This window comes from Electrona antarctica, assembly GCF_951216825.1.
Source record: "Electrona antarctica genome assembly, chromosome: 19".
Lineage (NCBI taxonomy): Eukaryota > Metazoa > Chordata > Actinopteri > Myctophiformes > Myctophidae > Electrona > Electrona antarctica.
Window position 1 is genome coordinate 20,972,045 of NC_136800.1, and position 144,179 is coordinate 21,116,223.

A 144,179-nucleotide genomic window follows, 5' to 3' on the forward strand; every position below is an offset into this window, starting at 1 on the left:
AATGTGTGTATACTGTATACTGTACAGTATATGTGCGTGTATGTATGGCTTTGTGTGTATATAACCACATGTGCCTGTGTGATTGTAAATGTCAGGTGTGGGTGCAGCACTGTGTACTGTATAGTGTGCGCACTTTGTGTGCGATTTGCTCCTTTCATGTGTGATCAATATATAGTACGTCTGCATGCAGGTGTATAAACTTGTTTTGTTTTCATGTGTATGTGTTTGTGTAGCTGTGGTCCAGAGAGTTAGATATTTCTCTCTCTAGCACTCTGCCAGGTGCGCTGCTATCTCATAGACAGAAAATTACACACTACCACGCAAGGTCAACTATTCGTACAAATAAACAAAACTATTTCGCTACTCATCGACACAATTAAGGCTGTTGTGTGTTGTTGAAGGACTGACTATTCTTTGAACTTTGTGTATGTGAATAGGAAAGTATTTGCTAATTTGTATATAGGTTGTGCAAAGATATTTGGTGAATTGAATGTATCTGTATACACACATTCCTATTTCAAACAAATTAACAAAATACTTGGAGATGAACATTCATTCTTCTCGCAGGAAGGGCATTTTATTCATCATGTCTATATCATTTCATTTCTACTTGTTGTAATTTTTCATAGCACGTGCTCAAAGCCTAGTTCTTTTTTTCTTCTTTTTTTTTTTACCTCCATACAAGGTTTCATTGTTACAGAGACAGTGGCCTGCCCAGAATATATTGATTTGTCCCCGTGGATCCATCTTAATTGCACATCTACACCTTTGTAATATTAGCCGCACCTTGTCAGGGAAGATACAAGATGTGCCGCAGAATGCTTCTGCATGTGGTGTCTGAAATGCTGAGGCATACGGTGGGAATTTCACTGCTGATTGTGATTCATTTCTTGTTAACATATGTGTCTCTCTCTTACCAAACCCACTGACTGAATAATGTTTAGCTACTTGAACCCCCAGCATCAATTTTCTGGGGAGAACTTAAGCAAAAAAATAGCCCACAAGCTCAAAGCGTCTGTAGCAAAGATAAATAGCAGATCTGCAAGCTCACAACGTGTCACTTTTGCAAAACGTTGTGAACTTGTGAGCGACACCATCGTACAATAACAACAAAGCATACATGTGGGTTAATGTTCTGTGGTCTCGCACAAGGACACATCCAATGCACACGACTTCAGTGGCCGTGTGATCAAAGCTCTTCAAACACACGAGTAAACAGAAGAATAAAGGAAGGAATGTGGCAAATGGAAGCCACTTTAGGCTTCCATTTGAAGTCGCACAACATTCCTTCAATGAAGATCGAGCTGTTGAAAGAGTATGAAGAAAACAAGGCCTTGGGGGGAATGTAACTCTCAGAACGAAAGCATTCCATTCCATGTAGCCTATTTACTGTAGGCCTGTATTCCTTTCATCCAGGTGGGTGGACAATAGAGCTACAGCAAGTGAAGCTAGCGCATGCCATCAGCATCACCGAGGACAACTTCTTATTCTATATTGTTCCAAGCACTTATGCGGCTGAGACTTCTGAGAGACTAAAAGTCAAATAGAAAGAACCCAAAGTTTGGCATGTGTGTATATTATACAATGCATCCAATTCATTTGAAAGGCATTATTATAGGCTACAGTCTTATATAACTCCCAGTTTGAAGAAAAACAGCCTTGGGTAGAATTGTGTAACCAGGCTTTTCACCCGTTTTAGCACATTAAACGGCATTAATATTCATAGGCTAAGGATATATTAAGCGTGATTGTGTGTTTGTGTGTGTGTGTCTGCGCGCGTGTGTGTGTGCGCGCGCGCGTATGTGTGTGTGTGTGTGTGTGTGTGTGTGTGTGTGTGTGTGTGTGTGTGTACCGTAAGTACTGTACATACAGTATAAAGTACTGTAAAAAGACAGTTGGAAGGACCCATGCATCTTCGGAGAGAGAGAAAGAGCGAGAGATGCATGGGTCCTTCATACTGTAGCCTATATACAGTATAAAATACTGTAAAGTTGGAAGCATGCATCTTCATGTGTTGGAGAGAAAGAGAGAGAGAGAGAGTCATTGGTGAGTTGAACATGGATGGATATTGTATTGCTAGTCAGTTCCTGTTGCAGTCTCGCCGCTGAGCCTCTCTCTTTCCTCGACACAGAACACCCGTCGTCGTCTTAGGTTATGTAAGTCTCTGATGGTGCCACCGGCCGGTGCTGACGGTGGCAGAACACAAGGTCTAATACCCTCTCCTGAGCCTCGGCGGTGACAAGGCGGGCGAAGGACAAGGCATCTCCGCCGCCGTGACTCGGAACAGTGGTCAACATGATGAAATCCCGAGGCCGTTTTTTTATCTCGTCAGCAGAGGAGTGTGACAACCCAAAACGATACGCAGATGCCTCTTCTTCCGCCGACAGCAAACGGCCTGTGTGCAGCAAGAGTCCAAAAGGTCATTGTCATATATAGACACAGCTTGTACGCATCAGCCAAGGCTAAATCATTTAAGGCAGGTTTAAAGCCGCAGTGCATAAGTTAGTGACATTTCTTTCTTCAGAATAAAACATTATTCTAACCAATGTGTGTGTGTGTGTGTGTGTGTGTGTGTGTGTGTGTGTGTGTGTGTGTGTGTGTGTGTGTGTGTGTGTGTGTGTGTGTGTGTGTGTGTGTGTGTGTGTGTGTGTGTGTGTGTACTAATTCAATACAACTAAAACATCTTGTTTTCTCACGCCACCCAGGTGTGGAATTATCTGCCCTCAAAAAGTGCTCCTTACTCCTTCCCTTCCTTTTTCCCCACTCTGTACATAATTGTTTTTGTTGTTGTTGTTATTGATGATATTTAATTTTGTTGTTAATTCTTCATGTCATGTATGATGTATATGAATTGATTGCAATTGCAAATCTGTTGCTCTGTTTTTACATTTACTAGACTGGTGCCCGGCTGTAGAGCACCGAGTCGGTAATGATGGAAGTTGGAGATATATGTATGTGTCCTTTTTATGCCCATATATGGAGATTTCATATCTGTCTCTCCATGTCCCTTTATTCCTTTATGGAGTTCTGTCAGGCATGCCCAAATATGGAGTGTTGTGATGTCAGAACAGTTCACAGAGAAGATTGTGTGCACATCTCAATGCGTATATTCAGGCCAGGTGCTGGATGTCAGGCATCATGGATGTCAGGCATCATGCTGGATGTCAAAACAGGCCAGCTCCATAAATGGAGCCTGGGTCCGACCGACTCGACACACGGCTGTCCAGAACCGCCACAAAAGGCCCCTGCCCAGGGATATGGAGCTAGCTGGCCTGTTCTGACATCACAACACTCCTCAACACTCACTCATATTTGGGTATGCCTGACACAGAACTCCACGTATAGGAATAAAGGGACACAGACAGGTGGGTGGACCGGGTACTCTGACACGGGTACAAATGGTATTGCATATAGCCGAGTGGGGCATCTCCAACTTCCATCGTTACCGACTCAGTGCTCTACAGCCGGGCACCGGTCTAGTACAGTAGATAGGTGTTCAAGAAAATATTCAATCAATCTCCCTCTCTCATGTAATGTTACTGAGCATCTGCAATAAACGAGCTGTGATTGGCTGTGATCTGGGGGCGAGACCACATTTATTTATGATCCAACCCACAATGCCATTTTTGCACACCCTCAAGAGTTACAGACGCGTAAGGGTGTGTCCATCTGGACACGGGTCTGGGGACCATAGTTGAGACAACCAGTGACCAAATCACCTAATAAACCTTGGCGGTCTCGTACGTGTCGGGGAACGGCACAGCGACGTGGCCGCCTCCGGCCACCAGGGGGAGCGATCCGACGAGCGGGACCACGTTCCAGGAAAGGGTCAGCGTCACGTTGCCGTTGGCCCTCAGGCCCTTCCCATCGTCCAGGAAGTAGTACTTGGAGACCACATCCCTCAGGCGGAGCTGGGCGCCCTCCTCGTCTCCTCGGATCACCACCTTATCCCACAGGACCACCTGGTTCACTGCGTTGCTCGCTGTGGCATACTCGGCGCACACATAGACGTACACCTGCTTGACGTTCCAGTCGAAGACGGGCCGGAAGTCGGCCGAGAGGTTGAACAAGACATACGCCAGGTCGCCGGGGGATTCGTAGGTTATTCCGGCGAAGGCCCCGAGGTTCCTCACCAGGACGCGGGACAGGCGGACATCCACTGGACCCACCGGGGCACGCCTGTCTTTGAACGCCGTCGTGAGGACGCAGGCCAACGTCACGAGGGCCAGCACGTACAGGATGCACGCCCCCAGCTCGTTTAGCCTTGAGAGAAACGAGTTCATTCGGGAAATATCAAAGACAGTCAACAGCTGTACCGAACCTCTCCTAAAATGGGTTTTTGTTTGTCTGCTTTGTGCGGGATAGCAACCACATCCTGTATTTATACACTGGGTGATGTCATCAGTGACGTCATCAATGATGTCACCTCGGGTCGGACAAATATGGTGTTTGGCCCATCTTTCCTCCTTCGAATATGGGGGGAGGAAAGCAATATTGTGCTGCATGTTGGGCGGAAACCTTGTATGTCCAAAACTGCAATGGATCCAATGTAGTTAGTTATGTGGTTGCCACCTCTATCTAACTATAAATGCACCAAGTCTCTCTGTGTGTGTGTACGTATACGTCTGTACGTCTGTAATCCACGTAACTTGAAAACCGTTCGCCCCACCGACTTCAAATTCGACACATGCGTTCCACCCCACCACAGGGGGTGCAGTGCCCGGTGTCCAGTCGGTCGGTCCCACGGTTGTCCTGAATCGCCCCAAAAAGGCCTCTGCCCGGGCTCTGTACAGGGCCCCTGCCCAGTGTCCATATATGGAGCTGGCCTGTTTTAACATCATTCTGACGTCTGCATAGACTCCATATTTGAGCATGCCTGACAAGTGGGCATAAAAGGGACACAGACGTAATATCTGGGTGGGGCATGCATTTCCAACTTGCATCGTTCCAAGTAGGCCAATGCCCAACAGGCACCACTGTAGAGGCTCCAACGGGCACCGCTCTAGTATCTATAAATGCACCACGTTTGTAGGGTGGGGCATGGATCTCCAAGTTCCATCGTTACCGACTCTGTGCTTTACAGCCGGGCACCAGTCTAGTACCACACTAATAACAATTTAGACAAATTTTGTCGACCTATCAATTGTAGGTATAGTTGACAAAAATTGTATGATACAAAACAGTGCATACAGAGGTCACCACTTATACATTCAGGTCGCTCCAGCAAAAAAGGACGGAGACGATTCCTATTCCCACACCTACACTCATTCAGTAAAGGCCATGTAGAGGAATTATGACAGCCATTTTAGCACCGTGGCTGCGCATGTTGATGTGGCCTGCTGTCTCGTACCTGCACTTAAGGTGAAGACGTACTGCCCGCATGCAGTTGTACATCAACCTGTTGTAGGGCATAATCTGTATCTAGGGCTATGAGATTTACTGTATGCGACGTGTTGGGGAATACATATTTTAATGGGCTATCACCGGAGTCGTTTCTCTCTCTCACTCGCACACGCACGCACACACGCACGCACGCACGCACGCACAGCCTCAGATCTTAATGGGTTAAAAGATTCTGTTTACCTCCAACCTTTTGAATTAAAATTTTAAAGTTACCCCCCCCCCCCCCCCCCCCACACCACCAATAAAAAACCCAGCCAAGACATGACTCACTGTCAGCCCTGTCTGTTCTTCTTTTTTGACGGTGACATTTAATGGGAGGCACTTACAGTAAGGGCTCTCTAACCCAATTAGGTGTTTCGCTTTCCACCATCGCTGGGAAAATTAATCTCCCCAATGAAATTGGTCTCAGCGCTCAATATGTCACCCAGTTGGAAGAGACTTCATTTCTATTCAGTGACCCTCTGTGAATTAAAGCTCATTTCCTGAACACGCAGCCTCATAGACACTCCCCCCAGCAGGACGCGGTGGGGCTTTATTAGGCAGTACCAGCTCAGCAAACCTTCCTCCCTTCCCCGTTTGATTCCACGGATTATAGAGCTAATGACGGTTTTCAGCCGGACTAGCCCTCTGTGACAGCCATGCAATCGCCCCCCTTTTCTCTTTCCCTCAGCGAATTTACATGAAGCTGATGGGATTCTGAAGTCCGTACAGTGGGGCCGAGTGTAATGATCAGAGGGGGAAGGTTAGGCCACATTCAGAACATATCCTGGGTCATCTATCTGGGTGATTGTCTATTGAACATTGTGCTGTTAACTGTAATTGCAGGCTATGAGTACGCTAAAGCCCCGATTTACAACGGCGTTGATAATGTCTGACCGTACAACGGAGTCGGGCTCATGAGAGCGTGCAGGTCAGATATTTTCCATACACGAGGCCGTCGCACGGCGGCAAAGTATAAAGCAGGCTTAAGGATTGAAGAGTTTCAACTCGGCATTGGGCTGAAGCCTCTTCAGGGTGTTGGATTACCTTTTCCGTACGCCTGCAGACCTGCAGTGCCTGCATCCAGTGAATTCTGAATTTCACCGGATACTTTCACCATTTGACCCTGCGTGCACGCAGAGCCATAGAGTAAGACAGAGGTACGACTAATCTGTTACTTCACTTCATGGGGCCATTCCAATGGCGGCTCTTCTACATACAGACTTCTATTGGCGAATAGGGATACCGGAAGTTTACGGAATGCATTGGAGTCTATAGGCTTGCATGAGTACATGAACCACATGACTCTGTCTATACTCTATGGCTCTGCGTGCACGCACGGGACCAGACCCTCACACACACGTGTATTATCCAGGAAAATAAAATTAAAAGCTCTGTGAAAATAAGTATGGTAAAAGAATTACTTATAATCACAGATTCTTCGAATAAATTATTTCTCTGTCATTCACCTAAATGTCAGAACTGAAAGCCCCATGTAGGCCTAAATATGAAAATAATGCATACTGTAGTTGTCTCAACTTATACGTTGTACTTCCAAATTCTCTTCCAAGTACGTTTTTGAGGGGCGCTAGCCCCTCCCATGTCCACCTTTGAGGGTTTGTGTAAACACAAACATTGTGTTAACAAAAACATTGAATGCCATTGACAATGAATGGCCAGCTTTAAGTGTTTGTGGAAACACAAACATTGAATGCCATTGACAATGAATGGCCAGCTTTAAGTGTTTGTGGAAACACAAACATTGAATGCCATTGACAATAAATGTCCAGCTTTAAGTGTTTGTGGAAACACAAACACTGAATGCCATTGACAATGAATGGCCAGCTTTGAGTATTTGTGTAAACACAAACATTGCGTAAACACAAACATTGAAGACAAAAGTGAGGACGCAAATTGTGATTGGCCAGAATGAGATGATGTATGATGATGTATGATGAGCGCCCCTCACGTCACACAGGTGTGATTTTTTCCCCCATACATTAAGCTACTCTAGTAAAATAAGTTATTTATACTTGGCATTACATTACTTTGTCAGTCATGTGAGCCCAAAGAAAAAACTATTAACCACAATATCACATGATCATCATGTGCGAGTTTGTGAACAGAGTATATGCCATTTTCTTCTTCCTCTGTGAAATGATGCAGGGGGTGGTGCATGCTGGGCAGCCTGCTGGCAGGAGGACTTGAGACAAAGCAGAGAAACAATGGAAGGAATATCTCTCACCTTCTGCGCTCTGCATTGGGATGCAATGTCCTCTGCATGGGGAAATCCCCATCCCCATGGGGGAATCCCCATCCCCATGGGGGAATCCCCATGCAGGAATTAGTGAATGAAAAGGACTGCATGTGTTTTCCCAGTGTTACCTGTTCTACAAATGTCTTCTAAAACAGTTTTCTGGAGAAAAAAAACACATGTTGCTACTGCTACTGTTGCTACTGTACTGTATATCAACCTTTCCATGTCGAGGAGCCCCAAAATTATATGTATTTGGCCGTCGACCCCAATCTCAACAGATTTGGTCCCAGGGACCCCCAGAAGAAAGAGAGATTTGAGTTAGAAATGTTCGCTTTAAATATGTATTCAAATTTGCACAAATTCGGAAAGGTTTTTCAAAAATAGCAGATCTATGAGCTGAATGAGCTTGTATATCTGCTATTTTTGAATAGCCAAAGTATAAAATAGTGGTTAGGTTGAAGTGGTTACAATCTAAAATGAAACAGTTGCTTTTCCTGTCTTAATGGGTTAAAGTGAGATTATAGAGTGTAGTTAAAAAAAAACACAAAAAACCTATACACACACGTACGGTACAAATAACAAATAAATAAAAATGAAAGATCTTGATGATCCCATTTGTGATGTTTGTCCCATTTTGCAAGGCAAAACCTCTTTTTATTCTTATTCTTCTTTTTTAACCCTAGACATGGGTGGTTTTCACCCGGACAAATACATTTTTGTAAATGTCATAATGTTGTTGCTGATGTCTGAGGTGGGTGCATGGGTCTTTCAGTACCTTCATGATGCTCTGTGACATCATAATGTTGTTGCTGATGTCTGAGGTGGGTGCATGGGTCTTTCAGTACCTTCATGATGCTCTGTGACATCATAATGTTGTTGCTGATGTCTGAGGTGGGTGCATGGGTCTTTCAGTACCTTCATGATGCTCTGTGACATCATAATGTTGTTGCTGATGCCTGAGGTGGGTGCATGGGTCTTTCAGTACCTTCATGATGCTCAGTGACATCATAGAAGGTATAGGTTTGTTTCCCTGCCCACATCCCAGATTGTTTCTATACAGGCAGGTGTTCAGGTGAATTTCACCCATCTTTAGTGATAGTGTGATAGAGAAAGATCCCATACACTCACAATGGACTTTTTATTTTATTTTTATTTTTGAGTGGTGCAAACCACTCCAACAACTAGCTTTGTTTGTATCCGTGTTTGTGTGTACCTGTACGTGGGGCCCAAAATAATGAGCATGGTTACTATGGTCACTGACATTACGTCAGACCACAGCTGATCAGGCTATATAAGACCTTGCACCACTCAGTTCACACGGGTGTGATTTTTTTTCTTCACTGGACCTTTCTTCTCACATGTCCCAGGAATGGATGGACCAAAGGAGAAGTTCCCAGCTCCAATAGTTTTTTTGTTTTGTTTAGGAATATCTTTAAAATAATATGCACGTTTGCCCCCCTATGATAAGGCCCCACCATGATATCTATTTTTCGTGTTTTTGTGAAAAGTCATGATGAAATATTAAAGAAGATTACCTCAAATTGCCATTGCTTGTAGGCCTACTTCAATATATTTTGATGAGAAATATTTGTATTGAATATTTAAATTGGGTAAAATATACCTGTGTTTAATGATGGTGTAACAATAAATATGTTTATTGTTCTAAGGTTAAACAATATTAAAACCTCCAAACATTATGATTGTTACCAGCCAAGCAACTTACTGTATATTTCAGTATAAATGGACGCATTCTTTACAAGCCTCCATCAAATGTTATATCTTCCTGTCGTACAAACTCAATACATACATACGTAAGTGTATCGTCTAAAGTGCCACAGTTTAGATCAGTTGGATGAAAGTCGCTCAACGAAGGAGACACAAGACATGTTGGATAGGTATTTTTTCCCTTTGGTGGAACTGTATTGTTTTTAAGTGTGTATGTAAACATATTCTTTGACGGCAGCTCTCAACGGAAGAGAACCACGTGTCACAAAAGCAGAAAACAAAATGTCATATCAAACAAAAGTCCTCAACTCATAAGCATAGTATTCCACATATATAGCCCAGGTTTGGCGGAAATAGAAAACAAGTAGACCTAATACATCTTTTTTGTTTGTTTGTTGTTGTTTTCGCGTAGTCATGAAAATATCTGTTTTGTACAAAAATTAAATACAGTTACAGTATGTTACATCTTTTTTTCTTCTTGATCCGTACAGGTGAGCATGTCAAGCATGACTACGAAAGCCTCCAACTGAACAAAATAAAGAAAACATACGGTACTTAGGTACTCAAGTGCCTAGATAATAAGAACACGTGTGCAGCATTTGGCAAAACAATAAACACTCTTTAGCGAACTTAAATCACCAGAGTCACCGACGCACAGGTAAAAGTGTGAGAGAGGAAAGGATGGGTTAAGATAAGGAAAGAAGGAAAAGGAGAGGGAGGGAGAGGAGAGAGAGAGAGAGAGAGAGAAAGAGAACAAGGTAACGAGTAAGGGCAGGGGCAGGGGCAGTGAGGGAGGACACTTGTTTCATCTTCTTTGTCGTCTTCTTAATGATGGCAGAAGATGTTAGAAATCATGTGTTTTAAAGTTTTGTACAATTTCATCGTGTCTACTCAGAAGAATATGGGGTAACTCTTAACTCGGCTCGAGTCGCCGCTTAAATGAACATTTAATTCAAGCACTTTGCCACTTTGCCACAGTCATAAGGCGACGGCTCCGCCATATTCATCAGTGTTAAGATTTTTAAGCCAGCAGTGATTTCACAAAGGTTTGCGTTCGGCCTCTCCCATAAATCCATCTCCCTTCAGTATACCACATCATTCAGTACACAACAATATTGCACTTAAAACTCCAATCCCCGCAGTTGTGGCCTTGGGTATGAAAAAAGAAAAGACATTTTTTCTTTCTTTCTGTTTGCCCGGCACAATGTCCTCTCATAACATCCCTTTGTCCCTCGTGTCTCGTGATTGAGAACTCATTCTCAACTTGTGCAGTCCCAAGGTTCTTTGTTTAGTTTATTTATTTTTTGTAGCTTTTATTTTTTGTGTGTTTTAGTTTTTTTGGTTGACCTGTCTGTGTGGAGGTGTTTCTTCTTTCTTTCTATTAAGGTCTCGCGCCACTCCACCTAGAGGCAAACGACCGACAGGGGGAGCAGCGCCGGAAGGAGAGCGAGGAGCAGGAGGAGCAGAGCACGGGAGGGAGGCAGCGCCATGAGTGGCGGATGATGGAGGGAGGCCCGTGCCCCGGACGGCTGGTCGTCACACTCCCCGGGGCCCTGGCAGCGTGCCTGCTCGCACAGGACCCCCGTGAAGCCCGCGGAGCAGAGGCACCTCTGGTGGTGGTGGCAGGAGCCGCCGTTCTGACAGCGCAGGAGCGCATCGTCGCACACGCGGGCTGTCGAGGGGCAAAGGTGAGGGACGGGAGGAGGCGCGGGGGACGGGAGGAGAGGGCAGAGGGGGTGGAGGAGAGGGAGGGGAAGAGGGTGGATTAATAGATCATTCCGACGATAGGGAGACAGGAGAACCTCAAACAACACGCACGCACGCACGCACGCACGCACGCACGCACGCACGCACGCACGCACGCACGCACGCACGCACGCACGCACGCACACACACACACACACACACACACACACACACACACACACACACACACACACACACACACACACACACACACACACACACACGCTTTCACTGGGGACAGTAACAAGCTGCTTATTCTTGCTTGTCCCTGTTCACTCCCAGTGGTGTAATGTAACTAATTACATTTACTTAAGTAGGCTACTGTACTTTAGTAGAGATATTTTTGTACTTGAGTATGTACACAATGCCTGTTCTTGCTTGTCCCTGTTCACTCCTGCATTTGCACACTCAAAGAAAAAAAATAAAAACACTTCAGGTGACACCCTGGGAAGGGTGTGACCGACAACTTTTGTGGGGCGAGAATCTCACACGCTGCTGTGTGAGTATACTGGGAAAGGCAAGCCTGTGGCCTTTTTTTCTGTACTAAAAAGCGAGCTGCAAGTGCTTCATGAGTGATTGTTTATGACAGTGACCACAGAAAGACCTTGCAGGGGTATTTTTAGGACCGCTTCAGGGACCTCAACGAAAGGAAGAAGAAGAGAGAGAGAGAAAAAAAAAGAAATCCCCCGGGAAAACAAAGGAACAAATACAGCACAGCACACACAGTCTAGCAAAGCAAAGGCACAAAAAATTATAATAATAGTAATGAGCAAAGCAGGAGGGGCACGTGTTGCATTGTGCTGTTTGATTGATGCTGTCTCTCTGTGGGGAACAGAATAGATTTTCAGCTCCCGGTGGCACGGCGGTGCTCAGAGAATGGGCACAGGAGAATGCAACGTGTGGACCAAGGGGCAAACCCCCTTCGCTGCAATTGAAGCTCACTTCCGGGTTCTCGTTCAGACTGCTGTTCCTATTAATGGCCCAGCAGATGTCGCTATTTCACCTTCTACCGTTAGCAAAACATTATAATCTCTATATACGAGTCAATGAGCCGGGTTTTTGGGCAGACTTTATACTTGATTTCATTACCTTTTCATGAACACTTTTCAATCTCTAGTTTAAAGTATTTTTAAATCATGAGGATATGCGTTTAGTAAATTATGGTCGCATTCATTTTAAAGTAGGGTATGTTTCTAGGGTTGGTACTGATTCTGCCGAGGGAAGACCCACCCTCGCTGCGGTTGCAGCCAATAGCATTCATTTCCGTTAGTGTTTCAGACCGGATATAAAAAGATGGCGGGTTTGAAATTGCTGCAAAATAATAGGCTTCATTTATGGTCTGTAGAAACCAATGGCGTCACTTAGTCCATATCTTGTATATGGTGTGGACCAGCGTTAATTTCATCAACTAATACTATGACAAATGTCAATGTTTGTTGACTCCCTTTGTTCACTGGTGAAAACTATAAATAAAAACTAAATAACAACTAAGCCGGAGGAGATCAAGGCAGGAAAAGAAAGTAAGTCTGAGTGCTTTTACCACAAAAAGTACAGGTAAAGGGTTTTCTTCTGTGTGGGTCTTAGATATTTATAAGCTTTTGCTACAAACGGTACAACCGAAGGGTCTCTTAGCTTATTTACAAGCTTTTGCTACAAACGGTACAACCAAATTAAGGATCTCTTAGCTTTTTCCACAAAAAACATATTTACACATGGTACCAGATATAAATATGCGTGAGCACCTATCCGATCTACAAGCCCACAATGTGTCCATCTGCTATTTTTGCACACACCAATACTGCATTTCAGTAATTCATTCTTGCATTTTGGACAGGAGACAAACGTTTCGGCTATCCAGCCTTCATCAGTGGATAGCCGAAACGTTTGAATCCTGTCCAAAATGCAATAATAAAATATAGCTGCAAGCAGCGATAAGGCGGGACCAAGAAAGAAGACAATACGCAATAAGAACAATATGCACAAATAAGACTCATGAGCTGAGTTGTCAGTACCCGGATTTGAACACACAACCTTGTGGTCCGAAGGCAAGAGCTCTACTGACTGAGCTACACAGAGACATCATTCACTACATTGTAAACAGGAAAATCAGTGTTTTTGATAATAGTGTGTGTCCTGGTTATGTCTTGCTGTAATTTTTCTCACATACAAACTTCTCTTCAACTGGGATTTCAGATAATGGTCCATAGATTGTGTGTAGGACGTTTCACGCAAATTGCTCAAAAATCCAGGCAGAAAATCAGGTATAAGCATTTTTTAAACTGCTAAAAATGGCGGAAAATCTGAGGGCGGAGCTTACTTGTCAAAGTGACAGATGTGTTCCCCCTGAGTCAAGGAACATGTGGAAACAAGTGCCATGATTTTTGGCCAAACGAGGCATGAGTTAAGCCTGTTCAAAGGTTTCATTTAAAAAAAAATGCTATAGCGCCCCCCTTTGGCCAATTGGAGTAAGACTGGTTTCAGTGCTATTTGGCATGACCTTCTACCATACTGTAAAGTGTAATAAGCAAATGACGCTTCATGTACGTATTAGGTGCAGAAGAAGTAGTTTCACAAAACAGCAATTTCCATTGGCTCATAAAAACTTCATTTTTTCACTTAAAGGAGCATTCAGTGATTTGGGTGATTTGGAGAACCACCCAGTCCGCCCCGGTAACAAAATGTGCACATGCACACGCTCTACAGTGGGGGGAAGTGCAACAGCATGTGCACCAAGGCCCGCCCCCACACATGATTGGAGGAAGGCCCCTCTCATCCTGATTGGATGAAGGCTTTGCCACCCGCCACCAAAACTGAAACTAGGGTTTTTTGACCCCAGGGGCTCACTGGGGACAGGGAGGAACTCCTTATATGGTCAGCACACTCTATAGTAGGGAGGATTATCCAAAAAAAAATAAAAAATAAGTGATATTTGAATGAAGCGAAATCACTGAATATACCTTTAACAAAAATGTGCTACGATTATTTGTCCGTATAGGTCCAAAGTTCACGTGTAGAAGTTTTCGTGCATTTTGATCAAAGATCCTGGGAGCAGATACATTTTAACTGTTTTTCATATAATTCAAAATGGCGGGTGATCTAAAGGTCAGAGGTCAAAAGTCAGAGGCATGAGGAGACACATATGTGTATCAAAGTGTCATTGCCGACGGTCAAACGGTTCATGAGATATACACGTTCAAAGTTTGCATTTTCAATTGAGCGCTATAGCGCCACCATTTGGCCAATTGTCATGGGCTTCATATAGTCACCGTTTGGCATGGCCCTCTACCAGATTACCGCGTTTCGCGAAAACCGACTGCACGGTTCAGCCAGAACAGCTATTTTTGGCGGAAGAAGGAGGAGAAGAAGAAGAAGAAGAAGAAGAAGAAGAAGAAGAAGAAGAAGAAGAAGGAGAAGAAAAATAAACACAAAAGCAATAAGTGACCAAAGTCACTTCGTGACTTCTTGGTCCCTTAATGACTGAAATGCAGTCTTGGTGTGTGCGACCCATTACCGTTATTTATATGATATGATTTGAACGGGTAACGCACCTTAAGTCAGAGCGCGGTGGTCATCTGCTATTTTCAAAATATTTGTATACAATTTGAAAACTTGAAATGGGACATTTCTGCAAAATGAGGACTTTTAGTTTGGTACTTTAGGTAAATCTCAATGCCAAAAAATTATAATTATACATTGACCTGTAGTGCATTTTCACTACAGGACTTTTACTTGTAACACAGTAAACCTACATTGCAGTACTGATATTTTTACTTAAGTCAGAAATGTGAGTACAGTACTTCCACCACTGCCCACCGGTCCTAAAAATGAATGACCAGCATAGGTATGGATTTCCCTCTGATCCCCCCCATGGAAATCGAACAAAGAAATGTATAGGATATGTTTGTACTTGGTCTTATGGTGTACGTCTCTTACTGTACATATATACATTATGTATTACAGAGATGTGTGCCGAGGACAAAGATAGATATTATTGTGCATATTGACAGTAGCCTACTTTCTCCATAGGTTAATATAGTGGGCCTGCCCCGAAGCCATTGGAGAATGAACTGCAGCTCCATGTGGCATTGCACTGCAGACTTGCTCCCTTGCTTTGTTTTGACATGGACTTATTAAGACCGCGTAAGCTCATATTCGCATTTCCAGACAAAAGGCTTGTGACTCAATTATTCTAGGAAGCCTCTCTGCTTGCGGAGGTGAAATCCAGGAAGAGGTAATATTTGCCAAGAGATTTCGGTATAATTGGATATCCGTTGCTGCATAAATAGTAATCACATTTTGGGGGGTTTTCAGTAATGTGGCTCATGCATCAGAATACACTCCACAGTCCACACATAATCATTGCTTATGCCCCGGACTGATTAAAAAGGCGTCATGTTGGCCTCATAAACTCCAGCCTCTGACCAAACAGGTACACACCACATACTGTACACATGCATGTAGTCCAACTAAATATATACAGTATGTACATGCACAGTATAGTGTATATATACATCTGTCATTATTTGTTTGTATTATACTCACAAAAACACAAGCATACACACATACAGTATACACACAAGCACGCATGCACACGCGCACGCACATGCACACTCACGGTGTCACGGATCGGATGCGACATCCCCTCTAAAACGCCCTTCAGTGTTGTATGGGAAAACCATGCAAATTTTGCATGGGTTTAATACTGCCCATTGTGCTGCAGTGGACCGCGCGCTTTGAGCTTTCTGTCGTCTAATCTGCAAGTTAACTTTGCTGCCAGTGTCCGGGAGATTATCCACGGGCGTCATTGTCCTCCAGAAGACCTCCAGGGCCATTGTCTTTCCCCGAAACATCTGTAGCCCAATTAAACATCGCTTAATATGGAGGCAGGGGCCCTGGGAGTCAGCGGAGGCTCGTGACCCTGACTGTCCCTCAGCCTTTTAAGCATTCCAGGGTCACGTGAAGTCACTGCGTCTGAGTGTGACTGGTGTCACATAGAGTAGAACCTGGGGGGGGTTCCAAAAAGATACCAAATCGGCCAAATTGTCAAATATTATGTAAGAAAGAGGCTTGTGAAAATATCACAATCAGTGCCGATTGCCGATCGCAGTGCGAGGAGCTGTGAGCTTGTTTTTCGGCTATTTTCACAATATGTACTGTATCTGTAGAACCGAGGCAAACTAAATGTAATGCCTCCAATTCCAAGGGCTTGTCAGGGTGTGTGTTTGTGTGTGTGTGTGTGTGTGTGTGTGTGTGTGTGTGTGACGTGTGTGTGTGTGTGTGTGTGTGTGTGTGTGTGTGTGTGTGTGTGTGTGTGTGTGTGTGTGTGTGTGTGTGTGTGTGTGTGTGTGGGGGTGGGGGGGGCAGTTCAAATGTGATTGTTTCGGAGGGTCAGAAACCTTTGGGAACCCTTGACATGGAGCATCACGTGGCGTCTTGGTGTGTCTATGGCCAGAGGTTCTCAAACCTTTTCAAATGGAGCCGTGAGCGGGTCCCCGGGGCCGGGCCCCACTTTGTGAACCACAAGTCTAATGTGACAAACACAGAGAAATAGACAGACAGCTACATAACTAGACAGACTTAAAAATGGATGTACAAAAACTGTACTGAACTGGGGTTCAAGTGGTTAAACCACTGTAGATGACGTATATAGTGTTTGTTTGGACCTGTGCTGGGCAAAGTTCACATCGGGGCCAGAGACCCACACGACGGACAGTGACATATGTGTACTATCACACCTCTGGAAGATGTGTGACATTTTAGCAGGACAGCTGTTGTGACACGTCCTCCTCTTATGGGCGAATAGTGTTGCACTAAGGCAACACTCGCGGAAAACGTCCCAATGGCACCGTCGTCGTGCAACACAGTGACACGACACTGAATCTGTTTTAATTGCTACAGTATGTGTCATGTGTATGCCTCGAATGCAGATCAATCTGCCAGGTTTTGTCTCGTATTGTTTTGTCTTGTGACAAACAAAGACTCGGTGCAACAATGATATGCTTGGAGATGGAGATGAGCAGAATTAATGAGGCTGAGTGACGTTTTGGTCACAACACACTTCAAAAGAATAATAATGTCTAACCTCACCTTAACTTTCCTCCAGTCGGATCATGTCATTTCACCTCCTCTCATGTCATCACATTTTAATGGATGACCAAGTTTACTTACTACACCAATTAACAACTTATAACCATGTGGACCCTAGCGGCCTTATTCTCTCCAGGCGAACATTTGTCAGCTATATACATCGTTTTTGGCAAAACAATTTGATAGGAGAAAGGAGGGGACAAAGTATAGACCCCGCTTAATGAAGTATAGGGTTTAATTTGTTAAGGCCCTAGTTTCAAAACCTTTGAAAGACATGTATCCAGTCAGTGTTGAAAGATTAGTAGAAAACGCTCAAAATCGCATTTTTGAAAATGTTTGTCTATATGGCATGCCCAAAATGGGCGCACCCATTTTACTTAAGTAAAAGTACAAAAGCAACCCTATCAAAATATACTTTAGGTAGCAAAAGTACAAGTACTCATTATGCAGAATGTCCAGTTTCACAAGGAATCCTTAAATGTATTAAGATATGTTGAAGATTGCGTATGGGTATGCGCATGCATAATGTGAATGGGAAATCGAGTGGCAAATCGAGTGGCAAATCGAGTGGCAAAGTGAGTTTAATGTCGTTTAACGTCGTTTAATGCAATCAGACAGGACTTTTCTGTTTGGATGTATGGGCTGTGAAGGCCAGAAAAGTAGTAGGCCACTCAGTAGGCGTAAATTCCGGGTATGTTGATGATGTCACGCGCAATATACCCTCTATTGTAGATCAGCTATTAACAAACAGCCAAAGTATATACTTATAGTGCTGAAGTGCATGATTTTTTAAGGTAACCTGTGCGTGCGTGCGTGCGTGCGTGCGTGCGTGCGTGCAGCGTTGGTTTTGTGACGGGCAGTCAGCTGGTGTTGTGCTGAACCAGTCCAGACAAATCTCTGATCCAGCGCCTTCAGAACTGCTGGTATTTCTGTGAGATACAGTATATGGCGTCTCACGGCTTGATATCAGTTTAAGAAGGTGCAAATCAATATTCCGGACCATACCGCTGCTGTCACTCCATGTCGGGCGGGAGCTCGATCTCACGCTGCTAGAGAACTAAATAACAAGATTAAAGCTCGCAATTCGTATTATCTGATGTCATGACAATCAGCAAGCTCTGCGAGAGTCACCAGGAAAAAAGTAAATTAGAAAATGTGTCATGTCAACTATGTCATGAAACAAAACAAATCGGCCCTAATTTATGCAGGTTTGTTGCGACTGGATCTTACAAGAGAGACCTGGCCAACAAAGATAGAAGCAGTACTAACAAGAAAAAAAGATTTAATAACCAGCAAAGATGAATTGATATTAATTAAATGATAAAAAAATGCCTTACAGGCATGGATTCACGGCTGCAATTAACTACTATGCATCAGCAGAGACAGTTTTCAGATACAGGATTTGCTAATTATATGCAGTGAAACAAAATAGTGTTACTTCAATTACATCTGATCAATATCTTGTGCCGTGATGTCAGGGTCAGCTGAAACCCAAGTTCACCCATTCGTCCCGTTATCATATTAGCATGACGGCTGACCCCATTACTCAAACTGGAGGTTTACAAGTTCACTGCATGCCTGTCAGCTGCATCGAGGCAACATGACAATGGGTGGTAATAATATAGCATGGCAGTATGTTGTTAAAGCAGCGGCACGGGTATACCACTTCAACGTCAGTACAACTATAGGAAAATAATAATAAAAGAGTAACTCACAAAGAAACAAAGGTCATCATGTTGGCAGTTGGCTCAAAATGTTCCCAGACACAAAATGGTCTGCTTTGGCGTGCTTCTTATTTACATACCCAAGTCAAAGAAGTAGCTGTCTGGGCCTACAGTATAGTACTACATATTAAGCAATATTACACGAGAGGGTGTGCTTTACCGTGATTATTGGCAGATTTGGCCCGACAGTCAGGTACTGTACGTGGAGCAGAGTTCCGCAAGCATCACTGACCTTTTTAATAATTATCTAAATCTACGAAGTAACTAATAACTAAAGTTTTCTAATAAATGTAGGAGTAAAAAAGTACAATATTTACCTCTGAGATGTAGTGGAGTATAAAGTCCTGAAAAATGTAAATACTCCAGCAACGTATAAAATACCTAAAAATTTGACTAAAGTACACTACTTGAGTACATGTGGGGGAAGTACACTACTTGAGTACACTACTTGAGTACATGTGGGGGAACCAGCTGAATTCCCTCACGAGAGTGCCTTTCAATTTCTACTTCATGGTGAACTAAATCGGAGAGACTGTTTGAGTTAAGGATACTGTATATTGCGTTTTGGGCATCATGCAATACAATGTTGTCATCCAATAATGGTCCTATACCTGACCACATGACATATAATACATTCCTCAATCGAACAGCATGCAGGTAGACCAACATGTCTTAGTTAATGTATATATATTGTTCTACTATTAACCATAACATAAAGATTGGTTAAAATTGTACTGACAAAAACAAGTCATGGATTGCAGCGTTAAGGGAATAGTATGTAACTTTGCCCTGTGCACATAACAAAACAATAAATAACATTTTCTACCCATCATTTCTCACACCAGCATGCAGTTATCAGCCAGCTGAGTGGTGTAGTGGTGGTGTTTACCTGCAGAAACACATTGCCCTCTCTCTGCATTTTAGACATTTTCACTGTTTGTTTGGGTAGACCAAATACATCCCTGTCTCTACCAAAACAAATACAGAGAGGGCAGGTATAAACACAACCACACTACTCCTGTGGCTGATGACTGCTGCTATTGAGGGAAACTGTGGTTAAAAAATGCATACATGTATTGTTAGTGTGGCTGCAGACTATAGTAATTGCCCGACTTTATTTATTCATGCATTTATTCCGTATTCACTTTTTATTTTAGGGTCCCTGTGACGTCATGTGGGTAAATACATCATCACCATCATCATCATCATCATCATCATCATCATCATCATCATCCATCATCATCATCATCATCATCATCATCATCATCATCATCATCATCATCATACTATACTTAACCGCAACCACACTTGCAATTTCCCAGAATTGCACCTTTTCTAGTTTTGTGTAAACACAGGGTACAGTGACATACTTTAAAAAGGCTCTGATCCCTGAGACTTCATCCAGGTGAGTCACAGACATGCTCCCACCTCTTTGAGAGAAATGGGAAATGGGCCGGAGGAAAGGGAACCAATGAAGATTCCCTGACGCCCCGGCTCTTTGTCCCGGAGATCTGGAAAATCCTCTTTTAATTTCAGTCTTCTGGCTGTGAGAGCAGCAGCGGGCACAGCCATGCAGGGCCTGTGCAGGCTAGCTGGGCATGAGGATTAGCTGCAGATAAACTGCAGATCAATCTACATAAAGCCCCCTGGAGCCACCTCTCTCCTTCCCTCTCTCCTTCGCCTCTTTTCATTTTTCTCCCCCCCCCCCCCCCCTCCCCCCCTTTCCTGTGAGGGTGTGCAGACAGGATGAACCCCTCGAGAACATTCTTGGGTAATTAAAAAAGCAGGCATGATCAAAAGAGGCTAGCGGGGTGTGCGATGGTGATGATCACAAGACGAGCGGCCCGTCTCCCCACAGCGTTCGATTGACAAAAGGCCTCGTCGGTGCCAGGGCCGGTATTGTGTTTGTGCGCACAAGATGAATATTGCATAGAGTGCTGCAGATTTGGGGAAACAAAGCCCCGCAGTTCACCTGATGTTTGTATCTTTTGGTTCAACAAAGAGCCAATAAAATAAATAATGTATGTGTTTTTCTTTGAATTGCGGTCTCATGCTGCTGCAGGATGAAGGGGAAACATTGGAGCCTATGGCGCCTACCTTGATTACGGTTTGCAACGCCAAGAGATGAGGCATTTGCTCGATCTGCGTGGGAGATGGGAGAGGACATTAATTACATTGAGATGTCAAACAGCTCACGCTGGGATGGATTTAATGCACATTGGTCAGCATGCATATAGATCTTTTTGTTGTGCATGCCATCTTGTTTGCTGTAGACTTGTAGCAAAGTGGACACTGCCAACTAGCATGTGTTTGAAGACGAAATGAATGTAGTAAAGTATGAAGTACACTCATTTGCATGCAGCATTTATAAGCATACAGTAGTGGCAAATTGTATAGTCCCAAAACCCAGTGTTCTTTCTCTCAAAGTCTAAGTTTTGTTTTGTTTTTTACTGTGTGTACTGTATGTTTAATGGGTTTTTGGTTAAATGCCTGAAATAAGGTCTGTGGTTAACACAGGCTTAATGGATTTTCACATGTTGTTCCATGACATAAAATGCATTAGTACATATATATATACCCCACTAGTGAGATTTGAAACCTATTATACATCTTAAAAAAGGACATTACACATCCTCACGCATCATATGCCTAAACATCCGTGCTGGCGACATTGAAGACATGCAACCATGTACAGTAGCACTTTGTTCATAGCGTAACGTTAGCTTTTTTGTTTTTTTCACTTATGATGATTGCACTTAAGCTTCAAGAATCTAAAAACGAGTTAATTTGTGAAGATGATTATTTACAGTAGTATCATGAACCCTTATTTGCCAGAAAGAAGAAGAAATCCAATGCAAAAAATATCATTGACTTTTGTCAAGGGAACCAGGAAGGTGCTAACGTCCTGCTTCCAACTAAAGAAACACACCGCCACCCCTGCTGTGTTCACAGGATAACAATAAGGCGGAGTGCACATCATGCCGGCCGTGCACTTGAGGAATCCCCTCGGGGCATCAACATGCAAAGGGTGGCTGAAGGCAGCTCATCCATCTATCCTGAGACACATGGCTGGCAACATGCCTTTGCAAACATGATTTCCTTTATGTCCGAGGGCAAACATCTGACTGTGTCAACTATTCCGCAGGAAAGGGGAAATGGAAGAGATTGCTCAAAAAAAAGAAAAAAAGAAAACGTGCTTGTGCCAAAATACGCTGGTTCTAAAAATCCCTTGTCTCATGGAAGGCATAGTAACGACGCAACAGTGGGCAATTTCACACCAAAATCAATGCCATCAATCAGCGTATGCCATAACCAAAACAGAAAATAAAGCATTATCAAGCATGCCAAGTAAGAAAAAAAAGGAAAAAAAAGCTTGATCTACTTACGCACTGGTCCATGATTGCTGGGAATACCTACAGAAACAAAGAAGCACAAGAGACAGGCAAGCACATCGTTAAAGCAAACACTTACTTCTTATAACCCTGCCTATGTTGCTGTTAGAGTAGAACCTTGAATAATTCATGTCGCATAAACTTTCACCCAACAGGGTTCCACCCTGACTCCTGATTGGAAGCAGCGATGCTCAGTTTGGAAGCTGAACGTATACCGGATGGTCTGACATCACTCACCATCTCTGATGATAATCACATATTGTCACAAAATGTCAGCTGAATCACAGCTTCAAACTACTGCAATTGTGTCTGCGTCTCTATGTTTTTGTCAGCAGAGTTTTCTTTCAATGGCACTGGTTTTGTGATTTTTGGGTTAGAGGGGGTGCGGGGGTATGTTTGAGAAGAATCTGCATTCCCTTTTCATTTATCTCAACAAGTCTGAGTGTGTACTAAATGCCCACTTAACTGCACCTAGAATATGAACTGTGGATATCTATAGTATAGCATATACTTTGATATGCTAAGGATGGTAGACATTTTTCATCATTTTAAAATCCATTCCCATTACCAAGGAAGGACATTTTTAATGGGGGACGTCAACGATTCACCAGGCATGTTTTTAATTGCATTCTTTAAACGGATCTACAGTGTTTTGTTTAGTTGTGTACACAACACTCGAATAAACATAGAAGTGCTTAAATTTGCATTCTTAGCCTAGTTTATTTATTTTCAAATCCTTCATCTTTGACCTCCCAGCTGTTGCAGTCCAGACAAAAATGTATTTGCTTGTATATTGAAAGGGATTGATCTAAGTGTTTTGCATTTAATATATAAACAAGCTTTTTACACAAAAGACCTTCAGAACTTCTGTGCTGTCGGGTAGAAACCTCGTATCTCAATGTTTCAATTATGTTTTTTCCATAAATGAATGCCCTGCGCCCTCACACCAAAGTTGTGAAAATAGCAAATCTACAAGCTCACAACATGTCGCAATGCAACACGTGAGCTTATAGATTGGCTTTTTTCACTAAAAAATAAAATGTTAGCTTTTTTACAATAAAACCGATTTTGGACATAGAAGGTTTCCACCCGACAGCAATGACTTGGAAAGGTTGGTGAGTCTGACTGGAATGCAGTCGCTCCTGTTTCTCGGGAGACAAAAACACACCTTTCTGTCTGAACGATGGCCTCCAAATGCAGCAGCTATTGTTTTAGTTCTGAAATTTTCACTTGAGCAACTGAGTGACAAACACCTTGGGCATGCCTAGGAGGTTTAGACAGGATGAATTATGAATTGAACAAAGTTCCGTTTGACTTGAGTTGAATATATACTCAAGTCAAGCTATTGGAGATTTTATCTCACGAGATTGACTTTGGGCGTTGCAGAAAGTAGCACAGGTTTGGGCATGTCCACGTTTAAACTGCAGTTTAAACCCTATAGGCTCCATTTTTCCCTAGTCTACGTACATTATATCTCTTCAGCAAACAATTCAAGCTCACAACATTTCACAATGCAACGTGTGAGCTTGTGGATCTGCTATTCTTCCCAAATGTTTACCCCCAGAATAAGCAGGCTCTTCAACTTCAAAGGGAAAAGTGCACTGAATTGATTGAATGGGCCATAAAAGTGTCAAAGTTGTTCTATGGTTGTTAGTGTTCTCTCTAATCATTGAATGCATCACTTTGATACCTGCCAGGGGGGGGGGGGGGGGGGGGGGGGGGGGGGGACCCTGTACTTGATCTGCTCTTTTCTCCCCTCTACTAGCCTGGCTCCAGCCCTGAATCGCTAGCCATGCCCATTAAGAAAATATGTTCTGGCGATTCGGGTCTGGTGACCCTCCCCACGACCGCGTTGGTCTCGGTCGAAAATCTGTTCACAGCAGATGATTGGACATCAGCCCCCTTACTCGACAGCGTCAGACAACAAACATGGCTGCCCCCACTGCGGTGACTCACGACTGTATCAATCTGGCTATTAAATCGACGTATGATAAATAGTTTCTTTACAGAAACGACAGGTTTTATAAACATCATCATCTGACATATTTTACCGCTTTTGTTTACATGCTCGTAGCGCTCGTTGGCTGTGTTTGTTTGGTTAGCAAACGGGCTATATAGCCATAGCCTCATGATTGACAACAACGTCATCTGCTTTCCTACTATTCTGATTGGTTGGTATTAACCAATCGCCGAAGACTGCCGCTTTGACAACGCCCATCCCAGAAACTGCTGCCGTGGGGAGGGCTTTCAGTCTGAATAATGAAGTGAAACGAAATGAAAATTCTGACTGAGTGTCAGGCTACCCCTCTACACCACTTTGCCAAAAATAACTTGATCTACAATCAATCAATCAATCAATCAATCAATCAATCAATCAATCAATCAAAACTAACTTAATGAGAGCAGATTCTGTGCTATGATTAGCTCTGAAACCTGAAGATTGTTATAAATATATATTTATTTGATTGAAAACTATTCTCTCAGTATCTTGTTTTGAAAGGGGAGGCTTGATATGTAACTGCTTAGTATACTGTATGTTCCACAACAGCAGTTTTGTAAGGGAAAAACTCCCATTTCAAGAGATGTATTATTTATGACTGTGTTGGAAATACTATTGAAGATCCTCTTAATTAGTATAGAAGTAACAGGGTCAAAAGACAGAAAGTGGAATAGTTTTGCTCGTACAGTATATATTTTTTTATAGTTTGCTTATAATTGTGCTTTTATTGTCTGTAATTTTCTTTTGCTGTGTTCTCTCTATCTGTGGTGTTGATGAAATGTCTGTACGGCACTTTGGTACAAGGTTGTACCAAAGTTTTTAAATGTGCTTTATAAATAAAGGTGATTTGATTTGATTTGTGTAGTAGCCACATATTTGAAATGCTAGTGAATGTTCTCAATGCTTTAAGGTAGCTTTCAGAGGTCACCAGCAGTTGAACAATTTCATCTCGCGTAGGCCTATAGAGTGGAAGAGGCTTGGCAGAGAAGGTCAGAGGCAAGGGCAGGGTTTTTGAACAATATATCGGTGGTGAAAAACCATTCTAGAATTGCTGTTATTTTCTGAGTTGAGTTTAGAAAAATAATTTCTTTCTTGCAGTGCATACAGCACAACTATAAGTTCTTGTAAATACTATGGTGAGCCTACAGTCCAGTTTTTCTCCATCTGTCCTCTTCAACTCATCAACCTTATATTTTATCTCAGGTACTATGTGTAAATATGCTAAGAGACCCTTTGGTTGCAGGTGCACTTTGTAGCAAAAGCTTATAGTAAGCTTATAAGACCCACACAGAAGAAACGCCTTTGCCTGTACTTTTTGTGGCTAAAGCACTCAAACTTTCTTTCTTTTTCCTGCTTCATCTCCTTACTCTTCCCTGTCTTTGTTTTGTTTGTTTTTTTAAAAGAATTTCACACACTTTTTTACACCGGTAAAACTGACAATAACGCTGATTATCCATGGTGATGTTTTTTCACATGACTCCTTTTTAACCTTTAGTCGTGGAACCTTAATAAGGGCCTTTCTCGGCCCCACCCTGCTCCCATTGTTTACATTGTGTTTAGGAACCAAGATGGCCGCAGCACCAGGAGGGGGTGAGGCAGAGGGGAGCGGGGTGGGGTTGACATATTCCCTTACTGGGCTGCATTCACACATTCAAGACACCGGTCTTGTGTTTTGTGTTTAATGGCCGCTCCAATGCATTTCCAGTGGAAGCTCAATGGTTTGACCAAACATTTGTTTGATGGGGGGAGGGGGGCAGAACACATCCATCAAAGCTGTGTTCAGAGCAGGTGTCAGACACAAGACAGCAACTTTCACTTGTAGTTGAGTAACATTCTAAGTACTTGGGCTGAGTACTTTGGTAACCATTTTGTCCAGGGAGCAGCGTCACACCACACGGATCAAAACAACTAACACGCTCAGTGAACTCACTTTGCAACGCAGCATCTAAGAACCGTGCAACTCTTTAATGTGTGTGGCTACAGAGTAAGACAAAACACGACTGGGAAAACACACAGCAGTTATCAGAGGCAGAGACATAATGAGACACTGGAACATTACCGATAGATTCCATAGCCTCAGAGTCAGCACTGTTGTTAATGTGAACGTTGAAATCTCCATTCGGAATTATTCTCTCATATTTTGGTGATAATGGGAGCAGTCAGCCCAGGGTTCAGGGAGAAATAGTGATCTGTGCCTCGGCGGCCTGTGTATCTTATAATAAAGCACAGCTGGTTCAGCTTTAAGCACCAGGGCACGATATTGAAAGGATGGTCGACCTTTTTACAGCTAAACCTTTCTGAGTAGTTTATTCTTTCCTGTCTTACTGCATGACAGAAGCTGCAGTCAGGTGGATATATGCCTCAATAAGTGTCACAATATGCTATTTATGTCCAATCAAGCTTACAATTATCTATGAAATCATTAACAAAATGATGTATTTGCTAGAGATCTAACAGTGAACAGAGCTAGGCCTACAGTACTAGCTGGGTGTAAAGCAGATGGCAGATGACAGGGAATATATATCAACTTAGAAAGAATTGCAGTTTGAGTTGAAGGCGCACCTTTCACCAATCACAAGTTCACAACATATCCATCTAATTTTCACTCACTCGCATTCTCACCCTGCAGGGCTGGTTTTTGCTCCGAGGATGGGGGGAAAACCATGCCTCTGCTTTTGATATGCCTCCTCTGGTCATACATTTGTATGTCCGTTTTATGGATGTTTTATCTTTTATTTAGAATGAATTATTTAGAATTCTATTTCAATTAGAATGAAATTGATATATATAGAGTATAAGCTGTGCGCTTATTTTCTGTATTAGGCATGCTGAAATATAATGTCCCTGTCTCTGATTTTCTTTTTTTATACAAATTGAACCCTGGGAATATCAAGTTAGCAAGAATTGCAGTGTGAGTTGAAGGCACCGCTGTGTAGTCTTTAGCTAATCGCAACTTATCCATCTAATGTTCCTCCACTCACGCGGCCGCCCTGTGTAGCCAGAGCCCCCCCCCCATCGGAGCAAATGACCTTGAATAATCTAAATCAAATGCTGTGTTCTGAACAAGTGCAGGTAGCTGAATAATGCTCCCTTTGTCTGAAACATAAATATTAATGACATGGTGTCTGGCTGTGCTCGTCTCAAACCAATCCTACCCCCTCATTGGTGTTATTTTCATCAGCAGCTGGAACTGGCTGTACAATTATTGCCCATTTCTGAGCCTTTTCACTGAGACCATTGTTGTGACTTTAGTGAAATGAGGGACCGTCCGTCCATGATTAAGTTTAATTCTCTGTTCCCCATGCATTCATTAAGTGATAGTCAAACAAACACACCCACCTACAACCTCAGCTAGAGGAAAAAGCACAGAGATGTTGTGAGATTACCGTCTCTTTCACTCCTGCTTGGGAAAATGGGAGCTCAGTAAACAAAATGAGGAATCGTTGGTCCATGATCATGTTTAATTAGGATGCTCTCGGTTCCCCATACCCATTCATCAATCACAGCATCCCTATTCTGAAAACTGCACGTCTGCCGTTACTCTTATTTATTTAAAAACACAACTAAAGACCTTTCTGTTTGCCGTTGCCTTTTATTGAGTTATTTTTCTTTTTTCTATTGTCTTTCCTCTTCTCTTCTGCACTGTAACTGTATCTATAATGTTTACTTCTTTTGTTATGCATCCTATCATTTTATAATGTAATAATTATGTTTCCTTTGCTTTATGTTCTGTGTAAAGCACATTGAATTGCCTTGTTGAAATGTGCTAAACTAAGGAAACTGTCTTGACTGCCTTGTCTTGCCTATTCTGGGCAAACATTCAGCAAAAATAAGCTAACATTTTGTGAAAATATCCGATCTACAAACAACACAACGCAACACGACAACAGATATTTATTTGACGTACAACAATAGTATATAGAGTTAAGTGGCTAAAGTCATAGTCAAAAGGCCACTGGAAGCATCGAAGCAACACATTTTCCCACCCACACCAATCAGCTAAAGGAGAAAACACAGAGACGCTCCCCAGGAGCATTACCTTTACTTGCCCTGCCTGGGAAATGGTAGAGCACAGTAAACAATAGTATTGCCATCCCAGAAAAACAAATGTATTTTGCAGCCTGAACAGATTCTCGGCCCAGCCCTTCCAACCAGCTGTGAACGTCCTCTGCAATACGGCATGAATTGTCGCCGCCTGCAAAGTGGAGTGTCAACATAATTCCAGAAGTGATTCCTCTTCTACTCTCCGGCTAACTTGCACATTTTTTTTCCTCCCTTCACCCTTCTTTCTCCCTGGAGGGAACACCTTAGCTTTGGTTCAGAATGTCTCTCACACGCAGCTGTCTCTCATGGAGACAGCTAGTCCTCATGGAGACAGCTAGTCCTCATGGAGACAGCTAGTCCTCATGGAGATAGCTAGTCCTCATGGAGACAGCTAGTCCTCATGGAGACAGCTAGTCCTAGCAATACGGGAGCTTCATTTTGAGCCCTGTGACTTCTTGGACGACAGGGTCATACACACACGCGTCCATATATCTGCATGCGTAGTGTCCTGAATATGTAATGGCCCCTTGCCAACTTCCTGTACCTGCCTGTGTGATAAACGACTTTGGTGATTAAAGAGGAAGACTTGATGACAGATGAAAGCTATCAAGGCGTAATTACATTCTGCACGTTCAGCAAATTTGTCTTTATACGACGTGCCTGTATCTTTAATATCCTTGTAGGAAATATGGGCTTCACATTTTTACAGGAATAGCCATGCTATGGGTGTGGGCGGGCCAGTGCTGCACTCATGTGGGGAAATTGGGAATAATTTGTGACACAAGTGTGTTCATTGCACCCCCCTATGCACCCTGTCCCCCCTCCACCCCCCAGGGAACAATATTGTTACGTCAGCACCATATGCAACATTATTGCGTTTTATGCCAGCACCAAACAAGTGCTAATATTGCCTTTGATATGGCGCTAGGCCCCGGTTTCATCAGTTCAGCGCAGATGCGGCCATGAGTGTTGGATTTTTTAATAACGGCCTGTCAATCTGACAATGGGTGCCACCAGTGCAGGGAGACTCATAACACAGGAAAGGTGCGAGGGGAAATCAAGCCAATATCTCCTTAGAGTTCGCACGCACGCACGCACGCACGCACGCACGCACGCACGCACGCACGCACGCACGCACGCACGCACGCACGCACGCACGCACGCACGCACGCACGCACGCACACACACACACACACACATTCCCCCACATATCTCTAAGCGACCCACTCTCAGTCGTGCCCATGACGCACAACAATCACCTGCTCACACACACACGCCTGGCCTACAATCTCCCATTCATCAGTAAATTGAATCTTCGGTGACAACGAAGAACAACAAAACATCAGTGAATCAAAAGCGCAATTGCATCTCTCCTCCCATAATGGATCCAGAACCCCCGTGTCTCAGGATTCACACCGCACATCAATCTGAGGCCTGCAGGAGCGCCACGTCCATCCCGACAGACCGCTAACAGTACAGCCTCCGACTTCTAGGGCCAAGCGCGTCTGAGCCCAGGGGCCCGAGGGCACGCCTCGCCTTGCCTTACACCATCTGGCATCGCCTGGCTGTCCAGAAGACCAGAACCCCCCCCCCTCATCCCTGCGTGGGGGTATTAGATTTATTAAGGCAATGAGCCCCCTGCCTCAGGCTATGGGATTTGATAAATGTGATTCAACTCCCGTCCAAGATTAAAATGGGGATAAATGCAAAAGTGCACCTTCTGCTTTGGCGAGGCCATTATGAAGAGGCTGACAGAATGCTATGCATGCTTGTCTTTGAGTCGGGCGATTTTCTTTTATCATTATTTCACCCTTGTTTTGTTTAAAGTGAGGACATGCTGTATGACAAAGGCCACTGGGTTTTCAAAGTGGGGGATGCTGTGGTACCTGGGGCCCCCCAGGGGGCCACTTTCAACATGACATCCCTATTTTGAATGCCATGCACACTGTCCTTAAATGGGAACGCTCTGCACATCCAGTCACTGGTGTAAGACAGGACACACAACAGTATAAAAACGTAAACAGCTTTAAAATATTTTTACTGGCAAAAGAAGTGTCAGTACATCATAGATACCTGCGATGTATACTGACACTTCTGTGCAAGTATATACAAATATTTGTCGAAGCAAAGCCGTTACCCAAAGCGGACTTTCCTTTATAACTACTCAAACCCCATACCCTATCTATACAAGCTGAAAACACTTTGGCATTGGCCAACATAGGCTATGTTGGCCAAGCGAGTACAACTTAACTCCTTTTCACCAAGTCTGGATGGTTTAACTAAGTGGTTCTCAACCAGTGGTCCCCGGACCAGTGGTCGCCAGTGGTCCAGGAGGGTTCCAGGTGGTCCCCATGGCTAAATGATGGAGAGTTGGTAACCAAATGGACCCTTATAGATCTTTTACTCTTGAGAGTGTAACATGAAACCAAATTGACCCTTACCGTCCATATGAAAGCTTACATTCTGTACTTTAATAATCTGTAAAAAACGGAAAAATGACTCTGGTGGAGATGAGGGCCTATTTGCCAGACCTGGTCACATTTGGTTTCATTTTACACTCTCAAGAGTTACATTTTGTTAAAGAGCTGCATATAATGCACAGTACTGCAGTGGCTGCTTTATGCTCACGCAGCTTAAATCATATCTCAGGTATGTAAAAAAAAATATATATATACACACACAGTATATATGTAAAGAGACCCTTAGACATGTCACTCCAATGCAACTCCCAATTGCAACTGCCATTGGGGATACTGGTTGTATGCAACTACCGTACATATGCAATTACTCGCAACCGTTTGGTTGCAAGGAGTTGCATGGCGAATCATTGTGCGGTTTGGGCTGAGATATCATTGGTATGGAAAAATTCAGACGACATATTGCAAAGTCCTCACCAATACAAGCAAAAGGTGCTGGTAAGGAAAAGACATGCAGGGCTGCTTTGCTAATGACGATCATTAGTGGGGCTGTCAAGTCTCAAGCTTTTGGCACAAGACTTGTGTTTTCAGGTACCGTCTCTCTCTCTCCGGACCTAACAAACCCACTCACAGATGAACCAGTGCCAGTGTTAATTCCGTCGACTAAAACTATGACTGTTCGTCGACCACCATTTTGCATTCACAAAAACAAAATAAAAACTAATGATGCCTTAAAATAAGACAAATTAGATTGACAATTTCGTCAACAAATAAAAACTAGACTAAAACGTTAGGGAAGGACGAGTGGAGAAGAGATCCCGTAGAACTAAAAGACAAGTGTTATGTTTGTTTGCACTCGGGTGTTGTGCTCTGAAAATAGCAGATCTACAAGTTCACAATGTGTCGCGTTAAAGCGCATGCAATGCATGCATGCAACCAAGTGTAAAATCAGTCACTCAAGGCCTAGCTGCCAAAAGACAAAATCTTATGATATTTAGTCAACAAAAACTAGACTAAAAATGAAACTTTTCAGATGACTAAAATATGACTAAAACTAAATGAAATCTGCTGTCAAAACTAACACTGAGATGAACACAGCTACACTTTATGATCTCTCTCAGCAAGCAGCGACTACATGCGGTAACGTGCCCTTTTTTCAGGCAACAAATTGTGATGGGTTCATAGATATTAGTTATTACAGAGATATACTGAGGATTGGCGAACTATCTTTGACAGCGCCATCTCTTTCCATCAGACCTCTGCTTATGCCTGATCTATACAAATAATGTTGAAATCAATAGGATCTAATATAGGTGTCTGATGTGGTAGCTCTGCTGTAGTGTGACTCTGCTTAGGGATTCTTGATAAGGGGAAAGAAATCTTTTTGGAACCCTGAGGCATAGTGATTATTATATTGATTATGCTGTATATACAGTATATATTTTTACAGAGCACGCGTGTCTCTGCAAGAGAGAGACTAGCCATCTATCTCTCTCATAGATGCAGTCTGTCTGTAGCTAATATCACATACATACCATACAGACCAATATGCAACCACATTTGTATTCACTAGTTACCCAATAGCAGTTAACCTGTTTTTGATCAAATAATAATATGATTTGATTAATAATATGATTTGATTAAAATAACTTTTTGATAGATTTAACGTTATAATGGAAGTCAATGAAGCTGTCATAGTGCTGAAACATTGGCCAAATCTGGAATCATATACAAGCTCGTTGTGAGCTGATATTTTTGGTGAATGTTGGAAAAAGTGTAGATAGAAAAAGAACACATCAAGTACAGTGCAATGGTCCGTTTCACTCAGAGGGTCTAAGTGATTACATTGAAGCGATAAATAAATAAATGCTGAGGCACCCCTGACTTGTGTCACAGAACCCTAGGGTACCACGGAACCTATACTTTGAGAAACCCTGTAATACACTGGCGTCATATCGGACTGATGTAAGCTGGTCACAGGAAGACCGACATCCACATTTGACCCACAGCGCTTCTACGCGGTGCTCCAGAGCCACATCATTCCCTTTCCTTTCTTTTCTTTTGGTCCAGAATAGAGCCACATCATTCCCTTTCCTTTCTTCTCTTTTGGTCCAGAATAGAGCCACATCATTCCCTTTCCTTTCTTCTCTTTTGGTCCAGAATAGAGCCACATCATTCCCTTTCCTTTCTTCTCTTTTGGTCCAGAATAGAGCCACATCATTCCCTTTCCTTTCTTCTCTTTTGGTCCAGAATAGAGCCACATCATTCCCTTTCCTTTCTTCTCTTTTGGTCCAGAATAGAGCCACATCATTCCCTTTCCTTTCTTTTCTTTTGGTCCAGAATAGAGCCACATCATTCCCTTTCCTTTCCTTTCTTTTGGTCCAGAATAGAGCCACATCATTCCCTTTCCTTTCCTTTCTTTTGGTCCAGAATAGAGCCACATCATTCCCTTTCCTTTCTTCTCTTTTGGTCCAGAATAGAGCCACATCATTCCCTTTCCTTTCTTTTCTTTTGGTCCAGAATAGAGCCACATCATTCCCTTTCCTTTCCTTTCTTTTGGTCCAGAATAGAGCCACATCATTCCCTTTCCTTTCCTTTCTTTTGGTCCAGAATAGAGCCACATCATTCCCTTTCCTTTCCTTTCTTTTGGTCCAGAATAGAGCCACATCATTCCCTTTCCTTTCTTTTCTTTTGGTCCAGAATAGAGCCACATCATTCCCTTTCCTTTCTTTTCTTTTGGTCCAGAATAGAGCCACATCATTCCCTTTCCTTTCCTTTCTTTTGGTCCAGAATAGAGCCACATCATTCCCTTTCCTTTCCTTTCTTTTGGTCCAGAATAGAGCCACATCATTCCCTTTCCTTTCTTCTCTTTTGGTCCAGAATAGAGCCACATCATTCCCTTTCCTTTCTTCTCTTTTGGTCCAGAATAGAGCCACATCATTCCCTTTCCTTTCCTTTCTTTTGGTCCAGAATAGAGCCACATCATTCCCTTTCCTTTCTTTTCTTTTGGTCCAGAATAGAGCCACATTAATCACCTCTGCAAATCAACTTTAAATATGAAATCAATTAAGTCAAGGCCAATTCCATTTGATATGATATATTACTTAAGTTTATCATTCCGTTCAGAATCCTGTCATTATGCATGCTGCACATTACAGCTTAATGGGCCTCATGCGCCAATAAGTTCCTAACTTTTCCTCTTACATTTCTTCCTAAGTGAATTCCTAAGAGAAGTCCAGTCAGATTCATGAAACGTTCTTAAGTAGGCAGAATTGTTCGTAAGCATGTTCTTATGATGATGAATCCAAATCCTCGTAACTTGAAGGGGTGTGCCAGTTCATTCAAATTATCATAGGTAGACGCCCCACATATCCTAATTAGCATCCTAATTACCATAGGGAACCGCCCCACCAATCCCATATAAGGCATTGGGAATTCACTTTCCTACCTGTGTTCACCCAGGTGGGTGTAGTTTTGCATGACTCCATGGCCTTGCCTGCAGTCACACCTGTGTGTGATTGCAGCTCACAGGACCTCACACATAGAAATAAAGTTGAGTGAAGTCAAGAATACCTAAACTAAAGTCTAAATATGGTGGAACACCAGACTCCAAACATTAAAAATCAATAATACTGTGGAGGTACTGAAGTGAACAGAAATTTTCACATTTTCAATATTTCAATATTTTAATATTTTCAATATTCATGAATGTATTTTATTATTTATCTCACAATAGTCAACTGGGGGGGGTGGGGGGTTATGTGGTGGGTATGGTGCGTTTGTTTGGGTTGGGTTGTGAACTCTAAACCAGTGGTTCTCAAACGTTTTCATGTCAAGGACCCCCAAATTGACATGCATTCTGCAGACCCCCATATGAAAATATTTTCTGCTAGGGTAATGTTTTGAAGATTTATCAAAATGTTTTGAAAATAGCCGATCTACAAGCTCAAAATGGGCAGTAATGGGACGCGTTTGTGAGTTTGTATATTGGCTATTTTCAAAGTATAAAATGGGATTAAAGTGGTAAAATATTCCATATTTTGCTGTGGACTGCCTGGAACTTCCTCAAGGACCCCTTGAGGTCCTCAGACCAAACTTTGAGCATCATGCAGATGGCGCTGTTTTCCCTTTATGTTTTCAGATTGCACTTAAGAATGAAAAAGGCACCCTCAGAGTGCTCCACAGTGTGCGTAGATTCTGTTCTTACCTACGAACAAATCACAGCTAAGAAAAGATTGAGGGATCCCAAAACCTTCTTAAAAACTTCCTAAGTGGGTCTAAGAACAAATTTCCTCTTAAGAACTTCTTAGGAACGGTTGGCGCATGAGGCCCATTGATTATACATGCACAATTAATAAATGACTAATATTTTTTTTAGACTGAACCACATTATTTTATGTTTTTCATGAACCATAAGCCCTGGACAGCATATTTACTTATCCCATCTGTCAGCTGATTATGCAATTAAAGTAGTAAATGAAGAACTGTAATATATTCAGAGTAAACTCAGTAATCATGCACTTTCATTACTGCGGCATGGAAAGAAGAATAACATCTGTGCAAGTGGAGGCCTGTAGTTGTGGACTGTTATGTGTGAGAAAGTGGCTTTTGGGCAAATGGTAGGCTACCACAAAGAAACATTTGATCAAAATTGGAATCAGATTGGTTTTCTCAAGTCTGAACACACTGAAACACACTGAACACACTGAAACACATGGAAATAGAGTTTTTTTTCGAAATGTGTGGCGAAATGCAATTCAAATCAAATCAAATAAAGATGTGTCTGGACACTTTGGACACTGAGGCCTGATTTAAACTCTGCCATTCAACAGTATTGCTTGCTGAAAATAGCAGATCCGCAATGTGCTTGTAGATCGTCTGTTTCAATGTGCTTGTAGATCGTCTGTTTCAATGTGCTTGTAGATCGTCTGTTTCAATGTGCTTGTAGATCGTCTGTTTCAATGTGCTTGTAGATCGTCTGTTTCAATGTGCTTGTAGATCGTCTGTTTCAATGTGCTTGTAGATCGTCTGTTTCAATGTGCTTGTACTGTAGATCGTATGTTTCAATGTGCTTGTAGATCGTCTGTTTCAATGTGCTTGTAGATCGTCTGTTTCAATGTGCTTGTACTGTAGATCGTCTGTTTCAATGTGCTTGTACTGTAGATCGTCTGTTTCAATGTGCTTGTAGATCGTATGTTTCAATGTGCTTGTAGATCGTCTGTTTCAATGTGCTTGTACTGTAGATCGTCTGTTTCAATGTGCTTGTACTGTAGATCGTCTGTTTCAATGTGCTTGTAGATCGTCTGTTTCCGTTGAGAGGTACCCTCAGACGACAGAGTGTGCGTTAAGCATTACTCACGCCTATTACAGCATTACCACCACAGAAACCAATGCAGATACGTAGGTCGACGATGTCTGAATACACAAATCCACAATCTGACTGCAAATAATAGTGTGGACAGTCAGTCCTACAGATCGTATTTGAGAAACAGACTGTATTGACCTGCAGTCTGAACAAATTACAATTTAGGGGGAAAAAAGCTCTTCTTCCATGCAATATATATGTGTGTACTACAGTATATACGGACATCAGCCTGCTGTTGTTCCTAAGAACAAGTAGACCCATGCTGCTGCCTCTGACTGACTCTGCCTTTCAGAGTCTCCCTGAAACTCTGGGCACAAAAACACCTGCGTGGTACTAAGTCCCCGTACTTAGCTCACAGCGGAGACCCTAAACCTGCTGTATCTCCACAGTGGGCTCAATGAGAGAGCTTTTTCCGTGCAAGATACATGATGGGAAACTGTGCTTTTTTCTTTGGGCAAAAGAATGCTGGGATTACATCAACTCCCCCTGTCTTCAATCTCACCTCACTGAGCTCGTTGGAAAACCATCAGAGTGGAATGACTGGGAAACAATATTTCCTGCATGGGCCCGAATATACCTGAATTAAATCAGCTCTCTGTCCTCAAGCCTGACTGCACGTCTACCGTCGTATATTACTGTAGGCTCACTGCCAGAGTTGGAAAACTAAAAACTGAATAAGAAAAAAAGGAACGTTGGTTCTGATTCTATTTTATTTATTCAATTTATTTTTTTCAATGAGGTTTATAATGTTTATCAGATGTACTCTAGTCTATTTCATGCGTGTTTGTCTGTCTGTTTGTTTGTTTGTTTGTTTGTTTGTTTGTTTGTTTGTTTAGGTTCATCAACAGCAACTGAACAACATCTGTTATTATTAAACCATAGGCTACACTGAGCATTCAACACAATTTCTTTGTCATTTTATTTGAATGCACGCATTCCTTCTTAAGCCAAATCCTGCATCTCTGCCACTTCTCAGGTCTTATTTACACAACCCTCATTATTCATTTACCCATTTGTCTTGCTGAGAGTATACACTCTCTGTATGTATGCACTCTCTCTGAGTTAAATTGAGGACACTCACATATATTTGCCGTTCCTTTGGGTATGGGCAGGTAGGACCCCACGCTCCAGGCTCTGCCGTGGTAGTGCCTCTTGCAGCGGCCGCAGTCCGGCCCTGTGGTATTGTGTTCGCACTCGCAGCCCAGCTTCCCCTTGTCAAACACACAGCTGTTGGCGTGCAGGTTGCACTTGCACCTGAGAGAGGGGAGATAGCGATGAAAGCGGGGCGGGGCATGAATAGGCATCCGTATGAATTCAAAACAATCAATAACTTCCAACGGGGGGGTGGATTACAACACACAGATGGCCTGTCCTTGTTTCCATGTCATCATCATGGGTTTGTAACTTTCACGCATTTGAAGGAGGTACATTGAAATCCTGGCTGTGTTGTGTGACTTGGATGGTGCCTCAAAGCTTCATTATAGGCTCTCCCTTTTTAAAGAAAAACAAGGGGCTCATTTGTCGCTCACCCCCGTGGAGAGGACAGCGAAGCGAATGAGGTCACACTCGCCACTCTATGATCCAAATGAAAGGAGCTCTGTACATTCACTAATTGAGCACCAAAACAGAGAGCTGATAGAGAGTTAATAGTTTGAGAATGAGTCTCTTTCTGACTTGCATGCACGCACGCACACATGCAAGCGCAGACACATACAACTTACTATCTTTCTGGGGCAATCACAAAATGGCAATCTTAACCCGTAACCCTAAACCTTGCCCCTAAATGACAAATCTTAACCCAAATCTAAACACAAATATTGTCCAAATTGTAATCCAAACTCTAGCAATCTCACTGGTTTTACACAACTTGTGGGGTCTTTTGGTCACCACAAAAAAAGCATGCATGTACGCGCGCACACACACACACACACACACACACACACACACACACACACACACACACACACACACACACACACACACACACACACACACACACACACACACACACAATAAGTCTGTCTCTCACGTCTGCTCTCTTACTCTACTCAAAGTCGCTCTGACATGTAGCAAGGCCCTATTTGAGGCCCTATTTGGTTACTGGCTGTTGCACTTGCTTTATGTGGTTTATTAGACGAACGACTCCGGCAGACCTGACAGAAGCGTCTGACAGGAGAGAAGAACGGCGCTTCTCGACACTCAAACCAAAACCGCCTGTTTTTTGACAGAGGGAAACAAGCCCCGCTCTGCACTTCGTCCGTATTTCGCTCGGAAAAGTGATTGAGGCTCACTTACGTGGACGGACAGGGGCCTACAACCTCGGATGGATGGACAGCTTGTGAATTGCATGTAGTGGGTGGGGGTATAACCTAAATACCCAACTGTTTAGGAGCTACTGTGTGTCAGTCTATTGTCTCCTACCGCCAATAAGGGAGGGGAGAAGAACCGCAAGGAGGAATATGCCTCTGTTTATTGTCATCTGAGAAGTGGCGGTTTCATATTCCATATACGTTCCAAATATACTTCTCTGTTATTTGATTTTTGCTCCCGTGGAGCCGTAAGGTTACAACCAGTGACCTCGGTTTCTTCGGTGGCTGAGATTGGTGGCGAGGGGGGTGGGGGTGAGGGATGATGAAACAGTTGGGTGGTGGCAGGGCGGGGGCAGGGCGGAGTGAGGAGGTTTGCTACAGGGGACTATCGAGTGATGTGGACACATTAGACGTCCCCCGAGGTGTCCGGTGGGCTCAGTGTTTCACGTCGCTTTGCTTCCATGTTTGTTTTTACCACGCACGCCGCTTCCGAGAGCAGGGTTTCTGCCGCTCCGCGACCTAATCGGCGGGGATCGGTTTGCCGTGTGCCGAAACCTCCCCACCCCCCCAGTGGCCTCACGTGACATGGAGGAATTGCGTGAGCAGTCAGAAATGCATCCATCCTAATTGACTTCCTGGCCTCGGTGATAGCTCTCGTTTAATGATAGATTGGTGGTAGGAACAAGGTCAACTACAGGCTGCTCTATCGATGCATCACTGCGCGAGCGAATCCTGCATGTTAACCACTGTCTTGAACCCTCTAGTCTTGAGTTACAACTCTACTTTGAGTGCTTGTTTCTCTTTGCCAAAAATTGCTGATATATATTGTTGCTGTCGGGAGGAAACCGCCTTTCTCTAGATTTTTTGTGTTGTTGTTGTTTTTTTTTTAAATTATATTAAGTGTATCTTATAAGTGTATCTCCCCATGAGGGGATTTTCAACAACAGCACAAATGTAATTTGTGGCTGTAGTGTTCATTGATAACCACCTAAATTGGTTTTCCAAAGAACATTCATACAAATTGCACAGTACGATGAGGCCTATATAGCTTTGAACTATTCAATGGCTCTTAAACAGGTTCCAGGAATGACAAAACACATACAGTAAAGATGAACATGAAATTAGAAGGCAATTCAAAACAACAGTGCATGTGCTTTCTTTTCTGTTTTAACAAAAAAAGCATTTAATTGGATGAATACCATTTAAATAAGAAAATCCTCCCTGAAGTGTTCTCCACTGTAGAGAATGAACCTGTACAAGTCAAAACTAAACGCAAGAGTGCCCCTCAGTTAGCGTTCCCCACAGCCCTTAACTTTTTAATCAATTAAAAGCCCTGCGCTCCATAAAATTAATGGCTGGGGCGCGTAGCTTCCTCTGCCGCAGCAGACATGCAGCCGTTCCCCGAAGTCAAGAGCGGTGCGATTTGACCTTCCACTTAATTAAAAACCAGGAAAAATCTGGATCATCTGGTGCTGATGGAGTGGAGGATACAGCAGTGGACGCGGGGGAACTCTGGGGAAAGCGATGCTTTTGCCGTTGGCATTGTCATATTGAAATCAGAGAGGTTCCCCCAGTCCCTCCTCTCACAGGAGGGGGGGGGGGGGGGGGGGGGGGGTTGTCGAGGGTCCCCATGCGTCCAGCCCCTTTCGAATGGGAACTGTCTGTAAGGCCAGGTTTATGTACCGAAGTTAGTCGATATACAAGCTCACCTCGCTGTGCCGCGAAGCGAGGTGTTGTGAGCTGGTAGACTATTTGCGGTGTGCACCACTGGCGTGCAACTAAGTATAAATCAGGCTTAATTACAAAAGCGCTTCATAAAAGTTTTAATGACCTTTTATCCCTGATTCTCGGCCCACTAGCAGTGGGTATTATCCATTATCCAAACAGGTGACCCTCCCTCGTGAGCAGAAGAGATGATCCAGACCTATCCTCCTTATCTTCACACGGGGCTCTAAATGTTACTCTCTTAATGAGATGACCGCACCATTGGAGAAATGGTGTGTGTGCGTGCGTGCGTGCGTGCGTGCGTGCGTGCGTGCGTGCATACAGTCTGTGCGTGCGTGCATACAGTCTGTGCAAGAGAGAGAGAGAGAGACAGAGAGAGAGAGAGAGAGAGAGAGAGAGAGAGAGAGAGAGAGAGAGAGAGAGAGAGAGAGAGAGAGATTTGAGGTCATTGTTAGACTACACATAACATCACACAGGCCTGAACCAATTTTTGGTGTAATTGCTGCAGTTGGCGGTGACCTTCATCATTTTAAATGTTCTCCTTTAAAAATATAACAGTATATACAGTACACACACACACACACACACACACACACACACACACACACACACACACACACACACACACACACACGGGGGGGGGGGGGGGGAGATTTTACCCCAAAAGTAAAGACTTTTCTTCCGTGTGGGTCTTAGATATTTTCAAGCTTTTGTTACAAACGGTACAACGAAAGGGTCTCTCAGTTTATTTACAAGCTTGTGCTACAAACTGTACAGCCGAAAGGTGTACAGTTTAGGTGTAAGATATAGGTCCTCATTCACAACGGCGTTTACGCTCATAAAGTGACGTTACGTGAGCGGAGCGTGAGCGGACAGGCATTTACGTGGATTCCCACATTACGTGGGAATTCATGAACTTGAACGTGAACTTGACGGTGACGTGGGTTGGTCGGAAATTCCGCTGAAAGCTGCGCCACCTCTCATGGTCGTGTACGGCTTGCGTAGATTTATTAAGAAGGCTTTAGTCTTCATGCTGAATCAATTAAAAGTCCCCAAATCTCAGATAAAATATGTAGGCATGTGTCCCCAACATTGGTCGCACATAAAAAAAATATAGCCTATATAAAAGCCAAGTATCACTTGTATGCCTAAATGCATGCATTCTAGAGGCAGGTTAGCCTAGAGTGCCATACAGAAACTGCCCCTGCAAGCCCGACACCTTTTTTATTTATTTATTAGGATATTTCTAGCATGCGCGATTGCGCTGCTCACTTGACAGCTTTCTACTCGCAGTGCAACGCGCTGTGAGCTTGTAGATCGGCTCTCGCAGTCTCGCGGACTCGCGCTGCATGTTAAAAAACAAACTCACAATTATAATAAGAACATACACTTATCTGCATTCTGCACTGTACGAATCCAACGTTGTTTAGTGTAGTAATGTCTGCAGTATAGGCCTATTTAAATTGTTTCGTTATGGAGCTCCTTTGAGTCAGTCTGACTGTCGGTGCGTGTGTGTGTGTGTGTGTGTGGGGGGGGGGGGGGGATTAGCCCTATATAAAAAATAGAAGACCACATTAGCCTATTTGAATGAATGGCATCAGCGTGTTTGAAAGTCGGCCAGTCATATCATAGTTTTAAGCCAGCTCACCTCCACTCGCGCTTGTTCACAAACATGACGGACAGACAGACAAGAAAGGCTGTTGATGATGATTATTATTACCACTGTAACTCGCTGATCAGCATGTTGACAGAGACTCAGCCAATTAAAGTTTCACGTAGGCCTAAATGCATTTGCTGCAAGCACCTATCTGCCTCCATTTGCGTCGTGGTATTAATTTATAATATGTATATTGATCACATGCGGACGCCACACAGAATAGCCAACTCTTACCTGCAGCTGAGGAAACATACAACGTAGTTGGGTCGGATGAAATATAGCCTTAAGTCCAAATCCCACAAGAAAAAAAAGAAAGAAAATATGTCCTGTGTCCATGCATGTCCGGATATATTTGCTTTCCAAATCCGACAGTGCAGGGCAGGGAATCAATCACCGCAGTAGACTAATCAATAGGGCCTTTTATCATTGCCGAGTTTTAATATAGCATTTGGTTGTGTGGTGAACAATACAAATTAACTTCTTTCTCATTATGTGAAAGTAACTGTAACATCAGTTAACTTATTAACGTTCTGACATTTAACAAGGAGTGAAGCAATGCGTGCCAAGTTGGCAAGTTTCGTTTATAATTATATACAAAACTTGCGCTGTTTGCTTGAAGATCTGTCCATGCAGAGACCCGCCTGTCAAAATTAACTGCTCTACAAGCTCATCGCGGCTGTTGTATATAATTTAAAGCCCGGTGCAGGCTATTCAAGATTCAAGATTCAAGATTGCTTTATTTGTCATTCTTTCCAACTGCAGCAGCAGAAAAAAAACGAAATTACATTTCTCCTAGTTAAGAGACAGCACAGGCTCATACAATAATAAAATATCAAGTGCAAAGACAACACTCTGAATATAAATAAGTCCTAAAAAACTACAGAAGTCCATAAAAAAGATAAATAGAATAAGAAAAACATTTAAAGACGGAACATAGAGTTCATGTCATCAGTTCATGGCCTATCTGCCAGGGATACTGGAATTCAAGAGTCTGATTGCCTGTGGAAAGAAGCTGCTCCGCATCCTTTCCGTCCTGGCACTGATGCTCCTGTACCGTTTCCCAGATGGCATAAGGGAGATCAGGCTGTGAGAGGGGTGGGTGGCATCCTCAATGATGCCAGTTGCTCTTCTCATGCACCTCTGCTTGTACATGTCTGCCAGGGAGGGCAGCGAGGCACCGATGATCCTACTAGCTGTTCTCACCGTCCTGTCCAGCTGTTTTCTCTCCTCAGCTGTGCTGTTTCCATACCAGGAGGTAAAACAGTAAGTGAGAATGCTCTCAATGGTGCCTCTATAGAACATGGTCAGGGCTGGGACAGGCAGGTCGACTCTCTTCAGATGACGTATTTCGATATTTCCTGTTGCCTTATATGGTGTGGGATGGGCGTTCTAACCAGGCGACACCAGGCGAATCGCTTGGGAAAAATGCGGAAAGGCTACACTCTGCGATCCGCACAAATGAAGTGATTACACCAGCTTCCCTGAATAAGACGGGAGCAAATCGCAGCGTGATCGGACAGAGAAATACGATGATATTTAGTATCTGTATACGCTTCCGTTACACTCTGGCGTAAACGCCGTTGTGAATGAGGACCATAGTGTGTGAGGATAGCATCCACTGCATGTGTACTGTGCATTATATATACCGTATGCTGAATCCAGATTCCGTGAATTTTATTGTAAGATAGTTGGCGTGATATTTGTGATAATTACACAAATGTGTCATGCAACTCAGTCAACTCGTCCGTAACTAGGTACACATGGATGTTCATTGAAGTCAGTCTGATGCTTTTGCAGCACCACATCAGCGATATAGAGTTTGATCGTACAATACAGTATTGTATAGTATATTGTACAATTCCTTCTATCTTTCCTGTCATCCCTACACCAGAATGAGCTACAGAAAATAATATACAATACAGTACACACTAACTATACTGCTGCTGTGCTACTACTTGACATTGTGCCTTCTGCTTGTTTGACTTGGCTCTCCTTGTTACTTCTTTCACTGTTGTTTACCCGTGTAACTTTTGTCTTGACAAATTGCAAAATGCTGTGAGCTGTAGTACAAAACACAACAACCACGAAAAAGTTCAGTTGAAGTTGAATTTGAAGTGGAAGTCATCTCTACGCCAGTGCGACTAAGACATCTCCCTCTGCGCATTTATTATTAATTAAGGAGAACATTTTTAAAAATATATACGATTCTAATTCTCCCAGCATGCAAGCAACCTTCATTCTGGTCCACGAGTCTGCAGACAGCAAGCCGCGAAACAAACCGTATGAACCAAATCAAGTGTGCGTGTGTGAAAGTAAGTTGAGCTGAAGGGGCTGGCTGACAGTTTGAAGAAGACAGCTCTGGTGCGGTACGCCTCGTCTCCGTGGCGTGTACTTCCTGCCTAACCTTGGTTCCTCTGGGGGCTGTTTCACGCAGCGCTGACAGGCCCTCCATGTCCAACATGACATTTCTCCTTTGTGACAGCCGGCGCAAATCCCTGTATTCAAGACACGCTCGGCTCAAAGGAGAAGACGGAGCACAGAACTTGTTAAGAAGAAAGCTCTCTATAAGTAACATGCTGGGAGGAATGACGCAGCCGTTTTTAACTATCGTAGTTAGAACTGTGTGTGTCTGAATGTAATCTCTGTTCCTCTTCTCACGGCCTCTTCAACCTCTTTTATTTAAAAGTGTAAAAATGACACAAAGGCATATATATTGTGTGTTTTGTTTAAGCGTTTTTGTTTTGTTTAAGCATTTCCCATAGTCCATTATATAATAGGCTACTGACGGACTAAATACCCTTTACCATTTCATATTAAGTTGAATATTGAAAAAAATACTCTTAATAAGAGGTCATATCTCATAATATAATAACATGTGGATTGCAAATGAAATAATTGTAGTACTACTTCAATAATCACTATAGTCGTTCATTAAAATCTAACACATGCAATCTACTTATGCTGCCTGATTGCATATTAATGTTGCTTGAAACACCAAAAGGGGTTCCCGCCCAAAATGAGTTAAGTGTAATAAAATCCATTACAGTGTATTAAAATAAATAAGGGCCCATGTGTAATAATCTCTGTCACATGTTCAGCAATGTATCCCAGAGGTCATTTATGAAATCCTGAGCAGAGAGTGACACGCACCAACTGTCATTTATTGTAAAATACCTCAACGGTACAGAGTACATCACAGTGAACTCACGCTGTCAAGGAAAATACATATTTGGTGATGGAGACACTGTGCTGTGAAAAGCCTAAATGAGTCTAGTAGGCTACAGGGCAGACGGAGAATGAATTGAAACGGACTTCAACTGGGACATCATGTTTCTACTGGGAATTGAGTCACATTATTGCACATGCAGTAGTGAGTGTGTGTGTGTGTGTGTGTGTGTGTGTGTGTGTGTGTGTGTGTGTGTGTGTGTGTGTGTGTGTGTGTGTGTGTGTGTGTGTGTGTGTGTGTGTGTGTGTGTGTGTGTGGATAGCGTAGGTAGGTAATAGGCATATACTTTAGTCATTCTGTTTTGAAATGGGACAGAAATAAATTGTATTATTGACTCACAGTATCACAAGTAATACCGTGACAAAAATGATTACTGACTAACCTATTTAGGAAAGCTCATTAATGAATGCTAATACTTAGTCCGTCGTACGATGGTATCACTCTGCGGAAATAGCTGATCTACAAGCTCACAACGCATGCTATTATATATAGCTGATCTACCAGCTCACAACGCATGCTATTATATATAGCTGATCTACAAGCTCACAACGCATGCTATTATATATAGCTGATCTACAAGCTCACAACGCATGCTATTATATATAGCTGATCTATAAGCTCACAACGCATGCTATTATATATAGCTGATCTACAAGCTCACAACGCATGCTATTATATATAGCTGATCTATAAGCTCACAACGCATGCTATTATATATAGCTGATCTATAAGCTCACAACGCATGCTATTATATATAGCTGATCTATAAGCTCACAACGCATGCTATTATATATAGCTGATCTACAAGCTCACAACGCATGCTATTCTGTTTTGGAAATGTCCACCAATGCTCAAAATATGGATGCCAGGGTTGAAAACGGTTCAGAGTAAAGCTAAACGTTTGTGCTGGCCAACTACTGGATGTTTGTATGTTGGACTGTGCTGGCTAACTACTGGATGTTTGTATGTTGGACTGTGCTGGCCAACTACTGGATGTTTGTATGTTGGACTGTGCTGGCTAACTACTGGATGTTTGTATGTTGGACTGTGCTGGCCAACTACTGGATGTTTGTATGTTGGACTGTGCTGGCCAACTACTGGATGTTTGTATGTTGGACTGTGCTGGCTAACTACTGGATGTTTGTATGTTGGACTGTGCTGGCTAACTACTGGATGTTTGTATGTTGGACTGTGCTGGCCAACTACTGGATGTTTGTATGTTGGACTGTGCTGGCTAACTACTGGATGTTTGTATGTTGGACTGTGCTGGCTAACTACTGGATGTTTGTATGTTGGACTGTGCTGGCTAACTACTGGATGTTTGTATGTTGGACTGTGCTGGCCAACTACTGGATGTTTGTATGTTGGACTGTGCTGGCTAACTACTGGATGTTTGTATGTTGGACTGTGCTGGCTAACTACTGGATGTTTGTATGTTGGACTGTGCTGGCCAACTACTGGATGTTTGTATGTTGGACTGTGCTGGCTAACTACTGGATGTTTGTATGTTGGACTGTGCTGGCTAACTACTGGATGTTTGTATGTTGGACTGTGCTGGCCAACTACTGGATGTTTGTATGTTGGACTGTGCTGGCTAACTACTGGATGTTTGTATGTTGGACTGTGCTGGCTAACTACTGGATCTTTGTATGTTGGACTGTGCTGGCCAACTACTGGATGTTTGTATGTTGGACTGTGCTGGCCAACTACTGGATGTTTGCCATGTTGGACTGTGCTGGCCAACTACTGGATGTTTGCCATGTTTGCTGAATTCCATTTTATTTGTATTTCCCAACCAAAAAATGAATTTATGGAGACCCTTCAGCCTCCATCATTGCTGTAAGCGATATCTGCAGCACCATTCGTCTCCATATACTACACTGACCATTAACCTCCCCCTGGGAACACAACATGTCCAAGGTTAAGTCCTGTAATGGCCGACCATGCTGCATAAATGCATACTGAGCTGGTTCCCTGTAGAACTTCTCGCCTATGAGCTACAGGCAGCAACAGTTTCTTGACAGCTGAGCGGAGATGAAGGCTGCAGAGAGCAAACTTTGGTCCGGCTGGAAGTTTTACTGATCAATGCCCAGAACGCCATGGAACCTGTTGGCTGACATATTATGATCCATCCATCCCCCCAACGTCAGGGTGGGGGAACGCTTATTGATGTCTGTGTGTGTGTGTGTGTGTGTGTGTGCGTGCGTGCGTGCGTGCGTGCGTGCGTGCGTGCGTGCGTGCGTGCGTGCGTGCGTGCGTGAGCGAGCTTCAGTGATGAATTGGAACCTACATGGGCTTTGACACATGGGGGACCGTTTGGTTTAACCCATAAAGACCTGAGGCCGATTCTACGCATACGTTTCTAAAAGGGTTTTAATACATGGGTTAAAACATCCAGGAAGTCGGCTTAGCTTTTGGCCGTAACACAAGGTTTCCATTCAACACTTTTCAGAGCTTTGTTGTTGTTTTTTCTTCCCCAAAAAAACCCATCCAAAACGATCGCTCGTCAACTGCTGTTCCAAAATATTGTCTACCACGATCAACAACGATGACAACTACGGTGATGCCTGAAATATTTGACAGCATGAAATGAAAATTAATTATGAAGGTTTTTTTTTGCCTTGAGCGCTGCGTCGATACAATTATTATTAGTAGCCTATATATATTATATATTATATAATAATAGCATAATCAGTATATTAATAAGTATTTTGTGATTAAGCTTTCAAATTATTCATGTATGTAATTGCTGATAAGCAGCCAGCGCTGCATCTGGAAATAATTGGGTGAACGTAGATTTAACATAAGTTGATAAAATAATGGGTTAACCAATTAAACTCCTTGTACTTCATTGACCACGGGGACCCGCAGGAGTCTGTACTTGGATACCTCCTTTTTTCCCTCCCTCTACATCAGATCTCCCGGTCGAAAATGTTGCTGAATGTTCCCCTATTATTGTATTCATGTGCTAGGGTTCGTGTAGGGTGCCAGGGTTCATGTGCCACGGTTCATATAGGGTGCCAGGGTGCCAGAGTTCGTATTGGGTGCTAGGGTGCATGTGGTTAAATCCACCATAGGGGTACTTGTCATTCCAAACATGTTTGTGCTGCTTTCAACATCCAGTCGTCTAGTGTGACATGGTAATTTAACAAGGTGATATGATGAAACCGAGCTGCAAGCACTTTATATAACTCAGCATCCTTCCCGCGCAACTGTGGAGCGACACAATTCCTGGGCGGAGCACAATTTACACAGATGTGTAAGAAGCTATATGAGCATCCCCTCGATTCCCCTGGTTCACGGAAGTAATTTCTCTATGGAGAATAACATGGGGTGCATCTTAATATCGTCTACTATAAGCATTGTGGTCCAAAAATAAACAAGCTGTCTCAGCGTTATTGTCAGGGAGGTGTCTCTGTATCGTTTGCGACAGTCAGTCACTCATATATGATACTGTCTGTTTCTAGCGAAAATTTAACTAATTCAGCAGCTGTAACATAATAACTTTAGCGTTTTCTCTCAGTCAGTTGATTCTTCATATCCATATGGGTGAAGTGGCCTGGATGATTTGTTTATTTTTCAAACACAGTTCTTATATGAGGCAAACTAAAATCCCCCTGGGGATTACAATGCAAATAAAAAGTATATGAACCTGTGGATTTGCGCCCTCTACCGATATTGACGTCAGACTTCGGTGCTCTATTCGTTTTGGTGCGTAGTTCCCATCATGTATTATTTTCCAAGAAACACAAACAAAGGGAAGAAGAAAGAGAGGGGAGGGGGGATTTAAGGAGATCAAGGCATGTAAAAAAGAAAGTTTGAGCGCTTTTACCACAAAAAGTACAGGTAAAGGGTTTTCTTATGTGTGGGTCTTAGATATTTACAAGCTCATAGCGTGGCACGAGGCATGAGCTTGTACATCTGCTAATTCTTAATAGCCGAAGTGCTATATAATAGCTAAAATCTAAAATGACACACGTGCTTTCCTGGTTTTAAGGGGTTAACTTTCTATGGCCAGAAAAATCACAGAATATTTTGCGTCGCTCCATTCCATGCACGAGCGCTCTCAAATGACGCCCACAGATGTTGTAGAATCGGAAACAAATCATGGTCTACACGTGACAATCCGTTTGAAAGTTACAAGCTGTTATTGAGACCTCGCTCCACAAGCTGTTTTCCATTGTCCTGTGCACTCGCATGTGACTATTATTTTTCCGGTCACGTGATCAACGTGTCCCAACGTGTCACCAAACTCATCCAAAACATAGTGAACAGCGCCCTCCAGTGTAAATGTTGTTAATCACGTCATGGGCATGGAATGAGTTAAGCCGGTCGATGCCACATTTTGCACACACACTCCATGGATGCCAACGATGAACCTCTGGCCCAAATTTTCAAGAACGGCCTGTTATAGCGCCACCAGGAGGCCGACTTTTGAAAAACAATTTATTTTATATTACTCCTCCAGATTCTGTCCAAAAATCCCGCAAATCGTTACACACTATCTCTATAGTCATGTGTTCAAGACGGATCTGTCCGATATTTCATATTCCATCCTAAAGTTTGCAGGATTTGCCCGTTTGAACAAAAAGCCTCAAATCATGAATGCAGCGTGCAATTTACGTGAAATCTTTCACGGACTTTCCTACTAGGCTGCACCCTTTTCACATTGGCCTGTTATTGTGCCACCAACAGGTGAATTTTTGCAAAACACATTTTTGGAACATAATGCCTCAAATCATCCATTTGCCATCCAAGGCGTAAGAAGAAATGGCACCCTTTTCACATTGGTCACATTGGTCTATACCTGCCCTGGTGGAGACCTGTGCCCCGAGGGGCACTTTTTCTAGTTTATTTTTGCACCGGCCTGCACCAGGCCATTATTTGGTTACAGTTCCTGTCGAGCATGTTTTTTTGTGAATAGCAGGCAACATCTTTTGTCTTTTTGATTTAATATTGAGAATAGGGGAGCTTATATAGGCAGCTCTGCTCTGCTGCGTAATTGATTTGATCCAGATTCGTGCAAACACCATGATGTAATTATAGTTATTTAGTACAGCTGTGTAAAATTCCAATAGTATAAACATTTTTAAATGCTGTCATATACTCTTAATATATTCTTTCAAATGAGGGTTGGCCTTATACAGTAGATCAAAATACATTGTCAGTTTTTTAATGAATACATTTTCAACTATTTGAATAAAGGTTGTACACTTCAGTGAAATTAACCGCTGGGAAAATCCCTAATTGAAGCCATGCACCACCGCTCAGTGCATGAACAGGCTGCATGGCTCACAAGGCTTGGGTATTAGAACCCGACCATCTCTCTCCATATCGTTTGATAAAGGCATATAAAAAACATGATTGTACACCCAATGAAAATATACACTTCACGGAGTATACAGTACCACTTGGAATTATAACAATCGGTTGAGGATTGCCTGAGTATGACGCAAGTTAAATTACAACCTTTTGAGGGGATGCAGGAATTTACATACTTGTGAGGACTTCTGCTTGGATTCGGTGAGTGGCATGCTGCAAGCTCACAACGCACTGCGACTTATTGGAGCTTGTAGATCTTCTATTTTCTGTGCACCATTTCATTCAACAAAATATAAATGAAGCTGACTACATTTGACTGCACTCTGTGTTGTGTTGCTCTGAACGCTTCTCTGTCGGGTCCCTCCACCTCGCTACCGACAAAGGTTGTCTGTAAAAAAAAAAAAAAAAAAGATCTCATAACTTTTGATTGGGTGGGCAGGATCACATTTGGTTGGGCTCTGCCCACCCCTGCCTCCCCTAGAACCGGCCTTAACTGTTGCTTATAAGATGAATACTCCCAGTTGCTACCGCAAGCTCACATCCCAGGTCGAATCACCCGGAGTGTACTACCAAGTCTAAATCCTCAAGTGAAACACCAATGCGCCTTGACATGAGGTTTCTCCACTCTGCTAGCTATAACAACATGGAACAGCCTTCCTCCTGCGGTTGTTGGAGACATTAAATCAAGTATTCATCCTTCAAGAAGAGGCTGAACAAACACATCCTCAGCATGTGACTGTAATCCCATAAAGCTCAAGGATATTTAATCATCCAGTTTATTTATACCCCTGACTGAGTAGCTGCAGATCAGTGATAGGTTCTTTAAATGTTATTCCAATAAAATATAAAATAAAACATGTATTAAGATACTCTACCATACTTGTTAAACAAGTTATGGATTGAAGATTTTATGATTGCACAACATTTATGCAAGGATGGTCCTCTAAATGAAGGGCATTCCATTTTTCTTTTCCTTTTTGGACATGAAAAGGGGGGTCTTGAACCATTCTAACAATGGGGGCTTTTAACATTATTTTCTTGAATAAATTGTGTGGCTTTGAGAAGGAGAAGAATGTGTTCTGCAAGAAAGCTGGATCATTAAAAGATGTGACATTTTGAGACGATAACGTGCCGGATGCCACCGGCAAGCCATGTGACTAGTTTTAAATGAGTTCTACGCTCCCAGATTGGAACCATTTGCACGCACGCACGCACGCACGCACGCACGCACGCACGCACGCACGCACGCACGCACGTATGTTTTGTAATCAACACTACAGCCATTTTTCCTAAGGTCCATGCGGGTCTCACACTCTTACTTATGCACCGAAAATATCCGATCTACAAGCTCAGAACGCATCGCAGCGGTGATGCATTCTAAGCTTGTAGATCGGATATTTTCAGCACATGACACGCAACCAACCTTAGTATAAATCCGGCGTGACATGAAACCTAGAATTGCAATAAGGATCCTTCCACTTGTTCACCTTCAGAAAACCCTCCCCAGAAATGAATTCCTGCAGTGTCAACAACAACAACAAGCCATTTGAGCGAGAACAAGGGGAATTCAGCCAACGTAACGACTTTGACAGCTACACCCCATCCCCCATATATCCATTCTTTTTGTATATTGGATGGCATTGAACTTTTTTTCTGCCCACGAGGATCACTTGTCAACAAGCGTCACCTCATTACAGTGGGCCGTGTCACCGTGAAATTGAAGAGTCCGATTAGAGGGCCTTGTTTTCGGCACCGCCGCGGCCAATTCCCGCCATTCGTCCCGGGTGCGTAATGTAATACATCTCAAGCAAATTGTTTGCGTCTCTCCTCCTCCTCCTCCTCGAAATATGAAGTAGCCCCGCCTGCCTGCCGCGAGGCTTTCCAAATTGCCAGAGAAATATTAAGGGATGGATCACAAGTTAATTCTCGCACGGCTGCAATTCTTCGCTGCTGAAAATGAGATTTGAATTTGCACGTTCGTGGCCCCGGCAGCTGTACCCACCACTGCAAGCCTGTGATTTGACAGGGCCTATTATTGGGGTTACATGCATTGATGTGGGTTGTGGGCATATAGTATTGTCATGTCTAGTACTCCCCCCTCCCCCCTTTTCATTGAGTGCTTCTCTCATACACCGTAAGCTACAAAGACAACGGATACACGATGGGAGAACATATTAATATGGAAATTAGTGGATGGGTAGATACCTGCGTGTATGTGTGTGTGTGTGTGTGTGTGTGTGTGTGTGTGTGTGTGTGTGTGTGTGCGTGCGTGCGTGCGTGCGTGCGTGCGTGCGTGCGTGCGTGCGTGCGTGCGTGCGTGCGTGCGTGTGCAAACGCCTCATGCCGAGATGTAGAGTAAAATTCAAAATAACTTTTCGGTTTAACATTTCACGTCACGTTTGCATGACGTAAAACTGCACCTTTCCAGAGCCTGATGAAAGGATATACATGCACGCATGCATGCAGACATGAACACACACACACTGAAGCTGATGATGTATGCATGCATACATAGACACAGCCATGCAGATACATATGTACTATAAATGGGTGCTAAATGTACAGTATGTCAAAATGTAAAAGCATGTATAGGATAGTGTAAACATAATAGTATACACTCATGCACTGTTATTACATAATATATATAAATCACACTATACAGATATTCATTCAACCTACATCACGATCAAGATCTACATCAGAGTCACACAATGAACAGACCTTTATTCATACATAAAATATATTGTCTCTAACCCGGGCGTAGTGGTATGATCAAGTGGTACATTCATTCACACAAAAATAACACGACAGCAACAATATTCTACATAATATTCTGTACAATACGTGTGTACACACAACAAAACGTCATCATTCCCATACGTAAAATAAATCCCATCCATATGCTGTAATAATGTCTGTAATGTATGCTGTAGTGTAGTGTACATACATCCATACGCTGTAATGTTATGCTGTACACATCGTCATACTGTAGAAGAATGAACCCATGGAGACCCCATATCTGACACGCGACAGGTAACGCTTGATCATACAATTAACGGAGCAAAAGGACATCTTGATATTCCAATTCCATTGCTTGCTGCAGGGTCCTCGGGGGTACAATTTATGTTGATGTGCTCCTCTCTGACTCCCCATTTATTATTTACAAAGAATGCCCCCGCCCTTAATTAGCTCTAATTAAACATCGGAGACCTGGGAACATGATTGGCAGGGAACGTCGCCACGTGTGTGAGACATCTGGGGGTGGGAAAGATAAGGCTCGACGGGGGCACTGGGTAGGTAGCGATGGGTGGAGGAGGGGGGGCTTAGCAGGGGTGTATAGCAGAGAAACACCAGGGGTCGTTTGAACCTGCACTTGAACCTGACTTTTCAACTCTGTCAATCAACGCGGCTACAGCTGTCACGGTTCACAGGGCAGATGCTTAGAGGGCTGCAGCTGTGAAAAGGCTGCGTGCACGTGCACGTGGTTGGGTGTGTGTGTGTGTGTGATGCGGATGTAAGGGAACTGTGGGGTTGTGAGCACATATACACAACAAAAACTGTCTGTATGATGTGGTTTGCCGGGTGCACGGCTCATGAAGATTCACAATATGAAAGTAATAGCCAGCACTCCAAAGTCCTTCATGGTTCCCACGCTGCCCTAATAGCGAGTGGGCTACTGCTCTTTTGACGCATGCACACTCAAAAGAATGCTTGAAGACGTCAGTGTTGCACTTGTCATAATCACTGGCGCTCAGCGCAGCAATCTGTCAAATCTATCGCATCGGCGCATCCTCCGAGTATAATCCATCCAAGACACATTTTCAAAATAACTATATTGATTAATTTCTATGATGCGTGTGTATGCGTGCGTGCTACTTTTGTGTGATGCTGTAGTAGTATGATCAAACTTGTTACTGTTCATTTGTGGAAAAAAACCCCACAAAAACATAGAATATAATATGGAGATAAGAGGTTTCTGCCGACAGCAACAATATATATGTGTATATACAGTATAATCACTGCATGTATATTCCTGTGTGTAAACCAGGTTAGAACCACACATAACAGACGTCCTTGAGATGCTGATCTACAGCACGGATGGGCAACTTTGATGATAGAGACGGCCACTATATATATTTACACACTCACCCCAGAGGGCCACATTGCATATTACTGTCGTAGCAAAACTAGCCGATCTACAAGCTCGCACTGCGACAAGTTTTGAGCTTGTAGATTAGCTATTTCTTTCTATATTTGAATTGAAATCCAGATTTTTTTAATTGGAATCGTGAAAAGTAACATTTGTAATTAATTTCAAATGCCTTTCAAATGCCTTTAATTATGTTGTTAACTTTATGAACTAAATACAAATACATTCATAAAAAAGACAATAGCATTTTACTACTCATTAACCTTAGACCAAAGTAATTAAAGCAGGTCATGTTTGCATGTTTGGAATTGTAACAGCTGAAATAAATAGATAAACAGTGTATATCAATATTCAGATATTAACCAAGTGAAGGTGGGGGGCACATGTGGCCCCCGGGCCACCAGTTGCCCATGTCTGATCTACAGTACAAACAGTATACTGTATGTGGAATGAATGCACTGCAGTGCAGACTTCAAAACTCTTCCAAGAAGTCTTTGAAGTGTGAGACTCAGTTTGAATCTAATGTGTGATATACAGGCAAATCCCTCCAGGAATTGGGGAAGTGCAGGGCTTGGCCGGGGGGCTCGAAATAATGTATAAAAAGATGTCCATCTGCAAAAAAATTATTTAGTATTTCTGATTTTCAATACTTGTATTCTACTCCACTACATCTCAGAGCCAAACATTCAAATACAATTATTTGGAAACTTTAGTTACTTTGTAGATTTGGATTATTAATTAATACAAAAGATATATTAATCTTTTCAGCTCTATATTGACAATTTGAAAATAGTACATCTACAAGCTCACAACGCGTCACTTTGTGTTAATAATCAGTTCTTCTTGGGACCTTGATTAGCTCTTTCTTGTGTTGTGTTTGCTATGACTGTGTTCATATAGGTTTTAAATGTTTTTTTTATTTTAATGTTTTATTTTAAGTTTGTTCGAGATATGCTACCAATCAGACACGACAGACAGACAGAGAGGTGGATGCAGGAGGTTATAACATATAACATAATACATAACATATATTAAGGTTCAAGGTTTAAGGTTTAATCACTTAAGCCCTAAATACTTTGTCATATAGGGCCAGGCTATAGCTGAAATGTTTCATCTACAACCTCACAACGCATTGCATTGTTGTGAGCTTCGTTTATAGATCAGCTATTTATACTGCTTATGATAATGAATCCATTTAGAACGATAACAAACGTTGTGACTTATAGGACATCAGCTCTGACAAATCAGCGCATTCATTATTAGTGTGAGGTGCCAGTGCATGTGCCAACACATGTGCAGACCAAAATGTGCTTTACCATACCGTATATACATTCTTATTCTAAATGTGCTTTACCATACCGTATATACATTCTTATTCTAAATGTGCGTTACCATACTGTATATACATTCTTATTCTAAATGTGCTTTACCATACCGTATATACATTCTTATTCTAAATGTGCTTTACCATACCGTATATACATTCTTATTCTAAATGTGCTTTACCATACCGTATATACATTCTTATTCAAAAATGTTCTTTACCATACCGTATATACATTCTTATTCTAAATGTGCTTTACCATACCGTATATACATTCTTATTTTTGGCTTCCTATTCTGCAGAATCAGGTGCACATGCTATACAGTCTCCTCTTAAAACCGTCCTTTAACTGCTCAGGTATGCATCATAATCTGCAGGGAGGGGATATAATGAAGTACGGTATGCTAATTAAAGACCACCTCACTTAGACTATAGAGATTTCCAAAAGGTCATTATCATCGGCACTCATCGGTAGGCTACAATGCTAGAATTCCTTCAAAGATTACATTTAATTGAACAATGGGGAGGGGGTACTTTTACTCTTAAACTGCACAGGTCACCATTATGAGATGTTATAATGCTGTTGTTTAAAGCTTAATTTGACCTCAAGGACATATTGAGAAAAGAGACACGGGACAAAGCAGCAGGCAGCAGGAGAGAGAGAGAGAGAGAGAGAGAGAGAGAGAGAGAGAGAGAGAGAGAGAGAGAGAGAGAGAGAGAGAGGAGAGAGAGGAGAGGAGAGAGAGAGGGAGGGAGAGAGAGAGAGAGAGAGAGGGGGGGGGGGGGGGGGGGGGTGTGGGGGGGGGGGGGGGTGGGGGGCGGGGGGGGGGGGGGGGGGGGGTGGGGGGATGTGGGGTGGCAGACAATGTAGAAGGGGAAGGGTAGAAAAGAGACACAGAAAAAGCAGGGTAGGGGAAATAGAGTATACGGAGAGGGAAGAGAGATGAGAGAAATAGCACATTAGCACTTATGGATTAGCTGCCTTTTCTGTTCCCAGGCCCTGGTTACAACCCCTGCAGATGTGTGTGTGCTCCGAGCTGGCAGCACTGCCCAAACCCAACGACCGGCAGTGGTCATGTCTTAATTAACGAGGAGACATCTGATCAATAAGTAAAGAACGATGGAGGGGCAGACGTGAAAGGTGGGACAGCCCCATGCGGCTCAAGGTTTTTTTGTTTTCGTTGATGTGGAATAACATTATAAATCAATAACCACTGCATGCACTGTGATGGCTTTATACTAGGGGAGCTGCAGCGAGCAGTGAGGGAATGGAAGAATATGCTTTTACTTCATCTAGACAAGACACAGAAAGGGCAAAGGACCAGAGTCTATGAAAGTGAGAAATGCTCTATCCTATAAGAACGGTGTCCAAAACAAAATATTTGTATTCAATTGGTAAAGAATTTTGACCTACTACTAGCAATTAAAATGATAATTCTTTGTCTCTGTCTATTTGGCCGGAGGAAATACCACGTCGTTTAAAAAAAGGTATAGCTACTGGCAACAACACCTCCCATTGGTCAACACCTGCCACAGCAAATATTTAGCCGCCTTCTGACCAAAAGGTAGAGCTTTCTGTGTTTAGAAAAATAAAAATAAAGAAAAAAACCTGTCCCGGACAGGATGGTCATTCTGTGATAAGGCTTTCACATTTGGAGGTGGCCAGAAGGCTGCTGAGCCTGCTGGAAAGGAAACACTAATCAGCCTCTCCCCGGCTCCCTCCATCCCACTCCGCTTGCAAGTGAGTTACTGATCCACCTCTGGACCGAAATCGTATGTTTATTTTCTTTTCTTTCTCGCCAACAAACTTTTGGTGGAAAATTGAATTTGATGCCCGAGGGCAGGATGGAGAATTGGCAAAATTGCTTATTTTCCCTGCAAACCACCTTTTGCTGCTCTTTCTAATGAATGGCCAAATAAGATATCTGCGGGAGATGGTGAATGCTGTGCCGGGAAACCAGGCCTTGCAATTTAAAGCCCATCAATTCATGTTTACAGCGCTAGTGTAGTGTGTATATTGGGAGAGTGCGCCTGACCGAGGCATAGGAATTTTCCTCTGATGGGGCTCGAGAGGGAATACCACCTGCCGGCATCGCTAATTAGTAAATCACCTATACTCTTCTACGACATCTTGAGGTAATATCTGAGTTCATTGTACAATAGTGCTATTGTAAAATGGCTTTAACCCATTTAGGCCTGACCTCAAAATTAAAAGAAATTCTTCTAAATCCTCCAGTTTTCTGAAATAAATATTTTTAAATATTTTCAAAAATAGCAGATCTACAAGCTCGTAGCGCGCCACTCGTGGCGCGCTATGAGCTTGTAGATCTGCTATTTTTCAATAGCTAAATTATAACATAATGTTTCAAACACCAAAAGGGGTTCCCGCCCAAAATGGGTTAAAATGTAATGAAAATAGCGGAAATAACCAATATAAAAGACAATCTACAAGAATCGACAGGAAATCTACACAACTTCCGTTTCAATTGTATCTATTCTACCAATGAAACAGAAGGAAAATCTTTCCAGCTAAAAGACAGTAGGAATACACTGAGGAGTCTATACCAGGAGTCATCACAAAGGCCTTAAAAACAAGGCTCCAGACATCCCACAACAAACTGGTCAGACTACTGCTTGGACACATACTGAAACAATTCTGTCAGTCAATGAGTTAATAAAGAATTCAATCAATCAATCAATCGATCAATCAATCAATCAATCAATCAATCAATCAATCAATCAATCAATCAATCAATCAATCAATCAATCAATCAATCAATCAATCAATCAATCAATCAATCAATCAATCAATCAATCAATCAATCAATCAGTCAATCAATCTAAATATTTTATAATAGAGCACTGAAGTCTGATGTTAATATCGGTAGAGGGTGCAAATCCATGGGTTCATGTACTTTTTATTTGCATTGTAATCCCCATAAGGGTATTTTAGATCACCTCCTATAATAACTGTGTTTGAAAAATAAACAAATCATCCAGGCCGCTTCACTCATATGGATATGAAGAATCAACTGACTGAGAGAAAACGCTATTGTTACTGCTACTGAATTAGTTACATTTTCGCTAGAAACAGACTGTATCATATGAGTGACTGACTGTCGCAAACGATACAAAGACACCTCCCTGACAATAACGCAGCGACCACATATGGTTATATGAAACTATAACTATAAACTATAAAAAATGATTTTTGACCCCATGTTATTCTCCATAGAGAAATGACTTCCGTGAACCAGGCAGAACCAAGGGATGAGCGAGTGACGTCAGGACTTCGGCGCTCTTGTTTCAACGGAAATTATTTTGTATGATTTTCCTATTCCTCTACTTTTGAACGGACCCCCCCGGCGCTGTCAGGAGCTCCTCATCTCTTTGAAAACATGTGGACTAGAGTCTATGCATGGCCACGAGTTCAGAATCTGTCCAGTGTTGCATGCTACCCCTGTCATTCCTCCGCTTATTGTCATCTTTCATTGTGCTGTCCAATAAAAACAGAAATACCCCGAAACGTAACCTTTCTAAAGGGAAAGAAAATGCCTTACAGCCAATTCCATCAATCCTCTGACAAGATCATTGACATAAAATGTCATTTAAAGCTGAAATCTCTGCACTGCTCAAACATAAAAAACAAAACAAATGTTTTTGTTGTAATGTTGTTAATTATGCCAAGTATAATTCCTTTTATATTCCATCAGTCCAGTCATCACTGTGAAACCTGGGATATGTTGGATTTGGAAGTGGCGTCTGGCTGGGGTTTGGAATGTTTACAAGTATCTCTCTGCTCCGCCAAAGTGTCCCCGATGGTTACCATTTCATCAGCAGCACATGCTCTTAATTACAAGATTAGTCTCCCACCAATTAGCGCAGGGTGCTAATGGTTCTAATCCGCTATACTGAAGTCAACTGAATTCTAATTAGGGACTAACTGTTTTCAATTCACCTAGGGCCCATCTGATGGGTCATTACCAACCGTAGTTATTCTCACATAAACCAACCAGAGCACAGCTACATTGGTCCCATTTGGAAAACCCAGCTGTAGCAGTTTTATGTCCATTTGCATGCGCTGTGAAATTACAATGTTTTCATTTCTTTAAAAAACCTCTGATCTGCAGAGGCTTGACAATGGAAATGGCGCACATGACAAACCTTGAAAGTTGTCGTTTACTGCGACGTGGACCCAACTTTTACGTGAGTTATAATTTGAGTCGAGTGGTTAAGCATACAGTATATGAATCAGTGCTTCATTCAAGGAGCCTGCTGGGAAATAAAGACTTCACATACATTTTAATGTTTGCCCGCTATCTCAGAAGAACCTTTTACATAATGCAACACAAATTGCAAATAATAAAATTTTATAGACATAATTCCGATGCAGAGGAGGTTGTCATAGCCGCCGGTCTCTCATATTTCATGCTGAAAGCACGCTGCCAATAAGTCAGAAGAAAGGCATTCCATCTGAAAGTAAAGTAAAGCAGCCTTGGGTCTTTTATTTGTGTGAATTCCAGCGGAAACCTGACTTCTAGACTACTTAGTTTGGTCTAATTGAATGCCCTGTGGGTCTGTTAAACACTGTAGATGGTTTTGCAACCTTATTATTCATAATACCTCTATAATTGATAATGTTTTTTAAACCCCACAAAATAAACCACTGGTATGCTTTTTTGGGACACTGCTTTAATCTAATCTAATGCTGTGTCACACTCACACACGTGTTGTTCTTCTGCCATCACACTAATGCCTGATTTATTCTTGATTGCACACTGTATCTTGCAAATCTAGCTACAGAAATCTACAAGCTCACAATATGTCATGGTGCAATGTGTTGTGAGCTTGTATATCGGCTATTTCCTGTGAGCAACAATAGGCATAACTAAGTATAAATCACCCATAATGTATTTTCTTTGCGGATATGATTGAGATATGATTGTGGACACCCAAGTGTTCCGTATGAACAGGATTCCACTAGTTAAGAAGCGACCTGCTCACTTCTCATGCATTGAAGGAAGCATGAGCTCAGTTCAGGGCAGGGGGAGAGTACAGTTGGGTGCCACCGATATTGTCCCTTATCATTTGACCCATTTAGGCCTGACCTCAAAATTTTAAAAAATCCTTCTAAATCCTCCAGTTTTCTGAAATAAATATTTTCACGATTTTTCAAAAATAGCAGACCTACAAGCTCGTAGCGCGCCACTCGGTGGCGCGCTATGAGCTTGTAGATCTGCTATTTTTCAATAGCTAAATTATAACATAATGTTTAAAACACCAAAAGGGGTTCCCGCTCAAAATGGGTTAACTGTCCTTTTGCGCAGATCACGCAAACCTCAGCAAAAAGAAAAGGACAATATCGATGGCCTCCAACCGTATAGTGTCCAGGATTGCAGCTTAGGCAATTGGCACCAGGTAAAAGATGGGTTACAAAATTGTGGGATAAAAAATATGGAATCCACTAATTAGTATAGGCTGAACATTAATTTACAACATGACACTTTTCATAGAAATAATAAGAAACTTTTTTGTTTGTTTTTGTTTTTTTAAAGGAAGGAAGGAGTGAACTTTTAAAGCAACAAGTTAGAATCAACTTGGAATTGAACTCCCCTGGGCTGGTGGTTTGTGCCACGATGATGGAAGCAGTATGCGGCGCAGGGTTATGAGATGAAAGCATAATAATGATGAGGGTCTCTAATGAAACAGGCGAGAGAGAATATTAAAATCTTCTCCCCTGCGCCGACGAGACGACCCGAGACTGGTGCTATTTTCCATTAGTCGTCCTTGTCACGTTAGGGTTATATGCAAAGTAATAGCAATGCAGGAGGGTAGAGTTTAATCGTAGCGCACACTGTGATTTCATTCGTTCGTATTGTTTTCCATTAAAGGGTTTTGTGACAGACTGAACCGGATAGAACTGCGTGAATAGAGTCTAATGAGGATACTGTAGATCACATGTTGTTATCTGGGTCATCATTCATGACAATATCACAATCCAACAGGCGGGCAGGGTCTTTAAAATTCACTTAGGACTTTCACTCGAAGCCTGAATCCACACCCGGTGCACACACGCACACACTTATGCACTTAGGCCTGTCACAATAATTACATAATCGTCTAATCGCAATTATTTGAGATGATCGCAATTATTTAGTCATAATTGTCATAACCGTTGTGGAAAAATGTTCATACAGAAAAAAGTGGAAATAGCTGATCTAAAAGCTTACAACGCGTCAGTTTGCCTTTTTTTTAGGTAATGAATATGTCAGAAATTGCTTTGACTATTTCAGTTAACTGTCATATTATCTGCCCTGTGCATTTTTTGATTACGACTCACGAGGCAAACAGAAATGTAATCTTTATTCGTTCCAATGTTCAACGCCAAATACACAATTCAATCGTTAATCACAATTATTTGTGTGACAATTTGTAATCGTGACAGCCCTACACTCACTGACACACACACACACACACGCACACACACACACACACACACACACACACACACACACACACACACACACTGACCCACGCTGACCCACGCTGACACACGCTGACACATGCTGACACACACTGACAAACGCTGACACACGCTGACACACACTGACACACGCTGACACACGCTGACACAGACAGAAAGCCAGACGGGAGTCCTACCTGCCCTGGACCTTGATGTCGGAGATGGCGTAGAAGTAGCGGGACAAGTTGTTCTCGTCCACCATGGTGGCGCCCGTGGCCGGCTTCAGCAGCTTAATCCTCAGGTCGGTGATGGTGAAGAAGTCCCGCAGGTTCCTGGTGGTGTCCAGCTGTCCATACAGCGACGCCATGTTGTGCAGCCGCGGCCCGGCGAACAGCGCGAAGCGGTCCTTGATCTCGAAGCGCACCGTCTTGTCGTTCTTCCACACGTAGCCGCGCGAGTAGTCCTCGGTGCAGATGATGTCCAGCAGGGTGCGCTGCGTCAGCTCGTTCACCGTCTTGGGCTCCATGGTGAAGGCCTCCAGGCGGGGACGGGACAATGAGCATTATTAACGTTTATCGTGATATAAAACAAAAACACTCGTATCGCGGATCGTATCGTGATATTGTGCTCCGTCATACATTAGAAATTAGCCTTTGTTTGAAATTCGGAAGTGTTTGAAATAAAGTGTAAGTATATGTACATTTGGTACCCTCTGATTTCTAATACCCCTTCTTTTTTCTTATACTTGTACATACAGTAAATGGCCCTATTTTTGTCACTGCTTTACCCCTTATCCCTAAACTTCTTTACCTTTTTCTTATTATTATTGTTCAACTAGCCGATCTACATCGACAGGTTGTGAGCTTGTAGATCGGCTATTTGAACTAAAATAGGGCCCATAGTGTTTTATTTTTTGTGATGATATAGACGTCTATCAATTGAAAGCATAGAACCTGAACTTTGTTTTGTGCGGTCCTTACCCCTTATTATCCCTAAACGTATTTGCCATTTTCTTTTACTATTTTGAAAAACCTTAGTTCAAATGGCCGATCTACAAGCTCACAATGTGTCGATGTAGATCGGCTAGTTGAACTATTTTAAAAGGTTTTTCAAAAGTACTGTAGTAAAAAATGGCAAATAAGTTTAGGGATAAGGGGTATAACGGGTGGCGCAAGATAGGGCCCAAAGTGTCTGACTGTACTGTTTACATCAAGTATTCAATCAATCAATTTCACTATACACATTCGCCAAAAAATGGCAGATCTACAAGCTGACAACGCGTTGCAACCCAACACGTTGTCAGCTTGTAGATTGGCTATTGTTGGCGAACGTTCCCCCCAGAATAGGGATGCTGGGTGTTCAAGTGGTAAACATGAGTCCCATTTTGATCATCGCAATAATATCGTTAATCACGATTATTTTTTACCACAATAATGGTAATAATGATGTTATCATATGGTCCCATCCATGCCTACCTCCAGGCAGTCCGTAGCGTAGAACTGGTAGGGGGTCCATGTTCGGCCATAGTCCAGAGACTTCTCCAGGACCATCTGTTCGGGGCGGCCCGACTCGAACGTCAGCACAATGTCGTCGGTGAGCTCCACGGTCTTGTTCCAGGACAGCGTGATGTTGACCTGCAGCGGTGGGGGGAAAGTACTCAAATGTTTTACTTCAATTCACTGCCATTGACGGAACATTCCGTCATCTCAAATCCAACTCAAATTGTTTCTTGTTGTATGTTGTGCCTCGAGGACCCCGAAAACGAGTTGCTGTAACTCAAGGGACTATATCCTCCAGGGAAATTTCAAAATAAATAAATAAAAAACGTCCACCGCCCTTGGCGGAATATTCCGTCATTTAAGGGGTTTTAGATAGCTTGCGGTTGCTAGGCCATCGATATAATAGGAAATGAAACGGAGGTGGAAAAAGTCCGCCTCCATCCGTTTCAATGTAAACAGTGTTTATTTTAAATGCATGTTCTCTTTACATTTTAATAATAAGAAATAATAAGTTTACATTAATGTTTCGGGTGAATTACATAACGATCGCGCAAAACTTTACATAGTCATTGCCCATTGTTTACTTCCGGGTGACAGCCCGGGACATTGTTTACTTCCGGGTGACAGCCTGGGACATTGTTTACGTCCGGGTGACAGCCTGGGACATTGTTTACGTCCGGGTGACAGCCTGGGACATTGTTTACGTCCGGGTGACAGCCTGGGACATTGTTTACGTCCGGGTGACAGCCTGGGACATTGTTTACGTCCGGGTGACAGCCCGGGACATTGTTTACGTCCGGGTGACAGCCCGGGACATTGTTTACGTCCGGGTGACAGCCCGGGACATTGTTTACATCCGGGTGACAGCCCGGGACATTGTTTACGTCCGGGTGACAGCCCGGGACATTGTTTACGTCCGGGTGACAGCCCGGGACATTGTTTACGTCCGGGTGACAGCCCGGGACATTTTCAACTTTACATAGTCATTGCCCATTGTTTACTTCCGGGTGACAGCCCGGGACATTTTCTCCTTCAAAATTAGAGTAAGCTTGTGAAAACATTGTGGCAGAAGCGGAATAAATTACCTGGCAGTAGAAATACTTTGTTACAAGTTAAAAGTCCAGTGTTAAAAATGTACTTCAGTAAAAGTACAAAAGTATTGGTATCTGTCATGATATACTTTTAATAAGTAGTGATCTCCTAGGACCTAGTGTTTCCTATTTTGCCTAGTTACTGTTACCTGTGATTACAAGTTTTCTTAGTCTCCCAGCCAATCCATGTGTTGATTGTCTTTGAGTGTCACCTGTGTCTGGTTAACCCTGATCTTAGATGTTGTTATGTTATGTTGTGTTCAGTCCTAGTTATGTTTTCCTATAGCGTTCTCTGAATTCTCCTGCATTCATTCTCACCGTGCATTTGGCCTGCTCTGCCTCTTGACTGTCTGTTTGCAATTGGGTCCTACGCTACGTCTCCTCCTGAGTCAAACTGTGACAGTGCCAAAAGTAGAAAGTACTCATTATGCGGAATGTCTATATCGTATACGAATCTTTTGAACACACACACACACACACACACACACACACACACAAACACATGAGTGTTTCATGGTGTGGAGAGAGACTTTGCTTTCTTTTAAATAGCTTTTACATTTTAGAATTATTTTACTAGTACTTTGCTGGGTGTTTTATTGTATTTGTATATTTATTAGGGTTGTCCCGATCGGATCGGGTGATCACATCATTTTCAATTGATCGGAATCGGATCGGGAGCCAAAAAACGAGATGGTGTTCTATAAATATAAATATCGGATCGGGAAAAATCGGTACGGCAGATGCTCAAAATCAAAGCAAAAAAACGTGATCGGGACATCACTAATATTTATGTATTGTCCTGAATGTATGCATTGACCTGAGCAAAACAATGTTCCCTTGTGGATAATAAAGACATCTACTCTAATCGCGACGTAGTGGAGTAGAAGTAAAGTAAAAGTATTGAATATTGGAAATACTCAGGTAAAGTACAAATACCTCAACATTGCACTTAATCCATTGAGACCTGGAACGCATCCATGTCACGTTAGCGTTTAACCACATTAACCATTAACCCATTTTGGGCAGGAACCCCTTTTGGTGTTGGCGCGCTACGAGCGCCAACACCAAGTGGCGCGCTACGAGCTTGTAGGTCTGCTATTTTTGAAAAGTCGTGAAAATATTTATTTCAGAAAACTGGAGGATTTAGAACGATTTTTTAAACTTTTGAGGTCAGGCCTAAATGGGTCAAATGATAAGGGACAATATCGGTGGCACCCAACTGTAAGTACAGCACTTTTACCTGCAGAGGCTTGGGGTGCTTCTTCCAGGACGTGGACTGCCAGAAGGTGGTGGGGTTGCGACCCTCAAAGTCAAACATGAGTTCTGGAGGGTGAGCCAGTTCCTCAGTGCTGGCGTCGCACTCGTTGTTGCACATGTACGGATTCTCCTGTGGAAACAAGATGCGGGCAGACGGTGTAAAGTGCACGTTAAAATGGCAATATCTACATTAGAATGCAATACATTACGCTAAAAATATCCACGAGCCGTTTCCTCTGGAGGAAACGATGCGATGCTTACAGCAGGCTACTCGGTGTAATTTTAAGAAGGATATTTGAACCTCTCAAATGGAAAAAAATAGTTTATGACATGGCTTTAATGCTAAATCAATAAAGTGCTATACTGTAACTTCAGCGCTGAATCAATAAAGTGGAGAAGCAGATCTGTAACCCCATGGTCGAAGTTTGGCCGTGCACATCATACATAGTAAAATCCTGGGTGTCAATTTAACTCTGAGAGCTCTAAAATGGATCAGAATGTTCGATTAACACTCAGGACTTTGCTGTGTATACCTTCCAACACTATTTACAACTGAAAGAAGCCTCCTATATAGAGTGATACATTGCTATGCCACAAATGGATCTATCTTTTGAATAAGTGTTTTTGAAATGAGCCCCATCTAAGGATCTATCATTATTGTGTTCTCCCAGACTCACATAAACGCTGCTTTAAATAATGAGCTTGTAGACGTTTCAAATGTCTCCACAGGGGTCTCTGGTCTGTCGTGATTCTGTGCCTCACGTTAGGTAAGGAATAGATTTATGTTCACGATGCGGCTACGGCTGTCACGATTCCAAATTTAAGTTGACGATTCATTGTCATGCAAATAATTGCGTTTTTTTTGCATTGAACATTGGAACGTTATACAATTTGTTTGCCTTTTACGCATCATAATTAGAAATTGCACATAGATATGACAAAAAAGGCTAATTACAAATAAATCACTGACACATTTAATAATTTGTACAAAAAATTACAAAATAGCAGAAATGGTTGATCTGCTATTTCTGCTATTTTTGAGCGGTGCACACCTCCAATAACGGGCCGTGTGTGTCACTATGTATGTCCCTATGTATGTCCGTTTAGAGTAAAACGCAGCTGCAATATCACTGGATGACCAAAAGTATCACGGTTGAGCAGCCTAACACGCACGCACGCACGCACGCACGCACACACACACACACACACACACACACACAGCCTGCACCTCTCAGTTCACACGTGTGTGAACTGAGAGGTTCCATTTCAACATGGAAACGATTGACGATTATGCAAAGACAATTGTGATTATCTCAAATGATCTGGTGTGATGATGTAATAATTGGACAGGCCTAGATGTGGCCTAAGAGGCATAGCGTAGGCCTGATGTATGCGACGGAGCGACGGAGCATAAATCCAGCATTACAATCTGCAGGTTCAGAGCGTAGCAGGACCTACAGCCGCTGAAGACATTGACCTCCTCATCAGCGATATAACTGCAAGTCTCGTATTCTCTTTCAGCACCACTCCTGCCTACATTGCCACCCAAATTGCCAAGTGTAATTGATATTCCTGTGTGGCGCTGCCGCTCGAGATGGCACTAGAATTCCGATGAGTGGGTTCTTATGAAACACGCAAAGGGACATGCATTTTTCATGGGCTTGCGTCTGCCCTGCGCCATCAACATCCACCCAGTGTGTGTGCGTGTGCATGTGCGTGTGCGTGTGCGTGTGTGCGTGTGCATGTGCGTGTGTGTGTGTGTGTGTGTGTGTGTGTTAGTTTGTGTGTGTGCATGCACATGTTTGTGTATGAGAGAAGGACTGTGCAGCTTCTCCATGTGTATGTTTGTTTGTGTATGCAAGAGAAATAGAGAGAGAGAGAGAGAGAGAGAGAGAGAGAGAGAGAGTAAATAGAACGAAGGACTGTGTGTCAGAGAGATGGAGGGAGAGAAGAAAGAGAGAGAGGGAGTGTTTGTCCATGTGTGTCAGCATATGAGTGAGAAAGATTGAGATAGAGAGAGAGAGAGAGAGAGAGAGAGAGAGAGAGAGAGAGAGAGAGAGAGAGAGGCAGTGCAAGTCACACTGCAATTGACATTCAGCTCACCTCTGCACGGTGAACAATGAGACTAAGCGCTGATGAGATTCAGATCAACTGTAAGGCAGCTCGATAATCAGCAATCACACCACACTCTGCACGTGAAATTACCTAAAGGTGAAGATGATAGCGTTTGCAATGTCGCTCCACCGTTATCTCTCTGTTGTTGTGAGCTTCTCACAATTCATCCACACCAAACCAAACCATGCACTGAGCACTCGCACGCTTTACTGATAACACTGCAGATAACACTGTAACACAGTAGCACTGCCTGCTTCCTTAATCACATGCTGTATAAGACACAAAGGGAGGAAGGATGAAAGAAAGAAAGAAAGAAAGAAAGAAAGAAAGAAAGAAAGAAAGAAAGAAAGAAAGAAAGAAAGAAAGAAAGAAAGAAAGAAAGAAAGAAAGACATAGGGCTGTCACGATTACACATTTAAGTTGACATGCAATTCATTGTCGTACAAATAATTGCGATTAAGGATTTAATTGTTTTTTTGCATTGAACATTACAACGTTACAATTTGTTTGCCTTTTAGCCTTCGGAATCACAAATTGCACAGGGCAGATATGACAAATAACTTAAATCAAAATCTTGAAATCACTGACTTTGTGTTGTGTTAACACAAAGTCTATTTCCGCTATTGAAAAATGTTTGAAAATGTATGAACATTTTTCAACAGGAAATGATTGACGATTATGCAAAAAATAATTGAGATTATCTCAAATAATTGCGATTAGGCGATTATGTAATAATTGTGACAGGCCTATAGGAAGAGAAAGAGAAAGAAAGATGGACTTATAAATACAAGGAGAAAAAAAAAGATGACTTTGCTCTGCTGAAGGAATTCATTTGAAGGTCCATCACATGCAGTTGCACAAATAAAAGCCTGACCGATAACCCAGGAATGAGAGGAATGCGAGTCAGAGATACTGTACTTTTGATACAGATCAGGCTTGCACGGCATACAGTCGACAGTGTGTGGCTTTTATCCCCCGAGGGAGACCACGCCGTGCTATCTGGGTGGTTTCCACCAGCGACCTGTTCCTGGGCCAGAGGAGATAAGCAGGCGATAAGACAGAACATCACTGAGGGCTGTTGTTTGGCTTGAACTATGCCCCACCATCCAATTAGGAGAGAACAGCCGGATTTAAACCTTGTCGTATACGTCGGGTGTCACTCCCTTAAGTAACTGATCTACAATTAAGCTAACAGTCACGGGACGCGTGATGAGCTTGTAGAAACTGCTATTTCTTCTGCCTAACTAGTGTGCAACTAAGTGTAAAAGTGACATTCACATTTTATACTGCATTTTATACTGCTGCTGAGGCAAGGAGAGAAGAAAGAGGAGTGTGTGTGAGAGAGAGAGAGAGAGAGAGAGAGAGAGAGAGAGAGAGAGAGAGAGAGAGAGAGAGAGAGAGAGAGAGAGAGAGAGAGAGAGGGAGAGATCACACTTAAAAATCCAAAGTGACGAAACCCATCCTCAAAGGCACATCGAGAGAGAGAGAGAGAGAGAGAGAGAGAGAGATATCCCTATTAGAATTTGGATACAAATATTTGACAGCATAATCCAACCAATTGCACTGTATGGCAGTGAGGTTTGGGGTCCACTCAGTCATCAGGACTACACTAGATGGGACAAACATCCCACAGAAACCCTGCATGCAGAATTCTGTAGGTCCATATTAAACATCCAAAGAAAAACACCAACCAATGCATGCAGGGCAGAATTAGGCCGTTACCCATTAATTATTAACATTAGGAAAAGAACACTAACATTTTGGTTACACCTTAAATCAAGCCCCCAAGACAGCCTGGGATTCCAGGCCCTGCAATCCCAGGAGATGAAACCCCAAAAGAGTCCCTTCTGCCAACTGGTCCTTGGAATTATTGATCACTCACAACCCAACAACAGTGTCCAGCCTCAACCTCAGACCAGCACTGCTTTACAACCACTAATTAGAATCAACCAAATTTGTAAACTAATAAAAGACACATATCTGGAACATTGGACTAATCAAACCAAAACTCAAAACAAACTGAATTGCTATCTGGCCCTAAAACATGAATATAAAAAGCAGAGACAGATCTTGACCAAATACAGAGTGAGTGACCACAGTCATAGAGAAAGGACGACACAAGAAGTCCTATCTACCTCCAGAACAGAGAGTGTGTGGTCATTGTACCTCAGCTGAGGTAGAGACTGAGACACACTTTCTATTAAAATGTAATAAATATAATAACATAAGAACCGAATATTTTAATAGATTTGAGTTGTTGATCCCAAATTTTAAAGAGCTACATGACAATGACAAACAACTCATTGTATTAGGAGAAGGACCTGCAGCACATCTGGCTGCACAGTATGTGACTGCATGTCACAAAATGAGGGACACATAGAAAAAAATATACACAATGTGACTATTATCTTGACACGAACCATCCCGACACACACACACCACGGACACATTTAATACTGTACATTTTGACCGGTATGACAGTATTTTCATATTGTATTGTGAAAGTTAATGTTCTATTTGCTTGTTTTCTGTTATATTTTTATTATTTTGTTCTTTGTTGAATTTCATGCTTTGGCAATACTGTAGCCATTACATTCATGCCAATAAAGCTAATTGAATTGAATTGAAAATTTGCAAAAAAAAGGTTATGGCCATTTTTGTATACCACACCATAGACAACCAATATAGGTAAACATTTCCAAATTTCATCATGCTTTAAGTAGCAGGTGACAAGTCAAACTAGGGGGTTTTCATGATTCTGAATCCATTCCAAGCATTAGTTTCACACAAAAACACTCCTTGGAAATGACTGCAAGGTTACAATTAAAAATGGAAAGTTTCATACTTAGATGGACTTCTGTGATATTGTATTTGGGTGTTTCGGTGTATGTGTACAGGTTGTTGCCTTGTTGGGTCTGTAACAGTGTTGTGTAGTGGTTGTTTTGTCTGTAAAAATAATGTCATATCTGCTGTATATTGTGAGTCATGTCTCCTGCTCTTTCCTGTCTTGCCTTGCACTTAATTTGAAAAATTGTTTATTAGTTTATGTCAAGCTGTTTTTCTGTTTATCTTTGAGTTTATTTTGTTGTCTTTGTTTTTTTTTTGTTATGTTTTTGTTTTCATTTATTTATATTTGATTTGATTTCTGTTCATTCATTATTTGGTGGATAAAAAATTGAAAAATTGAAAGAAAAACACTCCTTGGCCTGAATTCGGCCATAACCACTTGCCCAAATGTCCCCAAATGTGCTGACCTCATCACATTTGTGATGACGGCTATGGCCGTTTTAGGCGTGTTTTTTGTGCAAAACTAATGCTTGGAATGGATTCAGAATCATGAAAACCCCCTAGTTTGACACGTCACATGCTACTTAAAGCATGATGACATTTGGAAATGTTTGCCTTATGGTCTATGGTTTGGTATACAAAAATGGCCATAATTATTTTTCACAATGCTTCCGGCAGAGCAGACCTCTCATTCTGTGGACCTTAATGGCCAAATTAATAGATAAAACACAAATAAAAAGTATGTCATGACATCACAGTCAAATTTTAGGTAGTAAGCTGTGGGATGTAATGCTAGGTGAGCAGAGTGGAGCTCTCCATGGTGCTGAGTAGGGCTGGACAGGTGAGCTCTGTCCATGGTCCTGAACCACAAACTGTGAGCTGTCCTGAGTTGTGCAGCGGAATAGTGGATGCCAAGCTCTGTCCATGGTTCTAAACCATACAGCCTCCTTATCCATGGAACAAATAATTTTTGTGTCTAATGTCTACAGTGCAAACAGTATTACTGTCTACACTACAATGTTGAAATGAGGATTGGAAAACAGACTGTCAAGTACCCGGAGGAGAGAGAGGTAGAGAGAAAGAACATTTAGTGATTATTAGAAGTAGACACGCGTGATGTAAAGGTGTAAAAGTAAGTGGTTCAAATGGCAGAGCCATGGCTGAGTTTCGTGTCAAGTTTGAAGGCAATATTGACAAGTGTTCTGCGATGAGCTGGTACTGGACACATACAGGCTGGCTCAGGGGCCCTCCTCAGGTTATTATGAGAGAATACAAGGCCTTATTTCATGTAGATTTGCATGATGAAACCTCCGTTTTCAATTGGGTCTACCAGGATTGTAAAAACTGTCCACCTTATCGGACAGGCAGCACTATAGCTCGCTAAGTTAACCAGGATGACACTATAAACAAAGATGGATGCCAATATTTATTTTGCCGCTTTGCTCTCTACTAATCGTAGTGGTAAATTTCCACCGATTCCGCGTCCTGTGTGAATGGATAGAGAGAGAGAGAGAGAGAGAGAGAGAGAGACAGAGAGAGAGAGAGAGAGAGAGAGAGAGAGAGAGAGAGAGAGAGAGAGAGAGGGTATAACAGGAAGGATGTCGGCTGCCTCGTCTGGGCCAGAGGGACAGTAAATTGCAAAGGGTGTCAACCGTTTACCCTCAGTGTGTGTCGAGCCTCATTATATTCTCCACTCGTACCTCGCCAACCTTGGAGGTATGACATTACGTAGAGAGAGAGAGAGAGAGAGAGAGAGAGAGAGAGAGAGAGAGAGAGAGAGAGAGAGAGAGAGAGAGAGAGAGACCTGTAGTCATTAAGAGTGCATTTTGTTTCATTTGATGCCGTGGATCGGTGGAGGTGGGAGGTGAGACCTCTCTCACGGATCATAATAAAGAACTCAGATTCCCATGTGTGAGGTTATACGACCGACAGAATAATACGATTAATAACAGAACTCCCACGGTGAACCCCAGAATAAATACACGACGTGGGGAAAAAAATAAATAAAAAGGGAAAATAATAAAGTATTTGGCTCGTCGCTCTAAAAGAAAAAATAAGCACCGGAGGCTGGTTGAAATGCACCGCTACATAAATTGAATCCATAATCTTTCTCTTTACTGCAGGCTGCACAGTAAATAGAAGGCCTCCCTGACGCCTGCGGTGCTCCAGGTATGTGATCAGTGAGAAATGGTGGAGCCATGATGAATATAGTGGCCAGCAGGGGACACAAAGACCCCTTTCCACCATCACTAACACCGAAATGTCACACACACACACACACACACACACACACACACACACACACGGTAGGTGACATGTTTTTTTTTTTGCATTGATTCTCCTCCAGCGAGAGACCATGCAGACATGCTGGGGCTGCTTTAATGCAGTCCAGATAAACACTGACTTATAGCAAAGGTCAGGACCTTGCATTGGATTCCTGCGGTGGTTATTTAACAACAAAGCACTGCCTTATGAAGATCAATAAATCCTCCTTGCTTATTTAAGACCAGGAGAGTCCTGAGCTATATGTGCCGCGGGGTGGCTATTGAAAAACAATAAGCTGTCTGAGTTTGATCCTCTACCGACAGTGTATGATGATCATGGCAATGGAAGAAGGAAATGGAGAATGAATGGAAGGACGTGGAGAGCGAGGAGTTGGAAATGGACAACAGTGGAAACGAAACGTTTCCTTACGTTTTGATGTGATATCCTGAGTTTAAATTATATTGTGGTTTTACTTGTATATCTTGTATAACATCTAATCAAATCAATCAAATCAAATCAATGACTCACAATGAGTAGAAGGAAATGGGGGGGAAATAATTAAGATAGACTATGTGAGAGTGAGGAATCCACTAATGTAAAGGATAACATCATGGTTCTAAACCTGTCGCCCCATGGGGCCCACATGGTGTGCCATGAGGATAGTGCAAGTGGGCCCCCAAATAATTGCTAAAGTACTTATTATTATGAAAAACAGAAAAACAAAATACAAAAGAATTGTATGTAATTGATGTATGTAAGTTTGTATTGAGATAGTACTTAAAAGTAAAATAATAACATGCTATGAAATTGCATGCAGCCCACAAAATCCACAAAAGATCGATAACCACTGTTGATTTTGACATTAGTTCTACTGAATCTCTTCTACTAGTCCTCCCTAACATTTTAGTCTATAGTTTTTATTTAGTTGCATACACTTAGTTTTAGTCCTCATAGCTTAATTTCTATTTAGTTTTCGCCAGTGAAAAAAGTTAGTCAACTAAATGAACACTGTTCCGATTAGAGTACTTAGACCGTATCTCTAGTAAAAGTATGACTACCTTATCAATAGCTTACACCTGTAACCTAGCAATGGCCAACAGATGTCAGGAACAATGTAACCTTAACCAGCATCAGCTTGTTACTGGGCGAGAAGGAATTCTACTGAAATGGATTTCAACAAATTAGATTCAATTAAATGTTCGATGGCCATGAAACTAAGAATGATGACCTACCTGCATGTGGGGATAAAACAAAACTATACTCCAAATGGGCTGAATCTGTTTTAATCGCACTTACGACTGAGGTCCAGGACGCATTAGAAAGGGAAAGCAATAGCAGGAGTGTTTCAATGAATAATCTCAGGCTTGTGAAGTCGTTTGCTGTCTAGTTTGCTAGTTTGCTAGTTTGCTGTCATATAAATTCATAGGATGAAACAATGGTGCGGTACGGTAGCAATAGGGACACAACAGTAGATCAGGAGTGGCCATCTAGGAGCCAGAATGTTGCCGGTTCCAGGGCACGGTGGTGCAGTCGGTACTGCTGTCGTCTCACAGCTGGAAGGTCCTGGGTTTGATTCCCACTGGGGACGCTGTGGGCCCTGGCCGCGTGTTCTCTCCTCCGTGTCATCAGTGCTCATACCCTAAGTGTGGTTTGCAAAAGGGCCTTTCTTTGTGGAGTTTGCATATGTTCTCCCTGTGTGGTAGGTATACCCTCACACAAAAAAACATACAGTAAGCTTGGTGTCTGTACTGTCCCCTGTGCCCCTGGCCAGCCGGGGCACCTGATAGAGGAGAAAGGAACTGGTTAATGTGTTCCTTCCATTCGCTATGTCCAACCGGGGTTTCACCCATGTCAGGTGAAAAGAGGGAGTGTATAGTGCCCATTTGACAAATGACACTGGGTGAAAAGAATGGGTTAAAAAAATAGTGGGCTAAAAAATTGTTAAGAAAAATAAAGAAATGTTGCCGCTTTGATCTCTGGCTCCTCCAGCCTTGGTGTCCTTGAGCAGGACACTGACACTTAATTGCTCCTAATTAGCAAGATGGTGCCTTGAATGGTCGCCTCCTGCATGTGTCAGGGTTTGTATGAATGGCGGAACGTGAAGCACATTGCTATAGAAATGCAGACCTAAATGGTCTCCATTTGCAATGCACTCGAGAGCGCGCTGATCTATATGTGACCACATTAACGGCAATGCCAATAGCTCACGGAACAACGTGACCTTGAGTGCTGTGCGGTATTATGAATATGAGAATATTTTACCTGGAGCGCACTGTGACTGACTGTGGTTTTGACATTAGTGCCAAAGTACCCATAATCACATTAAACCCTCAACTGTAGGCTATTATGGCTAAACCTCCCATACACAACACTATAAGAGTGTATTATGGCTAAACCTCCCATACACAACACTACAAGAGTTTATTATGGCTAAACCTCCCATACACAACACTACAAGAGTTTTGACCTTGTAGAAGATTCTGGAGGTTTTTCAAAAGACTAAATTAGACTAGAATGTAGTTTTTTTAAAATCTCTCCAAAATCGTGTCAAAACTCTGTGTGTATGGGAGGCTTTAATTTATTTGTTCTTTATTTTTTGGCAAATTACTTTTATTTTTGAAGATAAAGAAAGGAATAACACCTGCACACTTGCTCCATGCCAAAACAAAAATCGCAATGCTCTGTGTTAAAGACTTAATGCGTAATGTTTTGTGTAAAAGCACTTCAAATGACCTAATATGCAATACAAAAATACGTAAACTTGCCTTGATCACATGCAGTTATTATAACAATTGTGTCATGATCTGTCTGTCATATACTGTTATTTTGTAGTGATGTCCTTGCATTTCCCGTTTTGCCTACTGTTACGTACCTTCTGATTAGTCTAATTGTTATTAGTCTCCCAGCCAATCCCTGTTTTGATTTGTCAGTTCTGTTCACCTGTGTATGGTTCCCCTGTTTCTATTTGAACCTTAGAGTATATATTAATAGAGACGGCACCCGGAGGAAACCCTGAGGCGAAATGGACATAGTGGCCGAATGTGGTATTGCAGCTCGAGCCAGCGCCGGTCCGTTGACTATCATTGCGCACGTTCATGTTATTGGGGCAATGACACGTGAACCCTCAGTTCCGTTTCTTCCCTGTGCTAGTTTATAGATGTTGTTTATGCCTTATGGTGTTATGTTCCAGTTCTGTAACCTGTTCTTTCTTGTGTGTTTCAGGAGAATAAATCAGTGTTAATTTGATCTGCTCCTGCCTGTCTGTTTTGCATTTGGGTCCCAGGCACTCATCTTGAGTTGCACCGTGACACAGTCTCACGCACGCACGCACGCACGCACGCACGCACGCACGCACGCACGCACGCACGCACGCATGCATTGCACACACGCACGCATTGCACACACGCACACGCACACGCACACGCACACGCACACACACACACACACACACACAAACACACACACACACACACACACACACACAATTAAATAAATAAAATAGAGAAGGGGGGAACAAAAGAAAAATAAGGAAAAAGTTAAATTAGATATCAATGCCATGCAATAAAAGCACCATAACCCATTAGCCATCACCGCTGCTATTGGGGTAACCTCCCCCAAAAGTGCATTCAATAATTCCCACACACAGAGCGGAGGGGCCAAGGGGCAGGGGCAGAGGGAACAGAGAGAGAGAGAGAGAGAGAGGGGCAGAGGGAACAGAACAGACAGAGAGAGAGTGAGAGAGAGAGAGAGAGAGAGAGAGAGAGAGAGAGAGAGAGAGAGAGAGAGAGAGAGAGAGAGAGGTCTAGTTCTAATGGCTCGCCTCTTATTAGAAACGCTGACATCTCTACTGCTGCCACACCATATAGCTTTAGCTGTAATTGAGCCCAGATGTTTTCCATCAGTGCTATCTGATTCCATCCAGGGCCAGTTGCTCAGAGCAGGCCGCGGGACCTGAGCGGCAAGGTTGTGCCTCTTGGCAGCTAATGATGTCCTGATCCCTGCGGCCCCGCCGGGTCAATCCAATACCAGGGTGTCACAGTCAGTGTGAGGAGAGCAAAGGCTCCTGAAGCCTCCATTCATATGCTTCTTCGCGCGACGGTGTCGTGTGACGGGAATCAGCTCATGTGAGCTTGTATGTCTGCTATTCTCTCTCGGCAGTTCTAAGTGCATGACACCATCACGCGACGGAGCATACTGTATTATGGGCTTGAGGAGCGGGGGGGGGGGGGGGGGGGGGGGGGGGCGAATGAAAGAGAGGGAGAGAACAGTAACAGAGATATAGAGATGCAAGAAACATTGACAGTGAGGAGTTTATTGTGCAGACACAGACAGACAGACAGACAGACAGACAGACAGACAGACAGACAGACAGACAGACAGACAGACAGACAGACAGACAGACAGACAGACAGACACTGCGAAAAAGACACTCAGACACTGTGAATATCATTCACAAAATCAAAAACACCTCAACACCAATTTCTATGAGAGCTTGATGGCTATTTAGATGCAATTTCATGGCAGCGTTTGAGGATTTTCAAAGGGACCTCATCTTGAGAGAAATCAATGAACCGTGATTGACTAAACAACACAATGCAGAACACATCTATTCACCACTGATTTGTGCAATGAGCTGTATGGAAAATCAACACAACACTGGAGTGTCTGGTGCCAAACAACTCCCTCTTGCTGACACAGGCACACACGCACGCACACAGGCACACACAGGCACGAAGGGGCACACGCGCACGCACGCACACACACACACACACACACACACACACACACACACACACACACACACACACACACACACACACACACACACACACACACACACACACACATATCAATTATCATGTAAGCACCATGTGCAATGTGAAGAGTTTTGGATTGAGTGTCGATCAAATGTCAAATCACACACACACATACGACGCACGCACGCACGCACGCACGCACGCACGCACGCACACACGCACACACGCACACACGCACACACACACGCGCACACGTGCACACGTGCACACGTGCACACCTGGTTTTGATACAAACAGATGTTAGAGTGAGTGACACATGGCCTTTGAGAGCGACAGGCGTAGCCTCCAAACGATGGGCCCTTTGACACAGGATGTGGCCGGGGAGATAAATCCAGTGGGCCAATGACAGGCTGCGTTGATATACAGGCGGTAGGCAATCCAACCAATCAGTATGTGGCAGACAGATCTCTGGACTTCCACCACGTCTGCCCTTTTGGCCTTGCTCCGCTCAAACCTTTAGCCTCTATATTGTAGCTATCAGATCTACGTCTTAAACGCTTCCTTCTTTATTAGTATACAGTAAAATTTTGAGGTACCGGTATTTTTTTACTTTACGGTGTACTTCCAATTTTATACAATTTTTACTTCTACTCCACTACATGTCAGAGGCAAATATTGTACTTTTACTCAACTACAATTATTCGAAAACTTTAAACTTTAATTGTTACTTGTAGATTATTATTACGAAACCACTTCAGACCTTAGACCTATATCAAATAATTTGGCAATGAAAATAGTAGATTTGATCTACAGGCTTGCAACACACTGCACACTACAGTATGAGCTTGTAGATCGGCTATACTGTAGCTATAACAAAACATTTCGCTTCACCTTTTTAATTAGTTTTAGTTTGCATTAAAATGTTTCAATATTTCTATTATTATTTCTTATTAAAAAACATTTGACTATAATGACATTCTGGATGCAGGGATGCCAGATTGAAACATTTTAATGAGAAAGTCATCAAAAATGTATGTGATACACTATTTAATCTGGTTTTTGCTTTTGTGTCTGGCTCTGCAAACAAACTTGTTGTGACATTGGTGGCACTTTGTGACAAACACATTTATTTAAAAATGTCTTATGAATAAATTTGCTTTGATTCAGCTCGCACATGCTCCATCACAAGCTACAAAACAGATGTGATCGGAATGATCGGAATGATCGGAATGTCTGTCTGTCTGTCTGTCTGTCTGTCTGTCTGTCTGTCTGTCTGTCTGTCTGTCTGTCTGTCTGTCTGTCTGTCTGCCTGCCTGCCTGCCTGCCTGCCTGCCTGTCTGTCTGTCTGTCTGTCTGTCTGTCTGTATTTCGTCTCCATTCAATGGAATGCCAAGAGAGAGACCGGCAAGTGTGGCAATGGACTGGATGCCAGAAGGTGGAAAGAGGAAGAGAGGGAGGCCAAAGAAGACATGGAGACAGACAGCTAAGGAAGACCTAAGTGAGATGGGTGTCAGCTGGCACGGAGCAAGAAGGGTCGCCAGAAACCGGAGTAAATGGAGAGGACTCGTCGCCCAATGTTCCAATAGGAACGGGAGGAACTAAGTCTAAGTAAGTAAGTCAATGGAATGAAAACTTGGGTATCGGGTGCACCCCTTAAACCATTAAGACCTGAGGCCGATTCTACTTAATGTTTTTTCTGAAAAAAATGGTATGTTGCTATAGAAGAATTCACAGAGGGGTGCCCTGGGCGCGGCCATTACTGAGGGGTAATCCATGGAGCAGGTGCTCCGTAGGCCAGGTGTAGCTAATCAGTGCTCCTGCGCTTAATGGTACACCTCAGTAATGGCCGCACCCAGGCAAGCCTCTGTGAATTTGTCTATATCAGTGATATGTATTTGGCCGTGGACCCCCATCTCGAAACATTTTGTTCCGGTGACCTGTGTGGTCTGTGTTGAAAGCTGATTCCAGCAGGTGGATTGGACGGTTGTCCCAGATTGGAATTCATGGCAGCGCTCTCCTGATCTAGAGGTGGCATGTAGGCATCTGAAGCCAGTGTCATCTTTGATTAATCTGTTACATAAATCATCAACAGAGAGAGAGGGGGGCCTCTCTCGTTCTCACCACCTCTATCTGCTCCTCTCTCTCTCTCTCTCTCTCTCTCTCTCTCTCTCTCTCTCTCTCTCTCTCTCTCTCTCTCTCTCTCTCCCCATATGTGTAACCCTCAATCTCAGCTGAGGAGGCGTGCACAATTATAACGACACAACAGTCTCTACTGAAACTCTCATTTTCGATTCAACAGAATCAAAGCTCTCTCCCTCTTTATGTAAGATTTGGGGAAATTGTGAGCTCCCTCTGTGCCCCAGGGTTTGAGATAATAGCCTGATCTCAGTTACTTAGAGGTGTCACCTCAGGTTTCTTCAAACAGAGCAGAGTGGAGTGTAGGTGGGTGGCTCTGTACGAGCCATGTGAGGTGATTTTGGAGAGTCATTATTGTGCGTTTATGGGGGAATTTCTTACCACAAACCTCATTTAAAAAGAGGAATATTCTAAAAGGGCTGCAGATAGAGTCAGACTCTCGTGTCAAGAAAAGCGCCCACTGTTTTCAGAACACAGACCACCAAAACAAGTCCCAGTATTTTTGCGTTATTATGTGTTTTTAATAAATTCTTCATTTGAGGAACGCAGGTCCGTGTTCTAATTAAATAGACTAATAAGGTTTGTCCGTGAAAGTTACAGTGGTCTGTGCACCTGCTAGCTGATGAGCATGTCAGCAGTTTAAATGTCAAACACGTTCAAATATGATTATTTTTTGGGGGTCGCTGCCTGAAAAGGTTCAGAGCTACTGATCTATATGATGGAAAACTATTCAAAATAAAGCCACACAGTCTTCTAGTTCTAATTATTCCTCCTTCGATGTAAGTTGCACACACATGGCGAGCATACAGTAATTGACGCTTTCAATGATATTTTCCATCTACCATGCACATACCTTTTAGACTAATGCGGAAATTTCTCTTTTAGTACACAATTTGCTTTATACCCCTTTGTTATTATTTATACCGTATATGAAGATTATTTTCCTTCGCTGGAAAAATGCCAAACACGGACATTGTTCTATCTGCAGTGAGTCCTGGGTAATTTCTCAGGCTGCTCAGACTCAGAGCCCCCGTTGGGGTGTGAGGGGAAAGGCTCAGTCTCTCTGGGCCAGAGGTGTTGCTGGTTTAATCAGACCATGGTCTGGTCTGGGTCGGGTCCTACACCTTCTGACCCCCCACGCAACACCTATACATACCCACTGCCTCTGCAAGTCGGCCCCCTGCATCACACCTCCATATGTTCACTCATGATTTCGCAGTTCATCATCTCTCTCTCTCTCTCAAAAAAAGAAAGAAAAGTCTGTCTTAACCCTTCAAGCCCTAACGCCTTCAAAATCAGTTAGTTCTCATACGTTTTCATATTAAGGACCCCCTAATTGATATATTTAACCGTGGACCACCCCCCCCCCCCCCCCCCCCCATTTGAAAATGTGCACGGACCCCCAGAAGAGAAGATCTTTCAAATGCTTTCGAGATATTTCAACAAAAAAAATCAAAAATAGCAGATGTATGTGGAAGCTCGCTGTGCGCTTGTAGATCTTCTATTTTTTAGAACAACTGTTTTAAAAAATCCTAAGAGTTTTCTGAAAAAACCTACTGCTAAAATCTAAAATGACACACAGATGCTTTCCCGGTTTGAATGAATTAAAGGCACATTTCTCTCTCCTCTCCCTCACAGTCTACATACAGTATTATCCATATGTTCCCTTCCTCCGACACAGAGAAATGTCACTAAAGGGGATTCATTTATTTGCCATAGCAATTTCGCACACCCCTAAAACTATCCAACTGCATTATAATAACTCATTTGCCTTTAAGGCACTTAATAAAACTTTATATTTCACAGTGATAATCCGGGGAATACTTCATTCTCTCTACTGTAAAACACAACTCAGTGAGATTGTGAAACAATAAAATAAAAAATAAAAAATGCATAGCATTGTCATAAAGCCATGAAGCCCTAAAGCTGAAGGATACTGCTGTGGGGAGTGGGGACATACAGTATATGTACTCATTCAAGTTGCCAAGTTGCTTTATAGTCATGTGTGATGACTTTGTGTGATGAAATCTTTTTGGGAAAACACTATGCTGACAAAACAACCACGACTGTTGGGAATTAATACTTACACAGGGCTAAAAATGTGGTCCTGCAAAATCATCACGTACAATAACTTAAGTCACACAAAACAAGGGAGGGCATGAATGTGATATCACAAAGAGAAATGGAAATGGAGCCAGGCTGAGAGACCACTTGCCAAAATGACAAGACGCTCCTCCCAAAATGGCTCAACCTTGAGTCTGTGCAAAAGGACAATTCTCTGTCCAACATTATTCAAGTGGTACATTGATATAAATGAGGATCATCCCCTTTATGCTCATAGCGTCGCTGTCGCTGTTCTGTGGTTAAATAAACTGTCATAAAACTCCAGTTGTATGTGTTGTTGTATGTTTTTTTTCAAGGTTTTTGCATAACAATCTTGTAGGGAAGAATTAGGCTTATTAGGGCATGAATGTATGGAAAAAACGTAAAAAGTGGAAATAGGTGTCTGTCCAACAGCAACGATATGCTGCAGTCTCTACTTTTTTGATGGATGTAGCTTTTTTTCCTCCTTATTGTTAAAGGAATTCGTGCCGGAGAGCGAGAGAGACTGGGCCACGTTGATCCTTTCAGGGGACGACTATAAGCCCCGACGGAAGGGGCTGCTGAGACGAGCTATACTGTGGTGAGATATTGGGAGAGTCAGAGCTCTGGCAGAAGCTCAATACAGCTTTAATGACCTGTGGTCAGGGCCAGAGGTGGCTCCCAGCAGAGAGCCAGGGGTTTTCACATTCTACTGACCTTCACGGGGGAAGAAGGACAACGGTGGGAGCGACGTCCAACCCAGCGACAGCCCCGTCATCTCATATCATGGCTGAGAGATTTGTGGAAGTCAGCAATCTGACAGCAGCCATGGTACGGTAAGCTCAATAATCATACGGGTGCAGTGGGGAGGTGCAGTAGTGCTGCCGGAAGAGAGGACGCTTATTTAAACAGACAGGACATGTAACGTTGATCAAAATGATTGATGAGTTGTTAAGACGGTAGGATCTGAGCAAATGGCATGAGGCCACGAGAAGGTATCCATTACAAGCAAACGGTACATCATCAGAGGGAACTACAGGACAGACCGCATGGGGAGCCGATGCAGACTCATATAGAGGCCCGCCATAACAAATACTGAGATTTGTCAACCACCACCTGACATGTGCCAATAGCGCTATAGCTCAATAACACGTATATGGGACTTTGTTTGCGAGAAAGTGTTGGACGTTTTAAAACAATTGAGACAAAAAGACCTGAACGAGACTGATGTTGCTGCCCGTTAAGTTACTTTGCACGCTGACAGATGATAATCATGAACAATTTGAAGCAGGCTGCACAGACTGCTGGCATCCAGCCATCCCTTATACTGTATACACCTGAGTGCAACACCCTGTAAACCCTTCAGTGGAATATAATGCCATGTACGTAGTTTATCATGCTGTATAAATGTATTTAGGACAGTGGTTCTCCAATTTGTTCATGTCAAGGACCACCAAATTAATATATAATTGGCTGCAGACCCCCATATGAAAATAGTTTGTGCCCTCTATGCAAAAATATTCATGATTCTTTGAAAATAGCAGATCCATAAGCTTGTAGATCTGCTATTTTCAAATATCGGATATATAGGGTTAAAGTGGTGAAATGGATTTTGATGCTAAATATTAACACATGTTGTTGGGGACAGAGTACCAAAAAAGGGAATCTTGTAGATCAGTTATTTTCGAGTAGCCTAAGTATAAAAGGGTTAAAGTAGTAAAAGTGATCCTCATGTGATTAATAAGTCCTCTGGCTGGGGACCCCCTGGAACCCCACAAGGGCCCCTGGAGAGGTCCGCAGACCCCACTTTGAGAACCACTGATTTTTTTTTTACAGCTCATGTTCTAATTGGATTCTGTACGGCTGCCTATCAGGGCCTTTATGGCAATCCTGAATGTACTGATGAGTAATAACGGTGCACCCCGCTCCTGACAATGACAATTTACATTTTACATTTTACAGTACACCTACACCAGCACTATACACTCCCGCACTAGTAGGCTCAGGAACAGCTTATTTCCTGTTGCTGTCTCCCTGCTGAACTCTGCCCCTCCTCAATGACACTGAACTATGATACCCCCTGGCCCCTTCCTCCTACCCATCTGAACTCTCATGCTCACACCATACATACAGTAGCATCGTATGGCTTGTGTGGGTGGGTGCGTATATATATGCATACTCCTTATTTATACTTCATTGCTTATTTTTCTATTTATTTTTCTATTTATTATGTACTACTGTACATACTGTACATTCTGTACATTCATCAACAAGTGTATTTATTCCCATTACTGCATTACTGTATTACACTCTGGCTAGACGCCACTATTCATTTCATTGTCAAAGTATTTGTATACTATGTGCAGTGACAATAAATTGAATCTAATCTAATCTAATCTAAACCAGACAAGACAAGGAGCTGGCGATGGACTTCAGACGAATAAGAGACCCCCTGGCCTTCTGCCATCACCATCCATGGGAAGTAGCAGGTATGCCTACACACGAACAACGAGCTTAACAAATAACTAGGCCGACGACTCTGAGGCCTTCCAATGGAAAGGGACAGAGCAAGCTGTTCTTCCCGGGAAGGCTCAGGTCATACAAAGTGTGCAACAGGATGCTGCAGATGTTCATGATGTCATACAGCGGTAGCCTGTGTCCTCTTCTTTGCCAAGTAAACGGCACAATCTGCATGGGGGCTGTTGGGGAGCTAGAAGAGGATGAGGCGGAAGCAGGAAGGCATCCTGACGAACCCCTGTTACCGCACTCATAGCGGCACGGGAGCACCAGAAGCTGTGAGGGGAGGAGGAGGAGGAAGGGGGGGGGGGGGGGGGAGCTCACTGTTCACATGGGGGACTGTCTTCGTCGGTCCCTCCTGCCGGTGGCCGTTAGGCTGTATAACAAGGCCCACGGGCGCTCTGGCCTGTCATTGGATTACAGTAATGCTTAGTGACTGCTCACCCGCTCTTTTTTGGACTATACTGGATGTACACAGTACCATAATAGGAGGCTTAGGCTTATACTGTAAATTAGTTGTGCATTCCTTCTTATTATGCTCATGGTGATAGATTGTAAATTTACCTATGCCTATAGTCGAATCCGTGGAGCGCTGCCCTGGGCTCAATCATAACACCGGTGTCAATTGACTCTCATTATTGTCGCCGTTATGGTTGTCGTTCGGCTGATTTGTCTATATTTACGCTTACAGTATATTCATATTGATCTAACTACTGTAGTGTACATACCTGAATACTTAAGTGTAACCGATTTTGTATTGGTGAAAATTTACCCTCACCTATATTTCAACTACTGAGTCTGACATATTTCTACCCATGTTTCTGCATCAGTTATCATAACCGACAACATTAATACAGGTAAAAAGTTATTCAAACATGAGTCATGACCATTCACAAACAGCCACACAACGTGTGGCACTGTGGCCGTAAAACAAAGGAAACGACCCATCAGGAGTCCAAGGGATGGAAGCAAATTGGACATCAGAGGCCTCTTTTAGTGCCGCTGACTATAATTTCGGCATTGCCCATGGATGTCGAAACCAAAACAAAAAAGGGCAAACATTCCCCTCGGCTGGCATTTTATTTGTGTGTGTGTGTGTGTGTGTGTGTGTGTGTGTGTGTGTGTGTGTGTGTGTGTGTGTGTGTGTGTGTGTGTGTGTGTGTGTGTGTGTGTGTGTGTGTGTGTGTGTGTGTGTGTGTGTGTTCTTTTGCCACACACCAAGCCATAACCACCCACTGGTACAATGCACCAAAGCAGCTTTGGTACCGTAGCGCACAGTCCCTTTGAGGTCTGGCAAGCTCGGCCCAGCCTGGCCTTTTGAAGTCACACCGTGTTCCAAAATGAACTGCCGGTTGTGTTCAGTGTTGCCAGATTTATTTGCGAGAGAAATAAGCATCCAGGTCTATGAAAACAAACCCAAAGGATCGACTACTAGCTAGGCCACATAAAACCTATATGCACCGGGCATGCATATACCTGTAGATCTGCTTTAAAAAAAACACACACACACAAAAAAGCAAATCTTGTACACGGGGGTCCCTGGCACAAAATATTTTCAGATGGGGGGGTCCCTGCACATACAATATTAATTTGGGTTAAGAACCACTGGTTTAAACAACATTAGGAAATTAGGCAACTATACAATTTAGCCCCCAAATAATCCTGCAACCCACTAGCCCCGTGAACCTCACCCTCCGCTATTAGCTCCATGAAGGTTCCGTGTCAGGATATCCCTGCATACGTTGGAATGGGTCGAGCCCTCCAAGAGCAGTGGAGAAAATTACGCAGTACCGTATCCAAAAGGTGAAGTTGTTTCCTGAGAGCTACAGATGATATAATTTGGAGTGGAAAGTAAAACAAATTGGAGCCGGGTGAAACAACCGCTTACAAAGCTTATGAAGTCTGACTGCGAGTACCATGTTTTCCCAATGCAATCTTACGGAAGCAGTACTGCGCCTGCAGACGGGGGTTGGCTGGTCACAGGCTGACTAAATATGCAATTTAAGCCTGATTTAAGCGGTTGTCTCCAACATTTTTACTTTTTGGATACACTGCTGCGAAAAGGGTTTTCTCCACTGCTCTTGAAGGGCTCGACCTTTTGACCTATGCATGGATATCCTGACACAGAAACTCTTCTCAGAGCTAATACCGGAGAGTGAGGTTCCAAATGGCTCTACCATTTTTACGAGCAACGTTACAGAAAAAGAAGCCCAACGTCGATTATGTTATCATAAACAGACATGGCAACCCTGCTTGTGGTCCTGCGGCCCTGGGACTCGATTGGGATTCACGGGGAGTCGGCGGGCGCAGGGAGGGAGGATCGCACTCCACATTAATTAACACCTGGCCTCATTATCTGTCCCATGTGGCTGAATCCCCACTGGGGTGAGTTTAACACTGCTTTTATTATCACGGGTGAGGGCAGTTGTTCCATTATGTCTCTGTGGTATGTGTGCAGTGCACATGTATGTTCTTTTGATCGTATTTGAGTGTGATTGCATTGTGTGTCTGTGAATGTTTAACACGGCTTAATTATATCATGGGTGAGGTGGGTGTTCATGTCTCTGTTTAGGTGTGCATGTATACTGTATGTTCTGATTGGATTTGAGTGGGATCGCATGGATATGCGTTGTGTGTCGGTGTAGTAAGGATTAGACATCCTGTGATGTCTGGATTCAATTGACAACGTTACCATAATGAGAGGATGTGTATAGGCAGCATAGTCAGCATAGTCTCTCTCTCTCTCTCTCTCTCTCTCTCTCTCTCTCTCTGTCTTTGTAGTAGGTCTACTCTAGATTTCAAAGCAATCTCTACTCTGGATAAAGGCTTTCTCAGTGAGCGGTAAAATGGTATAATGGTGCTTTATATTCAGCGCCGTCAGGGCACAAAGTTTGTTTTAGGTTTGCAGAAGGATAAAACAAATAAGCAAAGTGATACAATCATGAAAACAATTTCCTCTCTTAAGGGGTGGGGGCACTCAGAAAAATTAGCTCTTCTGAAACACATTTTCAAACACAATTATGTTACGACTAATTTCCACTGAAATGAAAATGCTTTCCCGCTTCAAATATATGCATCCTATAGTGTACATACAATACATTTAGTTGGTAAACACTACATACGGTATACTGTAGGCCTATCTGTTGCTCGACTGGGATGAAAATATGAAAGAATACTCAACTCGCTTATTGCATATAACATGTTAAGGCTGGGATGACTCTAGAACCTGACTCTAGAAGGAAAATATCTGGCACTCCAAGTACCACCATAATAACTGATGTTAAAATACAGGAGCGTAGACCTGCCCTATCCTATTCAGCTATTAACACAGGAGGAAAATGTAATTTATTCTTTGAATTGTTTTTTGTTCCATTCCTAAGCCAATTTTGCTGCTGCTCTGACGAAACTCTGTCTAATCAGCACAACTGATAATATGTCTAATGTGATTAATCCATCCTCAAATCTTCTATTAACGGCTATAGTGCCGTCATGCTCATTTCAGCACGGCTGGAGAGCCGTCAACCATTTGCTTGGTCAGAAGAACTACTTGTATTAATATAAATATTTCATTCATTCACTTTTGTCTTTTTTCTCCTTTATTGGCCTTAAAAGAAATAAAAAATTATCCCACAATTTTGTAACCCATTTTTTCACCGTCAATTATCTAATGGAATCCTGGGCGCTATACACTTCCTCTGCCAACCTGGGGGGGCAGCGGACTGACCTCATGCTTCCTTATATGCATGAGGAGTCCAAGCTGCTTCTTTAGGTAGGGGAGAGTTTCCCCGGCCGGACGTAGCGCGTGGAAAGGAACTGGTTGGAATAACGTGTTCCACCCCACCTCGGGTATGGGCACTGATGACGCGGAGGAGAGAACACGCCCACAGCGCCCACAGCGTCCCCAGCGGGAATCGAACCCAGGACCTTCTAGCTGTGAGGCGACAGCACTACCAGTACCGGCTGTGCCACCGTGCCCCCTGGGCAACTCTTCTGCGTACCACCAGAGGGGGGCTCAAGTACCACTATAGTGGTACTAGTACCATGCAGTGGTTGGGAACCTCTGCTCTAGAAGAAGACAAATATAACTTTATTGTCATTAAAACATATTACTTTACATGCAAATTAAGGTTTTTTTGGGTTCAGTAAGTGCCTTGGTCAAAGGCACTCATGGCGAAGTGGCTTGGCATGAAGACCCAGCCACACCAGGTTATTTTGGGGGGTCCCAAGTTCAAATATTATGATTATTTTGGGGGATACTGAGCTACTGAGCTAGCCTTGCATGGACAAATTATCACACTTTATTTATTTGCACATTCAGATTGGTCTGGTCCCAGGCTACCACTGAGCTATAGCTGAATTGTACAGCATTTGTTGGTGGGAATATGGATCCATTGCCAGTCCCGAGGAGCCAAGAATGCTGCTGGTTTTCATTCTAACTGTTTGTTTGATCAGTAACGTCTTTAGAAGAGAAACATCAGAGGAATAAAGTAAGAGCTCTAGCAGGCAGGGTAGAGTTAGTAGTATAGAATTAGCATGCGGTTAAAAAGGGTGTTGATTTGTGGAGTTCATGAATACCATAAGCGTTTGTTTGCTACAGAGCAATTAATAATGCAAAAGTTCCATTTGCAAATCTAGTTGGAACTTCTGTGTTGGTCAACTTTGTAGCACTCTGTGGAAGACTAGCAGGGTTCTGGAAATGGAGAAACACTGATCTAGGCCATCATTAGCAGACCCCTTAAAGGTCAGAGTATGTAGGACTGCAATATGGGAACAGCCTAACTACATTATAGTGAATGCTCTGAGAAAAGTCATTCAAACAGCTTGAATATGGACTCATGTAGGATGTAGCCATTGTTCCATGTGCATCCATTAATAGAAATACTGCATTGTGGTTGTATGCGACCGTACTGTAGGTCGCAGATTACTATGAAAACCTGCAGAACCTGTCAGTCCGTCAGTCAGTCCATCCGTCACACGTATGCAGGTCAGTCAGTCACGCCTCGTGATACGCTCCATATATGGCAGTCTACATATATGTGACCAAATTTGACTGAGGGACACTTATTTCAGACATGCTCTAATGTGAAGAGTCTGCCTGTGCTATTAACTCATTTTGGAGAAGTTTTTATCTCGGTCAAATCTGGTCACATATGAAGATCACGACACTGATCTCATCAAACCCTGGATAGCCATACATGGAGAAGACTGGATTATCACATAGATCTGCATATATGGAGCCAACCAGCAACTCTACATCTGACCTCAAACCTCAAACCCTTAGATCTCCATATATGGAGCTGACGTGTTCTGACATTCCATATGTTGCTCCTGGTAATGGTAATAACCGCAATACCATCGGTAAGGGCCGGGGAGGACGATTACCGCGTAACATAAATCCCATACCCCAGCCCTATGGCCAGTAGAATTCATTCCATATGTTGAAACGACCCCCCATGCCAAAGTGCAAGCGCTCGCCCAGCAGTCTGCCGTCACCCAAGCGGATGCGTGCACGTGACCTCACTTGTCGCCCTCAGGCGTCTTACTGGGAAATAGTGAATTAAGATTTGTAGTAATTTAATGTTTGAATGCAATATCTTAGCAAAGCCTTGAGGGAATGTCATGACATTTGGCATAAATGTCCACTTGGGCTCAACTGAATAGAATGGATTACTGAATAGAAGTACCATAGGTGGTACAAGGTCAAATGTCAAGGTCACATCTGACCTCATGTTTCTTGACGTTGACTCAAGGATGAACTGACTAGGAGTAGGTGGTCAATATTCAAAGGTCAAGGTCACTGACCTCACAAAACATCAGGAGAACTGGTCGGTGGAGGCGGCATACAACCGCGATGCAGTGTTTCTTCATTTTCAATGTGACCACAAATGTGTGTTGCATGAAGTGGATTTGGAGTAAGCAGCTTTGAGGGTTTGTCTGTCTGTCTGTGGCTATTGTTTGTGGGACTTCTGGGAGCTGTCTGTCTGTCTTGTCGACTGGAGGAAGACAATAAAGGGACAGAGAACACGTGTTGGCCTGACACTTTAGTTGCTCTCAATGAAATGCAGGCGTCACTGCCGAGAAACGGACTGAAAATTGAAAAAAAAGAAAAGAAAAAAATAGAAAAGAAAGGGCAAGAGACAGATAGAGACACAGAGAGAGGCAGGCAGGGGGGAGGAAAGAAACTAGTGAAGAAAGACATTGAAAGAGCTCCATTGATCACAGGCGTGTTAACTCTGAGAGTTAGCTCTGACTGTGTTCACTCCTGCTCTTCAGGTGGTCTTGTTGTTAGTCTGAGCCTTTTATTAATTTCAAATGCCAACAAGGAGAGGAATAATACGAATCCACACCTCTCTGCCTTCACGTCCTCTTTCTTTGTCCAATACACAGCAAAACCCCTGCGGGGTTTGTTGGACTCTGAGAGACCCTGGGAATCCAGTGAACACCGGGGGATCTCACTGCTCTATGTGTTGACATCCCCTGCCCCTCCACTCTCTCTCTCTCTCTCTCTCTCTCTCTCTCTCTCTCTCTCTCTCTCTCTCTCTCTCTCTCTTCTCTCTCTCTCTCCAGCCCCCCACCCTTTCCTTCCAGAGATCGATACAGACTGACAGCATGATGGCTGGCTTTCCTGAAGGGAGGTTGGCTGCAACCGTTGACTGTCATTTTAGTTTTTTGTGCTACTTCTGACACTCTTTCGTGGTTCACCTCACGTCACGATAAAAGAAAATGACAGCCATTTCACATGTGATGCAACATAGGGATGACATGTTCATTGCATAGTTTAGTGCACTGGTTCCCATCATGGGGTCCCAGGACCCCCAGGACTCCTTGAGAGCTTCCAGGGGATCCCCAGGTAATGGATTGAGTTAGGAACCAAATGTGTTTATACTCTCTCTCTCTCTCTCTCTCTCTCTCTCTCTCTCTCTCTCTCTCTCTCTCTCTCTCTCTTTCTCTCTCTCTCTCTCTCTCTCTCTCTCTCATTCAAAGCTAATTGGACGATTAAAAGCATACAAGGGCTGTTACACATGACCTAATGGGCCAAAGCACGTAAATCAATTATCTTACTTATCTTTCATGTTTTGACAAGTGTGTTTTCCGTGTCAAATATGAATGGGTCAAAAGTGGCTCTGAGAGTCACACTCATCAACGGCTGGGAAACACAAGATATGCGCCGGGAGATACTGAATTAAAAATGACTTAAAAATGTCATGTTTTCAAAGGAGAATTGGCCATCCACTCCAATTAGTATCTATTTTTCTTTCACACTCACACGGGGAAGGCTGGGTGGGATGAGAAGAAGGCTCTGGGTTTGATCTCATGCCAGAAGTGGCACATTTGGTTCCCAAAGACGGGGGTCTTAACGGCTACATCGACACTGGGCACGCAGACACGCGATCCACAGCAGCTGGGATGAACACACTGAATCATCACAGCTCTGTAAGTACCACGGCCCCATCGGGATTGGCAGCCAAAACACTGGCAGACCGACGTGACTAACCGTTCCCCACATATATCGAGGCACCAGATAAACAACACGGCACGCGCCACTGATGAGCCATCCGCGCTTGTATTTGTGATTCATGTGGATGCTGTGAGGGAGCAGTTTTTTTTTATTTCTTCTTTTTTAAATGGTTTATCTACATTTGAGCCTACAGTGAAAGCCTTTGACACAGCACAGTACGGCAGTCCTGAATGGAGGCTGAGTGAGTCATACAGTGAGGTGGGAGCGTTCCCAGCTTTGAGTCCCAGCTAAAGCTATCTCATCTGGCGGACCTTATGAAGTCTCCCAGAACAGCCATTATATACACCTTCAAGAGAACCCAGAGCCTCTGATGGCTTCTTTAAAAGGTTATACTGATCAGTGATCATGGGTTCAAATTCTATCACGTACAGGCAGGGATGTTTGAATTGATTTAGAAGTGAGGCTAGGTGCTCAATTTGCTTCCAGTTTGGCTCAATTTTATACTTATTGCGAAGCTGCTGCTCACACGATAACTCGTGCACAGTGTTATTTCCAATCATTTCATTGTGGAACGACCTTTCCCTCGCGAATTATTTCCAGATGTTCAGCTCATGAAGAAAACCCCATTTCCCGAACTGGCTGAGTTCAATCCACAAGTGGAGCTTCAATAGGTGCCGTGGACGCCAGGCACCCATGAACCAACGATATAGACAATCCCCCATAATATCTTTTGTAAAATAATGATGTTGAATGATAGCAGAGGAGATTCTGGGCTCTCTACCATTGCAGTGAGTATGAGCTCATGACCCTTGCCTCTCACTGCACTGTAACGTATATGAAAAGGGAAATCAAGCATGTGGTCATGGAAAAACAGCCTGTATATCTCTATGAAAGAGCAGCCGTCCGTGGAGATAATGTCACACAGCCAGATGGAGGTCTGCCTACGTGAGATTACCATGTGGAGATAACAATCTACCTGTCAACACCACAAACACTGCATGCACCGCAAAGAACATTCACTTACTTACAACCTGCGCTCGCATCAGGACAAAGTTGTACAGTAGCAAAGATGAAATGCAGTAAATGTAATTAAATTCAGCTAAAAAACTAGGCCTACAGTTGTTGCATAATGCATAATAGTTAAGATGAATTACTATACTATGTACTATCACTATGCGTTATGGTTGGGTAAGCCGTATGACTTCACTAACCTATTTGCTAGAAAGACGAGCTCTACCCCTGATTCAATCCCAACGCTTTTGGGAAGACAGAGAATTGTTACACAACTTCACGGCATGGTAAACGAATATAATTGAGCTGCCATTCAGTCATTAAACGTCAGTCATTCACAGGGCTTTGATTTATATCACAATATGATATCAGGGGCACATTCCAACATCAATCCACTCAAAGTGGCTGATTCTATTATCAGTCAATTCAAGTATTAGAATGAAGAAATTGGATTTCATCTTGAATGCAGTTCTCATCCCTTCGCCGCATTGCTGTTGACGTTCTAAGCACAGGCTCTTTTGCACATGTAAGTGCATGAGAAGTGCACCTTCCAAGAACCATTACATCACATAATAGGAAAATCACAATTATCAACCAGATGAAAATACGTAGCTATAATATAAATATTCTACTTCATTTCTCTGCAGGCTTCAGCTGTAGCCACTTCAGGCATTGTGTCTGCTCTCAAAAGAAATATAGCGGATCAGGTATCTATGCACATCACTGCATTATAGATGACAAACATGCATTCAAATGCAAAGCTGTCCAGGAGGACTCAGTCTGCTCAAACGAGTCAACCGTCTTTCTTTCCCTCGCTCTGTCCCCCCCCCCCCCCCCCCCCCCCCTTCTAAATTCTGCATGCATTATTCATCTGTTTTTGTATTTACAACCCTCTAAGAATTAACCTGTCAAGATTTTTCCTGCAGAGTAATGCGGGCATATCTTCATCTGTCAAACGTCCAGATCATACTGCGGTGTTGTCGGGACATTTTTGCACATGTTCCAAACAAGGCGTGCACGTTATGCATCATCAGTTGACAGAAAACAAGGGACGAGGAAATTAAAAGGGGAGGAGACAGTGGGAGAGAAGGATGACTGTACCTCTCTGCTCTCCCCAGCCCTGTCAGGGCTGGGAAACAGAAAATATATCGAACCAATTACCGACATATAACCGAATAATCGAGAAGAAAGGGTTTTTTGATCATTCCTTTAATTTATCAATGAATCAACCTGAAAAAATCGAATATATTATTTATACCCGACAAAATCGATTAGTCTGATTAAGCACTGTAAAATGGTGCCGTACAAAAATATCTCTGAGAGTGTAAAAATGAGCCCATTCCTTATATACGCACGCACGCACGCACGCACGCACGCACGCACGCACGCACGCACGCACGCACGCACGCACGCACGCACGCACACACACACACACACACACACACACACACACACACACAAATCGGACTGCTTTCTATAACATACAGTAACAGTAACGCATCTTAATGAATGTTTATGTTACTTTTATGGAAGATGTTATGAAGTATTATTATTTCACTATCATGATTTCTCTCATTTTGTCCAGTATTATTTTGCTGATGGAAGATATCTTTATTTGCACTGTATAAAGCTGCACTGGAGTTTGTGGAGGAGTTTTGCGAGAAATAAAAACTCTTAAATTTTATCTCTGGACTGTTCTTGCAGACTTTATACTCACCGTAGCTCCCACTCTCCCTCAGTCCTATTGAGCCATTAAACTACAGAACCAAGCCCCCATGCATTCTGTTCGGTCCTGTCCTTGGATTACAGTAATGACTCCTGCTCACTGACTCCGGCTTTTTGCTCACGGACAACTGGGATGTACACCACTACTACACCAGTATCATAATCAGTGGCCTAGCAGCTTAAGCTTAAATGCTGTACATGTTTCACTGTCAATGCCCAAGTGTAGATTGACTGTACCGCATTCATATTCTCACTGTGTAGCTGGCTGACACTGTCATGTATCTGTGTCACAGCTGTCACAGCTGTGTACTGTATCATATCCACTGTCTATAGTTTGTTTGTACATACAGCTATTCAGCTAAGTATACTGTATATAGGCCCTCATTTATCAACCGTGCGTACGCCAAAATATGGGTTTCGGCATTTACGATTTGCGCCAACGTTTGAATTTGAACTTGAGCCAAGACAAAAACCACGTCTGGTCGGGAGCTGTCGTACGCTTTGTCCTCACCTGTTTTTCTGTCGTAGAACAGCGGAGCAGCATTGTTTGACCAGCTGAGAGGCTGTCACAGGCATCGAAACATATGTATTCACTCCTAAAATGTTTATATAAAACTGTATAGGTATGTATATGGGCTAAATGTAAAAAAGTAAAAAAAAGTAAAGGAATACATCAACGATGTGTCTTTGTGTCATATGAAATTAGTAGGAGATTTCCAACTTTACAAGCAAGCAATTAAAATCGCGCATTTAAAAACAATGTTGCAAGTTACTGTAGATGCGTAAGCCATTTAAACAGTGTTTTGCATGATGAGCGCATACATGCGAGGATTTGGGCTGTCTGTTCTTTAATATTTCCATGACGGGACGTTGGAGAGTATAGTGCAGTGCTGCAGCGCGGAGAGTCCCAACATGGGTAGCCTACTGTAGCCTAATCTACAGCAGGCCGATGTCTTTCTGGAGTTACAGTATGTGCAATCTCCTCCTCGTTTAATAAACCCGACGCGTCGCTCGAATGCCAAATGTGCCGTGCCAGCGCAAGTGGGAACGCATCGGAGATAGTATAGGCTAAGCCAGCCTGCAGCCTACCACCACCACCACCACCACTGTCCAGTGCCACATAAGGCTACGGTTTTGGCTGCAATATTCATATAATTGACAGTTGACAGCGAGGCAATTTAAATAGACTGAACGTGCAAACTGCATGGTCAATTGGTCACGGTGTCACGGACGGACCACAGTGATAGAGAGACAGACAGGACAGGAGATGCACCTTACAAAACAGCAGCGTGTGCGCGCCTATTTGTTATATAATTCATGGTTCACAGGTTCAGGTTTTCGTTCACTAATATATCTTGTTGTATATTAAATGAATAAAGACTTTAATAATTGAATATAGGCCTACAACTAACAACACAGTGACAGTTGCTTGCAAATTGCGATATGTGCGTGCGTGCGGGGGGGTGAGGCGGGCAGCAAGGGAAGCGAAGCGAGAGGAGAAACAGACAGGGTAGTCCTACAGCTTTATTTAATTCATGCAGGTTTATTTATTTAAGATACAACAAGTTGCGTGTGCGTGCGTGCGTCTGTGTGTGTGTGTATGGGAGGGGGGCAGGGGCAGCAAGGCAACTTAGGCAAGCGAGTGACACTTTTTTTCTTCCTGTAACCATGGTTTCCAGGTCGTATTGCAGTTGTTCATGTCGCAAAAACGAGGGCGAGGCTTGACTTCATAGGGCGTGCCAGATTGATTTCAGCCGTCACATTTATCACTGCTAGGAATGAAATTAGGAAGGAACAGCTGTCTGCGATCACTTTGTAAATGCCGACCCGACGTGGGTGTACTACGAAACCTACACTCGAATTTGGGGCAGATTTTACACTCAATTGATAAATGAGGGCCATAGTGTGTATCCATTCAAGTATGCCCATTGCCCAATATTACTTTATGCATTTGCACCTGGTCAGTGCAAATGCAGTTGACAAGGCTAGACTATTAAGTTTATTGCGACCGAAGGCATGTGACATCACGTGACATCATCATCAGGGATGGAGATCCCTGATGTCATCAATATTGGTCAGCAACTCTACATCTGACCTCAAACCCTTAGATCTCCAAATATGGAGCTGACCTGTTCTGACATTCCATATGTTGATCCTTCCCCATCCATCCTTCCTCTTCGATGTCTCCCTTTTGACTCTAGACTCTAGACGGGCCTGCCCCAAAGTTATTAGTGCAGCCGCGCCCGGCAGCCGGCGAAAACTAGAGTTCTCAACAGGCCCGAAAATGAAGATTTTACCCCCCATGCCAAAGTACCAGCGCTCGCCCAGCTTTCTGCTGTCACCCAGGCGGATAGTTGATCTGACCCCCCATTCCAAAGCACCAGCGCTCGCCCAGCAGTCTGCTGTCACCAAGGTGGATGCGCACACGCTTCTCGCCGCCAGGCGTCTTACTGGTATCTATGTACTGAATATCTAGTGTATTTCAGATTCCAGAGTTGATTTTAAACTCAGTATTTTGCAGCACCCCCCCCCCCCCCCCCCCCCCCCCCCACACACACACACACACACACACACACACACACGCACACACACACACAGTCAGCCACATGCCCCGTCTTGAGGAGTCTGGGGACTTGTTGTGTGTCATCTCGGCGTCGTGGTGCGCAGCGGTGCGGTGATGATGGGCTGGTCAGGGGCCAGTTCAGAACAAAGTCAAGGGCATCGGAGGTGACAGGGGGAGCTAAACACTCACACTGTCTCCCTGTCTCCCAAACTAATGTATGGATGAGTGAATTCCAGCCCCCCTGCCCCCAGGGGAGGGAAGGGAAATGGGGTCTGAGAATCAAAGAGAACAGCATTAACCATCTCTCTCCCAGTACCAACTGTCTTAATGTAATGTATTGTAAGGATTTACAAAGCCAATTTGCCAACGATTTACACAAGACAGCACTGATCTCACTTTCCACCTGGCTGTCTGAAACAAAGGTGATGCGATGGGTGTTAGCTGTATGCTTGCAGTTCCACTTTTTAGGCGAGAGCTTATCTGCAGATTCATAGATATTGGTTGTAAAAATAAAAAAAAATAAAAAGAGCAACGCTGAACAACTATAGGGAATGAGAGAGAGAGAGAGAGAGAGAGAGAGAGAGAGAGAGAGAGAGAGAGAGAGAGAGAGAGAGAGAGAGAGAGAGAGAGAGAGAGAGTGAGAGAGAGAGAGAGAGAGAGAGAGAGAGAGAGAGCGAGAGAAAGGGGGGGGACTACAACAAAAAATATGCAGAGACATCCTCTCATTCGAGCAATGGTAAACGAGGAGAGAGAGGACTGTTATCCTCCATATTGGATTTTTTTTTGTCTAAACTGTTACTTTCTATATCAGATTTTATGTCTAAACTGTTACTGTGATATCATATGATTTTGTCTACACTGTTACTTTCTATATCAGATTTTATGTCTAAACTGTTACTGTGATATCATATGATTTTGTCTACACTGTTACTTTCTATATCAGATTTTATGTCTAAACTGTTACTGTGATATCATATGATTTTGTCTACACTGTTACTTTCTATATTGTCTACAATAGATGCTATGTCCAAAATGGTTACCTACAGCAGTGGTTCTTAATGAATATGTATTAGGCCGTCATGGACAGCTCCCTCTGAAATCATTTTGTGCCAATCATTTTTGGAAAATAGCACATCTACAAGCTAAGCACAAATTGATTTTGATGATTGACTAATTTAGCTGGGAACCCCCTGGGAACCCCTCAAGGACTTAGGGAACCACCGCTCTACATCAGATGTGTATACACTGTTCTGTACACTGTTACTTTCATGTTGGTCCTTTTGTTGGTCCTTTTGTACAAACTTATCTAATTATCTCCATGTTTTAATCATAAATTAAAACATGGAGGTTGCGTGCTCAGAAATAAAAGTCCATCTTTTTCTATTATTCCATATGCCTCAAGATGACAGACACTTCGGTTATCCAGCCTTCATCAATGTTTGGTCCTATTATGTTTCTTTTCTATATTTCAAGATGTCTGTTTTTTGTTTTGTTTTTGGGGGGGGCAGGGGGTTAGCAGCAGACGGACAGTATGTGGCATTGATTTATATTCATAATGACTCTCTCCCACCAGGGCCAACAAAGATAAGTCCTCTGCTGCGGCTGTCAATAGCGAGGCAGTCTCCAAGCGGCTTAGCAGGGAGCTCCTGCCTCCTCCTTTTTCCCATTCCTAAGCATCTGCAAGGGCCCAAGCGGAGAACTGGCATGCAACGTGCTCCTTTCATCCACGCTCAGAGAGCAGAACAAAGTTCAGAGGAATTACAATAATCTACCCCAGTTAAAGTCAGGACAGCGAGAACTAGCGCTATTACCGCATCACTCTCACGGAGCCTTTTTGGGGGGGAATTGCACGGTGCCCTGAATGCCTTTTCCATGGCAACTGCTAGAGGATATGCTTGCGTCATGTGCTGTAATCACTGTGATGGAAGAAGTACCGGTAGTCACATTTTATCAGTATCAATACCACAATGTAAAACAAAGATTACACTCACAATCACACCCCCGGCGAGGGGCACCTGGTAATGTTTGTTTAAAGTGCTCTAATCAAACATTAAAGTCCATTTGGGTCAAGTGCTCTAAACAAACAAAGCCATAGACTTTGCTGCCACATGACGTAATCCCAAAAGACAGACGTTAGCTGTTGGCTAGCTAGCTAGCACCCCTAAAAAAAACCACTGGGCGGTGCCTACCCAGGTGTTGAAGTAAGTGGTGCAGGTATAGCAGTGGGCGGGGCCAAACGCAATCCAAGGTCAGTGTAAAAGTGTTCTGTTATAGCTGATACGGTACCCTGATATAGACATCGTCATCTCTGATGTGAATATATATATAAATGCACCAAGTCTCTGTCTGTCTGTCTGTACGTCTGTCTGTGTGTAATCCACCTAACTCGAGAACCGTTCGCCCCACCGACTTCAAATTCGACACCACCACACACCACACCACACCACCGTAGGGGGTGCAGTGCCCGGTGTCGGTCGGACCCACGGTTGTCCAGAACCGCCCCAAAAAAGCCTCTGCCCGGGCTCTGGACAGGGCCCCTGCCCAGGGTCCATATGGAGCTGGCCTGTTCAGACATCATTCTGACGTCTGCATATACTCCGGGCATGCCTGACAAAGAACTCCATGGGCATAAAAGGGACACAGACATAATATCTGGGTGGGGCATTCATTTCCAACTTGCATAGTTCCAAGTAGGCCAGTGCCAAACGACTACCACTGTAGAGGCCCCACGGGCACCGCTCTAGTTTTCATAATTTAGGAACTAGTAAAGTAACTAGTTACCTTTTTAGAGCAATAACTATAACTAGTTACTTTTTAAAAGTAACTTGCCCAACACTGCTAGTGACTAAAGCCTCTGAGATGTAGTGGAGTAAACATATTGAAAATTGTAAATATTGTAAATAATCCAGTAGGCTAAAGTAAAAAAGTATCTCAATATATGCACCTCCCATGTATATGCACTTAGTTAGGCTACTTTCCACCACTGCAGGCTGTAATCACCTCGCTATAAAGTGCAATGCTCTCTTTAGCAATCATCCTTTCAACGAGTACAATCACAGCACAGTGCCCAGTGCAATCACAGTCAATTCCGCTGGAGTGTTTGGTGGTCAACTGCCTTGCTCAAGGTCATCGTGATGGACGAGAGTGTGCTTCGTTCATTTCACCATGATTTCCATCGCCGGAATTGTCATCAGCTCCATCGGCGTTACGCTGATGAACGGTAAGGTCTGGAATATATTTCACCCCATTTTAAAGCTACAATCCGTAAGGTTTTATGTTCTTTCCCGACAGAGAGAGGTGATTGCAACTGTAACAGCCGGGCAATAGAGTGCCAAAGTCCTGACGTCACTCGCTAATCCCTGGATTCCAAGGGGTTCGCGGACGTTTTTCTCTATGGAGAATAACATGTTGTAATCTTAAAATCGGCTTATATAAGCATTGTCATTGTGGTCCAAACTGTCTTTGCGATATTGTAGGGGAGGTGTCTCTGTATCGTTTACGTCATATTTTGATACAGTCTGTTTCTAGCAAAATGTACTGTAACTAATTCAGCAGAGCGGGGCAGAGCAAATATCAAACATTCTTGATGTTAATCAGGCCGATCCCGATCACGCTGTGAGCGGCCCCGAGCAGATCGGAGGGATTACGATTGGATCTTTTATACACTCACACTAGACGATAATGTATGCATGAGAATCGCTCCTGATTGAGTTGGGCACCCCCCGAGCGTCAAAAATGCCCGATTATCGGCTAGTGTATGGCCACCTTTAGTGCCCTCTACCGATATTGACGTCAGACTTTGGTGCTCTGTTCGTCGACTACCTTTTTTCACTGACGAGAACTAAATAAAATACTAAGCTAAATGACTAAAACTAAGACTAGACTAAAATGTCATGGAGGGACTAGTGCATAAGAGATGCAGTAGAACTAAAAGACAAGTCAGGTTGCGTTCGGGTGTCTACAAGCTTGTAGATCGGCTATTTTCAGCATGCAACCAAGTGTAAAACTTGCCATTACGACGCCTTCAAGGCCTGCCAAAATATTTTTTGTAACTGTAGATTTAGTCAACTAAAACTAGACTAAAACTAAAACTTTTCAGATGACTAAAATATGACTAAAACTAAAATACATTTTATTCCAAACTATATCAAAATTAGCTGTCAAAATAAACACTGCATGGTTACCAGATGGGAAACATTGAGTTATCGTACTGGAGGCTTAACGTTATCGTATATCTATGAAAACTATATCGTACATGGCAAACCACAGGTGTAAATATGTACATTTCACAGAAGCAGGCAACTTCCTAGACCTTACTAAAATAAAAGCATGGAACTGGACATGATGCCAAATCAACAGCTTCAGGGAATTTGGTAAATGCATGCACCTTTTTGTGATATGGCGAAATATCGTACATTATTGCCATTATTGATCGTAAATTGAACAGAGGGTGAAATTCTCACAGAACTGCACTGCAGCCGGGATTCGAACCTGGGTCTCTCGTATGGGGAACAAACCAAACGTCTACCGCTCCTCGCTTGGCCAAGGGGAGACATGGGGCTTATTAGCTTCAGGAAGAGCTACTTGTCAATCAGCAGGTGTCCTTCCAGACACCACAGTCTACATGTCTCAATGCAAGCATACATTAAGCTTCACTCAGATCCTTCAAAGTGTATCCTCTCTGGACGTTTCATACACATTTGTGTCATTGTTTGTCCTTGTCCCCTTCTAGCTGCACCACTACAAACAGTAAAATCCTGCTAATTTAACACTGATCATGTAAGAATGTAACCAAATGCACTCATAAAGGGTGTTACAAACACTGAGAATTCTAACTGTGTATTAAAGAGAAATAAACCTCATGGAAATGCCAACCTATACGCTTTTTCAACAGCAAGAATGCAGTAGCCCGTCTTTGTCGCAAATTATCATTAAATCCACCGTGACCAACCCTGAGTTGCGCAGTAATTAAAACACACTCCTGTTTGCCTTGCCTGCGTGGAAATATTACTGTGGGACGTTTTGGAAACGCCAGTGTCTTTTAGAGGCATATTCCTCTGCATTAGCAGTCATTGTTCATTAGGCCCATGTGGCACAGCGCTGCAATAATTGCCTCTCTCATGCCTCATTCATATGTTTCTAATTGGATAATTTGTATTAATTTCAATGAAAAATGCTGAATATTAAAAATCCATTAATTAAAGCAAGAAAAAAAAGGAACGTGAAAAAAGTAAATCAGATATAAGTGGCTTTCAGCTCGTTTGGAGTAGTCTGGCATGTGTTCAGTCCAGGACCTCTTAAAGCCATGTGGGGACAAAAAAAAAAAAAAAACGCACATGACAGCATCACACTGCAGCGCGGCAGTGAAGGCCTAATATGTCTCGAAGAACCCCTGAAGCTCTGTGGCTAAAAATAAAAACAAGGCTAACTCTCCCCCTGATGCAGAACACCTGTCCTGTCCCCGACACTCTTTATCCAGAACTAATCTGTTGCTGCATGCTCGCTCTAGTCCAGCCCTACAACAAGGAAGGCGATTAGGAAAGCCGTTCTCCACAGAATCATGAGACGCAGAAGGCCAACAGTACCGCATCCGCCCTCAAATACGCTCCGAAATATTACATTGTATAGGAAGTCCACTCCGCGGAACTAATGATGATGAGTACAGTACATTTTTAAACTCTCAGAGTACAATGGAATTTACTTTGGCCGTGTTTTTGTCGCAATCCCTTGCGGCGAATGAAAAAACTAAACGATGAACGTACTGATGAATTAAAGAAAATAGTGCTCCAGGATTAACAACAGCAAAATAATTGAACAGATCCATTTATAAACTCCCACACATACAAGAGTATCCAGTCCAAGTCGTCAATACTTCCAAAACAAGCGAGCGTTTCAGCACAAGTTGACTTTACCCTCATGTGTGCTGCTGAGGAGGGGCTGTTTTTATGAATGCAACATTCCAGCTCAGTGGCAGGACAAATCCGGACTAAAATAACATTATTTATAGCCTTATTTTCCCTTATATTGATCCCAAATGACTGGTATGGGGTCTATTTGCAGAATTGCCCCTGAGTGGAGAGTTGGAGATCATCATATTAGCTACTTACGCTATTTGTTGCGGTCAAAAGTGTTTTCTTATTAGTTATCTGTTACTCGTCAACACACACATCCATGACTTGGTTGTGCCACACGAGCCACCACAGTCTCGAATGAAGCGTAGACAGCTTTGAACACAGCCAGAGATACAGATGAGAATGGTAACTACAGGCAGCAGGAAGGGGTAGAGGTCTCAATGACCCGTCCACAGTCGGGCCCAATACCGACTTGAGGGGAGACGGATTAAGGTGGGCCGGGGGGGATGCTCATTTGCATGCGCCTCTCATCGTTCAAGTAACTTTCCAGCAGCAGCACCAGAGGATAAGGTCATCGGTGTTGTTGAGGATGTAAACAGATGATACAGACAGCGTGCGATCCTTCGGGCCCAGGGGGGTTCGGGAGGTTCCATGATGATCGCCGTGCTGATGACCTCGAATAACTGAGCTGCTGGACGCAGTGAAGTGCAGCTCTGGGGTCAGACATTGAAGATCATGTTTTTGAACACTTCACTCATCTTGATCTTCATAGAATTGGTCCATACTAATGCTCATTATAAGATGGCCCCAAAGCCCATCAATGAGACACAGAGGGAGTAGACAAAAATAATACCATATGATTGCTGTTGGGTGCAAACCGCCTATCTCAGTATTTCAACTTTTTTATTTTATTTAAGATGGAGTGCCATGATTTTTTTTCCACCCCATTGTTATATAAGGAGGAAGAAGTTTTTCAAAAAAGTGTACAGCATTTGTTAAAATGTCGTTTTTATGTGGGCACCCCCACCAGTTCATTAAGTATGCCTGGTTTGCCTGGTGGGTGGTGATGGGTGGTGATCACCTGAACTTAAGCCGCACCCACAGCTGTAGTTGTATGATAAAGGGGGAGGGGTTAGGGGAGGGGCTGGTAATGTGATGTCACAATATTACTGTTTTTTTCATTGGCACGTTTGACTGTCAAGGGTTCAGCCTCCAGGAAGAAACCCTAAATACAAAGGGAATAACATCATTGCACATAAAAACGACTCCAAGGTGTCTATTGAAGTACTGTCACCTCATAGACGCATGGAAAACTGGAGAAATACAAAAATTGTGGCACTCCATCTTTAATAAATCCATGCTATTGATTGAACACCCTTTACGTCTGTCTGTGGGTTTTACAAATATTGAACTAATGAAAAGTATTAAAAGTGCTTCTGACAAAACCCTACTGTATGTACATTTGTAATAGAAAGAAAGAAAGAAAGAAAGAAAGAAAGAAAGAAAGAAAGAACGTTTGGGAGGATCTTTGAACATTTTAAAGTTTTAGCCTTAATGACATTCCCAAAATAGGGATGCCAGGGTGAAATTAATGTGCTAATACCAAGAGCCGAGCTCCTGCTTTTTGCACCTGCCTCAACGTGCGGTGACCATGTGCCAGCGTCACAAAGACTAATGACTGCACATTTCCTGTGTCTCCTGATTGATTGTGATTGTTACCAGGCTGTACGACATGCATATGAGCGTTATACATCAAATGATTTACAGCTGCTCATTGTTATGTCAATGAGCAGAGGGCACGCCGCTGTGCAGTAAATGCTCTGTTAATGTAACCACACCCAGCTGAGGAGGGAGGGAGCATCTGGAACTTCAGCATACATGGAGCTTTCAAGGTACAATTACGCAAGGCAATTTTACTCATCAACCAAGACAGGGTTGAAAAGCATGGAGGGATTTGATAGTGAAGTGGATTTGAGATTATGAATTCACAAAATGTAAAACATTATTATTGTATTGTATGTATTGTATACCCACACACACGAACACACACACGTACACCCGCACACCCGCATGCACGGGTAGCAGTATAGCTCAGGAAGTACTAGAGCACTTCTCTTGGATTGCGATGGTTCCGGTTCGATCCCTGGCTCCTCGTGCCTTCACGTCGAAGTGCCTTTGAGAAAGACCCCTAACTGCTCCTGATGAGCCTTGCATGGCTTCCTCCTATACTTTACGTCAGTGTGTGAATATATTGCACATTGTAAAGTGCTTTGGATAAAGACACTATATAAACCATATCCCAATTTACAGGCTTCCCAGCCTTGCTCGTATCACCATAAAGCACACCTCAGCCACGCTGAAATGAAATACCGCAGGCTATGCCTCATCACCGTAAACATCACTCTGCCACTTATGCAAACACAAACATCAACACATTTCCAATTTTCCATGATATCGGAGAAGATAATCTTTAATACTGTAGTTGCTTTGCCACAGTAGGTGCTATTGCAATCTTCAGTAAGGCAGTAGAACTCTCCGACTGGTGTGAGTTTGTTTACATGTTCCAGGAGGCCCCAAGCTAAATGGAATCGTTTAATTTCTCTATTATTTGACTATCAACCCAATGAGAGAATGTAAGAATGACTATTCAGATCATAGGCTTACTTTAAACTGAACAACAGTTGCACGTCTCTCAATTGACAGTCCCTGGCACAGAACATTCTGAAATGGGGCTCTGCGGTCTAATACATATCAATTTGGGTGCCCTTGACATGGAAATGAAAATGAGAGGCCCCTGCTAGACTGCTATACTGTGAACCAAATAAACAGTTCCCCTCTTTTCTCCTTCACCAGCCTTGCTCCCCGTGTGTTGTGTTCTCAGTATCTATTCAGTTTTTTTATCTACGGGGCCACTGAACCCTTTGCAGTTTGTTATGATAGAATGCGCCGCCGTATGAACGCCAGACATGGCTGAAAACACAAGGCTCCTCTTTCATCCTGCTACGGCGTTAAATGTCTCTGTGCCATCTGGAACTGCACGAGTAAAAAAAAAAAAAAAAAGAACGTTTTTAAGGAGGCACTTTCTAATTGGTAAATATTTACTCACACACACAGGAGCTCTCGGCGGCGGTGACGGCCCGGGTATACGCGAGCACACACACACACACACACACACACACACACACACACACACGCACGCACACACACACACGCACGCACGCACGCACACACACACACACACACACACACACACACACACACACACACACACAGTAACTTCTAATAAAGCGGTACATGGAGGAGGAGCCTTGGGCTTCTCCGCTGCTTCCTCTCGGTACGGTTCCACACAAAACACAACCTGGGGTTGAACATTAGATAATACTGTGGTTGATGAGAGCCTAATGAAAACACTGGAATGAACGAGGTTCTGTTGACACACCACATAAATACTGTGAGCTCTTATCTTGTCAGCGTAAAAGGTTTTTATTTCTGTGTGTGAGCGTGCATGCGTGTGCTTGTGAGTGAGTGAGTGCGTGCGTGCGTGCGTGCGTGCGTGCGTGCGTGCGTGCGTGCGTGCGTGTGTGTGTTTCCGTGTACGTGTGTTTCCGTGTACGTGCATGCAGGTAATGTATGCATACATATACAGTATAAGCATGCTTTAGTGTGTGTGTGTGTGTGTGTGCATTGAATAGGGGCTATGTGCCCAGTGCATCATAAATATATGCGCATGTTTGTGTACACTATAGCATATATATGCTTGAGTACGTATATGCCCATCCTTCCATGTCCATGTGCCAACCAATTTACATCATAGTGCAGTATGTGTGTGTAGTACTGCATGTATACATACTGTAAAGTGTGTGTGTGTGTGTGTGTGTGTGTGTGTGTGTGTGTGTGTGTGTGTGTGTGTGTGTGTGTGTGTGTGTGTGTGTGTGTGTGTGTGTGTGTGTGTGTGTGTGTGTGTGTGTGTGTGTGTGTGTGTGTGTGTGTGTGTGCATTCACTTAATGTGAATGCAGCCATCGTAACAACCACCAGCCCCGGCGTGCATGGTGTGCACTCATCTCAGCAGTAGCGATAGCCTTTACATTTTCTTGCACACACACACAGCCACACACACACACACATTATAACACTCCATCCCTGACCCCAGTATGTGGGGCGATCCCGCCCGCAGCCTCATTCGTCTCCATCAGTGGGGCAGCGGCGGAACGAGAGCCGCGACTTACCAAAGCACAGTACGTCTCTGGCGGGTCCCCGCATGTGATGTTGGGCGGGTCGAGGCCAACGCGCAGGTACTTTGTCATATCGGTGGCTTCTGGCTGGCAGGCCATGTAGTCCCAGGCCAGGCCCTCCTCCGTGTAGATTTGGGACTTGCACACGTCGTAGTGTCCCCAGGCCGCCGGGTAGTGCTGCATGCCGCGGGCCACGGTGGCACAACACGCGGCCTGTAGGGTGACCAACACGGCCGGCCAATGCATCTCTGCTGACGCTCGCCCACCGCTTTTGTCTCTGGTTGTCGGTGGTCTTTCTTTTGTTTTTGTTAGTTTCACGATCGGCCTTGAGAGGACGATATGAACTCTGAGCGTTCTAAAATAGCTCCGGCTGTGACAAAATGTGCAGTGGACCGTTGGCGAACAGCAGCGGCATTTTTGCTAGATTTTGGCGTCGACGGCTTCAGGCTACCGTCGTATATTTATTTTTATTCAAGTCTTTCTGTTCTGTGTCAGCTTCCCACCGCTGAGATCACCGACGCCTTGGCTGAGGTCAGGGAATGGTCGACGCGACGAGATGGAGCGCGGATCGGCGCTTTGTTACTCCTCACTCGTCAGAGGTCAACCGGGTGTCACGTCGTCTCAGCTCGGCCTGCTGTCAATCATCGTTCTCACTGTGCGGTAGGCGGGGCTCTGTGGGAGAGAAGGACACAGTGTTGTCATCGATGCTGCAATCAGGTCACAGCTCATGGACATGTAAATGAAATTACAAACAATGCTAAAGATGCATACATGCATGCACACGCACACGCACGCTCACACGTGCGCACACCCGCACACGCACACACACACACACACACACACACACACACACACACACACACACACACACACACACACACACACACACACACACACACACACACACACACACACACACTCACACACAAACCATAAACCCTTCAATAATGGCATCACCAAAAAAGGTGGTGTGCAATTAAAATAGAAATGTGTGGTCCGTAGAGCCTCATCACATTAATGTCCATGAGTCACGTCATACTCTTTTTAAGACCTTTCTGTTTTTCAGCCGGTCCATACAATTGAATCTAAGTTCCTTGTATGCTGGCACTGAACATCTGTCTCCCCCGGAGCCGTGAGGGAACGATCAAGGTAAAATTGGAAGATGGAAATGGTCTATTTGAGGGATTGTTAGACAGTCAGAGCTTTCACATGCCATCAGTCAGATGGTCTATAGCCTACTGTAACTGGTCAGGTAATAATGCCTAACAGCAGCCAGTTTCTGTGACTGAAGTGAAAAGCTACCTGTAAAAATGGAAGGGTAAAAATAGCATGTTGGGCCGGCCGACTGTTCCAGGCACCTGTCGGCATGTGTCGCGGGTTCGAGTCCCGATCCCGACGAGTCGGGCGACGACCTTTGGTAAATGGTAAATGGTGCATTTATATAGCGATATAGGCGCTTTACATAGATTGTGCATTACATTCACCCATTCATACACCGATTGCGGCGGAAGCCATGCAAGGTACCAACCAGCACATCGGGAGCAATTTGGGGTTCAGTGTCTTGCCCAAGGACACTTCGACATGTAGACAGGAGGAGCTGGGATTCAAACCGCCAACCCATGGATCATTGGACGACCTGCTCTACCTACTGAGCCACAGTCACCCCACACTTTGCTGTGTGTCTTCCACCCATCTCTCTTCCTCTTTCCTGTCAATCTACTGTAATCTATCAATAATGGCAAAAAGGCCCAAAAAATATCTTAAAAAAATAAAATAATAATAATAACATGTTCTTAAAATTGCTCATTTTGGCCTGCGGTTCCACCTTGGCTGTACAGTTCCATTTACACTCCCTTTGAACTTTAAGTAACGCTAAGGATTTACTGTTAATGTAAGAACTGCCAACAGCAAATGTGTTATGAGAAGTGTGTTTATTTTGTTTGTGGTTTTTGGTTACCATGCATGCTCTTTTGCAGTACTTAGCCTGGCCTACAGGCCTGATTAAAATTCATAGAGTTACAATATTCCCATTAGTGCTGTCACATTATCAAAGTTTCTCCATGGCATATGTCAAAAAGAAAAACACATGATACATTTTATGTCATGATATACTGAACATAATGACAAATATTGCTACTGAGCTGTTAATAATAGTATTATGGCCTCAACACCATAATGACACAGTCAGTGGCCATCAGTTAAGTTGCAGTCTTTAGATCTGATTCTCAACCTTTTTGGGCCAGCGCCTCTTAAAGGAAAACTTCACCACTTTTTCAACCTATCTTCATATAATTGGTCCTCATTAATGTTCATGATAAAATAGCACAATTCTTTTCTACTCGGTGTCTCAGAGGAGTGCATCAGAGGAGTTTCTGAACTGTGGACAGTTCAGAAACCCGTCTACCAGTGACATCATCGATGGGGAATCCAAGCTTATAGAAACGGCAGGCCTTCTATTCCTGAAAGGTTACCATGCTATAATGGACACCATCGTTCTTGTGCTTATTAATATCGACCCTTGTGAATTTAAATGTAATTGTTGTAAATTGTTTCGTTATTAAAATGAAAAAAAGCTTGTCGATGAAATTGGAATAAATAAACAAACAAATAAATAAAGAAGTATATGGAGAATAACAATACAGTACATGTGCCATTGCATGGCAGGCACACTTAATTATATTCAGGGCATTCAGTACTGTTCTCAATCATCCCCAAAGACACACACACACACGCACGCACGCACACACACACACACACACACACACACACACACACACACACACACACACACACACACACACACACACACACACACACACACACACACACACACACACACACACAGACCGGATTTGTCGTGAAAATCATGTTTTTTATGTACAACCAAACTTATTATTGAAATGACAACATAACTCCACAGTCAAAACCCTTCAGCTCACATTTACTACATATATTATATTAATATTAGGCTACTGTAATCACACTAGGCTACAAAGGCTTAACATGATATTGCTGCTATGGCAGCAACCAATCAGCGCAAGCTACATTTCCACCTGAGAGCTGAACTGTCACCATGAGTGAACTCGCTGTGGAAGGAACTCAACATGTCACGCATGGATGAAATGTGGCCACAGAAACACGGTCGCAGTGGAGGGTGTGGTAGAATGAGAGTTCTCTGGAAATATACCTAAGGAATCAAGTCTCAGGGCATAAAACAGCTATAGCGACCATCGACCGTTCACAAAATGGCTGCATGGCCTGTGCCACTGCAATGATTCCCCACACCGTCGGGAAATCCTACAAGATAATCTCCAGTACTGATGAATGCTTTTATGACAAGTATAAGTCTGTCTGATGGTCACACATTTTCATACACAATCCAAGAGCTGGTCACAGCATATCATGACACCACTAATATCACATAGACGTGGCTCAGTGGTCAACTGTCACAAAACAACTCAATAATAGGTTTGTTGTTAAGTGCCTTTCACCAGGGCACCTTGACAGTAGTCACAATGTACTCATTCCCCTTCCCCTGCCTGCATGTTCCCAGCTCCTATTGGGATTCATATAGGCAACTTTAGGAGTCAATAACATACCTCTCTAACCGTTGACTGACAGCTACTGCACCCCACTGGTGCATGACAGTTACTGTTGTCAGTCAATGTGTCAAGATGGCCTGGGTTTTTGCCTGTGTGAGGGGCTGCCCGTTCCGGTTTAAAGTGGTCAGAATGGCCAGCTATCACTTGAAAATGTGAATTGAATTATCATGTTAATGACAAGCACAAAATTATTGATTAGTGAAATCCAAAAGGTATTTTGGATGAGAGAATGAATGCATCATACATTTCAAAAGGTCCAGAGTGTGTGTGTGTGTGTGTGTGTGTGTGTGTGTGTGTGTGTGTGTGTGTGTGTGTGTGTGTGTGTGTGTGTGTGTGTGTGTGTGTGCGTGTGTGTGTGTGTGTGTGTGTGTGTGTGTGTGTGTGCAAGCGTGTGTCTCTTCATGGGTGTGCATGTGGGTCTTTGCACTCATTGATATTCGAGATCTGAATCAAGATGAGGCTAGACTCTAACATCGCGAAGCCTCGAAAATAAAGCTGAATTTTTAACCACGTCTCAGGCGGCTGCTGCTTTCTTCCCACCAACTTAATACGGCATTCATAAAATGACCAGGGGGCAAACCCAGGGTTGAATATATCCCCACAGTAATGAAGGAAGATGTTCGTTTACACCAGAGAAATTATCTGCTCTGTGATTCCTCCCCTGCAGACCCTTCAGAATGAGCCGTGTTCGCAGGTTGATTTGACAGACATCCTTGTGGGAAAGAAGGATGGGAAGAGAGAGGAGAGAAAACGAGGGGAGAAAGGGAAGAGAATTTGACTCCGTAAATGTGCTCACGTCAATCAAGGCGAGTCATGAGGAGAGGCCAATTATGAGTTTGATACCAGAGCTGGAACTCAGGAGTGATGAATATGCCATTTCTTTCTTGAGGTGGGGGGACGCGTATATATTAAATTTAATGACATGAAAAGGGACACATGTCAGTCCATGGATGGATACGCGTCCTGGGATTGTCTTAGCGATAGAGATGTCACCACATGCATGTTGTGTCCTCACACAGTTGCACGTACGTGTGCAACTGCATGTGTGTGTTTGCACGCACGCACGCACGCACGCACGCCTGCACGCACGCACGCCTGCACGCACGCCTGCACGCACGCACGCACGCACGCACGCACGCACGCACGCACGCACGTGCAAACACACACATGCAGTTGCACACGTACGTGCAAACACAATTTAGATAAAGCTCCCATTTTCATTATACGATGTTTAATAACATCAATTTCAACTTGGAAGCAGGATGGTTAAGCTCTCTTATTTTATCATTTTATCATTTTATCATTACAAAAGGGAGCCTTCACAGCTGATAATGACTAACAATTATGGGCGTGACGGCAGGAACACTGGCTTTTAATTCCTAGAAGAAAGAGAGCGATGCACGCCGGAAAGATGAAAGATTGTCACGCTCCAAGAGTCAAGAAAATCAGCCCTCGGCCCCTCGCAGTCCTCAAATTAACACTCTGGATTTTACTGTGTAGTAGTCTGTGACTACAGTGAAATATCGTACAACATTGACATCTCGTTCAACATTGACTGTTTGGTCAATATTGTTATGCCCTTACAGTAGGCTATACGCACAGTGCAGTACACAGTAACATCGTCAGTGTTCATTTAACTCTGAAGAGTGTACAAATTGAACCAAGTGGACCCGGTCCCATCTGTAATGAACACCAAGGATTTTATTGTGTAGGTCTCAGTGCGAGTCTTGTTCCTCATCCCTTATGAATAAAATAATCCTGATTCCGGACGGCCAATGTGTTGCAATATAAAAAAATGATTAGATAATATTGATCTAACCGCGCTGTCCTTGATGAAAACTGCTGGGTTGTACAGTATATGTCTATACTGTTAGATCTCCCAACGGCAAAGGAATTCAACAGGAAAAAAATCCAGGTCCAGCAGGTTATATATTAGAGATCATTAATATTTGAACGGAGATAGACGGCGGATATTCTGCTGGCTATATGAACTGTACCCCTAGCACCCCTCTGCCCGTCTTTCTTAACACTTCCCCCCACCCCAGCCCTAAACCTACCTTGTGCACACACGTGCGCACACGTGCACACACACACAACACATGCTCAAAGGCACGCACACACACACGTGTTTTAAGCCACAGTAACATCCCCTTGTGTCTGTTTGAATTCTATCCCCCGGGCCACATGCTGGAGTATTAAAAGTCGGCAGACGTGGGCCTGTGAACCCTGTGGTTAATTTGGGTAACAAACACCTAGTTAAAACATGTAGATATTTATATCATTAATCTCAGATACATCCTGAAATCTCTCTCTCTCTCTCTCTCTCTCTCTCAAATATACTAGTATAGAGCCCTGAGGGACTCCGCTCAACCATAGGGTTTAATTGGTTACGGTAGCTGTCCAGGGTCCTGAATTCTGTTTTAATTTAACTGTAAAGGAAATGGATTCACTAACACTGATTACTTTACTGTGCATACCATCCTACTGATTTAGAAATTGGGAAAATAATGTCTACTTTCTCATAGGCCAAGGGACTGTTACTCCCTTAAAGATGTAGTTTCTGCAGCAGCAGCAGCAGCAGCAGCAGCAGCTATGTTTAAACAATCTTGTTGTTTGCCTTTTTGTGTTATCAAGTTGTCATCAATAAAAGGATTTGAATGTAAAATGTGCACGCCCCCTATATCTCCTCCACCCTGCTGTGTTTACTCATTGTGCCATCATGCTCCAATAAGTAACACATGCATTCCATGAGCCAGCAGCAGCAATTTGAATGAGCCTGTGCTTTGTGGCTGTACAGTAATAATTTGTTAATGCCACTTGGAGAATTAAAATAAGACTAATATGGATTCTTAATGTAAGCTTCATGGTGACAACTGACACAGGCTAAATATTGTCTCTGTTCTGCTGGCCCGGAACCAAGCGTTCCATATATCACTGGCAAGCTGTTCTGCTCCTTGATTCATCTGCTCATCTATCCCCTCTGCGTGAGGCTCGTTCCCCGTCTTTCTGTCACCCCATTGGCCCCTCATATCTCTGTCTCTGTGGATAGCCCTATGTCTCTCAGACTGAGAGTCTTCCCTTCTCCTCGGTTTCTTTCACCAGCGTATATCTTCTCTCTCCCACCGCGTCTTGACTTTATTGTCATTGATATCATTTTGTCATAACGTGTTTGAATTGTTATAATAACCTGGTTAGTGGTTACAAGTTTTCCTGCAAAGTCGATTCAGAAAATTAGCGTCACTGACCTTAATTGCGCAACAGGTCAAAACGGTTATTTCATGTAAAGTAAACCCATAGCCCATAGGGGTGAAAGCTGTGTGAATTACGCGTCACTGCCTGATTGATTAACACTGGATAGATTTCTTTGATTCTTACAGATAATTTGACGCCCTGTTCTGTTCATGGATTATTTCTGACCAGATGACCACACAGACCAATAAGCATCTGAAATTAAATTACATGATGAATCATTTATACTTGTCTGTAGCTATAATATAGGAATTGCTACACATAGACGGCGACATTTTAAATGATCAAAAATCTGTAGGCTACTTATACTCACATTTTTAAATGCATTCCCGGAAGGCATGCATTGACCATTCAACAAGTTTCGTGCACCCAGGAATAGGTCTGGTTTAGTAGCCTATCTATCACTAACTAATGTCGATTTCTCTTCCGTGGTCTTGAGTTTTATTTGTTACCACTGCGCCATTCCTGAAATTTCACATTCGATGTTACATATAGGACGTGTTCGCCTGGATGTATTTATTTACGCGAAAAGCAAACAGCAACTTTCTCAACTTTTCAGTCCTGTGGCTGAAGAGCCCCCGTTCCTTTCACGCAGCTTTTTTGTCCCTTCTTTTTGGAGTCCTTCGCCCGCAGACCTTTTGACCACGCGCTACTGAGGTTCGATCGATGTGCAAACAGTCCGTTTCATCTCATCTTACGCAGCGCTGCTGCTGTCTTTGTCGGAACGCGCTGGAGACTCAACAAGACAAGAAGTCCACTTGACCACAACGTGCAAAGCGCACCCCAAATTAACGCCAGTCGTCGAGTTTCATTCAACTCTTCCCAAATCACCGATTGCTACTCTCGTCGCGCATTGACAAACATTATAGCTTAATCTATTTGTACATCTGTAAAGCACGAGGATCGTCTTCCTCTGTCCAGTCTGACACACATGAGCGCTCCGCGTGGTCCTAGAGATATAACACGAAACTCCCCGAGTCACTTGTAAATGTGTCTGAATACCGCAGATGAAATTGAACTGTTCTTGTTCAATTCGTTTAACTACCCTGCAGCAACGATATAGGCTATTATTGCTGTATACCCCAAACGAAACTGCAAGTTGGAAGAAATCATTTGACCACATTTTTAATTAAAACAAATGTTTTTTTTAAGATATATTTCGCACATTTGACAATGAAAAAAAGCCAGCAGATCTCCAAAAATAATTAGGATAATGCTTTTCTCTGTAACTGCTATAACTATACCAAGAGAAGAACGAACACAGGAGTCAAGGACTATTATTATCATTATTATTATTCGTGTACTTTATATATTACCAAATAGACTGAAAACCTCTTACCTTCCATTTGGAACATCGTAGTTGAAAATGCGTAAAGAGACCCTTTCTCTATCCTATAATATCCGTGGACTTTCGACCGCGGACTGAAAGACCACGCAGCTACAGTTGGCGCGTGCACTCGCAGTCCTGGATGTCACACACACACACACACACACACACACACACACACACACACACACACACACACACACACACACACACACACCGCCACGGGGTGCCGAGCAGCTGTCGTGACAGGTCGCGTCGGACACGCGGCTTAATTTAGCTGTAATGCCAACTATACTGGAGATTGCATGATAATGGCAACCGCGCCCAAAAACTAGAGGTCATTATACAGCAACTGCTTTGTGATATCCGATGTCCTTGTTCATGAATATTTGAACCCCAACTTATGGCAGAAGAAAGCAAGTCTGTCTTGTTTCAGATTCTTACTTTTGAAAGCGATCTGTGATCATGCGCCTAAGAGACAGAGTGGGTATAGAGCTGTCTTAGTTTGTATAGACGGTAGAGCTATAGAGAGGGACGGGGATTGAGGCATAGATAGCTCTCTTTAAAGCCCATTCAGGTGTTCTCTCTGCAATCTGCAACTGGATAACTATTTACACAGCTCTGCTTCGGCAGCGACATGCATTTTCAGCACCTGGACAGCTCCGCAGGCTATGTCGCGTCCTCGTTCTTCTCCACGACTTTATCAGTATGAGTCACTAGGATTTTTCAGGACATTAATTTGCATAATTTTTTTTGCAAAACTCATTTTGTTTTGGACGATATAGGCTACTGCTTATTTCTTCGTTCAGTCCCGCATCCATAGATGGTGCTTTTATACAGCTGCTTTCTCTAAAGTGCTTGCTACAGAAACAGAAACAACACACGCACGCACGCACGCACGCACGCACGCACGCACGCACACACACACACACACACACACACACACACACACACACACACACACACACACACACACACACACACACACACACACACACACACACACACACACACACACAGTTCAGGTTCAGTCTCTTGCTCAAGTATAGGCCTACCGGGGATCGAACCGGGAGCCCAGACAGCCTCTATACAGCTTCACATAGGCTGATGTTCTCTCACCCCTCGTTCTCCAAATGGATCAAATGCCCCCCTCCCTCTCTCTGAAAATGACTCATTATGATTTAATAACAGACATTTGCATAAAATATTGGAAAAGTCATATGTTTTGGGGTGAATACTGCTTACTAATGTTTTCTCCCTTTCAGTCCCATCCATTCCCTTCATAAATGGTGCATTTATATGTAGCTACTTTCTCTAAAGCGCTTTACGCTGTGCATTCATCTGAATCCACTCAATCCATTCCCTTCATACATCCATCAATCCCTTATTCCTTCCTTCCTTCCTTCCTTCCTTCCTTCCTTCCTTCCTTCCTTCCTTCCTTCCTTCCTTCCTTCCTTCCTCCCTCCCTCCCTCCCTCCTTCCTTCCTTCCTTCCTTCCTTCCTTCCTTCCTTCCTTCCTTCCTTCCTTCCTTCCTTCCCTCCTTCCTTCCTTCCTTCCTTCCTTCTCTCCTTCCTTCCTTCCTTCCTTCCTTCCTTCCTTCCTTCCTTCCTTCCTTCCTTCCTTCCTTCCTTCCTTCCTTCTCTCCTTCCTTCCTTCCTTCTCTCCTTCGTTCCCTCCTTCCTTCCAACCTTCCTTCCTTCCTTCCTTCCCTCCTTCCTTCCTTCCTTCCTTCCTTCCTTCCTTCCTTCCTTCCCTCCTTCCTTCCTTCCTTCCTTACCTCCTTCCTTACCTCCTTCCTTCCTTCCTTCCTTCCTTCCATCAGCTTATATGGCACCCCAAAATGCCTTGCCATTTTGCTCACAGTCCTCTTAAAAACAAGCAAACACACGCACACACATGCACATGCACACGCACGCATGCATGCACGCACGCACGCACGCACGCACGCACGCACGCACGCACGCACGCATTTTACTTGTGTGCACACACACCGGTCCTCCCAAAAGATGTTTAATTGTATTGATTTCCAGCTTCATTTATGCAACTAAGACCCCGTAAGCCTATATTAGAAAGTTGCTTTCCCATTTCCTTTCTAATAAAGGGAGATTTTGGGTCTATATTCTAACGTGGAGCTGAATAACAACAAGCCTCCTGTCCCACTGAGGTAAGAGCCTCACAGAGTGTCAGAGGGTTTTGCCTTTGCTTGGAGCAACTACTGCTCTTGACATTTCCATTAAATCATTCCTCCTGGAGTGACGAGCTACCCCACAGTCCTGGCGTCCAGGAACACATGAATATGGCCGAATGCCGATGCACGCTGTCATTAAACCATTGGGATTGGGTGGACAGATGGAGAGATAGATAAAAGTTGTAGAAAAGGTACCCCAAGTTTTTGTGTATACATAAGCCTGAAGTGCTTAATTTATGTTTTGTATAATAATCAAAATATACAAAGTAACAGTAACTCAAGTTTTCAAATAATTGTAGTAAAATCATATTTGGGGCAGCAGTGGCTCAGGGGTATATATATAGTGACCGGATGGGAACCGCAAAGTTCCCAGTTCGAACCCGGGCTCCCCCAGAGTTAGTGTCGAAGTGTCCTTGAGCAAGACTCTGAACCCCTTATTGCTCCCTATGTGCAGCTTGGTGCCTTGCATGGTTTCCTCTGGCATCGGTGCGTGAATGTGTGTGTGAATGGGTGATAATGCACAATCTCTGTAAAGGGCCTTAGATAAAGGCGTTATATAAATGCACCATTTACCATTTATATTTGCCTCTGAGATGACAGACTTCATGTTGCAAGAGAAATGCCAATTTAAAACCACATACAAACACTGAGTATGTTGTTATTGACACAGATGTGTTGCATCACAGCCTCATGGTGCAAGAGATGTGCATGCCAAGAGCACACCTGAACAAGAAGTTGTAATTTTTCTCACAATAGTATAGTATTTACTGTGTGCAGGGCGCGGATTTATATATGTCAGCTAACCATTGTTCCTTTATCTTCAGGACCAACTTGCCATATAGAGCAGTAAACCAATTTGGTGGCACGTATACAGTATACCATTCCATTCAACACAACATGGAGTCCTGTTTGTATAAAGCGCTGGAGGGTGGGAGTATAAGGGAGTACTGTAAGGTCTAGGACCTTATCCTCTTGCAGAAAGGTCCTCGCTCCCACCCTGCAGGGTCGAGGGTCCCCCCAGGTCAGCTGAATGAATAAACAAAGGCCTGCTTGAAATTGCATTAGAGCGGCTGGTTCCTCTCCTCCGCAGTGGCTTACCTTTGTCAGTATATGACTTCCCTATATAGGTGGATGAAGAAACAGTATGGAGGTGTAAACCTGCCCCCCTGACCCCTCGCACATCCGCCGGCTCGGCGCCACCGAGACCGCGGCTGACAGAGATGGAGGACTCGCCGTTTGATTCGCGCTCTCCGGGGGTCTATTGATGGTTTCAAAGTGGAGTCCACCTGCCACCGCTTTAATCATCTGTGACCCTGCCACGCGAAGGAGAACTGCAGAGAGGGAGGAGAGGAGGGGTGGGCAGGATTAGGGACCCCTTTCTAAGTGTGGAGCAGGCGGGGTGCAACAGAGGGAGAAAGAGAGAGAGAGAGAGAGAGAGAGAGAGAGAGAGAGAGAGAGAGAGAGTGCTGACAGAGCCAGAGAGGAAGTGAGACAGAGAGATACAGAGGTAGAGATAGACCAAGTGAAGAGAGAGAGAGAGAGAAAGGTGGAGCATTAGTCTACCCGAGTGGTTTTCAAAGTGGGGTCCGTGGACCCCCAGGGTTCCTTGAGGTGGTTCCAGGGGGTCCCCACAGCAAAATGTGTTAATATGCATATGGCATCACAATCATTGTAACCCTTTTATCACATTTTTATATGTTGGCTATTCAAAAATAGCACATTTACTATATAAGCTCGCAGTGCAGCAGAAAGTGACGCGCAGTGAGCTTGTATATCTGCTCTTTTTTTCACATTTTTGAAAAATCTTGAAAGTGTTGAGTAATTCATCTTAATTAATCTTCTCTTCTGTGGGTTCCAGCCAGGCACCAAATATTTTCAAATGGGGGTCCACGGCCAAATATATAACAATGTGTGGGTCCTTGGCACAAAAAAGTTTGAGAACCACTACTATACCCACTTTGCAGGGAATGAAATCCTTGTGTTGAGTATGAGCAATATGCACTGCAAAGTCCTGAGCATCCATTCGACTCTGAGAGAGAGTACACAAATGGAGGATTTTTACTGTGTACTGTCTTTCTGTGACTCCCATTCCTTTCCCAGCCTTGTCTCCTTATTCTATTTTTTTCATTTCCTGATGAAACATTATTTAGTTTAATCTACATCCTGAATATTAATCAACATTCACTCTGCTCTGGAGGTGGAGCAGAATGATGGTTACCAAATGAGTCCAATTTATTCCAAAGCGTCTCTCAAGACTGGGGGAATTGTAACTAGATAAAGGGCAGGTCAGGTTGTGGCCTCCTGGTGGTGCTATAATAGGCCAATGTGAAAAGGGTGCCATTTCTTCATACGCCTTGGATGGTAATTGAATGATTTGAGGCATTTTGTTCCAAAAATGTGTTTTGCAAAAATTCACCTGTTGGTGGCGCTATAACAGGCCAATGTGAAAAGGGTGGGATATATTCCTCAGCCTAGTAGGAAAGTCTAAATTGCATGCTGCGTTCATGATTTGAGGCTTTTTGTTCAAAACTGGCCAATCCTGAAAACTTGATATGAAATATCGGACAGATTCGTCTTGAACACATGACTATAGAGATAGTGGGATTTTTGAGTAAAGTAAGTAAGTACTTACTTTGTAAGTAATATCAAAATTTGGCATCGACCGGGTTAACGGTGCCGGAGATTAGCTGGTAACAGACAGACGGATGGACGGACGGACACACATATGGACTCACACTCACGGACACGGAGTGCGAAACATACTCTCTCCCCATGCCTTCGGCCTGGTGGAGACAATTATGCCATGCAATTAACGTGAAAGTTAACTATCCTAATGCCCGCCCCAAAAAACAAACAAATAAACATTTTATTTATTTATTTTGTATTATTATTATTCCAAGTGTGGCTGATGTCCATGTTCATAGCTGTAATTAGGTACAGTGGATAAGTCTTACACTCCAAGACGGTGTGACACACACAAATCTCATCTATTGGAGACATGGTGACAAGGCTTTTCACGGCTGTTGATTTTCACTGATTGCATCACCTGCCTGCAGCCCAATGATAATTAGAGTGAAATGTCACCTTTGTAAAGCAGTGATTTACAGGGCTTATTTCTGGCAGCACATGACACCGTAGGTACAGTAGCTTTTCCCACAGAACGTGGAGCCCAGAGAGGGAGTGTGACTGTGAACACTGTGAATGCGAGGTGAGGCGGTTGTTACCCAGCACATGAAAGTACCTTGTGTACAACTAAGGAGCATGTGGCACTTTTCTGGAAGGGTATGGTAATGACTCTGCACTGCAGCTTAAAACACAGCATTCTCACAGGATGATCAGGGAAGGAGATGGGAGAGCCAGGAAGCGCTCCTTATGCAAAGACTTATGGAACTTCTGTGTGTGTGTGTGTGTGTGTGTGTGTGTGTGTGTGTGTGTGTGTGTGTGTGTGTGTGTGTGTGTGTGTGTGTGTGTGTGTGTGTGTGCGCGTGCGTGCGTGCGTGCGTGCGTGCGTGCGTGCGTGCGTGCGCGTGTGTGTGTTTCTCGTGCACGCGTGTGTATACTTGTGAAAAAAAGTAAACAGCAGTATAACTTAAAAAATAAACATTGTGAGGACAATTCTTTTGGTCCTCACAGTCACAACAGAAATGGATGTTTTATGGTAAACAATAAAAGATTGATTGTCTCTTTTTGGGACAACTCAAGCCTTATAGGGTTAGGGTGGGATAAGGAAAAAAGAAAAAAGAAAAAAAATGAAATGATTAGTGAAAATGTAAATGTTGATGTCCTCACAAGTACAGTAATACCAATGCGTATGTACAGTATGTACAGTACTGTGTGTGTGTGTGTGTGTGTGTGTGTGTGTGTGTGTGTGTGTGTGTGTGTGTGTGTGTGTGTGTGTGTGTGTGTGTGTGTGTGTGTGTGTGTGCGTCTGCATGCTTGAGTGTGCACATCTGTCTGTGTATATGGAGAAAAAGCTCAGTTAACAATTTGCACTGGTTGTATGAAGAAATCCAATTTTACGATCGACTGCCATGGTAAACTCAGATAGGAAAAGCTAATATTGTAGCCACTGTATTTCCACAGCCAGTGACAGGGGAGTATACTGTATAGTATTCTTTCACTGACACCTCAGGGAGTGGACTCAATATTTTGCTGGAAAGCCCAACCACCACAACTTGACTCTCTCAAGATGGCTGACTTGACATGATTGAGAAAGGGAAAATGTGGCTTTAAATCAATGGATGCAAAAATAATAATAATAATTAAATAATTAAATTGTGTGTGTGTGTGTGTGTGTGTGTGTGTGTGTGTGTGTGTGTGTGTGTGTGTGTGTGTGTGTGTGTGTGTGTGTGTGTGTGTGTGTGTGTGTGTGTGTGTGTGTGTGTGTGTGTGTGCGAGCGAATGGGAGATTGCGTGTGTGAAAATCATTTACAGCAAATGCATGTCAAACAGGAGCTGTAGTAACAGCAGTGTAAGTCAGTCAGTCAGCCAGTCAACCAGTCAGCCAGCCAGTCAGTCAGTCAGTCAGTCAGTCAGTCAGTCAGTCAGTCAGTCAGTCAGTCAGTCAGTCAGTTAGACAGAGAGAGAGGGAGAGAGGGGGGGGGGGGATGCTACCACTTGTTCATGTCTCTCTATGTTGTTACATGTGTGTATGTACCCACCCACCCTGTACGTATACACAGTATGTATACAACACACACCCTGCAATGTGTAAAATGTGTGTGTAACATGTACTGTACCCATCTGTGTATGTAGAAGTTTGCCTACTGCCTACTCTTTACCGGGAAGGCTACTGTGTATGCTCCACACCACATCTGGAGGTGTATACCCCACCCTGCACTCTGTGTGTCCCACAATGAATGGAAGTGTAAGTCCCTTTGAGTGGGTGGTACTGTGTAGGCTTCTATTTTTTTCTCCTTTGTGCCAGGTACCAGGGAGAGTGGATGGCACTTCAGCTGGAGCCAAAAAACCAGGGCACTGAAGCAGCTGGGAGCCTCACAGCATCTCTTTCGTGGAGGGAAGCGGGCAACGTTCCAACTTCTTAGGGAGCTGTGCTACATTTCACAGCGTGATGGATGACAAGAGTCATTTTTAACCTTAACAACAAATCAGTTCATCAGTAGCTCCCCTCGCTCCTGTAAACGAGACGTCCCTGATAAAGAAAAAGAAAAAAGAAAAAAAATATATATATTCCATTCCAGTCTCTAATCTAAATCTGCCTAATGAAGTGTTATACTGTAATCTTCTTCTCTGAATGAACGTGCAAGGTTAAGATTATTTTCTGTCCCTTATTCGCCCAGATAGATGGATGAGGCGGTGCTATTGAGTGTTCATTTGTGGCTGTAAATGGATAGCTCATAATCGCCACTGGCTTATTCAAATTGACACGAAGAGATGACCTTGAATCTCTACATTTGAATAGAGAGAGAATTGGACCTTGAGGTCTTGTAGAATATTATTTACTTTACAACTGACAAAAAGTGAAGGTGGCACTGGTTACACATTGATCATTTTTACCTCCTTTATGGTTTAAGGGGAAAAAAAACTCCAGAATAATTCTGAGAAAAAAGATGTTTTTTCACAAGTTACAGAGTTTTTTAGTTTGTATGTTTGTTTGTTTTGGGGGGACAGTTGCATGAAACTTTCAGGAAATATGAGCAATGGGCTCTAAATTACCTGGGTAATTCTTGTGGGCAAATATGTCAAGGTCATGAGGTCCATAGGACTATACAGGTATACCTGTAGATGGTCAGCCATAAATATGTGAGATATATATCTATAGTATAAAGGCACCAAATTTCTGTACGTGTGTAATCCACGTAACTCGAGAACCGTTTGCCCACCGACTTCAACTTCGACACACACGTTCCACACCACCACAGGGAGTGCAGTGCCCGGTGTCGAGTCGGTCGGACTCTAGTAGGCCTAATGATCCAATATACTGCACATAAAAACAAAATGTTTTTCTGAGCCATCTTATCCTAATCCTGTTCATTAGCACTTACAGCGCTAGCATTTATTGAAAAATTAGGATCTAATTCACGCCAGCATTTTTCCCATTTGAGCTCTTATTTTGAAAAGCCACATTTCCAGTCTACCGGAAGTAGTATTATCCTAATAAGCTCAACGGAGCCTGGGGAGGCCTTGTTTACAAGATCGATCTATGTTGGTGCACTGGAGAGGTCCACATCGTCGGCTCTGTGCCGTCAAAGAAACGTTGTTTTGACCAAAAATGCCATCTGGGACAAGGAATAGGAGATACAGGCGATTGAAAGAAACAGATAGAATGGATTATTATGGTGACGACGATCTAAGATGGACGATCCAGTGCTGTGACAACAACATAGCTAGCTAACCGGCTAACGTAAGTAGCATTATGGCTCGATCGATCGAATGCACTATAAAAGCGCAATTGCCATTAATCAACGGCAATGGCGCTGAACGAATTAAGTAGAGCCAAAGATTTTAGGACCAAGTTTAATTGTCATAATTAGCCTACCTGCTGGTTGGTTTCTGTTTAAAATTAGGGTTTATTGTATCTGGTTTTGTTACATCCTTAGTGTTGAAGGCAATTGATTAATGCAATGGTAATGATGATAACAAATAAAATAAAATAAATAATTTGTAGGCCTATCCACTTTTGTATCCACACCCTACTGTATTAACTGAGGTCAATTTTGTCACGGTGTTATAGCTGGAGGCAGAACAAAGAAATATTGTACTGGATGGAGGCAATTAATAGGAATCACCTCAGAACGTATAGCAAGACTGGTAATATGCTCCACTCACCTACTGAACATCCAGCTGTGTTGTTGTTGGTTTCAAAAAATAAAAAATAACAAGGAGTATGAATGAATGACACTTATGACAGACTTGATGATAAATCAAGTCAGCCTGCATCGTAGCCTGCATGAACTCCCGACTCCCGGCTGCTGTCCTTGGTTTCTGTTCCAAAACAAACCATTCTGATCCGGTCTATAGCCTGTCTACTATCGTTTCTGTATCCATTCTAGAAACCAGATCAGCAACCGGTCGGTGTCCGGGCAAAGCAAATTGATCCCAGTCTGAGTCTAAACACGTAACAACTGCCGCTGCCAGTCAAATAAACTTGATGAAGACAACATGGCACCACTAATGATACGTAACTTGCAGAGTTAGTTCAGTCAGATATACTCGAGGGATTTCATGCTGTGCTCAAGGGCGCATACATATACTCAAGGGGTTAATATGCTCCATTACTATGTGGGTGTATTCAGTGTGTGCAAGACCCACATGTCATTCGCTGATGTGGCAGTCAGCTGACCAATTGGGCGGGGTATTTAAGCTCACTAGATTGCATGCTTCTTCCATGCCTTCCTTCTGCATATGGTTCCTGGTTGTTGTTATGTGATGTTTGCTCCCACCACCACCCCAGCACCACCGGTTATTTCTGTTCCCATGGGGGGTTGTTATCTATCTCCCTGCTCTTAATGTTTAATGATGGTGTTTAATTGTGCCAAGCAGGGAGAAAAATGTAGCCGAGCCGAACGCCAAGATAAAATATGATATGCATACTTGTATTCTCCTTCTATAATAAATATTGGTTAAATCTGGTGGACTGGTGTGCGTTTAGCATCCTCCTGCACACAAAGTAACAGTTTTTGTATTGACTTGCTTTCATTTGAAATGTACCCATTCTACATACTGTGAAATAAAAAGTTCAATCAATGAATCAATCAATCAGTCACAGCCATAGCAAACATATTGAGATTTTAAAAATATTATTGTTCTTGGGATGCATAGAACCCCTGATGAATGGGCTAACAGTTGGTCATCTCTTGGTTGCCACAACATCTCTTTAGGGGGCAAAGATATCATACAGTAGGGCGGCTGCTGATTCATGGTTCTACCTTCACACCATGAGGCTGATGAGTTGAACCACATGAACCCTAACCTCCTTCCCAGCCTTTTATCTTCTCATGACGACAAAAATCTGGTAAAGAACTGCAGTAGAACGTTTGTATAAGGCGAGACTTGTATAATCCACTAAGCTTCCACTGGAAGTTGTTTTTCTCGACCAATCACAACGCCATTTTCATGGACAGTAAATAGGCTAACATTCAGCAAAATAAGCAAACATTTGGCAAAAGATTGCAAACATCGAGCAGAAATAGTAGATCTGCAATCTCGTCAATTGTAGATATATCTTCGCTACTTGACATACAGCAAAATATGGGGTTTAAGTGGTTAAAACTTAACAGTGTCCACCACAGGCCTTTTCCCAGAAGGCAGAGCGACTACGGAAGCCGTCCCAGAATCAATTATGGTGGAATTGGATTGCATTACATAGACCACTAGCCAGTGGATATGACTAGGGCAGGGGGACTCAGGAGACAGGCTAGGCTGCAACCAAGTGCAACAGACCTGTACGCCAGCGGCATGTTAACACAGTTTAGCACAGACAAACGTTACCACTGTCATTAATTAACATTCCTAGCAGCCGTTCATTTTCTTTGTTCATTAAAACGTGCATCTCTCTATTCTGTAGGCAGTACAGAGTGGGGGATTGTCTTACAAACACGAAGCCTATTAATTGATTGGATTTTTTTCCCGACGTTCTGCCCTATTAATCACCTGAGTATCAATTATAAAGCGCAGCGCGGGCTGCGCTAGGCTACGTTACTCTCATATATCATGCTATTTGCGTCCGCCACATCCCTAACGGTTCATTATTTCCAACATGGATCGCTGACAGTTGACTAGACACTCATTGACCTCAGCCTAATCTCCCTGATTGATAGCAACACGTTTCCTATAGAAATGTGAGACTATTGCAGAATGCAGATACAGTATAAGGACATGAATGAGCTTGAACTCTTCCACTGGTGTTCAATTATGTTGCTTCGGCACATACAGCAGCATTGTCCTTCCCTCATGTATACGCTAATTTGCATTATGCTGCTAAGACATTTCTTTTCCATAACTTGAAAAACATTTCTGACACTGACCAAAAATATGCATAACAATGATTCTGTATCCTAATACAGTTAATGCAGAAGGCAGTATTGTTGGAATGTCTAGTGTCATTGTGATGAGTATGTACTGTACACACACACACACACACGCACGCACGCACGCACGCACGCACGCACGCACACACACACACACACAGTAAACTATGCAATTTTTCTAATCTAATTTTAAATAGGGACAATATTGCTGAGACCAAGAATCCTTCTCACAAATACTCAATATTACTCAGTACATTCTCGGTAATACTAGACTCATTTATTTGTATTCATGGTCGACTTGCACATTACAATTGACTCTCATCTATCTTTGATTGATTCTACTTTCACTGCCCATCAGCAAAAATGAAAACTTCATGTTTTGGAGCTCTCAAATTGCCTCTATAGCATAATGCTGAATTATGTAACATTAGAAAGCATACTCTCATCCATATTTATATTTTCAACATTGCCTGTGGATACTTCTCTTGCCCATAAATGGAGATCAATAGCTTATATCAATTGCTTCTTAATGGTACTTATTAATGTAGTTGGTATCCGCTCACATCCGCACATGTCACACACACACACACACACACACACACACACACACATACGCACGCACGCACGCACGCACGCACGCAAGTACGCACAGTTGCCATTCACAGATTTTTCTCTCACTTCCTGTCAGTTCCTGTTGCCTTTCTGCTCATAACGGGAAATACATAATTTAAACAAATTGCTGCCATAGCCTAAAAATAAACAAGATGGGACAAGATAAACTTATATTTATCCCTGGGGGAGAAGTCAGGTGTCATAGCAGTAACAGCAGTAAGAGTGAAACATAGGAGAGGTACTGTAAGATTAAAGCAATACCAACCAACGCAAGATACTTGTACAGATACATACATACATACATACATACATACATACATACATACATACATACATACATACATACATACATACATACATACATACATACATACATACATACATACATACATATTCAGTCTAGTCATTGAATACCGTATGTGAATGAATATGCATGGTGAAGATGCAATACACCAATCACCAATAAATATAGGAATGGAAAACCACCCGATCCCCAAGAAATCAAGCCATAGATTGGGCTCCAATCAACGCTCATCAGTCCAATAAGAATGGCGATAGGAAAACTGATCAACAGTAAATATGAGCTAGATTAAAGGTACAGTGTCAAAAGGCCTTTAACAGTTCAATGAATGGATATCATAATTCACTCAATGTCGAATGTCTGAATGTCTGAAACACTGTCGTAGCTCCTCACTGGCTGCACCAATCGCTCAAACTTTTCACATTGACGAGAATATTACGGAGGTCTTAACGAAGCCCTTTTTTCAATTTAACAAATTATTATTTAATAATGAATTTATGAACCGTAGGTCGTCACTTTCCCTGGATTCCTTGGGTCATGCCGCATCTCCCCATATACAGTAGCCTACGCGTCAGGATAGATTTTCCGCCATTTTGACTTTTCTTCAAAACACTTTTTGCTCTTCCTCCTACAGCTTTTGTGCAAATCTCATAAAAATCGGTACACATGATCTCTGGTCCAAAGTTAGTGGGAGGGGCCTGTTTCACACAAAATTACACAATTCACGAACGGAATGTCCAATCCACCCCAAATTGTATTCACATAAGGGTGGTTTAATCAACAAAGAGCCCAAAGCAATTCCATTTGCATCCATAGGGGGTGCTGCAAATGCTGAATTTTACGTTTATTGCAAAAACATTCTTTTTGGGGTAGAAATCCACTATGTTTGCGATAGCGTAGCCTACGTGCTCTATAGCGAGACAGGACAATTCACCCACACTGTACTTCATTTGGTGTTCATATATTCAGAACGGGTAAGGTCTAGTAAGTTATAACTTATAACTCAACAGTTATGCTGCTTAACAGGTCCTTGTGAGGGTTCTGAATCTGTAGTGTGCAGCATCCTAGTAGTCCATGTGCAAGTGTGCCAGAGTCCAATCCAAGCTCTAGTCCAACAGTGCCAGAGGCAAAGCGGGACTCATACCACTGTACCTCTGTGAAATGTAGTACTCTCATGGATCTGTCATGTACATCTTAATACTACCATGGCCACAGTGGCGTGCACAGATAGACACTAGGGGGTGCTAGAGCACCCCCTGCCCTTTTGGCAATGTGCCCTTTTGAAAAAAAGAAAAAAAAAAAAACTTTTTTTTTCTTTCTTTTTTTTGATTTTTCAAAAATAGCAGACCTACAAGTTCATAGCGCGCCACTCGGTGGCGCGCTATGAGCTTGTAGATCTGCTATTTTTCAATAGCTAAAGCATAACATAATGCTAACACCAAAAGGGGTTCCCGCCCAAAATAGATTAAGGCAACCGGCCGGTTCCACGCGCTGCACAAGGTGCCCTTTTTTAACTTGAGCACCTGCCCCTCTAAATGTCTGTGCACGCCACTGCATGGCCATGTGTGCCACAGTCAAAGCTGGAGTCAGAGTATGATACATAATATCCATGGCACACTCTCATGTATTTGCATATATTTACAGACAATAAATGGACCCAGTAAATGCACGGCCAATAATGTTCGACATTGCTTCCTTAGCTGGCTATTTTTAATTCTCAATTAGACATGTTGTGAGATTGTACAGGCTATTTTCACAGAATGTTCACCCAGAATAGGAGTTCATGTGTTATCTATTTTCTTTTTCTTTTTGTTTCACAATAACTGAGGACTTTTATGGTGGAAATCCTATAAACTGACTATAAACCGGCTTCATAATGTTTTGTATCTTTTGATATTGCTTTCGTGCATGGCCCAGCACTGTGCATCATAATATGACGTGGTATGCAGCCAGCCATGGATCTGTAAACACATACACACACAGTTTGTACACATGCTGGAGGCAAGTGAACAATTGGTTCACCCCCCCCCCCCAATCCCCCTGCAGCTAGGGGTGTTGCATCATAAGGCTTTGTGATTAGGAAGTGGAGGGGGAAGCAGAATTTCAATGTCTCAAGAACAACTTTTCAAGAGCATCGCACCGGCATACTTTTTTATGACTGTCACTATCTTTTTCTCCCTGTCAGTCATGTGTCCCCAAAAAGCCCAATAATTCCATGAAATAAGTTACTGTATTTTACAGACTTATACGTGAGCAGGGCGCATATTTCTCTTCCACACAACCCATGACACCTATTGTAGCTCAATTAATTCATCCCACCCACCCGTTACTGAAACACACACATGCATGCACACACACTGATGCCAGGCAGTAACATACCGTATGCACATGCACACCTGTGCACTCTCACAGAAGCACGGTCACACATACTGGAATGCTCACGTACACAAACAACCACACTCTGTTCTAACCAGCATGTGTATATTTGTTAACACAAAAGCGCCAAACAGATGCCTTCCTCCTCACCCACATCCTGCTGTTTTCTTATTCCCGTTCCCCGGGCTCCTTGGAGTAACCTTTCTCGTTTTGAGAATCTGCAATGCAGGCTGTCTTCATTTAGATGGCTGTTAGGTGGGCAGGGTGGCACCTGCATTATTTATGACGAGGAAAGTCGGCAAGCAAGTGACAGGCAACCAAACACGACATGAGAACCAGCCCCTCGCACACCCAGAAAACCAAGCCGTGAAAACATGGCCTGCGTGCATTTGTGTGACGCCTCGTGACGCCTCCATTCATTTCCAACATAAAACGGTGTGCAACCCACCCCCCACCCCCTGTTGAGAAAGAAAGACTTGAGAGAGAGAGAGAGAGAGAGAGAGAGAGAGAGAGAGAGGCCTAGGCCTCTCAATTTAAAGACTGGAGGAGGGGTTCCTAAACCTTTCTGTGGCAAGGCCTCCAAATAGTCCTATCCTATATGCATGGATGCCACCCCCTGATGTGAAATACCTTAAAAAAATAAAAGAAAAAAAATAAAAGAAAAAAGACAGTCTACAAGCGTGTTGCATCATCCCACATCTTCACTAATATACCAGTAAGACGCCTGAGGGCGAGAAGCGGCCTCGCCCTAAAGGTGCACGCATCCGCCTGGGTGACAGCAGACTATGGGCGAGCGCTGGCGCTTTGGAATGGGGGGTCAGATCAACATATCCACCTGGGTGGCAGCAGACTGCTGGGTGAGCACTGGCGCTTTTTCATGTCTGTCTTTGCATGTCTTTTTGCATGTCATGGCTTTTGCATGTCAGATCAACATATGGAATGAATTCTGTACTGGCCATATATGGAGTGTGTCTTGAGTGTACAGGGTTTGATGAGGTCAGATCAACATATGGAATATCAGCTCTATATGCAGTATGGAGATCTAAGGGTGGCAGCGGGGGCAGTATCTTGAGTGTACAGGGTTTGTACATGAACACCCCATGAGGGCCCAGGTAGGGCCTTAATTTTCGGGCCTGTTGAGAACGCCGGTTTTCACCGGCTGCTGGGCACTAATAACTTTGGGGCAGGAGTCTAGAGTTTGAATGGACAGGTATAAGTCAAAAGGGAGACATCGAAGAGGAAGGATGTATGGGGAAGGATCAACATATGGAATGTCAGAACCGGTTCTGACATATATCCATATATGGAGATCTAAGGGTTTGAGGTTTGATGTCAGATGTAGAGTTGCTGGCCAATATTGATGACATCAGGGATCTGCATATATGGGCTTTATTTTCCGACAGAAGCTTAGGTCACATTTACTATGACATCAAGGATCTACATCACTGATGATGTCACGTGATGTCACGAGACCTGGGCACCATATATGGGGGCTTTCCCCATGTATGGGGATTTTGAGTGATACACTGACTGACGAACAAAAAACGTACGATTTCATAGTAAACGTGTCCTGGGGTCGCAATAAACCATACATTGCTATGTAACTTAGAGGATAGGCAGACCGTTATGGGTATGTTATAACAGTTCCACTATTTCATTTCTCATATATAGAGTATACAGTATGTCTATGTTTTCTGTTCTTTTGTTTTCGTTTTTTTTTCTGTTGAATGTATTTTTTGTGTATTATGTAAATGTAATGGTGAGGTTCTCACATAAGCCCTCCTATGGTTTCTTACCACATCTGCAGAATTATATTCTGGAAACGTGGAAAGAAGTTGTGTATACAGTAGTTGTATATATTGTGCATATTTATCATTGTTGTGCTCGTAGATCCGCTATTTTTGAAAATATTGTGGTTAAAAACTCACACAATAAACTTATGAATTTAGTTAAATGTGCATGGTCTACAACTAGGGGCACCGTGCCGGAACACCGTACCCTACCATTGATCTCTAGAGATTGTAGAAAGAAAGCACAGAAAGGACTGCGTTGAAGCATGATGAACATCTCCACAGATGAACAGGGACACCTCCATCTCCGGCCCTCGGCGACAGGAAGCATCCCTTAATTTTCAGGAAAAAAAGGAAACATCAACATCAAACATCAGTTGCTTATTCAGCACCTCCTCGACAAGCAGCCGTGACGCTCCTCCAGGTATAGACGTTCATATAGAAATAGATAGTTCCGGGATTTCATATTACAATGCAAATAGCACCTATCCATTATGATCCCACTGGCTGAATCTCTCTCTTTGTTTGGGCGGGAGAATTTTCATTAATCCTAGAATCCGAGGAATGGCTGACAGACAGGGACCCACTTGTGATGTTCACGTTATGGAAAATGAATTAAGCATGAGGGCGAAGTGTTTGGGTGTGCAGCACCGAGACTTTCTGAAGTAGACAGAGCCGGGTGGAGAGGCTGAGACAGAAATGGAGCAAAGGGTGGTCGTGTGTGAGAGCGGGTGGGGTGGGGTGGTGTGTGTGTGTGTGTGTGTGTGTGTGTGTGTGTGTGTGTGTGTGTGTGTGTGTGTGTGTGTGTTTTGCGGGCACGCACGCATGTGTGTATGCATGTGTGCGTGTGCGCGTGTGTGTCCATAGGCCAGGGCTGTTGAGAATCCCTCAGGTCCTTCTTTCAGTATGCAAGGCAGGTGGTGGAATCCAGCGAAACCCTCTTAAATATTAAACGCAAACCACCTGCAGTTTTTCTCCCCTCTTTCTGTTCAATAATAGAGGACGGTCTTAGAAAACCTGATATTTCTCTGTATGACTGTATGTGTATACGTGTGTGATAGAGCAGAGTAACAACACTTGAACACATTTTAAACAAGACACTGTAATAACGGCATGGATTTCCCTAAGTTGCGTTGCACAGCAAGTCACTAGGTGTTCTGTTTGCGTGTGAGCCGTCGAGCCAAGCAACGTGCGGTGAGTTGTGATTGGTGTACTAGTGTTAGCTAAGCTCTGTGGTCCGTTGTGATTGGTCTATACCTTTGTGGGGACAGAGATAGATACAGACTGAGAAACAGTTAGAGGTATCAGTCATCAGTGGTTCTCAAAGTGGGGTTGAGGGTGGGTAGGTGGGTGAGGGGATCCAGGTGTTTCCCATTTAAAGTAGTTATAGCATCACCTTTGTCACCAACTTGCTCTCAAGACTAGCTGGAGCCCTCATTCAAAGCCATTTTGGCAATACTTGCACCTCTTGCTTCTCCAACATCCCAATGTCAATACAAAAACTAATATAAGATTAACCTTCCAAAGCAAACGGATACGACGACTTCTCTGCCTTAAACCCACTAGCCAACACACTTGGCTAGTTTGGGATGGCTCAGGGTAGAGGACAGGGTTAAGCAAATAGATATGGGATTGGTATTAAGATAGTCAAAGCGACAGTGCCCTCAATACCCTAACTGTCTAACTATACTTCTCTCTTCTCAAAACACTAGGAGATACCAGATGATCTGGCACTACCCCATTTTTTCCTTTTCTCCTTTGCACATTTTTTGTATTATTGTGTATTTTTTATATTGTATGTTGATGAATTGAATACTTAGGACCACAATGGAAACCAGTCACCAGGACCTTTTTCTTTTTGTGTTATCCTTTTAGCCAGGGACATAGCTGACCATTTTGTTGCCCTACTCGTAGGATATTTGTGCTGCCCCCCACCCGACAAGAGCGCTGCATTTCCTCATTCAGATCGGCTATTTTTGCCGTTTGCGAGGACGCACACAGGCTGCTCCTTATTACGCGGCGGAGCCGCGGAGACAATTGTTATTATGATGGTCGGGCTTGGCACTTTTTGGCACATTTTGTTGCCCCCCTCGGCATGTTGCCCTACTCGCAGTGCGTATTGCGCGTATACGTAGCGATGGCACTGTTTTTAGCCTTAATGTCTGACTGTACCACGTGCTGTTTACATTTCCGACTAATAAAGTATTCAATCAATCAATTAACCCTTTGTTATGCTTAAACTATACGAAAATAGCAGATCGAACATCTTTTGAGATGGTGGTCTGAAAAGAGTTTTTAGAAAATCCCTTTACAAAACATTACATTAATTAAAAAGACATTAATAAGACAAAAGACACAAAGACAAAAATTGCCATTGAAGGTGTTTAAAAGGAAAACCCTTTGCGAGGGTGCATGGATTAGCAGTGCATCAACAACATACATCTCTCACTTTTTACCGATAAACACTGACTCTTGTACTCGACAGTCAGGGTAGTAGTTTGTCGATCTTTTAATCCCCAAAATGGATTCAGGAATCTCTCCAGAGACTGCTGTCGGCCTCATTTCCTGATCAAAAGCGTTCCACACTCATGTCCAGGACTGATCTGGGATTAGATGGCTATCTTTGATGATTCACTTAACAAAATTACAACTCTGTCTCCAAAGAATACTCCCTTCCACGTATCTTCCCTTTCTTTTTTGGTAAACCTCTTTCAGAAGTAGGTCTACTCTGCTCAATCAAAAGACAATATTTGTCAGCTTGCCAATGTCAACTTAAAATTGCGAGTGTTTCACTATAGTTACAAACTAATTGCACTTAATCTTCAGATTTCATTTGGATTCTAATTAATTGAAAACTGTAATTAACCACTTTCAATCTGGGATCCCTAATTAAAGGTAGTGTAAGTGATATTTTTTTGGTTAAAACAAAAAGGTTAAATCACTATATTCTGATAGTAAGAGTGTTTGTTCAGTAAACGGTCTCCCTTTCTCTCCATCTCTTTAATAAACAGAAAATACATTTTCAGGTAGGTGACAACATTTCAGCCAATCAGGAGAGAGTAGCCATTTATCAGCTTAGTTTTAGTGTTTCAGTTCCAATTGTGTCTGCTCAGTTGTATCATCACTTACAATTCCACTTGTTTAATATGTATACTGACTGCATTATCTATCCTGATTGGATAGAATTGGTATCCCAAACTGAAAATGCATTTTATGTTTAATAAAAAGCTGAAGAGACATGGAGAGTGAGACTCCAGTTACTAAACAAACACTCTATAGCAATGAGTACTATCACAATATAGAGCTTTTTAACACTTATTTTAACCAAAGAAAACCCTACCTTTATGTATTCGTAAATAATGTTCAAATCAAATAGGGCTTAAAGGGATTTTCTGGGGGCGTGTCATCAGATGAACTATCTGGTGTGCTAAAAGAAAGTTTGAAAGTGAAATATCCCTTTAAGTGGAATTTGGAGCGTATATAGATAAATAGCCTATACAGTTATTGCTATCTTGATTTCACTTTTCAAGGTCAACAAGTTTCATTCAGGACACAAACTAAACACATATACTGTACTGTATATTAAATATATTTAGCTGCTCACTTGTGTATATTCATCTGAGGATTTGGCTTCCACGCTGCATTAAACAGGGATAACAGGCAATTGCTGTTGTGTGCACATCCCATCCCATCAAGTCCTTAAAAAAGGATAATTGTGTGATCCCTCATGGATGTGTCACTTTAGTCTTCACGGAGGCGAAAAAAAGAGGTGAGTAAAAAGAAGGGTCCCGGCAGATTTGATTTGATTGAAATGGAGACCGCCGCATATCTGAATGTCAAAGACGTGACAGTATATCCATACCCCTAGTGAGGCCGTAGACAATGAATCTTGGTTGCAAAGTGTCTCTCCTGGCTGCTACAGCGGGATGAGGGGGCTAACAAATGGAAATGAGCTTCTGTTGGGCTTTATTCCTTTCTAGTATTGTGGCTAGGCCAGCATCAGTAAGTGGCGTGTGTGGTGCCAAAGGGACCGTGCAGAAACAAGCACAGCTTGTCTGCAATTCCGCTGAAACCCTTTTCAATTAAGTAGCATTGTCTGAACGTTAACCCTTCAGGTCAAGGTGAGGCATTAACTATTTTGTTAATCGCTGGATTCATCTCATCTACATTATTTCATACGGAAGGATGGTCTCAACACATCAACCGTTATTGTGAAAACGTGATTTGAGCTCAAAACCACATGCACCTCTCTGTAATTGGCTGATGCCCCTGCATGACGTGTTATGCCATTGTCTCAGCAATTTTGTGGAGCACTCGTTTTAATTCACTGAACGTTGTGCGCATGTGCAACTTCTAAAGTGGTCATTACCAATAATGTCCAGTGTCCACCATGGCTTACCAACTAGAACGTCACAGTGTTTAGTTTATAAACAGAAGAGCATGTTTAAATGCCATGATTGCAGGCCTGTCTCACTCACACTCTCTCCAACAGACATCCTCAGCCACGCTCCAAAAGTGGCATCACCTGTCACTCATTAGTAGTCTAAACACTCTGTGAGGAGTGCATAGGCTATAGTTCCTTTTCTCCACAACGGACTTTTTCGCTTCTAAACCCCTTGTTGCTTTCCCTGTGACGGTCACTCAGCAATAAGGTGAAACAGAACACAAAGATGAGTAGCCTATTTATTTTTTAACACGCAGCACCCCTCTCCCTCTCTCTCCCTCTCTCTCTCTCTGTCCCTCTCTCTCTCTCTCTCCCTCTCTCTCTCGTGTGCGCAATGTCTGTGACTGTGAGACTGTGACACAGACGCGGTCAATAATATATAGCATAAATAATAGGCCAAATATAACACTTTCCCTCTATCTGTGACTGTGATCAGCTCCTCACACACATACCTACCTGGCAGGTTAAGCACCCAGATTAGCATTTCAATGCCTGATCTGCATGTGTACAAGGGACAGGCAACGCGGTCCACCCCCCACCACCCCCGCCCCGGACAGTGAGTAAAACAGACGTGTTAAGGTGCCAGACTTGGATGGTTAGAGCGGTGCGATTGTATACACAGTCAATGCAAGACGAGAATTGCGCGAACGGGCGCGACCTGATGCGGCACAAACGGGACGAACCGAGGCGAATATATATTCAGGTCCAATTCCTCATGGGGGCCGAGATCCCTGGTCCAATTCCTCATGGGGGCCCTGGCCCCCCGGCCCCCACAGACTCTACGTTGTTGGTTCTCCGCTATCCAAATAAGACAGTTGGCAAGATCTTGACAAACACACTATACCCACCCCAAGGAGGTGGGTGGGTGGAGAGGGGGTCTAGAGGCAGTATACTGCCTCTAGACCCCCTCTCCACCCAAGGTCCATCGCCACACAGGCTGCAAGTCACCTCTTTAGCTTCTTTCCCAAAGCTCCTCAATACACCCCCCCATCCTCCTCCCCCCCATGTTGGTGTGGGGACCTGAAGTTGGCAGCAATTACACATGCACACGCTCTCATCGCCGCCATCATGTCAGTAGATAAGGATGGGATAACAGGCAATTGCTGTTGTGTGCATCACATCACATCAAGTCCTTAAAAGGGGATAATTGAGCAATCTCTCATGGAGGTGTCATTTTTTTGTCTTCCCAGGGAGTGAAATTGAAGTGAGAAAAATAACGGTCCCGGGAGATTTGATGTGATTGAAATGGAGGCCGAGCGCCTATCTGAATGTATCAGGCAGCAATTACACCTGCACGCTGAACGCTCTCTCTGTCGTCTCCGACCTGCATGGGAGCCAAACAAAAGGTGAAACTTATAATAAACGCACTGGAGTGAAAATAAGTAATGTTCTGCAACTAATACTATACAATTGAATGCTTCTATTCTCTAGATGTTCCATGTCAATATTCATTTTTAATGACACCACATAAAAACATTCCAACATATAATATAACCGTTTCCCTTATTGTTAACTTTGGTATGAACAGTAGACTCAGAGCAATAATAAAATAAAATAAAACTATCTCCCAGACTCCCCAGTCAGAGTTCAGAGTTTTAATGAATGTAGAATGTGCAGGATCAGGATGTATGTATACATACAAATGGGAGGGACTTAATTTATTTGACTACCGGTACAGTTAATTTAAAACCAAAAGTCTCACACACTTATGCCAGTGTGCCAGTGATCACCCTCCTTTGGGCCACTGTTGGCACCGGTGCCTAAGGTTGCCTATAGACCTGGTGTATACAGTGATGTTGGCACCGGTGCCTAAGGTTGCCTATACCCTGGTGTATACAGTGATGAGGCACACACACTTCATTTGAACATGGCTGAGATGTGATTCATCAGGATTAAAGCAGAGCTGGATTTTGGCCAATGCAGGATGCCTGGCCCTAACTAGCCGTTGTATTCCTTAATGACTCTAATTAGTCAACAGGGAATAATGGTACGAGCGTCTCATGAAATGCCTTTGCTCCATTAGCCCATTAACACCCGGAAAGCATCTGTGTCAAAAATCCAGAAAATTAACTCAAATCTTTGCTTCTGGGTGATCTCTGGAACGAAACATTTTGAGATGGGGAGTAGGTGGCTACTTTGGCATGAGAAAGTTTGAAAACCAGCTGATATAGACGAATCCACAGAGGGGTCCCCTGGGCGTGGCCATTACTGGCGTGTACCATTAACTGATTAGCTACACCTGGCCTACAGGGCACTAATCCATGGAGTAATGCCCTGTAGGCCAGGTGTAACTAATCAGTTAATGGTACACCAGTACATCAGTAATGCCCAGGGCACCCCTCTGTGGATTCGTCTATAGCAACATATGTTTTTTGTCAGGTGAAACCTGACTAATGAAAGCTCATGAAATGTAACAACCTAGTCGGGACCTAGTCATCAATGGGACTCCCACCCCATGCCGCCTAAGCCAATGGGAGTCTGACCCCATACCCTGAAACGGCGCCTAAGCCAATGGGAGTCTGACCCATACTATGAAACGCCGCCGGCCAATCGTGTAGTATGATTGCCTGCCTCCCGCTATGACACACGTACCGTGGAAGGGCTGATTTCCGCACCGCAGCCAGCCAGCCACTCTACGACCGCAGCTCAGCAGTTAACAGCTGCTAATGTTATCAGCTAACTGCATGGACAGCAGCAAAGCCACAACAAAACACAGTCATTGTATTATTTTATTTATTATTATTTTTCTTCAGAAAACTGTTTAAGAAGACATTTCAGCCTCGGGGCTTAATGGGTTAGATGTGCTTTTGACTGGCTGTTTACCGGCGGGTTTCTTGAAGAGAGTCTTTGTGGCATGGTACATATTTGCTGTGCTCAGAAGTGAGCGAAGTCCCAGGAGATGGCAGCAGGCAGCCTATAGTGTGCATACCTAGAGTCCAGCACCATAGGAGTATGGTAAACAGAAGTGACAGTAATGAGAGTAAGAAACAGTCTCCATAGGATGGGACACTCGTGTATTAAGTGACTGCCAACAGCAATTCCAAATGGAACCCGGCAGAAGGAAATTACTTCCTGATTCGAGCTGTTGCGAAAATGCGAATGTAATATAAACAACATCCATCCACCACGAGAAAATCGAAGACCCTTTTGTAAATGGTATGAGTTTTGTGTTTGGGGCCCACCGGATCCCCGGCCGCTCGGTTCCCCTGGCACAGACAAAATAAACAAACAACTCGATGTGTTAACGAAAGACCAGACTCACTCCAATTACGGCCAGAAACACCATTTTACCCCCATTCCGTCAGCAGATCATGTCTCACTGAAAGGAAAGTAGACACAATCCCCCTCTAATGAAGTAGTCCATCCATTTCTCAGTCGACTGTGTCATCCCAGATTTGTACTTAAGTGTTAATCCAAGTGTTTAAACGGACCATTTCTTGAATGATGGCGCTATAAACCCCTTTTTTCTCACAGTCGAGCCTTGATGATAGGGCAGCAACGGGGGCGCCTATGGCGTTCTATTACGGTGCCTTTCAAACATCACCTTCATGTCACTGTGTTGCCTGACAGCTGACTGGTGAGAGACAGAGACATACAGATAGAGACAAAACGGAGAGATTGTGTGTGTGTGTGTGTGTGTGTGTGTGTGTGTGTGTGTGTGTGTGTGTGTGTGTGTGTGTGTGTGTGTGTGTGTGTGTGTGTGTGTGTGTGTGTGTGTGTGTGTGTGTGTGTGTGTGTGTGTGTGTGTGAGAGAGAGAGAGAGAGAGAGAGAGAGAGAGGTCATAGCAGCAGAATCTCATCCCCCGCTCCGACGAGGGGACGAGCCGAATCATGCTCACCTGACGCAAGGCGGAGAGGCGCTGCTGACAGATTACTGATACCTGGGCTTTAGAAGAAATGAGAAAAGGAGCAAGGCCGGGGCATCATAATCCCCTCTGGAAAGGTTTTCTATCTGTCACAAACAGCGGTGACCAGGCTTCGGGTAATTTCCCCACAGGATTTACAGAGAACATTAAAAAAAAGAGGAGCCAGCCACGTAATATGAATCCCTACCTCTGACAGACAGACAGACGGGCAGACAGACAGGGGGATGGACGGACGGACAGACAGACAGGGGGACGGACGGACAGGGGGACAGACGTGAGCAGCAGAAGCAGGTAGGCGGACAGACGCACTGACAGACACGTCAAGCTGGCAGCAGCTATAGCAGGAAGCATGCAGGTACTTTAGGCAAACGACAGACAGACAGACAGACAGCACCAGCAGATGACCCACTGGGGGGGTTTAAATCCTACTCACCTGGACACATCATCAGTATATGATTGATTCATTTAAACCTAATATTGTATACATGAAAAAGTAGCCTACATATAAACATTAAACAAACAAACAATAAATTTAAAGAAATATAAAAATGCTTTTTTTATGCTTTTAGTATGCTGTAGGCCTATGTACTTCACCCAATGGATTAATGGTGATGAATTTGTTCCTCCAACAACATTTCATTCATTAAGTTGTGAAAACAATATCAAATAAATATTTAATGTTTTAGTCCTGCATCATCAGATATCGTTGCATGTTCCATCAACAGTTTGGAGCTTTAATTAAAACATGAACACCTGCTCTGCTTTTTGTTTTACAGCAACAACATTATTTTGTGTCGTCACTCATCTCTAGCCAGATCCCTGCATACCTGAGCTCAAGGTGATAAAAAGCTCCCTTTTGTGTGTGTGTGTGTGTGTGTGTGTGTGTGTGTGTGTGTGTGTGTGTGTGTGTGTGTGTGTGTGTGCGCGCCTGCAGGCATTTGTAGGGTGAGTGGTTGGCCACAGAGTGAGGAAAAACATTGTGATGACAACATTGTTGCGGCTCCATTTAAATTCCTCTCCATAAAAGTCACATATGTCTATATGCATTACTTACAGTGAATCTTGGAACCACAACACCAGTCTCCCTCCCCCATTGTCACATTGGCCACCCACTGAGCAGTGGAGGGGGAAAAGTGCCATTTTTATTTTTTTACTTAACCGTTTGGCCGCCAGGATTATTTAAAGAATGATGCCAGGATTTCCACCGTTCAAGCCTTATTTTGAAGATCCAAAACACCGCGACCGGAACCAGATGTTGACTTAATGGTGTGTGTGTGCTCGGTGCTCGGTACAATAAGTGTTGTTTTGACCAGAAATGCCGCCTAGATAGATAGATAGATAGATAGATAGATAGATAGATAGATAGATACCTTTATTATCCCGCGGGGGGGAAATCAGTCGCCCAAAGGCGCACATCAGTTAAGGTTACAACATACAAGTAAGAATAAGAACGATAAAAAAGTCCTGTAGTATACAGAAGAAACAGGCAGAAGGAAAAGCAAGGTGCATCAAGAAACAATACAAAATAATAATACAAAAAATAATAATAATAAACAGTGCAAACAAGAATAAACAAAAACCTATATATACAGTCGATCAGTGCGTCATAATAAAGTGAATTACTGCGTCGCATCATAGGAAAAACAAGACAAATAAGTCAACAGTGCAAAGCCAAACAAAAACAAGTGACTTGTCACAATTGTCACAATTGCGTGCACGCAGGGCTGTAGCTGACGTTTTTGTTGTCCTACTCACAACTATCTTCTGGAAATCCTGGGGCCCGTTCCACGAAACTTGGATTAGAGATTAAGCCGGGATTTAACAGATATCCTGGCTTAATATATCCTGGATCAGCGATTAACCGGTTTCATGAAAGCTGGTTAATCTTGCCAGATTAATTTAACCAGTTAACCTGGATATGTTGAGGCTTGATTCGGTTTCATGAAAGTGATGCTACATTAGTTACCATGGAAACTAATGCTTTGGACTTAGCCTGCTCTGGACCAGGCTAACAGCCAGGTTTAACCTAATCCTGATGTCTTTACTGTTCATTAAGCAGTCAAACTGATCACAAACCATGATGTTTTCCACACTTATTCAATTATTATGGGTTTATGTTGCCTTTTTTTTATCGGTCTGCATTAAAGGACTAATTTAAGCACTATATAAAATCAAAGAACCAAAATATATAGGCTGCACAACATCATGACAGCTTGTGAGCTTGTAGATCAGCTGCTTTTGGTGAATGTTCCCCAGTTTGCTGTCGTGCAAGTGCACGGTTAAGAATAATTATTATATTATATATATATATATATATATATATATATATATATATATATATATTTTTTTTTGTAAAAGTGAAAACCACTAAATATTACCATTACTCATTGTTTTACAACATATTACCATTGTAACGTTTCACCCACTATTGAACCCATGACCCACAGTTCACCAGTCTGGCCCCTGTCTGGACAACAACCCCCTTCCCCAAAGGTAGCTCCCTCAGAGGAGGGAGTTATGGCCAAATATCACAATGCGACAATATCATTATGCTTACAATATTAAGAATTCTGTTTTAAGTTAATAGTAGTGGTAAAATGTAAACTATATTTTTGGGGTAGTTAATCATTCAGTCTATCCACTATTGAGAGTATGTTCTCTCTTTAAAGGTATATTCAGTGATTTCTACTATAGTGTGCGCTGACCATATAAGGAGTTCCTCCCTGTCCCCAGTGAGCCCCTGGGGTCAAAAAACCCTAGTTTCAGTTTTGGTGGCGGGTGGCAAAGCCTTCATCCAATCAGGATGAGAGGGGCCTTCCTCCAATCATGTGTGGGGGCGGGCCTTGGTGCACATGCTGTTGCACTTCCCCCCACTGTAGAGCGTGTGCATGTGCACATTTTTTTACTGGGGCGGACTGGGTGGTTTTCCAAATCACCCAAATCACTGAATGCTCCTTTAATTACAGCAGCAGTATTTATTTTAGAAGCTTAAGTCCTTGTATCAGTAAGTCTTGAATAGATTAGTAAAGATACTGAGATATACAGAAGGGGGCAGTAATGCAACTATTAAGGATGCAAACTGCCATAATACCCCATGAAGAAGAAGGATCAGTAAATCTGTGTTCCACCGAATGGGTCTAGAGACAAAAAGCCAGGCTGGTCTATTCAGCCAGGCTTTATGATCCTGGCTCGCTAAATCCGCCCATTCTAAGCCTCGCTTGGCTTTAGTGGAACGGAATAAACCAGGCTATAAAGACCAGGATTTAAAAAGCCTGGTTTTGGCCTAAATCCTGGATTAGTTAATCCAAGTTTCGTGGAACAGGCCCCTGGTTGACTATCTTGGTTGACTATCTTCAGCTGACACAAATCAACACAACGCTGTTTGTCCAAAACACACAATAACTCCTCTCCCACCGACCGCTGACACAAATCAACACCACTGCTAGCCTGTTTGACCAAAACACACTATCTGCTCTCCACGTTTCTACTTCGCCACTTGTCCTAATGTTAGTAAAATAATGAACACCTGCAACTCTGCAAGTGATGCATCATGCTGGAGCCTCTCTAAACGTCTGTTTCCTTCATTCCTTCTCTTGTAACCGGCCGGGATGCACTTTTGTTTCAAAACAAAATAATGTTGACAGTACACGTGACTCTGCTACTACCAGACCGGTGGAGACGGGAGAGAGAGGGAGGGGAAACTACAGCTGTGTCAGAGCAGAGCACCGTGGTGGAAGTTGCGTTGCAGGAGGAACACGTGAAAAAAAGAA

General features: G+C 43.2%; 2 protein-coding genes across 2 annotated transcripts; both read right to left on the reverse strand.

Moving 5' to 3' along the window:
- Window positions 1-3,719: 3,719 nt before the first annotated feature.
- On the reverse strand, window positions 3,720-4,283 carry LOC306943032 (adipocyte-related X-chromosome expressed sequence 1-like; the record flags this gene model as incomplete). The annotated part of the gene is made up of 1 exon (XM_079529237.1): window positions 3,720-4,283. The coding sequence occupies one exon, from the start codon at window positions 4,281-4,283 to the stop codon at window positions 3,720-3,722; it is 564 nt and encodes a 187-aa protein (XP_079385363.1).
- Window positions 4,284-9,672: 5,389 nt separating this feature from the next.
- LOC306942926 (netrin-G1-like) lies at window positions 9,673-107,909 on the reverse strand (the record flags this gene model as incomplete). Its single annotated transcript, XM_079529112.1, has 8 exons — window positions 9,673-11,036; window positions 21,019-21,063; window positions 22,308-22,334; window positions 37,220-37,392; window positions 62,512-62,849; window positions 63,790-63,948; window positions 66,145-66,291; window positions 107,658-107,909. 8 exons carry the CDS (start codon window positions 107,907-107,909, stop codon window positions 10,768-10,770), a joined length of 1,410 nt encoding a protein of 469 aa, XP_079385238.1. The 3' UTR covers window positions 9,673-10,767.
- Window positions 107,910-144,179: the final 36,270 nt, after the last annotated feature.